General features: G+C 42.7%; 2 protein-coding genes and 1 pseudogene across 3 annotated transcripts; all 3 read right to left on the reverse strand.

Moving 5' to 3' along the window:
* Positions 1 to 4,236: 4,236 nt before the first annotated feature.
* On the reverse strand, positions 4,237 to 5,720 carry LOC147448642 (uncharacterized; annotated as a pseudogene).
* A 15,649-nt stretch (positions 5,721 to 21,369) lies between these two features.
* Positions 21,370 to 25,619, reverse strand: LOC147448643 (uncharacterized). Its single transcript, XM_086521189.1, has one exon. It carries the CDS (start codon positions 25,121 to 25,123, stop codon positions 21,512 to 21,514), a length of 3,612 nt encoding a protein of 1,203 aa, XP_086377315.1. The 5' UTR covers positions 25,124 to 25,619; the 3' UTR covers positions 21,370 to 21,511.
* Positions 25,620 to 25,769: 150 nt separating this feature from the next.
* CIP111 (Cam interacting protein 111) lies at positions 25,770 to 98,278 on the reverse strand. Of its 2 annotated transcripts, XM_086521192.1 has the most exons (12): positions 97,967 to 98,278; positions 45,023 to 45,175; positions 30,896 to 31,767; positions 30,590 to 30,794; positions 30,297 to 30,507; positions 29,145 to 29,548; positions 27,905 to 28,331; positions 26,971 to 27,051; positions 26,543 to 26,733; positions 26,392 to 26,460; positions 26,233 to 26,315; positions 25,770 to 26,153 (listed from the first exon to the last, which is right to left on the reverse strand). In XM_086521192.1, exons 1-12 carry the CDS (start codon positions 98,183 to 98,185, stop codon positions 26,117 to 26,119), a joined length of 2,952 nt encoding a protein of 983 aa, XP_086377318.1. In that variant the 5' UTR covers positions 98,186 to 98,278; the 3' UTR covers positions 25,770 to 26,116. The 2 variants fall into 2 exon arrangements, with proteins under 2 accessions (XP_086377318.1, XP_086377317.1); XM_086521191.1 differs by adding an exon at positions 74,415 to 74,500 and having other exon boundaries at positions 25,770 to 26,460; positions 97,967 to 98,092.
* Positions 98,279 to 144,179: the final 45,901 nt, after the last annotated feature.

A 144,179-nucleotide genomic window follows, 5' to 3' on the forward strand; every position in this document is an offset into this window, starting at 1 on the left:
CTAGTGTCTATTTCCTCCTCACAACCATCTGCATAAGCATTAGATGGCTCGCAACCCACTTGGTTCATAGGGGCGACTCTTGGATGCGGGGGCTGCGGTCCTAGCACAGGAGGTGGTAGCGGTGTAGCTTGTACAACATTTTGAGATCTAGGGACCATGTGTTGCGGTAGTTGCTCAACAGGTGGAGCAGGCATCAATACAGGAGCTCGAGGTGCATCCGTCCAGGCTACAGGTGGTCTATTTGCCATCATACGTTTGATCATTAAACAATCCTTAGCTTGGTGACCATACCTACCACATGCGTTGCAAGTTCCATTAAATTTTACTCTAAACGTAGGGCACTCACTAGTGCTATGTGGACCTAAGCAAATGGAACACCATTGTTGCTCCCTTCTTGGATACATGTGACTATTTTGAGGGGGTCGATTATCCTTAAGAGACTCTTGGATTGCCTTGGTGAGGTCTGTCAAGAATGTCTCAAATACCTTTGGCTCATTGGCAATGGGCTTTGCAGTCATGGGTTCATACTCAATGGCTTGTGAGCTAGTGGATCTCGTGTCAGTAGACACCCTCATGCCTGCTATCATCAAGTTGTCCTCTAATTGGATTGCATTGGCAGTGACATCTTCCTAGGTTGTGATACCTCTAATCACTAGTCCATTATAGATTCCTTCATTCCTCAACCCGCGGATGAATCGATCAAGTAGTTGGTTATTGTTGAAGCGCTCATTTACAGGGCAGCGAGAGTTTAAGTGCTTTAGACGACTAATGAAGTCCCTTACTGACTCTCCTTCCTTACGTTCAGCCTTCTGTAGCTGAGATGCTACACCCCAAAGCACACCTTCTCGTATGTACTCCTTTAGAAACAACCTTCGAAGGGTAGGGTAGATTGTTTTCTCGTCCACCCTTAAGGTCCTATACCAATCTCCAGCCTTCCCACTTAATGTCAAGCTTAAGGCATTGCACTTATGTAGTTCGTTGCGTTCCCCTAAGGAATCACATACTTGTTCAAACACTTCAATGTGTTTTCTAGCATCTTCGTCCCCATTGAATTTTTGCGTGAGTTTGGCAATTTGTACTGCCTTACTTCTAGGCTCTCTCTCAGATGCATGACGCATATTTACCGCGATAGATCGACCTATGGTTTGAGCAAACGCTGCCAAGTCACCTATGTGAGGAGGCAGGGCCGGTGGAGGTACTCTTGGAATCATATGTGGGAGAGGGACGGGTGCCGGTCTTGGCATATGTGTGGATGATGCAGGATATGGAACATAACCGGGCATAGGTCCACTCGGATAAGAGCTAGGGAGCGGCACTCGAGGAGCATAAGCAAGTGGTACAATTGGAGGTGTGGGGGCCATGTGTGCATAAGGGGCTAGAGGCACATATGGTCGAGGCCCCATATTAGGTACTACGACACTAGGTAGTGGCACTGCGCTAACCGTAGATGTCATCGGTACATTCTCTGTCAGGCTTATCCCTGGAGTGAGCACTGTGTTTTCCTTGATAGAGGGTTGAGCCAAGTTAGGGAAGCTAAAGTTTTCGCTCGGAGGCTCAGATTGCATAGAGACCCCAGGTGAAATGACGTAAGATGGGTCCATGGGGCTCATTAGAGGAGTCTCCATTTGTGATAGAGTAGGCTGTTGAGCCTTGCTCGTATCCAGAAATCTCATGGGGCCAGTTGAGAGTATATTTACCCCTCAGTTTTGCCTTTCTGATTGAATAATGCCATGGATAACATTACAGATCATTTTTTGTTGATCTTCGATGCTCGTGGCACTAGAGGTGGATTGTACAATCTCTATCCATCCTACATGGTAGGCGTGGCCAGAGTGTAGATCCGTCAACACCTCAGTGTGGAGGTCGTATGTCCAATGATCATTAATGAACAATCCTTCTAGAGTCGACGTGTTAATGGTTTCTTGTGAGGTAGAAGCAATGTTGCTCCCCGTGGTTTTACTTGTCACCAACGGTACTCTAGAGGGAACTTCTGAAGGAGGCAGCTCAACAGGGCCTTCTTGGTAAGAAGTTGGCAGGATATCCACATGGACACTCTTTGGGGGTGTGGGGTCCACGTGCGATGTGAAAGGAGAGTCCACTTCCCCACCCCCTTCGTGTGCTTCATTTGCATCACGTTCCGAGCGAGTAGCTCTACCTAATGTTTCCATGAAACGGCTAAACATACTAGTACTAGGCTGTGGAGCTTCGGGAGGTGCATGGCCTTCTCTCTCAGTGTTTTGGGTAGGGTATGCTTCCATGATTTCTGAGTCGGAGGAGGAATCACTAGCGGCTATTTTAGGGTCTTGGGTGGTGCTACCTTGTGTCCCCGCTGAGGGTCTAGAGCTTATCGTGGATGGGTAATGGGTGTCCGTATGAACAGAGGCACCCTCAATATGCTCGTGTTCTAGCACCCGCCCAGAGCGTAAGTGCATGTGCTTCTGATACCCTAAGGTGTCAAAAAGCTGCTCTAGGAGGCCTTGTGACTAGTTTTTAGCGTGTTTTTTGTTTGTTTTTTTGCTAGATTTTTTAGAGCGTGTCGTGGAATGGGCCGTGTGATAGCTCGAAACGAGCGTATCGGTCAGAGGGTCGTGCCGTGCTTTAAAGCCCTCCGTTTGGTCACTCTATGCCCTCGGAATTCCTAAAACTGTCAATTTCCAGTAGGGAACTAGGCCCAAACTAGAAAGTCTAAGGGTGCAAGTAGGAAGAGAAAGGAGGAGAGTGGAGGACTTGTCCCATATGCTCTCATTCTCTCTTGAGGGAGTAGGGTATATATATAAGAGTGAGTCTAGTATATATCATAAGACTGAGGACTGAGGCCTGGGCTTGGGCTTGGGCTTGGGCTTGGGAAAATGATCCCGATCTATCTTTTATACAAACCAACCCGTCCGTTTTAAGAGTCACGTTTTTTATTTTCGAAAATTTAGCCGCCCGCTCGCTAACCGAAAAGTGCTAACCGAGCTTAGTGTAGGGCATATCCCCGGCAGCGGCGCCAAAAATGTGCGCTCCTTGCCGCACTGTCGAAGCAAGGGACTTGCCAATACACCGTATGCGAGCCACAAACGGCTCCAAGCACACAACAAGCCTAAACTAGCAAGCTCAAGAAAACAAAGAGTGTGTCACTCACCGCTCTACGCTCGCCTTCGTGGTGGATTCCTCGCCGCGATGAAGAAGCAGCTGCAGTCGTGCCGCGCTCAACCGCTTCGCCGCCGTCGTGCCTTCGAAATGCTCGATCGCACACACACTCTCCCTCTCTCTCTCTCTCTCTCTCTCTCACACACACACACAAGGAGGTGAAGAAGAAGAAGATGGAGATGGAGCAAGAGCACTCTTCAATTGCACAAATGAGAGAATGAGTAAAAATTAGGTTTAGTTGGCTTTTATAGGAGCTCACCCCATTCACACTTGGGCGCCCATGCTTAACCAACTAATCCCTTGAATGTCCAAGTTAAAGTGCGCCTCTCATCGGCGATCACTCTACCTTTCCCTATTGGTCCGACAAGCCCGGTACCTGACTCTAAATAATACAACGTTTATAGATCATAGGGTGTCCGTGTGCCGTGAGGGTTAACACCACCCAAACCGTATCGAGTGGATGTGAGGCTCTACACGAGTGAGAAAATAGTTCTCCTCGCTCATGCAAAGTTTTGTGGCCATCCAATATTGTTTGGGATGTCTCGGCCCATACTATGTGCTAAAATTTGTTGTAAGAGCCATATGTCTCATTTTAGCACATAGTATGGGCCTTGACTGCCCACACCATATCGGATGGCTGGGAAAATTTGCATGGGTTGGGGCGATCACCAATTCACCACCTGTGCAAAGTTTCACAACCATCGGATATGATGTGGGTGGGAGTGAGCACCGTTATCCCACCCCTGCAAATTTGGATAGTTGTTCTCCTCGCTCGTGCAAAGTTTTGTGGCCATCCAATATTGTTTGCGAGGTCTCGACCCATACTATGTGCTAAAATTTGTTGTAAGAGCCATATGTCTCATTTTAGCACATACTATGGGCCTTGACTGCCCACACCATATCGGATGGCTGGGAAAATTTGCATGGGTTGGAGTGATCACCAATTCACCACCTGTGCAAAGTTTCACAACCATCGGATATGATGTGGGTGGGGGTGAGCACCATTATCCCACCCTACAAATTTTCACAACTATCCAAATTGGTATGGGCGTTCAAGGACCATACTATGTGCTAAAATGGAGCATATGAGCCATACGGTCTGTTTTAGCGTATAGTATGGTTGGAGAGTGTCCAAACCATATTGGATGGCCACAAGACTTTGCATGAGTGGAGGTGAGCACCTTTACATAACCCCTACAAGGTTTCACAACCATCCTATATGGTATGAGTGGTCAACGCTCATACTATGTGCTAAAATGGGTTGTATGAGCCATATGGCTCATTTTAGCACAAAGTATGGTTCGCACAAACTATATCGGATGAATAAAATAATTTATATAGGTGGGGATGAGTGTCATTCCTCTATCCATGCAGTTTCACAGCCATCTAATATGGTATAGGTGGTCAAGGCCCTTACTATGCGCTAAAATGGGATGTTTGAGACTATGACCCATTTTAGTGCATAGTATGGGTCGAGATACCCAAACCGTATTGGATGGCTCTAAAAAATTTTGTGGGTGGGATTGATCACAAATTATCCATGCATGCAAAGTTTTGCATCCATCAAGTATGGTATAGGCCGTCAAAGCCCAAACTATGCGTTAAAATGGGTTGTATGGCTCATACGATCCATTTTAGGGCATATTATAAGTCGAGACCACCCAAACCATATCGGATAGCCGTAAGACTTTTCACGTGTGGGGGTGAGAACCATTTCCCCATCCTTGCAAAGTTTCACAGGGATAAAATACGGTTTGGACGATCAAGGCCCATACTATCTGCTAAAATGGTTCGCATGGCTCATATGGCCAATTTTAGCGTATATTATGTATCGGGACCTCCCAAATGATATCGGATGGCCACAAAAATTTTCACGGGTGGAGGTGAGCTCTATTTCCCAACACGTGCAAAGTCGCACATCCATCCAAACTACTATGGGTGGTCAAGGCCCACACTATGCGGTAAAATGGATCGTATGGCTTGTACAGTCCATTTTAGTGTAAAGTATGGTATGAACCACTCAAACCATATCGTATGGCCACGTACTTTGCATGGTGGGTTTAAACTCTATTTATCCACCCCTAAAAAGTCTCGTGGCCATCCTTCTAGGTATAACACAGGTGGCCCCATCATGGTGTCATCATCCATGGCGTTGTCCGCTTCGTTCTTCATGCACCCGTCATTCTCGTCAACACACCCATTATGTTGGCCCACCCATCTGCTCATGCACAGCCCGTGGGCCTCGTCGATGCTATCAGCTCCATCACGGTGAAGTCAGTGGTGGCATCACTCGCTCCGTCCTTCACGCACTCTTTGATCCTCGCATGGCTCACACGCTGATCCACGCAGCCCCATCACCCTTGACGTGCATGGCTCATCGGCTCTGTCCATTCTACTTTCCTCGATCGGCTCCATCTCACGATGCAATTGATGGTGGTGGCGTCCACTCTGTGCTTTAAGCACCCGTTTGCTTGTCCACTCCTATCGTCCCGCTCCATCCCGTCATCGAAGACTTACATGTATGACCCCTCGGTTGTACTCCCTTGACGTAGTCGGGCCCGTCAATGCACCCAACCTCGATCGGCCATGTCACGTTGTCATCGGCAATGACGTTGTCCGCTTCGTTCTCCCATCAATGCGTCCAACCGTCGACCACGTGCTCCCATCAACGCGGCCATGTCACGTTGTCATCGGCAATGACGTTGTCCGCTTCGTTGCCCAACCGTCGGCCACGTGCTCCCATCAACGCGTCCATGCCCTGGGTTATCCTCTGTCGACGTAGTCGGCCACATCATGATGGAGTCTCCGGTGGCTCCGCCAAGAACCTCTTGGCCCTCGTCCGTGCGCTTGGCTCCTTGTCGCACCACCAGCCATCCCATTAGCGCATTGGGTGTTGTCGATGGACATGTCGTTCGCGCCCTCGGCCATTGCATCCTCTCATGGAAACCTATCTTGTGGCCTTCCCCCAACAAGGGGGTTTCCCCCGTTTGCCGGCCCATGGGTCATGATTCTTGGGGGGTTTGTCAACCCGCGCCGGGTTGTGTACAACTATAAGATAGTGCTTCTCGATTGAGACGAGAACGGGGCGGACCACGGAGTGAAGGACGGGTGAGGTGAAGCGACCAGTTCCCCACACCCCTCTTGTGACATTGGGATGTAAGCCCCTCCCCTCGGGCCATTTTCGGGTCTCGTGGGACTCAACACGCTGGGGGTGGCCAACGGGGCTCGATAGGCGATGAGTGATGGCAAACCGTGTCCAGGGCCAGGGCACCGACTACGATGAGCTGCCACCCGGGCCACGTGTGATCAAGGAACGAGACAGACTCTCGCCGCGAGCTATGTGCAGCTTTTATCGATACGAAAGGTCCCGACCGGTGTGCATAAGTAAACCAAAAGCTATTTAAAACAAATCTTTTTTTTGTGATCCAATGATATTTCAAATAAATAGAATTTTATTATTAATTTACACTTTTAATAAATAAAAAATTACATAAAAATATTTTTAAAAAAATTACCACGTAAATAATTAGGTTGAGATATCTTGATTTTTAATTTATTTATATTTTTAAAAAAATCTAAAAAATGACATGGCTATTGAGGTGGCCATGCATGAATGACATGATCATCCATGTGGCAAGCTAATGTGGATGATTGATGACATGAAATGCATACGTGGAAAGATGAGGTGGCGGATAGGATCCCCTCATTTGCCATGTTATATGATGATGTGTCAAAATGATGACATGTAATGATTAGGTGGCAAAAAAGAAGGGGATGAGTTGGCAAGGTGGCGATGTGGCATGCTTGGTGGCTCATGAGGTGGCGAGTGATGTGGCAAGCCATGCAAGCAATACTTACACGTGGCATGTGAGGTGGTGGATGACATGGCACTTAAGGTGAAGTGGCATGCAAGGTGGCAGTGGAGGGTGGTGGATGAGTTGGCAATTAGAGTGACATGGCAAGCCAAGTGTTACCGTCAAAGTGTTGATTGCGGTGATGTGGAAGGTGAGATGGGGTGATGACATGGACCTTCGGTGATGTGGCGGCCTTTTTGTATGAGGTGGACTAGCCAACTAGGGTTGAGAGAGTAGAACCTAGCCATGGTTGGTTGACAAGTGTCAAAATTTGTAGGTTTGGTATTTACCAAACCTAAGGAGGCACACCTCAAGTGAATGGTGCAAGTGAAAAAAATTAAAACAATGAAAAAGTGTTTTTTTCTTACTCAAATTGACTCAATTTTTTTCTATGAAGACCTTACACTAAGAGTTATGACATATATGAAAATCAAAATGAGTGGCAATGTACATTATTTATTAGATTTAAAAAAAATTATATATCAAGGTTCTATTAGCATTCTTTAATATTTTCTAAGGTAGACTCTTAAAAAATGAACCGTTGAAGTTTAAATTTTTTTGCATGGTCACACTCCTTGGGTCATAATCTATCAAATGACCATTGTGTCTTGTAAAATAAGTTCTACATCATTATATATCTGGTGTAAAAAATTGGGTTTTTGTAAACAAAAAAGAGTATTAATTATGCAAAGATTTAAAAAATTATCAATAAATCAAGTTAAATTGCTTGCCAAGTGAACATTCCATGTGCAAAGGGTAAGTAAAGAAGAAAAGCCCATAAAAAAGTTATTTCTTCATCAAGGTCACAATGTTGTGACAAGGTGTGAGAGCCTGAACTAGATAGTCCTTGCACAATAATATTACCATTTAGATGTAAAAGAATGAAGGTCATAGCTTTCCATTGTGTTTGCAACTATGTGCTTTGTGTGGCTACCAAATCTTGCCTCTTCAAAGTAAGTGCAAAAAAGTAAAATGTACGTAGGAATGGCAAAAAAGAGGTTGTTTCTTGGCTGTCTTGGTGGGGGCAATTGTTGAAAGTGGGTACGCATTATCATGCATACACCCAAGGTTGGCATCGAAGTCTATGGAAGCTACTTGGAAAGGGAAGGATCAAGGTCTTTGGATCTAAAGTCAAACTAAGACCAATTGCGCAAACTTGTGAAAAAACACAAAATTAGAAAGTATGCTTGGAATCAAGTTCAAATTGCACACAAGGGGTACCATTGGAGTCACAATGTAGTGGACAACAAAACTCATAAAAGTTGGTCAAAATCTTGAACTAAAGTGATACGAGACTTGGCGACCTAAATTTGATTTTTCCACAAGTGTTGCGCAAAGAGAGTATATACATGCTTAATCAAGCTCATGGATGAAGTCAAAACCAAGTTTGAACAATTTGTTCACCAATCGAGACCAAAAATTGAAATCAAGCAATTTGCTAGATTGTAAATTGGGCTTTTGAACAAATAAAAAGTGATCCAAATCTTACCAAACTTTGCCAAAGTACTATACTTGACAATTGTAACAAATGTATTATGTAAAAACACTCACAAAGCGGTATAGAACTCCACGAGAAACTAGACTATTGTTCATAAAAGAGATATCTAACTTGATAGGAATTTAGATGCACTTGAGTGCTTGAGTACTTGCCTCAGGGAGTACTTGAATACCCACTAGAAGTCAAGTTATAGCCAAAACAAAGTTATATGTCGAAAAGGGCCATTTGCAGATTCCAAAAATTCTTGCCCAAAAATGGGTCCTATATAGAGTTCAAATACACAGGTGGTGCTTAGAAGTAGATTGGTGCCAAAAAATTGCTACGGATTGGTGATCACATAAGCCAAGTTAGCCTTAGAATTCAATGGTAAATCGATCATTTACAAACCTTGGGTTAAGTCGTATGTAGGACACCTATGATTGGTTAGAGATTCAGAGTCAAGAATCAACAAACAAGAGGTCAACCAAGGAGAAAGATTGTCAAGAATCTTTGAAGAAGACTTTGAGTTATATTTTGACACTAGTTCCACAATGGCATCCCACTCCACTAACTTTGGACTTGAGATGACCGTTAGGTATTTGAGTGGCCTTATCTCTACATGTAGAATGAGCACAAATCTCAAATTTGCATAGCCCTATTAGATGAGTATGTGGTAAGAATCAATAAGACCATGACATTGAATTTCAAGTCCATTCGCTCACTCAAAAACAAGAAGATTACTACATGGACCCTAAGGGTACCGGATTTCTCAATATCATACCACCATTGAAATGTCAATGTTTGGGGACAACTGGTAGTGCTAATAGTATCTAAGACATCACAAATCGATGAATTTGATGAGAATCCCATCTTTTCATGGTTAAGTTGGTCAAGTACTAGATCAAATTCAGGGATAGCCAAAAGACAAATTAGAGATGATGAGGACCTACAAATTTACAAATGAGAGAATAGGAGTTCAATTGAATTGAGAATCCTAAGTTAGGAACTCGCCATGACATTAAAATCATGAGTGTAAGCAAGATAGAGCATACCCACTTCTCATAGTCTACACCCAATCGTGACATCCAACGTGGCTAACTCGTCGAGTTACCTTTGATCCCGAAGCATGAGATTACGATGCGTGGTATACATTTAGAATTCGATGAGTTACTGCTTGAAAATTCCACGTAACTCGTCGAGTGACGTGGTCATTCCACGTATATGTCAACGCGAGATTGCCACATAACTTGGCGACTTGCGTGGCATGCCTACTTGACAACTCGTCACCATTGCCACAAAAATCGAAGAGTTACGTGGCATATCTTATTGACAATGCCATGTAACTCACCAAGTTACGTGGAAAAGCGCACGTAAGTTGCCATGTAACGCACCATGGTTAAGTGGCATTCTTGACGAGTTGTTGAGTGCCCTTGCCACGTAAGTTACAAGGCCACCAACATAAAAGCGTTGGTGAGTTACATGGCTTCCACGTCAGTAGTCCACATAACTTGCCGAGATATGTTGGCGCCACGTATCTTGGCGAGTTACATGGATACTTTTCCAATAGAAACCCATCGAGTTACATGGCTTGGCATGTAACTCGGCAAGTTAATTAAATAAAAAGAAAAAAAATTAAATGTTAAGGTCACAACTCAAGCTCGAAGGATCAAGTTCATCTTTACACCTTGAAGGTCGCCATTGGTCCAATCCAGAGAGGGGCCCCTGACAGAGGGACACTAGATACGCAGTGATGCGCTGAATGCAGATTTTTTTGCAGGAGGTCGACTTCCCCTCTCACACACACATGCACGCACAGATTCAGAATCTGCCTTCTTCTCTCTCACACCACGTGCGTGTGGACAAAAGATTCGGAATGTGCCTCTCCCTCTCTCTCACATGCACAATGTCACAATCTGTCTACACACGTGTCTGTGGCTGTGTGTGTGTGTGTGTGTGTGTGTGTGTGTGTGTGTGTGTGTGTGTGTGTGTGTGTGAGAGAGAGAGAGAGAGAGAGAGAGAGAGAGAGATTTGGGGGGGGGGGGGGGGGGGGGGGGGGGGGGGGGGGGGGGGGGGGGGGGGGCAAGCGTTAGATAGAAAATATATAAGGTAATTTCTTATTGTTCTTGGGGTGATCATGTTATTTGGGAGTAGCACGACATCACACATAGTTATTTATTTTGCTTGCGACGACGACATATTAGGTAGCTTGGCTTCAAAAGCTTAGTAACTTCCATAGTCGCATAGACTTGTACCAAAAGACATGGAAACACACAATCAAGGAGCTATCCATGTAGATAAAGGATGAGTACCAGCATTGTGGTAAGACAGCAATAGACGTGTGTCATTATAATTCTCTCCAGCGATGGCATCAACGTGAAACAAAGCCTCAATCTCATCTAGATCTATGAGGATGCCAGGGGAAGGGGGAACGAATTGAAAGTTCGAAGGTTTTTTGGTGGGGAGGGAGGGATGCCACGTTCTGACCACCTCATGTGTGCAGCTAATGAAGTAGTTGCTTTTTGTACGCGAAGATTCCAGCCAAATAAATGTAGGAGTTAAGTTGCCAATTGTAATATGTATGGAACACTGCTTGTGGGCAAGAGACTCAGCCTAGAGACCCATGGGCCCCACATCCTAACTAGAAAAGCAGGATAGTCCCATCCAAACCTGTTGGACTCCTCTTATAGGATGTGTCGTGTTTCGTTGTAGTCAATCTCAGCCCCAACATCCAAGAGTCCCAACATTTGGTATCTGGCATTCAATCCAAGCAACAAAGAAATAGTAGATAGAAAAGGTTAATATGCCACAATCATTTGTCATATGGCTATAACCTTAGTGTGGGCAATAAGTTGTGGCCTATCTGCTTTAGGCCACCCAATCCTAACAAGAGAATGCCTAAAAATTGGGAACATGGCCAAGTTGAGGTGCTCCATGTACTTAGATGCCCAGCAGAAGTAATTGGTGTCTTCATTCTTGGGCAAGTACTTTGGAAACTCCAATTTATACTTCACCAATGTATATGCATCCTATGAGCCTACATCATCGGTTGAAAGGAAAATGCAATCTAATCTTGCAGGGGCGAGATTGAAGAGTGATCATAGTCGTGACTTTTCATGCACACTACTTTGTCTCTGGCTCTTAGCCATCAGTTTTTCTATGCTTAGAACTCATCCTACATAAATATAAACCCCTTGGATTTGTGCATATTAGTACACAATGATTGTGTCATAAATACAGTTGAACGACCAAATTTATCTATTGGTCTTTGAAACCGATATTCAATTTCCACATCACAATAGTGAAAGGGTTACCTTAATTACCTGTTAGAATTTTGTTGCACAATTTTGCATTTCATGATATTGATTGTGTTTCCTTTTTCAATGCAGTCACCATGTCGCAGCAGTCAGAGCATAGAGGCGGTGACCCCCCACCCCCCCAACAGCCAACACCCCTCAGCAGTCGGCTCCCTCACTGTAGCCACAACCACCAGAGTAGGGACCGGTACCTCCTATTCAAGCACCTCTTGCAAATGCCAGTTTTTTTTACCATTGGACCCTTGGCGAGCCCAAAGCAAAAAAAATTGTGAGTGTGCCACCTTAGACAACAGGACGAGAGCGGATGTTGATGAAACTCTGAAGGGGTGGGGAAAGTATGCTAACCGTTATCCCAAGAAAGTCTCATGACCATTGCAATCTGTCTCGATGGTCTACAGCAGCACAATCGCCAGTTTTTTTATCATTGGGCCCTTTGCTAAAGTGAAAAAATTGGTGAATGTGCCATCCTAGACCGAGGAGACAAAAGCGAATGGCCATGAAACTCTTTATGGGTGGGAAAAGCATGCTAATCCCTACCCCTGCAAAGTTTCATGGCCATCGCAATCCGTCTCAACGGTCTACGACGGCACGATCGCCAATTTTTTTACCATTGGGTCCTTGGTGAGTCCAAAGCGGAAAAATTGGCGTGTATGCCATCCTGGACCAATGAGATGGACGCAGATGGCCATGAAATTTTGTCAGGGGTGGGGAAAGCATACTATTCCTTGCCCTTGCAAAGTTTCATGGACATAGAAATCTATCTCGAGGGTCTACGACGGCACAGTCACCTATTTTTTACCATTGGGTCCTTGGCGACCCCAAAGCGGAAAACTTGGCGAGTGTGCTACCCTGGATCAAAGGGATGAGAGCGGATGAACATGGACCAATGGGAGGAGAGAGGATGGCCATGAAACTTTACAGGTGTGGGAAAGCACACAAATCTCTGCCCCTGCAAAGTTTCATGGCCATCGCAATTTGTCTTGATTGTGTAGGGCGTCTTACAAAGAATTGGCATTCGTCCCACTAATGACAGTCAAGACGGCAACGTAAGACCATGAGCCTTTAATAAAACTATATCAATGGTAAACCAAAATAACAACCTATGAATGTTAATTTCAAAAATGAACATCAAATGAACGAGGGAAAGTACACCATAATATAGAATATAGAATATCAATGAAGCAGAGTATACAAGAATAAAAATGACCGAAAGGGCCAAAAGGTGGAATGATAAATAGCACAAATGTAGGGGTCACTGCTAGCACTGATCATCACAATTATCATCTCCATAAGCATCTCCAGTATCATCTGCAAGGTCTACAACTCCTGCTCTACTGCGGACTCTCTTCATGATGCTCTCGTGCTCATCCGGACCCAAACGCGAGGGGTGCTCCCTTTCTTCTTCCTGACAATCCTCTCTAGCCTTAGCTTCATAGCAAGGACAAGATGGGAGTAGTGTATAGCCACCTTCGACCACTCATACTGTACAAAATGGACTTGCTGGAAATAGTGCCCTAAAACAACCATACTATGAGTGTCATATGCCTCACCATAATCATCCACGGTGGATTCCTGAAGCACATACTTTTCCTTGGTGCACCTAAGAATATAGTAGTCAACTCCCTCTGCATTTCCCTCCTCAGCAAATAACTGCAAAATCATCTCCCTCTGCCAAGTGATCTGCAAGAGTATCAGCATTATCTGAGAACTGTGTGGTGGACCTACTCAATGTGATCATACCTTGTGATGGTGAAAGAGGCTGTAGTGTCCACCTATCAGCCCACTCTGCAATGGTGCAATCTGCCCACTCACCATGTACGCGCGCATCGCAGAAGCAAGTGGTGCCTAGTAAAGATGGTGGGATCCCTTGCTGCGATGCTTCTAATGATGTGCAACTGGTGCGTACCTGCTACAGTGTCACAGTCCCAACTAGTGAGATCAATATCCTAGCTATCCACACACCAAAAGAACCTCATCACTGAGCATCCACTTCTTGAAGATAAGTCATGTGCCATGTGTGTTGAGCACCACTCCACAACCTGTCTAACATCTCTAAATCGCGATCACTGTCGCGTCGAATCTATTATCACCAAAGAGCGCGCTTTACACAAGTGCCTACACCGTTGTGCTCTCCCTTTCCATGCCTTGACTCAAAGAAGCTCCAAATTCAAGGTATGCCACTACTATGGTGCCATCTATACAACCAAAAGAACTCACGTGCACTTTTGAATTGCGTACCACAACCATCCAACCAAATATAGCGACAAGAGAAAGAGATGTGGTGCTCCTGAAGGAAATGATCATGCTGCTGGAAACAATGTTGCACAAATTGTGCATTGTGGGAGCGATCAGCACTGATGTGAAATGGTACTCACTTATGATCACTTGTGAGTCCTCAGAGCTTTGCACTCCATCAACTGCCACCTCTGCATGACAATAAGATATATGGACAAGGATTGCCATCTTCAAGAGAATTTAAAAAGGTTAGTAAATGAAACAATGCAATTACATCATGTGGCTTAAAATTTAAAGCAAATGTAAAGTTATCAAACAATTATAATTTCTACCTACTCAGTGAAGTAATATTCGGACTGGATCTCTTGCTGTTGTGGGGCAAAGATGTAGTTCTCTGCAAATTCCACGATAGAGACTACAGTGCCAATGGGAAAGGAGGCAAGGCAAGCACGAAACTAACGATTCTTCCACTTTGCGTGATGTGCATGCTACACATATGGATATACAATGGACCTAAAAGCCTGCATGAAGTAGGGACGTGGTGCAGTATGAGATGTGAGCTGCAGCCTACAAGATGTGCCACCTCAAAGATCTATGTATGTCTGGTAGTCATACTGCTGGCATGTAACTATCGCACCTGCATCACCATCATCTAGGAAAGGTGTAAGTCGTGCAAGATCCCCACATTGGGCACACTTTCCCTCCACACTTAACATCTGATGGTAGGAGGTCCCGTCTACACGCTCACACAAAGAGTGGATGAGGTATCGTGGCCCTGTTGGGACCTCTCCATCACGCTCCAAAAGAGCACAAAACACAACATACATAATCTGAAATTTCACATGGTATCTGCAACAACATGTCCCCCTCTAGCGCACGGATCGTGTGTACCAAGGCTTGCAGGCCTCGAAGGAGCACTAACCAATGCTAATCTCAGGGTGGGCATCCTAGAATGCATATATCTTGAAACTTTTGAACATTCACACACTCAATGTTATGTCCTTCTTCTTTGCATGAATAAAATATAAAATCTTAAAAGTTACACTCATTAGTGTGAGTTGGGGGGGGGATCAAAAAAATTATCCGAATCTTTGTTTGCTTTGCACGTTCCTTTCATAGACGATGCATTTAATAGATTTGATAATCCAATAGAGCCTTTACATTTGACAAATAGCTATTGCTTTGGACGAGGTTTGCATGGATACAAACACTCCTCTGTATCATGCTCATTTTTTACACAAAAATAGAGCACTTCTTTTTTTCTTTTCAAAACTCACAATTGTGAGTGATTGTATTAGAATGCCACCAAGAAAAATATAGATCGGCCTCAAGCTCAACCGAGCCTTGAGGGGTGGATGGTTACAACAGAGTAACGTACAATTACTAAAATCCCAGACCTTTACACAACAAGGCTCGATCGAGTGGCAAGGGTCTCCCTAAGCCAATCAGCTGAGTTTTTCTTTTTACCTAACACATATGTTATCTCCTTACTTTCTTGTACAATCTCTAAGAACCTAGGCACAGACAGGTCACTATAAAAAACACGGCAATTCCTAGCCTTCGAGATATTATTGAAGAAACAATAGCTGACAATTTGAGTATAGATTAGAAGTATAGGACTTTGAAACTGTTTCCCATCAAGGTACACATCCTTCTTGAAAACCCCAATCTTCCATGTCCTTTGTATCCATTTGCACACTTTCTTGACAGGCTCTTATTGCCATCAACCAAAGATCAAAGGATTAGGAAATCGTAGCAACATGAGAAGTTTCATCCCTCCTAAAATAATACTAGCTACAACTTCTCAGCAAGGTTGGGTTGATGCTTTCCCTCAAGTCAACCATTGATTCCTAACCTTTTTAATGCGCTATTTATCACTAGTATTAATAAAGGGGCATCGCCTTCATGCATACCCCTATATATGGGATCATTCTTTCTGAAATTCCCTGTCCTTCCTCATAGAACCCAACTCACTTACACTCATGTGTAACCATACAATAACCCTTAGTGAATCCTTTGGTCATGTGAGTCACCAGATTCTACCTCAAGAACCACTTTGCTCAAGGTGGCATGTGCAAAACTATCAAAGGGAAAGCTAGATTGCATTGCCACCAATTAGTCGGGGGCTTTGTGAGCTATCATGGATGGGCCGACCCCAAGAACAAGCTACCCCACTAGAAATTTTTGCACGAGACACCTTGAGCAAAGTGGACTACACCGTTATGTGATCATCTGCTAATGATTCACAATTTGTGAGCTAGCTTGGATGAGCCGACCCCGAGAACAAGATACCCCACTAGAAATTTTAGCATGAGACGCCTTCAGAAAAGTAAACTAGATTGTTATGTGACCATCTGCTAATAATTTAACATTTGTGAGTTAGCTTGGATGGGCCTCTAAGTTGGAAGTTTTCTTATTTTTCTCTTTGGTACGTGGCTTCGTCACTCTCATCCTCACCCTCAATTTGGCTGGCCCGTCTTGATGAATCTCCCTAAATACCTAGCATGTTGAAACATGCCAATAGAGGACAGGGAACAAAGGCATACAAATCCTTTATTGCCTTCATTTAATACAGAAATGGGTCCCGACTTCCTTTTTTTTCCATTTAAGGACCTTCAAGAAAATCTTTAGTTCTAAATTTTCCTTCGTATAAGGGCCTCAAGAATTTCCTTTTCGCTCGCTAAAAGCCCTAGTATCCATATGGGTGAAGGTCGTTCAATTCTAGTTATGAGACATGTGTCCCTCAAAAGAACCTTAAAATTTTTGAAAAGAAAAGAATCACGTCCTTTCAAACGCAATTTCCCAAAGCTACATTCATTGGCTTTCTAACATAAGCCTTAGAGGAGAGTTACACTCACCTTAAATGTTCTTTTGATTTTAATATATTAAACGGGTCTTTTTATTTCACCTTTCATTTCACAGCTTACATCTTACATGGTTTGACCTTTTTGGCTTTCTAAAAGAAGCCTTAGAGGAGAGTTGAGCTAGGCATACTTTCAATGTTTTCAGTGATGATTAAGACTTACCTTAAATGTTATTTTGGTTTTGAATTATAAGATGGATCTTTTTATTTCACCGTTCATTTCACATCCTGAAATGTCTTTACTTTTCTCACATTCTATCGTTATAGAATGCTGAAGTGAAACTTCAGCTTGCATAATTTTAGTAAATTCTACACACACACATTTCACATCTTACATGGTTTGATCCTTTTGGGTTTCTAAAAGAAGCCTTAGAGGAGAGTTGAGTTAGGCATACTTTCAATGTTTTCAGTGATGATTAAGACTTACCTTAAATGTTATTTTGGTTTCGAATTATGAAATGGATCTTCTTATTTCACCTTTCATTTCACATCCTGAAATTTCTTCTCGCATTCTATTGTTTTACAATGCTAAAGTGAAACTTCACCTTACACAATTCTAGTAAATTCCACACACACACACACACACACACACACACACACACACACACACATATATATATATATATATTAGTTCTTTTTATTTTACCTTCCATTTCATAACCTCCCATGGCTCGACTTTTCTTGCATTCTATATCTTAATTCCACTCAACGTTTGGGAAAGTCTCTTTTATTAAGCAGCAGCTGTCCGAGTTTCTTCCTCGCAAAGAAGCAAAGCAAAAATACAAGTAAAAATTTTGAAGCTTGAAAGAATTTTGAACTATTTTCACATATTTCACGATTTTTCTTCCCTTTACCATGGTTTGCAAGAAACTAGTCTCGATTTTTGATCGACTCTAAGACTAAGTTGAGGCAATTCTTTTCCGAACACTGATCCAGTTATTAAACTCAACCAAATGATTCACTTTTTTCTTATTTTAGAAAGTCACCATGACCCTTTCACTTGTTTGCATTCTATTCTAACTTCTTTTGGAATGCCAAAGTAAAGCTTCACCGTGCATAATTTCAGTTAAACTATATACATTTATTAAATTATATTATTAATATATCTTTTTATTTCACCTTTTATTTCACAACCTCACGTGGCTTAATCTTTCTTGCATTCAATTCTTTTATAATGCCAAATTGAAGCTTCACCTTAAGTAATTCCAATTAAATTCAAGCATTTTCTTTTAAAACAAGGAGATGAGAGTTGGGCATCCACTTGAAATTCCATTATTTCCTTTGCCGATTTGACCTACCTTTTTATGAAAACATAAAAGTCTTCTTTTCTTTTTGGACTACAATTTGGGTGCAACTATGGACCATTGGATAAAGCTTACTAATTAGTGTCACATGGCAATAAGCTTTCTTTCTTATTGTTTCTTGTAGACTCTTTTGAGGGTTGTTGACATTTATTTACCTCTCTTTAAAGAGGGGCAATAAGTATTTATTGGGTGTCGCACAAATACTCACTTTTTTGGCCTCTTAAAAGCCTTAGTATCCATATGGTTGAAGGTACTTCAATCCTAAGTGTTTGACATGTATCTCTCAAAAGAGCCTGAATAATCTTGAACACAAAGAAGTCATGACCTTTCAAATGCTATTTCCCAAAGGTGCATTCATTTTTTTAGCATGCTAATAAAGGCGTTAGAAAACAAAAGAATAAAGATTGCATTCATAGAAGTTTAATATACGATGTATTGGTTCAATAATAGTTTTTTATATTATGATTTAAATAGTCCTTTTATTAGGGCTTCGCAAAAGATTTATTTTATTGAATTGTTTTATTATTCTTGATACTTAATTAATCTATCTTTTTTAATAAATACATTTAAATATTCTTTTTTTTAGTTTTCCAATGTCTTTATTTTATTATTTTTACATCACTCTTTTTATTTATTTCAATTTGTAATGTGCCCTTTCACCTCATTATTTAAGTGGAGCCTTTTGTAATATATAAACCATTCATGATTAATGGATATATAATGTATATTTTTATTTTATTATTTTTTTCTAATAATAATGTGCAATGTACACCTTTCACATTAGTATTTAGATGAGACATTTCCTAATATAGAAACCATTCATCCGAGAGAGAGAGAGAGAGAGAGAGAGAGAGAGAGAGAGAGACAAGGAAACATCATGATCTGCAAAACAAGCAACTAGAAGACCGGATGCTCCTCCTAAATTTCTGTAAAGAACTTTGCGATAACATTTAGTGTTCTTGACAAGCAAGAAACATCCATCAACACATACTGGCCGACAAAATGTGCACATGGGGATTCCTAATTAAATGCATTTAAGGCGTCTCCCAACCCCTATTTGCAAGCAAAGCCGAGTTTCTGAAGGAATGTGAGTCACCACAACATATTCACCAGTAAAAGAATAGCCTCATTCACAGTATCCAGCCACTACCTCAACTAGATGAGATCTTAGCTAGAGAATGCCAAAAACTTGGCTCATGATTTGCCAAGAGCATCGAAGGCCATCGGTCTCAGTTTTGAAAAAAAAAGGTAACCACTTTTAACACTAGAATGGTAACCTAACAGTTCAAGGTTTTGGGAAAAAATTCCAAAACCATAGTAGATCCACTCATTTTGAAACATCCTTTCATGAGCTTATAGTTCAATAACTACTACATATGGAAAAAGTGAGAAACTTTTAATTTTTCTCATCCCTTGGTCACTACAAGCCTCCAAAGTTGATGGACCGGTGCATTTTGCCCAAAACAGCAATTTCTTACGGTTGATTGCATATAAAAAAGACTGGGGATTTTTGTAGGACATGAGATAAAATGCCTTGTTAACTTCAATGGGTTGGTGACCAAAACATATGGTTGCTTTTATCTCACTAATTTTGTTTTGGTAAAAAAAAATAGGTATAAAAAAGTTGCATTTTTGCCATTCTGCGGACCTATCATCAAAGTTTCTATAGTCACTATGACGCCCTCGTTCGGGGCGTCGCGGAAACGGGGCCGTGCCGGCTCACCTGCGATGCAAACTGGACCTGCAGGCAAGCAAACGCACATACAAGAACGCAACTTGAAAACTGAACGCAAGAGGGACACGAGAATGAGGGACGCGAACGAATGATCAATATCATAAGAAAGTGCCGAATACAAGGGACGCGAGTAATCACTTGAAAACGGGGCTGGAAAGTTGGGGGAAGTGGCACATACTTCCCTTATATACTCTCCCGGGTTGAGAGAGCTTGGCGCCCACGTCAAGCCGGGGTTTGAGGCGTGCCGATACAAAATTTGTTGCCGAGGATGAGGGGTGGATATTTACAAAGAGGGGAGTTTGGTTGTTGCTCAAAAATGTCTAGCTACCTAGGGTGGTGCTAGTTACAAGGGGGGTGAGGACTATTCTATGTTGTGTCATGTTGATCGATGTCCTCCTCTTCAGTGGGCATGTTGTAGAATCGGAGCACAAGGGGTCGTCCGAGACGAAGCATGATTTCTTCAAGTACCCAAGTGCATTCCGTCATGGGTCGGTTGCGCCACTTGACATAGAATAGTTGTCCCCGGCGCCCAAAGCGCGACTTTAGGATGGCCTCCGGCTCATTTGGCGGGCCATCCTTTACATATTCGGGGACATTCCGGCCATAGGTGCTATCCGGTGCAAACCTCTTGAGGAGACTTACATGGAAAGCGTTGTGGATGTTGATTTGTGGGGGTAGCTCCAGCTTGTAGGTGATGTCGTTGTAGCTCTTGAGCACCTTGTATGGCCCGTAGAATCGATGGTTGAACTTCGGGGAGAGGCCTTGAGGGAGGTTGATATTTTGGGAGCTTACCAGTACCAAGTCACCTTCTTGGAACAGCTCGGCCAGTCTTCTCTTTTGGTTGGCGTATTTGGCTATGCTTACCTTGCTTTGCTCGAGACTCTTCTTTGCGCGTTGCATGCGTGTTTGCCATTGCTGCAGAAACTCTTCACATTCCAGATCCTGGGCATGCACATCGCCGGTTGCCAGTGCCAGAGGGGTGATGACTTCTTTACCTGTGGAGAGCTCGAAGGGGGTGTAGCCAGTGCTGCTATGGATGGAGTTGTTGTAGTGGAATTCCAGGATGTCCATGTATTCGGACCAGTCCTTTTGATCTGCCTTGACGTAGCTGCGGATGTAGTCTTCAATGCCTTGGTTGACTCTTTTTGTTTGGCCATCGGTTTCTGGGTGGTAGGCGGAGGAGAAGCGGAGCTGGGTTCCTAGCAGCTTGAAGAGCTCGCGCCAGAGGTCGCTGAGGAAGCGGGTGTCGCGATCAGAAACTATGGCTAAGGGGAGGCCGTGGTATTTGAAGACTTTGGCGAAGAAGTGTTTGGCTACTTGGTAGGCTGTGACGGGAGGCTTTGCAGGTATGAAGTGAGCTTGCTTGGTGAAGTAGTCGACGACCACGATGATGGTAGTGTGGCCGTGGGAGGGGGGGAGGTCGACGATGAAGTCCATACTTACCATGTCCCAAGGCCGGGAGGGTGTTGGCATTGGGTGGAGGAGGCCAGCAGGCTTGACTCTTTGAGCTTTGACCAGTTGGCAGGTTGGGCACGTGCGCACGTAGTCGATTACGTCGTCCTTCATTTTTGGCCACATGTAGTGTTGATGGAGTTTGTCATAAGATCTCTTCTGGCCCCCCATGTCCAGCTAGCTTGCAGTCATGAGCCTCCCACATGAGGTCTTTCTTTAACTCTGGATCATTGGGGATGTAGATTTTTCCATGTGCGTAGAAGAGGCTATCTTTGACTTCAAAAAGACCCACTGCCGCTTTCCCAGAGATGTGGTCGTTGAGCATGCGGAGGACAGCAGCATCAGCTTTTTGGGCGTTGAGGATGCGTTGGCGTAAAGTGCTGGTTGCTGTGGAGATAGCCGTGAGGGTGGGCATTCGGCTGAGAGCATCTGGCATGACATTTGTAGTACCTGGTTTGTGGATGATGTCGATGTTGTATTCTGCGAGAGTATCTTGCCACCTAGCTTGCTTGGGGGTGAGTTTGGGTTGTGTCTGGAAGTACTTGAGAGAGATGTTGTCAGTGTATACCTTGGTGTGTTTGTCTTGGACATAGTGTCGCCACTTTCGGAGGCAGTGGACGACAGCGAGCATTTCCTTCTCATGGGTGGTCCATCTGGTCTCCACATCTGTGAACTTGTGGGACTCGTAGGCGATGGGTTGATGTTCTTGCATGAGGACACCGCCAATGGCACCATCGGAGGCATCGGTGTGGACTTCAAAGGGTTTGGTGAAGTCGGGTAGTCGAAGGACGGGGGTACTGCACATAGCTATCTTCAGGTTCTCAAAGGCTTCTTCTTCTTTAGAGGTCCACTGAAAGGGTTTGTGGCCTTTGGTTATCTCTGTCAGTGGCGCCGCAATCTTGCTGAAGTCGCGGATGAAGCGGCGGGTGTACTGACAGAAACCCACGAACTCTTGGACTTCTTTGATGGATGTCGGTGGAGCCCACTTGATGACAGCGTCGACTTTCTTGGGGTCCACCATAATCCCTTCGGACGTGACAATGAAGCCAAGGAACTCGATCTTCTGGACAGCGAACTCACACTTCTCCATCTTGGCATAAAGTTGTTGTTCCCGGAGGTGCTGGAGTACTGCGGCGACATGCTTCTGGTGCTCTTCTAAGGTTTTGCTGTAGATGAGCAGATCATCGATGTAAGTGATGAGGTAGTCATCAATCATGTCGCGGAAACTGTCATGGATGATTCTGCAGAAAGTACCCGGACCGCCGGTGAGACCGAACCCCAGGACCATCCATTCCCAGGAGCCGTAGCGGGTGCGGAAGGCTGTCTTCGGGATGTCTTCAGAGGCGATGCGGACTTGGTGGTAGCCTGATCGGAGGTCGATGCGAGTGAAGTATTGGGCTCCTTGTAGTCTGTCCAGCAGATCTTCCATGAGGGGGACTGGGTACCTGTTCTTGATAGTGATCTTGTTAAGGGCCCGGTAATCCACGCAGAGTCGCATCGAACCGTCTTTCTTCTTGACGAATAGGACTGGGGCGCCAAAAGGGGAGCTGCTTGGTCGGATGAACCCTTGGTCCTCTAACTCTTGGAGTTGCTTCTTGAGCTCTTTGAGCTCGGTGTCGTTCATGCGGTAGGGGGTCTTTGCCGGGGGTGTGCTTCCTTGGATGAGGTCAATCTCATGTTGAATTTGACGAGGAGGGGGTAGGCCGGGGGGCAGTTCTGGGGGCATGACATCCTTGTACTTCTGGAGGATGGGGGTAAGGGAGGGGTCGCCCACTTTGGCTTGCTCGATGGTGATGGAGTTGAGCCTTGCTGTGGGTTGTTCCTTCGCTTGCATGATGCAGAGGTGAACCTGAGCTCCTTTCTTGAGAGCCGTCTCTGCTTGCTTTGCACTCATGAGGTTGAGTTTGGGGGACGAGTATTCTGGGAGTTTCTGTTTTCCTTTCATTGCTGCTAACTGCGCAGGGTCTTGGCGGTTGATGGGGGGGGCTTTGGTTTGCATATGCGCCTGACGGGTGAATGCTTGCTGCGTTGTGAGTCTAGCGCCTTGTACTGTCACTGCTTTGCCTTGATTATTCAGCAGTAATTGATCCACCTTCATACCGAGGAGTGCAATGAGATACTTGTCGTTGAAGGACAGACCAATGATGGCCTCAAAGTCGTCCATTGGGACCACTATGAAGTCAAGGCGACATGTGAATTCACCCATCTCGACCCTAACTTGACGTGCTGCCTTTACGTTGCTATCCTTTCCTTGGGCAAACTTAACTGTAGTTTCATTGACGGTGGTGAGGCGTAGGCCCAGGCGAGCGGCGCACTGCGGGGATAGAAAGTTGTGTGTAGCACCTGAGTCTACCATGATCCATTGTTGCTGGGTCCCAATTGTTGTCTGGACATACAAGTTCTGAATGTCCGTGATCGCTGCTGCCATGCATTGAGGGTGGAGAGATACTGCTCCAATCCGAAGTTGTTGGTCAGCACTATTGTCATTCGTTTCTTCTATTCTTCGTTGGGGGGGGGGGGGGGAGGGTGGTTCTTCGATTTGTATGGTGTTGGCTCTGCTAGATGATGTTGAGGCATAATTGCGCTTGCGTACACAAGCGTAGTAGGGACCATGTTCATTCCTGCAGTCGTTGCACCAGACGCGGTCAAGGAACAGGTTGTTATTATTGCCGTTGTAATTCTGAGAGGCAAAACCGTTGGGTGTGGGGTTGTAGGAGTTGCTGGCAAAAACGCTGCGTGGGACTAAGGCGCCATTTCCGCGGCCTAGTCCCGGGTTGGGATTGGGTGGTGGGAGGCGGGTAACATTGCTTCTGTTATTATGTACAAATCCGCGACCTTGCCCGACGGGTGGGTTAGGCCAGTGGTTGGGTGCAAAATTGTTGGGGCGAGGGTTGTTTGGAGGCAAACCTAGTGTGGTGTTTGTGTCACGGAGCTTTTCTGCCATGTTGGCGACCACTTCCCAGGTGTTGGGATTCTGTTTCTCTACCTCTCGACGGGCCCAGTGCTTAAGGCCATACAGGAAACCATGTATCCTGTCTGCTGTGTGCATCAATGGGAGTTGGAGCATGAGTCGCCGGTATTTGACAATGTAGTCTGATATGTGGCCGTCTTGGTGTAGATCGCGCCATGAATCCCTAACTTTGTTGCCCTCATTTTCTGGGACAAAGTAGCTGAGCATGTCTTTTTGTAGATCCTCCCAGTCCTCCCAGTGCTTTGATTGCTGTTCAGTGAGGAACCAGACATAGGCGTCGTCGGCCAGAAAGGTTTTGGCCACTTGCACATATCTGCGTCTGCCTATGCTGTTCCACTGCATGTAGTCTTCTACCTCGCTGAACCACTTGTTGAGTTCCAGTGAGGAGCGGTTGCCTTTGTATTTCTCTGGGGGACTGGGTTTGAATTTTCCCAGTCTATTTTCATCTTCTAGATGTCTGTCAGGGCTGTAGTAGCGTCTTTCACTTCGATCATCCTGGTCATCTTCGTCTTCGGGTCGTGGTCGTCTTTGTGTGTGACGCCGCGTGTTGACATTGCTGGGACCTGGTTGGTCTTCGTATCGCTGGCCTAGCTGTGTTTGGATCAATTCACCCAGGTTAGCCGACATCAGGATGATTTGTTGTTCCACGGAGGCCATGATGCGGGCCTCCAGTCTTCTTTCTATTGTGTCTTGTGCATCTTGTCGTGTCTTCGTTTCTTTCTTCTTCTTCTTATTTAGATCAGGTTCGGTTCTGTATCCGTCATCATATTCTTGATCTCCAACCATTCCTGTACTTTTGTGGCCGAAACCGAAAAGAAAAACTCAAAAATGTCGAAAACTGAAAAACTGGGCGAAAACGGCTTGAAAACGTTGAAAAACTATGAAACAATGCGAAACTGGGTCCAAAACGACGAAAACCACGAAAAACGGCTCAAAAACGGTGAAAACCGGTCCCAAACGGTGTAAGACGGGGCAAAACGAGGTAAAACGCTGAGAAACGGGGCAAAACGGGCCAAGAATACGAAGAACGCTGTGAAAACGGGGCGAAACGCGGGTCAAACGAGGCCAAACGGTGAAAAACTGTGAGAAACGTGGAGAAAACGCAAGGAACGGGGCAAAACGGGGCAATCACGCAAGGGACGTGGTGAAACGGGGCAAAACGAGGCCACACAGGCCGAGAACGCGGAGAAAACGTGGAAAAACGAGGCAGACGGGCCGAAAACGTGGTGACAACCACGGGCCGCGGGCCGACGTCGGGTCGGCGGGGACTCGAGCCGAAGCTCTGATACCAAGTGTGACGCCCTCGTTCGGGGCGTCGCGGAAACGGGGCCGCGCCGGCTCCCCTGCGATGCAAACGGGACCTACAGGCAAGCAAACGCACATACAAGAACGCAACTTGAAAACTGAACGCAAGAGGGACACGAGAATGAGGGACGCGAACGAATGATCAATATCATAAGAAAGTGCCGAATACAAGGGACGCGAGTAATCACTTGAAAACGGGGCTGGAAAGTTGGGGGAAGTGGCACATACTTCCCTTATAGTCACGCTCAATACAGATACTATATACATGTTTTCTTAGTTTCCTTTGGGCCTTTGGATTCAAAAGGAGCCATGGAGCGTGTCAAAAGGATAATGGATCTCTTACAATTGGAACCTTGAGGGCAATGATAAAGTGCTAAATACAGCAAACATGAAAACCCTAGGGGTATAGAGGACTAAGGGATGTACAAACTTATGTACCCTAGGAACAAAAGGACGTCTCTCGGTGCAGCAATTTTAGTACATGTCCAGGTCGTTTTTGACTCCTTTAATCCTGCGAGACCGCATCAATAGTGCTAGTAAGCCCAGCTTTCCTTCCATTTTTGCTGCTTAATATAAACAAGAAGTACAACCTTAGCTCTTTAAAGACTGGTGATACCATCAGCTGCCATCTAATATCCTTTTGAATCTTCAAATCTGAATAGACATTATTGCTCTGGTGCAGTTCCAAGCATCGTTCTCTGCAAACCCCGACTAAACTGTGTGTACACCAACTCTGAAACATCAGATACACTTCGCTGCACTATGTTTAGAGCAGAGATAAAATGCCTCATACTAACTTCCTGAACATTCAAGTTCTCCTGCAAAACCCCAAATCCTTGACTGAACAAAAGCGCTACAATTGGCATTACAAAATGCTCAGCTGAACAACCATTTACGCACCTCTAAAGCAGCCATGGCTGCTTCCCTACAAATAGAAGCAATATCTGCACCTGTATAACCGTTGGTGCAATTCGCCAAACCTCTCTTGTCCACATCTGCAGCACAGGGTATGTTCTTTGTATGGATTTCAAAAATTTTCAGCCTCGCAGCTTCATCAGGTGGGCCAACATAAAGCAGCCTATCAAAACGACCTGCAAATCAGAAGTTCGGCTTTCAGAATGTGACACCAACATAATATGCACATGTATTTGCATGATTTGATTGTTGTCCACTCCCTCCCTCCCTCCTGAGAGGCAGGTCTTGAGTTCGAGCCCCGTCAAATAGATCTTTGAGGTCTCGTGGGATTGTTCCTACGACGTTAAAAACTTCTCTCTCTCTTCCTCCCCTCCCTCCTCAAAGTTACAACCTTAAGGTAAGATGAAACCTACCTGGCCGTAACAAAGCCGCATCAATTTTGTCAGGTCGATTGGTAGCTGCGATCACAGTGACAGCTTTCCGTGGACCTAAACCTGTCCATTGAGTAAAGCAATTTGGAGTCAAAATTATGCAAAAGCGATTAGATTTTTCAATGAATCCTCCTATGAATGCAGATACTCTCTCAATGGTATCAGAACATTGATGACAGGCTCCACAGCTAGGGTTATGTGGATGGAATAGAATGCATCTTTATCAGATCTAAGCAAAAAAAACTCATTGTCAGTATGTTTTATAGGTGCATACTACCACAAAATGATTTAAGTTCTGGGTGATCTTGTCGGATGTTATTTAACCAAAGAGCATCTCCAAAAAAACAGAGAGACTGCCACTCTCCTGCATGTGCTATTTCTCAAAGAGTTGTCCTAAAGGAAATATATGTGCAAAGATATGTGCAATAATAGTCTCAACCCACTCGATTTTCTCAAAGACTCCAAAGAGTGCGAAGAACAAAGTTCTCTTTCCAAAAGTCTTGAATTCAAAACCTGTGTCTTTATAAAAGGAACTTTATGACATATGGGAGCAACTTTTAACTTGTCAAAGAAAAGCATGAAGCATGACACATTGGAAACTTATATATATGAAACATTATTAAGCTTCCCCTTCCAACGCTCCTCCACATCATACTCGTCGGCACATGGAGATAAAACAAAATAATTCTTACCTTAAGACATATATGGAATAGCTATGCAGCTACACGAATCCACATAAAGAAAAATTTCCAGGCTTGAGAACCAATAATAACTAGAACGGGCAACGAGATAAATATCATATGCTTCAATAAATAAAACATCATAAACAACGACGTCCCTCACTTATTTCAAGCTCAGTTTTAAATGTTATCCCACTCTTAACTTAAGCAACATAAAAAGTGAGATATATTCATACCATCCATCTCCACAAGTAATTGGCTCATGACCCTGTCTCCAACGGAAACCCCATCACTGCCAGATTCGCGAGATACAGCTAGCCCATCAAGCTCATCAAAAAACACCACAGATGGGGCTGCTAATCTTGCTCTTTGGAACAATGAGCGTACTGCCTTCTCTGACTCTCCCACCCACTTGCTGAATAGTTCAGGCCCCTTCACAGCTATAAAATTCAGCCCTGCCTCTGTTGCTACAGCTCTAGCCATAAGTGTTTTACTGCAGCCAGGCGGTCCATACAGCAAAACCCCTTTCGGTGGAAGAGTCCCAATTCGAGAAAATGCATCCATGTGTTTTTGTGGCCACTCCACCGCTTCTTGTAATTGTTGCTTAATATCCTCTTGCCCACCAACATCAGACCAACGCACTTTAGGCACCTCAAGCATAACCTGTTTGCAACATATAGACAGGCCGTCTTTATCCGCTTTAAACAAATTCAAGTTTCCATACAATAATCTCTTGCAAACCAAACAAAAAAGGGAAAAAAGGAAGGGAAAAAAGGAAAAGACTCAAATTAATGAAGAAAAAAAATACAGTCAGCATAAGCTCAATAAAACACATCCAGAAACCCCTTCTCCTCTGAAAACACGGTGGGAATCGCAGGGCTGTTGACGTAGCAATACAGGTGCGTGCTGACATGGCAGCTGGTGCTGGTTGCTTAAAGGCTTGTAATGAAACCGTTGACTTTCTGGGTGCCAGCTTTTGACTGCAGAGCTTTTTTTGAAGCGCCAGTCTGTGTTAGCAGCTGCTTTTGGGCCTACATGCCTTTATAATGAGTGCTTGGGAGCACTCTGCAGATAGTGCATGGTTGCAGATTGCAGAGCGACTCCCCGCAGTGCAAACAAGTAAGAGTGGGTGACTAAGAACATTGTGAAGGAAATATTCCATAACTTCGGCAGAGCCCTTCAACAAACTCATGACTAAAAAGTTGAAGAGCTCATATTACTCAGTGCCAATTGCTCAGATCGAAAAAACATATCTGCTCAGTAAGATTGCTGCAAGAATTTGATTACATATTTTGCGAAGCTTTGCAGTTATGGAGAACTTGCAAGGACAATCATTGTTGACACATAAGAAAAGATACACTACAAGACGCACACTGCCAACTGACATGTGTGTCGTAATGAACTTATTCATGCAGAAAGAAAACCTTTGAAAACAGCAAGTAACAAACATGAGAGCAACGATGGTAAAGCACATACCTCTCGCATAGCACTAGGTCGTATTTTTGTTTTAGCTTCCTCGAAGTCATTCACTGTTGTCTTCAAAGATTCCTCTAACAGCAATGTAGTCCAGGAGGTAGTCAAAGAAAGGTGCCCAAGTTGGTTTGTACAAGACGAGAGTAGTGTACCTTCGCTCTCAGTCCCACCAGTTGACTCTTGCACCCCCCCTTCCAGTCCAACCTGATCTCTTTCTTGTTCAATTTTCAGCACAAAATTGCGCAATGCTACAAGAGCAGCTTCATTGCAAAGTGATGCAAGGTCTGCACCCACAAATCCATGTGTTGCTGCTGCTAGTGCTTCGATATCTGATTCTACCAATGCATGACTCATCCTTGCTAAATGAGACATTAATATTTCACGTCTTCCTGAAGGAGATGGAACACCTGTATTTATTACCAATTTGTCATTTCAACGGGTACTAAACTTGTTGTGTTCAGAACAAGAGCTAGAACTGACAGCTTGAATATACATTTAACCCTCAGTTCCTAGACTGCAGCCAACTCAAAAGAAACATCATCTCTGAAACAAAAAGCTTGGGATCCTTTAAAGAATTGTTGGTCCAGACCCATCTTGCAAAGGGTTGCAAAGCGAGAAATAACAATTAGATACATAGAAAATACAGATTAAATTTGTGCTTTAACTGCAAACAGATGAAGGGATCCAATACCTCCTGAATTACAAATATATCCAATTACAAATATACCCTTCTCAAAAAGAAGCACTAGCTCCATGATTATTTTAGACATTTTTTCTGTGCTGATTTCTGTGCAATCTAGCAGTATCAGGCTTCAATCAGCATCCATGTAACAGAGCACTATCCTTGCCCCGCACCACCCCAAAATTCAACCAATGCTGACAGTTTCTTTTCATGCACTGTGCTTTTTTTCTGTTGAGGAGTGCGAACCAATCTTTTGATGACGATCTTATCCAGAAGTGTATGTAAGGAGCACCCTCTGTGAGCCCTGTTTGCTGAAATATGAAAGGGGTCACCAGCACGCATGCCCCTTGCTACACGAAGGCCCCAGCCAAAGTAGCACTAGATAAACAAAGCGAATTTGTGTACAAGATTGGAAGCCAGACTACCCAAACTTCTTGAACAATCAATTAGTCCTTGCCCAATTGTGTGCATACCAATCTCAATTTCACGATCAAATCTTCCAGGTCTGCGCAGAGCTGGGTCGATAGTCTCCACCCTGTTGGTTGCAGCAATAACCAGCACACCTTGTAAGCCCTGATCGCCTCCATCCATCATAGTTAAAAGAGTAGCCACCATACGTTGCCCAAGGTGTTCTGACCCTTCTGTGCGTTGAGGTGCAATAGCATCCAGCTCATCTATAAACACCTTTTAAAACCTCATAATACACACTATGTAAAAAGCAAACAGATATAGACCAACAACAGCACTGATGAAGACAGTTGATTACCACAGCAGGAGCTGCAGCATGAGCTGCTGCAAAAACTTCTTTAAGTGATGCCTCACTCTCTCCGTAGTACTCACTAATGATCTCAGGTCCATTTATAGGGAAAAATTTTACGCCAGCTTCAGTAGCAGAAGCAAGGGCAAGAGATGTCTTTCCGGTGCCTGGAGGACCATGAAGAAGAACACCACGAGGGGGTTGCAAGCCTAAACTAGCAACATCAAACAGACATATATGAGAGTGCTTGAACAGAAAAGCCACAGGGCACCTTTCATAAAAATGAAGATAAGACCAAATGAATCTTTAGTGTACCCCAATAAACATTCAGGGCGTAAAAGAGAAAATGTGATAATCTCCTTCAATAAAGAAATTTGCTCAGACAGTCCTCCGAGGGCAGAATACTCCAATCTTTTTGAAGACATTTGAATACGCTCTTCAGCTACCTTGCTGATTTTTACATCTGCCGCAGGCAAATCACTTTGAGTGCTTTTAGCTGCTGGTTTCGAAAGGTCAAATTTTACCAGTGTCTTACTTCCAATACAAAACAATGTGAGCAATTCTTTCACCATTAAATTCATTTCTTTGTCGGCTGAGGCTTTGATTCCTTCTTGACAAGCATTTGTTGATCTTCCTTCAGACTGACCTACAGCATCGACCACTTCGAATAGATATTCATGCCCGCATACAGTGATACCAACCCGATTACCCTTAAGTAGATATCGTCCATGTAGAAGTCGACCAGCTAAACGCTCTAATAGTTTCGAGGCACTACTGTTCTCATCTCCCAAAAGTGATAAAAGTGCACACTGCTCTTTGAGCTGCATTGCTTGAGACGGATCCTTCTTTGGAGTGAGATTTGAAGATGCAGCCTTTCTGATTCGGAAACTGCTAGGCGACTCACCTTGCTTCTCCTCCAGTGTCTTTCCTTGCTGGAGCCCAGATAACAAAGGTGATAGGAGAGAAGTGTTGACAACAATATCTTCCGATATCATTGGATTTAATTTAAGGACTATCTCTTTGCATTCTTCAATATCCACTTCCAATGAAAATGTGCTTTTAAGCTGTGAGCCCTCGCAAGAATTAAGTTTAGGGCAACTTATTGGATTCAAGTAAACCAGCGGTGAAGCGTGTAAGCAGCCGAGGGCATAAGCTAATTGTTTTGAAACTTTGATCCCTTCCTTCAGCTGCAAGAAAACAACGACAAACGTAAGTAGCTTGATGATTTTTTGAAACAAAACACCCCTAAAAGGATATTCATTTTGAATGGTATGTTTTACTACGAAAAAGTTTTTCAAGATTCATTTAGCATAAAAGAGAATCCATCTAATAAATTGCTAATTTCATATATTTCAATGTTCGTAGCACTCTGATTCTCAAAAAACCTAACTATACATACACTACCACACTTCTACTTTGTTTTCTGACACACAAAGCATTCTGACATCAACCTACCTCTTCAAGACACACATGCTTTGATGGCAGCTTACAGGAGTTTCATTCCATTGATACAAAAATTGATACATGTCATGCTATGAGTTAAAGTGGGATAATAAAACACATCAAGGTCTCCTCATGAAAAGCTAAATTTAGCAACAAAATTTTCAAACGAATATTCAAACCAAAACAAATGCATAGGACCAAAACGAATATGACAAATTGCTTTAATTTTCAAACTTGCCTTGGAGAAAACCAACAAATTTTACACAACAGTACATAAAAACTGGAATATTTTTAAAATTTAGCACAAAAACAGGGAAAATTTGTCCCCCCCTTCATTGGAAGGAGTGCTCAATAAGCTCAAGATCGTTGGATAAAATGAGTGGGGACCACGTGTTCTTTTCATGCCACCCACTGCAGTCTGCCACTGCTGCCCTTGCAAGAGTCGCTTCCAAAGTGAGTAATATATCTGGATAATCATCTTATAAGCTTCTTAAGTGGTCCCAATGTTTATAAAACCAAAACTAGCAAGGCTGCACAAACATCTTTGCCACCTTCTCGCGACTCGGGAGTCAAAGGGACTCTCTCTCTCTCTCTCTCTCTCTCTCTCTCTCTCTCTCTCTCTCTCTCTCTCTCTCTCTCTCTCTCTCTCTCTCTCTCTCTCTCTCTCTCTCTCTTTTTTGGAAAAAGTCAGGGCTGTATATTACTGAGTACAATATAATCCCCAGCGGATGCCAAAATAGCCTATCACGTGGGGTGAACAATCTGAATGCAAGGAGGAGAGCCACTATAGTGACAACTCGACTAGAACAATCTCATGGTGGTCTGTGTGATGAGTGGAGGAGAAACCACCGAGGAGGGGCATAATGCCACGTAATCTGGCCACCTGTAAGTGTGAAGAAGAGTGGGGATCATGCCCAACGCCGAAGGAAGGCAACTCGGTGAGCCTCGGCTGCTCGAGATGTACCTGAGGAAGAATCCCACTGCCAAATCAGGGTATGAATGATGTCCAGCCAAATGGCAGTGAGGGTATCCTGAAGGAGCTGTGGAGCCGCACTTAGAATGTGGAGACAACGAGCTCTCCAAACATTCCATAGTGTAATACTAGTGATGACTGAAAAAACTTCATCACGTGTCTAAGAATCCCCCTGCCAAGCAATCTGCAGTAGCATAGCCAAAGTACCTCTCCGATAACCAACCGATGTGGGCATAAAGGCTGGATCTGTGTCTGAGCCCTCGTAGAAAAGATGGGGGCCGGGCATCGGCATCAACCATGAGACAAATCCCCAAGTAAGAAATCCATGTTGGACACCTGCTCTGCTAAGTAGAAAGCTAACTGCAAGCCACACTACATGGGAAGCTGAGCATGACCAAAGATAGTGTGCAGGTGACTCCAGTAGTCGCAAAGGACAACGAGGACATAGCGGATCATGACCCATAGTAGCTAGCCAAGTCCCAACTAGAAGTCCCGCATGTGCAATCATCCACATAAAAAAAGAAATACCACGAGCCACATGTAAATCCCAGATGGCGGACCAAAACTGCTTTAGATAGGCATGGGAGAGGCCTGAATGTAACCAGAAACGCATACGAGTGGGCTGCTCTGGCCGCTGTCTCATCAATGCTAACCGTCCAATCGTGACAGTGTACTCAAAGAAGGATACAGGTGCACCGGTGGGGTCAGAGTGAGGCCAATGCCACTCGCCTGTGTCCCAATAAAGCTGAGATAGGGCACAACCCTCCCACACCCAAAGCCTCCAAAGTGCAGCATCAACTGAAGCGAAACGAGGGTCAACACAACAACGCTTCCCGCGGGAGCCAACCACTCTGATGGCCTCCCATCGAGCTCCGGGAAGGGCAAGGTGCAAAGAAGTGGCATCATATGTCAATCTAGCATGAATCCCCTGAGACTGGTCAGTATCAACTGTGAATAGCATGGTGTCTAAACGAGCTAATAAGAGAGTGCTCTGAACAAAGAGGCCTTCCCAGCCACAATGGGGAGGCATCTGAACCGTGCCTCTCATGACTGCATCCCACTGTGAAGGAACCGCGGAATCAATCTCAAGCAGTCTGTCTGTCACCCCGCGACCAATGTCATAATGTTCTGCCACAAAATCAGCAGCCAGCATACGTGTCTCATGAAACAACCGCATAGAGGCAGCAGGGCCAGTGTCCCAGGTAGCCCAATCAATGTGAGTCCTCTCTCCAAGCTGACGGGATGGATCAACCGAAGAATCAATAACTGCAGCATTCCAAATGAGAGGCTGGCGCTCAATCTCCTCACGACATGAGGGAGGTGAGCGTATGATAGCCCGTCGCATGGAAACCCAAATCTGAAGGAGCGATCGAATGAAGGGTGAGAGGGAGGCCATGGACAAGGGGGCATCAATAAAGAGAAAACGATACCCTGTCTGCCAAGTATGACCATCTCTAGTGCCGAGTCGTGGAGTCACTGCACAGAGAGCGGCCTGAAGAAGCATCTTCCAAGGTTCTTGTCCGGGAAAAAGGCCCCGAACAATAAGCTTGGTAAGGAGGGCGCGGCTCTGTAACTCTGGATCAATAATGCCCAGGCCTCCCTCTGACCTAGGACAAATAATCGTGGACCAACGAACTCGAGCACGGGTATCAGTAGTCCCATCTGTGCCACTCCATAAAAAGTTCCGCACTAAGCGGCGGAGCGGAGCTATCACACCAGAATGTAATATTCAGCAGGAAGCCGTATACCATACTGTAGCCAAAATGACCTGGTTGGCGACCAAGGCATGGCCAACCAACGATAGATGGCGTGAAAACCAATGGCATAGCTTCCTGCGAATAGACTGAAGTACTTGTGCAAACTGCTGCTGTGGGGTAACATCAAATCCAACCTGAAAGCCCAGATATCTCCATGTCTGACCCGGTTGCAGCCATGTGAAACCATCAGCTACCCCCCAAGTAGGTATGTCATCACTGCCAACCAGTAACCCATAGGATTTATGCCAATTAATACGTGCGCCACTAGCAATGCAAAAAACCAATAGGGCCTCCCGCATAGCATCAAGAGCAGATAGCAAATAGCGTAACATGAGCATAGTGTCATCAGCAAATTCCTGATCGATAAGGTCTGGAGCTGTAGGTACTGGCATGGTCAAGCCACAAAATGCATGACTCTGAGCACGAAGAAAGTCGGACATAGTCTCTCCTACAAACAGATACAGATATGCTGCTAGAGGACATCCCTGACGGACAGATCGAGAAAGCTCAAAACTGCGACTAACACGGCCACCAATAGTAATAGCACTGCTGGCAGTCCTGAAGAGAGCGGAAATGCCTGAGATCCATCTCGAAGGGAAACCCATCCTGGCTAAAGTTCCTTCAAGAAAGTCCCACTCAACACGATCATATGCTTTCTCGAAGTCAAGGATGAAAAAAGCGAGAGGCTCAGAAGATGATCTGGCCCACTCTACTGCCTCATAAAAAGTGAAGATATTATCCAGGATGCATCGATGGCGAGAGCGGTCTACTATTAATTGCACAAATCTCTACAATGCTATGGACTTTCCAACGATGTCGACGACGATGAGACGGGCTGAAATCTGAAAATGCTAAGGGCTGAAATCTGCGAATCCTTATCTGCTGAATTCTAACCCTATGTCGGTGACGATGTCGATGGCGACGACGACGCGCTGAAAACGCAGATGCTCAAATCTGTGTTTTCCGGGCTGAAACTGCAAACTTCGCGGGATCTGGCCATGCGGCGAGGATCTACTGCGGGAAGGTAAGGTCTGCGAGGTTCGGGACATGTTCTGCTGTGCTGAAAACTGCAAACGCTGGTGCTTCTTGGGATTCCGTCACGGTGAATTTGCAAACGCTGAAGTGTTATGCTAATGCAAAAACGCTAGGGCTGAAAATCGTCTACTGCGGTGGGAATCTGCCAACGCTAAAGAACCTGCTATGTTGCTGTCGCCAAGGCTGATTTGCTGTGCAAAAACGCCAAGGCTGGTCTGTGTGATGAAAACGCTAGGTCCTTGCTTCTGATGCAAAAACACTAGGCCTGTTGGGGGTCCTGCTGAGAAGGTGCCTATTGAACCGAGTTCTTGCTGCCTCTTTTGCCAAAAATGCTAGCGCTAGGTTTACTTATATAGTGCTTGCTAAAATTGCCCTACCTAGTTCCCAACAAAAGTCACTTAAAAATAATAAGTAAAAAATGTGAAAAATAGGGAAAATAGGTCTATGCACTGTAAAAATCCTCCTGATGGGTTCTGATGGAAATCTGATGATCATGCTGTGTGCAACCAGAGGATATGCATCTACTCTTAAGTGTCTGGACATGCACGGTCTGCGAACAGACTCACAAAAGTGCCAGAACACTTCCTAAGCTAACTGAACTAAACCCATATCATGAAGTAGCTTGTCCACGTACACATGGGGTTAGATGTGCACGTGACAGGCAGTCAGCTCTGTCAGTTCCCATGAGAAAGGGACTCCTTTCTGAGTCAATATGTGCAAAGGGGAAGCTACCTCTGCAAACTTTTGAATGAACCGCCGTTAGTAAGAACACAAGCCCAAGAAGCTTCTAACTTCATGAACATTCTTCAAATCTGGCGAGTCGCGCATAGTCTCAATCTTGGCCGGGTCCATCTGTACTCCTGCCGCTGAGACGATGTGTCCCAAAAAGTGTATCTAAGGCAAGATAACTAATTTGTGATCACGCAATGCCTAAAAGACCTGTAGCAAATTGTGTCAATGTTTTGCTTTATCCTGGAAGAAGACTATAATGTCATCAAAGAAAGTGCAGACAAATGATCTATACTCTCAGAAAATCCTATCTATCATTCGGTTGAAAGTCACTGGAGCATTGGTAAGGCCAAAAGGCATCAGCAAAAATTCATATAAACCGAAGCTTGTCCGAAAGGCTGTCTTGTAGACATCTCCCGAATCGATTCTAATCTAATGATATCCGCTTTTCAAATCAATCCTGCTGAAACAAGAGGATCCCTGAAGTCGGTTAAGAATACCATCGATCTTCTAAATGGGAAATCTGTTTTTAATAGTGATTTTATTGAGAACTCTGTACTCAATGCACATTCTTCAAGATCCGCCTTTCTTTAATACCAACAACATCGGAGAGCAGTAGGGTGAAGTACTCAGCTGGATAAGACCCTTTTCAAGGTCTTTCACTTGGTTTATGATCTCTTCATTCTAGGCTCCGCTAACACGATAAGGTAGCTGGTTCGGTGATGTGCTTCCAAAAATCAGATCATTAGTGTGATCCTCAGGACGAGATGGGGGTAACTCACCTGGCAAGCCCTCAAAGAAACAATCAGCATGTGTGTGGAAAAACTCTTGGCGTTCTTTGTCAAGTTCAGACATGTTCGTTCTGTGTTCATCATTCAACTCTTTCAAAAAGATCGAGTAAACAAAAAGACTGGATTTCATTAATTTGGAAATGGCCGAAGCTGATACAATAGGGACAGACTCGCCCTTCAGTTTTACATCAAGTACAATTTTTCGGCCCTTTTCATTTGTCAAGGTTGCTTTCTTGGCCCGATAGTCGATCAAGGTATTGTTCTTATGGTACCAAAGGACTCCTAGGAGGACGTCACACCCTTCTAAAGGTATAAAAGTCCTTGTGCCCTAAATACCCCTGACAATGCAAACGAAATTTTCCAATGACAAGCGTAATGGCTATATCCCGTCCAGGCGCCGCTAGAACTCCGCTAGAACTGGTGGTCCCATCCTGTCGGGTGTAATCTTGAGCCGTGCCGGCAATTCAGGTGAAATGAAGTTCGCCTTGGCTCCTCCATCGAAGAAGATAAGGGCTTCTTGATCTTTCACTTTGCCCACGGCTCAGCAAAGTTCAGTACTTTCATCTATCTGGCTTGGGTCAATATCCATGCAATCTGGAACCAGTTCTGCTTTCATCTTGCCTTTTCTACCACATTCTTCTGCTACTCTAGAACACTCTAGCCTGTCTTCGGTCTGTCCTTGCTGTGCCTTTTTGGGCACTTTGTGGAGATATGCCCTTGTTCCCCGCAACCAAAACACTTCCCCTCTTTGAGATACTATTGCTAAATTGGCTTTATCTGACATAAAAATAATTCTAAATGAATTATTGGATTTACAAGTGAGAGGGTTTTCTCGCTTGGAACACCAAGGAAAAATAATTCTAAATGAATTATTGGAATTTTAAGTGAGAGGGTTTTCTCACTGGAGACATCCGAGTACAGAGTATTCCTAGTACGTCATTCAAAGTAATGACGGGAGAACTGTGAACAGGAATATCTGTAAGTCTACCAGGAATGGGTACTTCTGATGCGTCACAACGGATGGGTGACATGGAGCATCGGGAAGAAGCATCCGACCATCCGGGAACGGACATCTCTGATGCGTCATAGGATGGGTGACAAAGAGCATCGTGCAGGAGATTGTACCGTAAGTTCGGTAGGAAAAGACTAGGTGATAGGTATTCTTGATGCGTCTCAAGGTGGGTGACAGGTGCATCAAAAAGGGAATATCCATAGTCAAGAGGACATTCCGAACTGTGTTAGAATTGTGCACAAGGAAAATCAAGCACTTGAATGAAGATGGGTTCAAAGGAAACTTTGAGGGAAAACGGATGCTTTCTGAGAAAGCGGGATTGCTTTTCGAGAAAGCAGATGCTTTCTCGCGAGGAAGTCTATGTCTGCATTGCAACTGTGCATGTGATTGCATCCAAGGACGCCTGGGAAGTGCTTCCACAGCATTGTTTTAAACTTATAAGGTTTTATTGAGTTTTTGGGCAGTTTCAGACTATTTTTAAAATATGCCGGCCGCCCAGGCCGCCCACTTAATAAGTGGGCAGCCATCTGATAAATAAGGCAGCAGATCAGCCAGTGTTTTCTCTCTCTCTTTTTCTGGTGACAAAAACAAAAACGGCTGCGATCTCTACGTGAGCAGCTATTCGTGCCGTGGCCGGGAGCTATAAAAGCATCACATGTCCTCACTCAAAGGAGGAGATCAGTTTTCGCAAGGAGGAGGTGCTGCTGCAGATTCAGCCGCAAAGAAGACGTTGCCGGTGATGCCCATGGCTGCCCCAAGTGTACCCGATGTCGCCAGGACCCAATGCACGAGCTCCCTCGCGAAGAAGTGCCTACGGAGCGTGTTTCCATCGCGACAAGCTGCTGTTTTTCTCTGTTTTCAGCCCATAAACGTCGTAGACGGGGCTGATTTACGAGGAGGAACCCGAGAACCCACCTCTTTTATGTGTAGGATTGGAAGAGAGGATTTTCTATGTAGAGGTCTCTTCTGGGGAATTGCTTTTCGAGAACCGAGTTGCATTTCGAGCGTCGAGACTTTGAAGGTAACAATTTTCATGTTATGATCTTTAAGTATTTGTTTGCAGGTGTACTTCCTCTTAGTGAGGGAGTAGGAGCAGAGGAAGGCATGAGCCTCTGTAGGAGAAAGCATTCCGAGGGACTAGAGCCAGATCAGCCCAAGGGTTTCATACCCAAGTTTGGGAAGTAGATCCACGGATCGGAGAGAGGTAGTCTCTCAAGTTGTGATCTGGAAGTTAGATTCCCAAGTAAGGACTTCATGTCCAGGAAAGCGTAGTTATTCTGCAGGAACACTACTCTGGAAGCAGAGTCAGAAAAGAGTTGCAAGAATGCCATTACCTGAGTCTGGAAGGTGAGATCCAGAGGCGAGAACCTTGATTCTCGAGGATTTGGAATAAGGAACGAAAGTTCCTTGGAATAGGGTTTTGCCCTAGGAATAGGAAGCCGAGGCTTCCAAGAACCATCAAGTCTTATTCTAGAACGAACGTGGTAATACGTTCAGTTCAAGTGCTTGTATAGACTTCTCCTCAGTAATAAAGATACTATTAGGGGGGGGGGGGGGGGGGACCAACCCATCTTCTGGTCCCCAATACTGTGTCGATCTTCTCACTCTCTATCTCTCTCTGTGATAAATCCTATTGATCCAAATGTATTTTATATTGCTATGCCCTCCCATTTGTGACGGATAGTTAGCCCTTTCTCGAAGAGTCAATCGGGGTTGTGTATCCTTCTTTTCTTGGGAACTCTTTTTCTTTCAACTTTCATTGTTGGAGGTCTGTCTGGTCCTCTGAGTCAAGATCTCATCAGTGGGGTAAGTCAAATTCCCCGAATGTATCGAGAAACCCCGTTTCGCATGAACCCATTCTTGGATAGAATTCGACTTTTGTTCAAGGCAGTAGTCTCGGATCTCTGTAGGGAGTCCAAGCAAAACTGCTCCATCTGTTCTTTAAAGGTGACCTTCTTAAATAAAGAGGTTGGTAGAAAAGAGTCCCAAAATCTTTCGCAAGAAGCGTCCAAAGAATTTCCCTACAGTTCGTACGTCCCGTTCGTACTCCCGGGTCAACCAAAAGGAAATAAAGAGCCTTTTGAATTTCAACCACTTGATTGGAGCTTCTTTCCTCAGAAGAAGAGTGGACCACCATGTTCAAGCATTTCATTTGAGAAAAGATGCAACCCTCCTAATCTTGGAATGCTCTGAGTAATGCCCTCCAAAGAAGGCTATGTCGAACTGCTGGATGAAGGCCAAAGCCCTCTGAGCATCTCGAAATCCAAAAAAGGATTCAAATTTTATCGACTGTCCACCTTCTTTAAATTCCTTCGTTTTCTTGCTCTTGTCTTCGAGGAAGTCATATTGGTTGGCTTTGTAGAAGTGCTTCTTCTTTGCATAAAACATGTGCTCATCGGAGTCCGAACTGTTAGAGATTACTCCTTCGTAAAGCTACCAAAAACTTGTCAGAATTTGAGTTTCTTCATCTTTTTCTTCTATTTTCAAAGCTTTGCTTTTTTCTTCGCTTTTTGCCCTTTCTGTTTTCCTCGCTCGAGTCGGAAAGCTAAAAGAATTGTTAAAAGAAGAGAAAGAAGAAGAAGTGGGTAGTCCTTCAAAGCGTACACGCTTCTTTTGCTTTCTTGTAGATGCAAAAGAAGATTGACGGCCCAAATAACCAGGGTAGTGAGTCCCCTTCTTGCGCTTTTTCAATTGCTTTTCCAAATTATTCTTCGTGTTCAAAAGCTGACTGACTTGGTTCTGAACCACCTCTTGAAGTTCTTGATCTGTAAACATCCTCGGAGAAGGAGGTTTCTTGATTGCTGGTTTCATTGGTGGTTCGGTGGCTTTCTACCACTGAGTGTGCACCTCAGCGATGGATTGCTGAGACAAAAAATTTGCAAACTGAGGATCTTTAGCAAGCTGAAGCATTTGCTTTGTACACTCGTCAACCTGTTGTCGACGTTGCATCTCTTGAAGTTCATAATGTGTAGGCCAGGGTGACCCGTACTCATATTCTGTTAATTCGTTTAAATCTTCTGCGTGGTCTCCTCCCGCCTCAACAGTTGCAGAAGAGGTCGAATGATTCTTGTCGGAATCCATAAGTGTCGCGAGAAATAGGATCGGATTTCCCGGTAGAAGAGAAATCCGCCGTGCTCTGATACCAATGTAACAAACTTGGACACCCCAAGTCGAGATTCTACTGCGACACAGCAGAGATTCACTTCAAAATAATTCACAGATCAAAAGAGAGTAGAGACGGCCTGGCGTAGTTCCGTGCCAAGAGATACTGGCCCCAAAGACTGGCGCCCCTTTCGGTATTTCTTTTTATATTAACCTTTGAGCAAAGTACAACCGAACGCACGGGTGCTCGCTCTAGACTCTACGTCCAGATGCTCTGCAAAGTGAGCCCCTAGGGTCACTTATAAAGATTACAAGGGATGCTAAAAGCAAAGCCCCAAAAGCTTTCAAAATCAAAAGCAAACTGTCCCAAAAGCTACATGCACTATAACAGCCAATAAAAAGCAAATAGAGCAGTCACCGCCAAAGGCGGGCATTCGTACAGTGCTACGTCAACAGTCAACGCGTATTGCCGGATTCCGTACACTTGTTGCGTCAGCCTATCCGTACCGTCACCACCCGGCATGCGTTTGAGTGTCCGGGCACTGCCACGTCATCAGTTTGTGACAGAGGCACGTTGATTGACCCAGCGACCAGGCTGGGGAGATCCAGACGCCCATGACTGCGGAGGACTACAAAGCATCAACGGAGGCTGCGTCAAAGGATTCGGATCACTTTGGCCCACATGCACGATGCCCGGTCAGACTACTAACCATGGAGGAGATTGATGAGATCAGCCAACGACCGATGTTGGATCTCTTGTGCTTTATGTTGTATTGGTCCCCCCTTTCGCTTCACCCCCCACTCAGATCCTACACAATCGCAGCTAGCTGCTTAGTTCACACCTCGCAGCTTAGAAGTCCATAGTATAGTTTGTTATTTTTATTTTGTTAGTCAAACTTTGTATCAGATCCACCACATTGTAACTTTCTGGTCTCATAGGTCACTTTGGCCTTTTGAAGACGTTAATATAACACTTCATTTCTCTCTCTCTCTCTCTCTCTCTCTCTCTCTCTCTCTCTCTCTCTCTCTCTCTCACACACAGTTCTCACCCTCGCCCTTGCACAACCCAATTTTCTCTACACAACCTGCCCACACAGTTCTCGCCTTCTCTGCACAGCGCCGCCTTGACCGCCTTGACCCCGACTTCTCGCCCTCGCCCGCGACCTGGTGTTCCTCCGCCAGTAGCCCCATTTGAGTGTAAGTTGCAACCTAAAAGAGAGTGGTGCTTTCCCACCACTGCAAAAGTTTGTGGCGACATTCAGCCATGGTTTCACTGCCGGTTACCTCCTAGCCGAAGCCCACCCACGACAGGAAGCTCACTTTTTGTCGTTTACCCCCTAGCCAAAGCCCACCCACGACAGTAAGCTTTTGTCGGTTGGCCCCATTTCCACCAGTGCAACCCAGAACAACAATCATGGCTACCCGAGCTTCATCCCGCAGCAAGGCCACCTTTGCAGGGATTGTGGCAACGCCTCCCAAAATGGACAGCACCATCCGACTTCAGAATGAAGTCGAAAGACTCCGCAAGGAAAATGACGAGCTGAAACAAAGGCTCGTAGTGATCGAGACTCGGCTCACTGCAATGGAGAACTACAAGAAGAAAGAAATGGAACAGATGGAAGCCAAGCTCAACAAAACAAAAGGAGAAGTAGAAACCACAATCACAAAGGCGGTCAAAAATCAAGTACAGGAAGTCATTCTCCACAAAGTTGAGGATCGCGTGGCATTCACGCTACGCGAACAACAACGGCAAGAGAACCTCGCCCTCAATGTTCGCATTGGCGGACTTCCAAGTGATTGGAAAAGAGAGGGAGACCTCAAGCTCCAGGAGTGCTTTACTCGCATCCAAGCAACAACCCCCATGATAGAGTGGGACCCAGCCACAATCACCTTCCTTACACATGAGCAACACACCAACCATGCGATCTTCACTTTCAAGACCAAGGCGGACCGAATCAAAATCCTTGAGCAATCAAGGCTCCTCAAGGACACTAATATCTGGTTTGCAGAAGACCTCACACCCACCCAACTCAAACACAAGAAGGTAGAACTACAAAAGGTACGAGAAGCGCGCGTAGCAGGAAAATAGGCAGTCTATCGAGGAGGTAAAGCCATTATCCAAGAGTTTCGAACTCCCAAAATGGCTTCCCCCTCTCTCTCTCCCCCTTAGGGTTTTTGATTCTGTTTATCCTATCTTCTCCTTTTGTTCACCTCTCGTTGGACCCTCAGTCCTTAACTGAGATGTAACGTTTTGCTTTTCGGTCCCATAGGTCATATTTGACCTCCGTGGACGATAATTCTCTCTCTCTCTCTCTCTCTCTCTCTCTCTCTCTCTCTCTCTCTCTCTCTCTCAAGTTAGAACTACCTAGTCAATGCAAACCAATCGTAGCGTACTTATGCAAACGAGTTAACCGCCAATTTCAAATCTGTAATGATTTCTCAAGCTATACAATTGTGAAACAATAGGTTACAGAGGGGAGTCGGACCAAAGGGCACCTCATTACAAGACCTGATATATAATTGTGTGCGTGTGTATATGTGCGTGCGTGCGTGTGCACATGCACACGTATATATACCTACATACATACATACAGACGTGCACGCATATATACATACACTTATAATATGTAGTTGTATATCTACAAACACCTACGTACACATACACATGTATGTATACACATATAAAATGTACATATATATACATGTACATGTACAAAGTATAAACTCATATACATGTACATACACAATGTACATCTATATATACATACATATACATGTACATGGATATATATGCATGCAAATCTATATATCCATACACATACATGTATGTACCATACAAATAATTTAAAAATATAGATGCATACATCCACATACATGTATAATTGTGTGTGTGTGTGTGTGTGTGTGCGTGTGTGTGTGCGCGCGCGCACTGCGTGTGCGTGCATATTCATGTATACATACGTATATGCATGTACATACATACATGCATATATATGCCTTCATAAGAGAAAATTCTGAACTTCCAAATGAGAAAAGGGACTATAACACTCGCAGAAAACACAAAAGTAAGACAATCGAGAAAAAGGATAATAAAGCAAGACTAAGTCATTTATCATCTAATTTGTTTCAAGCGAAAACAGATAAAAACGTAATGGCAGCTAGCTTAAAAATGCCTAATGAAAAAAGCTCGGCAAAATATATGAGAGAAGCTTATGCCAACAAAACATTAACAATCAACTTTAAATACAACCACAAGGAAAGACAGCACAAAGATTTTGAGTCCTACATTTGCGGTCACCCTAATTGCCATGTCATGTCTGCATCGTTATGTAAAGGTGTGTAGATTGATTTCCATTCTTAACATGGCATATATGCATGTTTAAGGTATAACTCTTTATGCATCTCTCTACCAAATAGGATGTAACTGTGAGATGGCAGAAGGTTTTATCACACTTATTGCCATGTCAACTGTGTTCTCATGTAAAGAGATAAAAATTGATTCCTATCCTTAATATAGCATACATATGTGCATAAGGTAGTATCTCTTTATGTATATACGTAGTGGAATAGAACCTTGAGATGACGAAAGGGATTTGTTACCTTTCCAGAAGGCCATGCTGATGCAATGACACAAAAACTGCCATGCACCTCCTTGTTCTTGAAATCAAGCTCATAATGTCCAAAACATTTGTTTTCCTGCTTCTTCAATCCCGACATGTCCAGATCATCATGACCTTGAGGAGATATAGTGGCCTGCAATGCATGTGAAATGAATCAGCTTTAGCTTAAATCACTCTACAGTTTGGAAAAAGGAAGAAACCACAATCTTTTCTAGTAGGTTATTTATGCAACGCCATTGTCACATGGCAAGGTTTTCACCAAATTGATATCTTAGGTGGGGTTTTCCTAACAATGTTGCACCATCTTTTTGTCAGAATAGACAGCGGAAGAAAGAATTGGCCTCCGATCCGATGGACACCTCGACCTTAATCTCGCTCCACTCCGATAAGATCATTTGACACTAGAGCGCCTGCAATGCCACATACAGGAACAAGACAATTGTGGACATGAAAGATCACTGAGGTAGAAGGAGGCAGGATATTTAAGAATGAGAGAGAGAGAGAGAGAGAGAGAGAGAGAGAGAGAGAGAGAGAGAGAGAGAGAGAGAGAGATTTGGGAAAGGCTTCCATGATGATAGCAAACTGCCCATACAAGTGACCAAGGGTGGTCCAACATAGATCTAACCTGCCCCAATGGATACACCAGAGGTACACACAACTGCAACTGCAACTACAACTACTACTGTCACAAAGTGATCATGTGGCATGGCCTGAAGAAAAGAGCCTAGACAGAAGGGGGTTGGGAAACTTGTCACCATCTTGGACACCCCAAGTCAAGAATCCGGCACGACACGAGAGAATCGCTTAAAATACTTCACAGCTTAATATTTAAGTTGACACGGGCCGGCGTAGTTCCGTGCCCAGAGGTGTTGGCCCCAAAACCTAGCGCCCCTTTCGGTATTTCTTTATTATATTAATGCTTGAGCAAAGTAGAACATCCGAGGGGTCCTCTGCTCTCACAGTCTCCGTCCCCGTCCAGATGCTCTGAAGAGTGAGGCCCCTTGTGGTCTATTTATTCTTACAAGGGATGCCCCAAAAGCTTCTAAACTCAAAAGAAAAAAGTCCCAAAAGCAACTTCACAAGATGGGCACCACGTGACAATAGAAAAGAACAGACTGCAAAGACTTTTAGCACTTCGATAACAACTGAACTCAAAGAGAGAGAGAGAGAGAGAGAGAGAGAGAGCACACACGCGACACGGAGTGGCGGAATTCCACTTGAGAGAGTATTGGCCCCAAAACTTGGCGCCCCTTTCGGTATTTCTTTATATTACTTGAACTCAGTACAATGTCGGTACTCGCGCTCTACACCTTCTTGAAGCATGCCAGAGGCTCAGGCCTACAAGGGATGCCTAAAAGCAGAGCCCCAAAAGCTTCCACTTTTTAAAAGCTTTTAAAATAAAGTAATGTCCAAAAAGCTTCTAATTTTCAGCCTTGCATAGGATTCTTTTGCGCAAAAAGCAAAGTCCGTACAGCTGTCGCAAATCACGGAATTCCGTACTCTCAGCCACGTCAGCCTGCTGCCGCAATTCCCGTTGCAATTCCCGGAAATGCCGTACACTGCCACGTCAGCACTTTTGCGTGTGTGTGTGTATCTACTGCCACTTTGTCCACGGCCATGACACCTCACCAGTTTGTGACATACCCCCCTCTTGAAAGCATTGTAATCGCCCTCGATTACGCCTGCAAAACAGACAGAGGCCATAAACTGTCTTAGTAGACACTGACTGTTAGTACCGACGCACTAGGAACAACACATGTAGCACATGTACCAATCGACAGTCACATCATAGGACATCACATGACAAATCACATTCAATAAAGACGATGATTAATCGGCAACGTATTTCGCAATCGCATCTAGATCCAGTCAGGACCTCCCATATGCCCGATTGAATCATGTCAATAAAGATTTATCATACCAAAATGCTACAGTCATTTCGTCATTTCGTCTATCAGTTCCCACACTTAAACAAGTCAAGTACAAATCAATATCATTTTCATTATCGGGAATTCCAATTCATTAAGTCATACAGCAGAATACTGTCAGCTCAGCAACATACCTGAAGCCCAAAGGGACAACAATGACTCTATATCAAATCCAAGGTATCGGGGCAATTTGTCGACAAAGGAGTAGAGTGACTCCCCTCTTGTGCATACCCACTGCACTAGATTCGCCCATGCTGAAATCGAGGTTCTATCGGAGTAGACTATGCTAAACAAAATGCTTCAAGGTAAAGGTTCACAATTTGAGGAGTATCTGGTAGGTCCTCCTCCTCCATCCACTTCGCATCCAATGCGGGATAGTTCTTGAATTTAACCAAGAACTGCATTATCACTTTACCTTTTATCTTTCTATCTTTCTATGCCAGTATCTGTTCTAGAACGAGTATCTCCTTGTTTTCCTCCACTTCGGGTTGCTCATCTGGCTCCCCATCATCGGGCACATCGCCTTGAGAGACTCACATGAAAAGCATTGTGAATCCTCCAAGTATCGGGCAGCTTCAGTCTAAAGGAGACATCATTTATCTTTTCTTTTATATGGAAAGGTCCATAGTATCTCATGCTAAACTTTGGAAAAAGCCGCTCCTTTCCCTTTTTCTTTCTCAGGCGTGCCTTTACCAAACGTAAGAGCACCCGATCGTTCTCCTTTAATTTAAAATCGCGACGATGTCGATCTGCTGCCTTTTTGTGTCTTTCCTAAGATTTCTCTAAAGCCTCCCGGACCTTGGCAAAAGCTGTATCCAAGTCCCGTGTGTACTTGTCGGTTTCAAAAATCTTATCTTTCGTGCTTAGGAAGGGTGGAACCTTCGTAGCACCTTCAATAATCTCCTTCCCTGTCGAAGAGAGAATCGTGTTATTATAGGCAAATTCCACAAAGGGCAAATATTTTTCCCATTGAGTCTTCTTATCCGAGATGTAAGACTTCAATAAATCCAGTACGACTGAATTTGCAATCTCCGATTGCCCATCTATCAACGGGTGGAACGATGACGAGAACTGAAACCGTGTGCCAGATACCATCGTGCCCACTCTATGTCTTCGGGAGATCAAAAATGAAATCCATAGCAATACTTTCCCAGGGGCGGGTGGGTATGGGTAAAGGTTGTAACAATCCCTGTGCTTTATGCCTGTCAAACTTGACCTTCTGGCATACCAAGCAACTGCGTACAAAATTGTCCACGTCCTTCTTGAGTCTCGACCAAAAGAAGTATCTCTCCACACCTTTCAAGGTGGTAGCAATGCCGCGGTGACCCGTAAATGGTGGATAGTGGCATTCAGTTAAAACCATTTCCCTCAACGGCTGTGTAACGCACAATTTCGTTTTCTTCATCTAGTAGCCATCCCGAATGGAATATCTCGCTACTACCTCCCCATTCTGTATTCGACCGAATATATGTGCAAAATCTGGATCTGTGGCATACTGATCGACCATATCCTCGAAGCTTCTATGATGTAACGTAGAAATAGCCAAAACCAACGGTTTCCGGGACAAAGCATCTGCCACCAAATTCTTCTATCCTTGCACATGGACAATCTAGAAGTGAAATTGTGACAAGATGTTCGCCCACCGCATCTGCTTTTCCGATAGCTGCTTCTATGACAAGAGATAGCGTTGATCTGTGAATACCGTAAAATCGGTTGCGAGTAGGTAATGTCGCCACTAACTAAGAGCATGGATAATCGCCAAAAGCTCTTTCTCACATATCTGTGCTGTCAATTCCGGCCTTGAAAACAATCGGCTTTCATAGGCAATGACATGGCCTTCTTGCATTAAGACCGCACCCAGACTACAACCACAAGCATCACAATATACTTCAAATGACTTCTGCAAATCTAGCAAAGTCAAAACTGGTCTTCTAGTCAATTTCTTTTTCAATGTCTGAAAGGCAATCACCTATCTGGGTCCTTACACCAGAAAGGGACTCTTTTCTGTATCGAAATATGCAAAGGGGAAGCAACCTCGACAAACTTTTAATGAACCGTCGATAGTAAGAACATAAACCCAAAAAGCTTCTAGCTTCATGGACATTCTTCAAATCGGGCCAATCACGAATAGTCTCAATCTTGGCCGGGTCCATCTGCACTCATACTGCTGAGACAATGTGTCCCAAAAAGTGTATCTCTGGTAGGAAAAATTCACTTTTCTTTACATTGATCACCAATTTGTGATCTCGTAATGCCTGAAAGACCTGTAGCAGATGTTCTCTATGTACTGCCTCATCCTTGGAGAAGACAAAAATGTCATCAAAGAAAGTGCCTACAAAAGATCTGTACTCTCTGAAAATCATGTCCATCATTCGGTTAAAGGTCGCTGGAGCATTAGTAAGCCCAAAAGGCATCACCAAAAACTCAAATAAACCGAAGGTCGTCCGAAAAGCTGTCTTGTAGACATCTCCCGACTCAATTCGGATCTGATGATATCCGCTCTTCAAATTGATCATGCTGAAACAAGAGGATTCCGGTCTAGAATATCATCAATCCTAGGAGTCGGAAATTTGTTCTTGATGGTGATTTTGTTGAGAGCTCTATAATAAATGCACATTCTCCAAGATCCGTCTTTCTTCAAAACAAACAACACCAGAGAGCATTAAGGTGAAGTACTCGGCTGGATAAGACCCTTTTCCAAGAGGTCTTTCACTTGGTTCATAATCTCTTCATTCTGGGCTCGACTCACACGGTAAGGTGGCCGGTTTGGTGGTGTGCTTCCAGGTATCAGATCAATGGTATGATCCTCAGGACGAGCTGGTGGCAACTCACCTGGCAGGCCCTCAGAAAAGTAATCGGCATGAGTGTGGAGAAAATCTTGGCGTTCTTTTTTTAGGTCAGACATATTTGTCCTATGATCATCATTCAACTCTTTCAAAAAGATAGAGTAAACAAATCAACTGGATTTCCCGAAGCCGATACAATAGGGACAGACTCGCCCTTAAGTTTCACATCGAGTACAATGGTTCGGCCCTTTTCAGTAGTCAATGTCGCTTTCTTCGCCTAATAATCGACCACAACATTGTTCTTATGGTACCAAGGGACTCTCAAGAGAACATCACAACCTTCCAAGAGCATTATGTAGAAGTCCTCGTGCCCCAAATACCCCTGACAATGCAACCGAAGTTTGCTAATGACAGGTAAAATGGCCACGTCCTTGCCGGGTGCTGCTAAAATTGCCTCTGCTGTGGTCCCATCCAATCGGGTGTAATCTCGAGCTGCACCGCCAATTCAGGTGAAATGAAGTTGGCCTTGGCTCCTCCATCAAAGAAATTCAGGGCTTCTTGATCTTTCACTTTGCCCCAAGCTCGGCAAAGTTATGTACTCTCATCAATCGTGCTTGAGTCAGTGCCCATGCAATCTGGAACCAGTCTTACTTTTTCATCTTGCCTTTTCGTCCACGTTCCTCAGCTGCTTTCGAACTCTCTAGCCTTTCTTAATCTTGTTCTTTTTGTGCCTTCTTAGGGCACTTCGCGGAGATGTGCTGTCACAAAGTGCTGATGTGGCTGCCCGCTCTACAGGACACCCTAACCCTAAAATCAAAAACCCTAATTTTGCTAAAACCATAATTTTGTTGAAACCCTAACCCTAAAATCAGAAACCCTAATTTTGCTTTAAACCCTAACCCTGAAAGGTTGCAGAAAATGCTGATGTGGCATGCTAGCAATACGGAATCTCCGCAATTTACGGTGTGATTTCCGGCAGCCAGAACCAACGGCAGCTTTATTTGTGGGCAGCTTTTAGACTTGCTTTTCCTACGCAAGTTGAGAAAGAGAGAGATGCTTTTTGCTTTATTTTTATTAAGCAAGAATGAGAGAGAAAGAGTCTCTTGCTTTATTTTTCAAGAAGCTTTTGAAGCTTTTGATTTCAGCTTTTGGGGCTCTGCTCTTGGCATCCCTTGTACCTTTAAATATGTGAGCAAGCCTCTCACAACTCAGAGCATCTGGACACAGAGTCTGAGTGTGAGCGCCTACCCACACTTTTGTACTTTGAACACCGATTAATACAAAAAGAAATACTGAAAGGGGCGCCAGTCTTTGGGGCCAATATCTCTAGGTACGGAACTCCGCCGCGCCAGTGTCGAATAAATTGTGAAGTGTGAACTGTTTTGAAGTGGTTATTTAGTGTTGTCGTGGTAGATTCTTGACTTGGAGTGTCCAAGTCTGTTATAGTGGTATCAGAGCACAGCCGATTTCTCTTTTACGGGAAATCCGATCACTAATTTTTTTTCCACGGCACCTATGGCTTCAGGCAAAGATCAGTCGACTCCCTCTGCATCCGGAGATGCGGAAAGGGATCACAACGAAGATTCACGTGAGGAGTATGGCCCACCTTGGCCTACTCAGGCGGAGCTCGAAGAGATGGAGGGTCAACGATTGATCGGCGACGCAACAAAGATGATGCTCAATTTTGCGAAGGACCCAAAATTTGCAAAATATATGAGCGAGACCTCTTTCGAGGAGGTGCACACGCAGTGACGGCAGACCACAGAACCACCCAAGGAACCTCCTACTCCCAGGATGTACACAGAGCAAGAATTAGAAAAGGTGGTTGATGCAAGAATTGCTCAGCTTTTTAACGCGTAGAACAAAGCTGAAAAGCACGGCAAAAAGCAAAAGAAAGGCACTGACTTCCCATGCTATTTGGGTTGTCAGTCTACTTTTGAAAAAGCGAGAAAGCAGAACAAGCGTGTTCGATTTGAAGGAGTACCCAGTTCTTCTTCTTCTTCTTCTTCTTCTTCTGAAAGTTCTTATAGCTCATCTGACTCGAGCGAAGAAGACAGAAAAGGCAAAAAGCGAAGCACGGCATGAGTGTAGAGAAAATCTTGGCGTTCTTTTGTTCATGTCAAAACATATTCGACCTTCATCCATCGTTCAGTTCTCTCCCAACAAAAAGTGAGTGAAGAAACTGAAGTTCATCAAGTACAATATCTGAGCCCTTCATTTGTCAAAGTCGCTTTCTTGGCCCGGTAGTCAACCACGGCGTTGTTCGTGTGGTACCAAGGGATTTTGAGTAGAACGTCACAACCTTCCAAGGAAATTACGTAAAACTCCGCGTGCCCAAAACACCTTTGTCATTGCAAACGAAGTTTGCCAATGCTCGATGTAATGGCAACATCCCGTCCGGGTGCCACTCGAACTACCTCCGCCTGTGGCCTCAGCTGTCGGGCGTAATTTCAAATCGAGCCGCCAATTCAAGAAGAGGGCCTGTCAAGCGAGTTACCACCCACTCGTTCTGAGGATCATACTATTGATATGATACCAGGAAGCACACCGCCGAACCAGCAACCTTACCATGTGAGCCGAGCCCAGAACGAAGAGATTATGAACCAAGTGAAAGACCTCTTGGAAAAGGGTCTTGTCCAACCTAGTACTTCACCGTATTGCTCTCTAGTGTTGTTGGTTTTGAAAAAAAAGACGGATCTTGGAGAATGTGCATTGAGTATAGAGCTCTCAACAAAATCACCATCAAGAACAGATTTCCGATTCCTAGGATCGATGATATACTCGACAGATTGCAGGGATCCTCGTGTTTAGCAGGATTGATTTGAAGAGTGGATATCATCAGGTCAGAATCGCGCCGGAAGACGTCTACAAGACAGCCTTTCGGATGACTTTTGGGTTATTTGAGTTTTTGGTGATTCCTTTTGGCTTAACCAATGCTCTTGCGACATTTAACCGGATCATGGATAGGATTTTTCGAGAGTACACGCTATTTGTTGGCACTTTCTTTGACGATGTCATTGTTTTCTCCAAGAATGAGGCAGAACATAGAGATCATCTGCTTCAAGTCTTTCAGGCATTACGAGATCACAAGTTAGTGATTAATGCAAAGAAAAGTGAATTTTTCCTACCAGAGACACTTTTTGGGACACATTGTGTCAGCAACAGCAGGAGTGCAAATGGTTCTGGTCAAGATAGAATTGGCCCGATTTGAAGAATGTCCATGAAGTTAGAAGCTTCTTGGGATTGTGTTCGTACTATAGGCGGTTCATTGGAAAGTTTGCAGAGGTTGCTTCCCCTTTGCATATCTTGACACAAAAAGGAGTCCCTTTCTCATGGGGACCCATAGAGGTGACTGCCTTTCAGACTTTGAAAGAGAAATTGACTACGGGACCAGTTTTGACTTTGCGGACTTGCACAAGTCGTTTGAAGTATATTGTGATACTTGTGGTCGTAGTTTGGATGTGGTCTTAATGCAAGAAGGCCAATGTCATTGCCTACGAGAGTCGATTGTTCTCAAGGCCGGAATTGACAGCACAGATTTGTGAGAAAGAGCTTTTGGCGGGTATCCATGCTCTTATTCAGTGGCGACATTACCTACTCGGAGCCGATTTTACGGTTTTCATAGATGATGCGAGTTTACGCTACTTCTTGTCACGGAAGCAGCTATCAGAAAAAGCAGATGCGGTGGGCAAACATCTTGTCACGATTTACTTCCAAATTGTCCATGTGCAAGGACAAAAGAAATTGGTGGCAAATACTTTGTCCAGAAAGCCGTTGGTTCTCGCTATTTCCGCGAAACATCATAGGAACTTCGAGGATATGGTCGGTCAGTACGCCACAAAACAGATTTTGCAGATGTATCCAATTGAATACAGAAAGGAGAGATAGTAGCGGACTATTCCATTCGGGATGGCTACTTGATGAAGCAACCATGTTGTGCATTACACAGCAGCTGAGGGAGAAGGTTCGAACTAAATGCCACTATCCACTATTACGGATCACCGCGGCATTGCTATCACCTTGACAGGGGTAGAGAGATACTTCTTTTGGCCGAGACTCAAGAAGGATGTGGACGAGTTTGTGCACAGTTGCTTGGTATGCTAGAAGGTCAAGTTTGACAAGCATAAAGCACAGGGATTGTTACAGCTTTTACCCATACCCACCCGCCCCTAAGAAAGTATTGCAATGGATTTCATCTCCCGAGAACACGGCGTGGGCACGACTGTTTATTGCCCAGGTCTTTAGATTACATGGCATGCCTGAGACAATTGTCTCCGACAGGGACCCCAGGTTCACGAGTTTGTTTCGGACGGCTATTTGGGAGAACATAGGCACACGGTTACAATTCTCGTCATCGTTCCACCCGCAGACTGACGGGCAATCAGAAATTGCTAATTCAGTGAAACACGTTTAACTCTTTAATGGGGGAAGGTGCCATTTGAGATTCTTGAATTTGCTACGAAGGCTCCACCCTTTCTTAGCACGAAAGATAAAAGTTTTTCTTGGAAGCCGACCAATTCACGAGAGACTTGGTCCAGAAGGCTTTGCAGAAATTTCAGAAAAGAAAGAAAAAGGCAGTAGATAGCCATCGTCACGATTTAAAATTGAAGGAGAATGATTTGGTGCTCTTACATTATGGGAAGGCACGCCCGAAAAAGAAAAAAAGGAAAAGGAGCGGCTTCTTTGAAAGCAGCATGAGATAGTGTGGACCTTTCCAGATTTTCTGAAAAGATAAATGATGTCTCCTTTGGACTGAAGCTGCCAGAATACTTGGAGGATTCACAATGTTTTTCATGTGAGTCTCTTGAAGCCTTTTGAAGGCGATGTGCCTGTTGATGAACAACCGAAATGGACGAAAACAAGCAGATACTTGTTCCAGAACAGACATTGGCACAGAAAGAAAGAAAGAAGGTAAAGCAAACTGACGGTTCTGGGATTAATTCAAGACCTACTTCGCGTTGGATACGAAGTGAATGGAGGAGAAAGAACTAGCAGATATTCCTCGGAATGAGAATCTTTACCTTGAAGCTTTTTGTTTAGCATAGTCTATTCCAAATAGAACCCAGAATTAAGCTTGGCCGGAGATATGGTGCAGTGGGTTTGCACAAGAGGGGAGTTACTCCGCTCTTTTGTCAACAGATGCCTCGATTTTTGAATAACTAGTCATTGATGTCTCTTTGAGCTTCAGGGATACTCAGAGCTGACACTATTCTGCTGGATGACTTTATGAAATGGAATTCCTGAATATGAAACTGATTTGTTCTTGACTTGTTTTAAAGTGCAAGAACTGATAGACAAAATGACTGCAACATTTTGGTCTAATTGATCTCGAATAGACGTGGTTGCAATAGGGGTTAGTCAATCGGACATCTATGAGGTCCCAACTGGATCGAGATGCGATTGCTAGCTACATTGCCGATAAATCATGCTCTAAGATCCGAATGAATGTTTAATGTTCTGTGATGTCGAGTGATGTCCTGTGATGTCGTGTGATGTGATTGTCGATTGGTACATGTGCTAGATGTGTGTTCCTAGTGCGTTGGTACTAACAGTCAGTGTCTGCTAAGACAGTTTATGGCCTCGGTCTGTTTTGCAGGCGTAATCGAGGGCGATTACAATGCTTTCAAGAGGGGGGTATGTCACAAAGTGATGACGCGGCTGCCCGCACTACAGGAAACCTGTCACAAGACGAGCACCACGTGCCAATAGAAAAGAACAGATTGAACAACTTTAAGCACTTCAAATAACAACTGAACTGAAAGAGAGAGAGAGAGAGAGAGAAAGAGAGACGACACACGACACGGAGTGGCGAAATTCCACCCCAAAGAGTATTGGCCCCAAACCTTCGCGCCCGTTTCCGTATTTCTTTATATTACTGCTCAATCGCAAAGTACAACAGCCGAGGAGCACCTGCTCTACAATCTGCGCGCTAAAAGTGCCAGAGAGGGCCCCCAAGGCTCATATTTAAAGGCCGAAAGCCTAAAAGCATCAAATATGAAAAGCTGACCCCAAAAAATCACTTTTCTAAACTTTTGGGATTTCCCTAAAAATCCGCCGCGAATTCCGGAACGTCCGTACAGGTGCCACATCATCATATTTTGATGTGCAAAGTCTTTTGAGCGTGTTCTACTTAATTTTTAATACCTTTATGTCACTTGGGGCCCCATCGGACGGGGTCCCCATAAGTTGGTAGGACTTCTTCTTCTGTTACTTGTTCTTCTTAGGGTTTCTAGAATTAGGGTTTGCAGGTTTTAGGGTTAGGGTTTCCAAAATTAGGGTTTGCAAGTTTTAGGGTTAGGGTTTCGAGAATTAGGGTTTCAACAGTTAGGGTTTATGACAAAAATTAGGGTTAGGGTTTTTGCTCTCGGACACGTCACATCATCTGTAAGTTGACAAAAATTAGGGTTAGGGTTTTTGCTCTCGGACAGCCACGTCATCTGTAAGTTGGCTCCATTCTTTAGGCTTTGACACGTCTGCAGTTTGTTACAAAACCCTAACCCTAAAATCACAAACCCTAATTTTGTTGAAACCCTATCCCTAAAATCAAAAGCCCTAATTTTGTTGTAAACCCTAACCCTAAAAGGATGCCAAAAAATGCTGACGTGACAGTGCTGACGTTGCAGGCCAGCAGTACGGAATCTCCGCAATTTACGGCGTGATTTCTGACAACCAGAACTAGCGGCAGCTTTATTTGTGGGCAGCTTTTAGACTAGCTTTTCCTACGCAAGTTGAGAAAGAGAGAGATGCTTTTTGCTTTATTTTTATTAAGCAAGAATGAGAGAGAAAGAGTCTATTGCTTTATTATTCAAGAAGCTTTTGAGGCTTTTGATTTCAGCTTTTGGGGCTCTGCTTTTGGCATCCCTTGTACCTTTAAATATGAGAGCAGGCCTCTCACAACTCAGAGCATCTGGACGCAGAGTCTGAGTGTGAGCGCCTGCCCGTACTCTTGTACTTTGAACACAGATTAATACAAAAAGAAATACCGAAAGAAGCGCCAGTCTCTGGGGCCAATATCTCTAGGCACGGAACTCCGCCGGGCCAGTGTCGAATAATTGTGAATTGTGAATTGTTTTGAAGTGCTTATTTGGTGCTGTCGTGGTAGATTCTTGACTTGGAGTGTCCAAGTCTGTTACATGTGCCCAGGTTCCCTGCATCCAAAACACTTCCCCTCTTTGATGTAGTTGGCTCTCTCCCGAAGAGTGAGTGGGGGTCGTACATCCTTATCTTTCTGATCTTGGGGGCTCTTCTTCTTTCTACTTTCATTTTTAGAAGTTTGTTCGGTTTTCTGCGTCATGATCTCATCTGCGGGGTAAGTCAAATTGCATGAATGTATTGCAAAACCCCTTTTCATATGACTCATCAGTTCTTGAAGAGAATTTGACTTTTGTTCTAAGCAGTGATCTCGGATCTCTGTAGGAAGTCTGCAGCTAAATCGCTCAATCTGTTCTTTAAATGAGATCTTCTTAAACGAAGAAGCGCGTAGAAAAGAGCTTCAAAATCTCTCGCTCCAAAGTATCTTTCTTGGTCATCCGGAGATGATTCGAAGTAGTTCGTATGTCACGTTCGTACTCCCGAGTCAATCAAGAGGAAATAAAAATCCTTTTAAATTTCAGTCATTTAACTGGCGCTTTCTTGTTCAATAGAAGAGTGGACCACCATGTTCAAGCATTTCCCTTGAAGTAAGAGGTAGCCCTCCAAAACTTGGAGTGCTCTGAGTAATGCCCTCCAAAGAAAGCTATATCAAACTGCTGTATGAAGGCCAAAGCCCTCGAAGCATCTCGGAATCCAAAATAAGTGTCAAATTTAATTGATTGTCCACCTTCTTTAAATTCTCGAACTTTCTTGCTTTTATCCTCCAGAAAGTCATACTGGTTGGCTTTATAGAAATTCTTCTTCTTTGCATAAAATCTGTGATCATCGGAGTTCGAACTATCTGAAGACCAGTCCTTTGTAGAACTGTCAGACACTGGGCGAAACTTAGGCTTCTTTGCCTTTTGCTTGCCCTTTCAGAAGCTTTGCTTTTTGCTACGATTTTTCCTTGTCCTGTCTTCTTCACTCGAAAGAAGAACTGTCAAAAGAACTGTCAAAAGAAGAAGAAGAAGAAGAATCGGATACTCCTTCAAATCGCACATGCTTCTTCTGATTTCGTGCCGAGGCAAAAACCCAAATAACCCGGGAAGTCAGTTCCTCTCTTCTGCTTTTTGTCGAGCTTTTTTACTTTGTTGTTCGCGTCAAAAAGCTGGATAATTCGTGTATCAACCACCTGTTCCAAGTCTTGCTCTATAAACATCCTCGGAGGAGGAGGTTTCTTGAGTGCCGGTTTGAGGAGTGGTTCTGTGGCCTTCCGCCATTGAGAGTACACTTTGTCGAGGGATGTCGGAGTCCAAAATTTTGCAAATTTCGGATCTTTCGCAAGGTTGATCATCGTCTTTGTCACATTGTCAACCAATTGTCGACATTCCAGCTCTTCAATCTCCGCCTGAATAGGCCGAGGCGGGCCGTACTCTTCGTGAGAATCTTCTTCGTGATCTCTTCTCGCATCCCCAGATGCAGAGGAAGTCGATTGTTTGTTGTTGGAATCCATAAGTGCCGCGAGAAAAGGATCCGATTTCCCAGTAGAAGAAAAATCGGCCGCACTCTGATACCACTTTAACAAACTTGGACACTCCAAATCAAGATTCTACCGCGACACAGCAGAGATTCACTTCAAAACAATTCACAGTTCACAATTGATTCGACGCGGCCCAGCGAAGTTCCGTGTCAAGAAGTATTGGCCCCAAAGACTAGCGCCCCTTTCGGTATTTCTTTTTGTATTAATTTGTGCTCAAAGTACAAGGGAGTGGGAGGGTTCTCACTCTCAGACTCTGCGTCCAGATGCTCTGAGTTGTGAGAGCCCAACCCACTAATTTATAAGTTTACAAGGGATGCCCAAAAGCAGAGCCCCAAAAGCTTCTACTTTTTAAAAGATTTTAAAATAAAGCAATGCCCAAAAAGCTTCTAATTTTCAACCTGGCGTAGGATTCTTTTGCGCAAAAAGCAAAGTCCGTACAACTGCCACAAATCACAGAATTCCATACGTCCAGCCACGTCAGCCTGCTGCCGCAATTCCCGCCGCATATCATGGAAGTGCCGTATACTACCACGTTAGCACTTCTGTGGATTTTTCGGGAGCTGGCTGGGATGTGTGTATCTACCTGCCACACTTGTCCAGGGCCATGAAATGTCACCAGTTTGTGACACTGGCGCTGGCAACTCTTCCTCTGAGTGAGCACGTGTGATGCTTTTATCGCTCCCTGGCCACAGCAAGAATAGCTGAGCGCAGACTACTCGCATAGGAGCGTGGACTGCCCGCGTAGAGATCGCTGCGGATTTTTTAATTTTATTTTTTCAAAATTTTTTTCAGAAAAAAGGAAAGAGAGAAAACGTCGGCTGGTTATGTTGCTTTATTTTCCAGGTGGCTGCACACTTATTAAGTAGGCAGCCGGCATATTTTAAAATTGGTCTGAATCTGCCCAATAAAACCTTATAAGTTAAAACAAAGCTTTCACAACACTTCCCAGGAGTCCCTGGATGCAACCACATGCACCAATGCAATGTAGACATACATTCCTCGCCGGAAAGCGTCTGCTCTTCTCGGAAAACACATTAAAATATTTCGCTTTTTAAGAAAAGCTTCTTAGAAGCTATCTTTATTCTTGTGCTTGTGTCTTTACGCGTATTCCTTTTTCTGGTTCGGGTTTCCTGCCAGACCAACAGAATATTCCCTTTCCGATGCTCCCGTCACCCATCACATGACGCATCAAGAATATCCGTTCCCCGGTCTCTCCTACCGAACTAACGGTACAACCTCTTCACGATGCTTAATGTCGCCAATCATATGACGCATCAGAGTTTTTCCGTCTTGATGGCTTTTAGGAATTTTAGTAGATCTAGAACTCCTAACCTTAATTGCACATATTTAAATATCCTAATTTCAATAAAAGAAATTACTCGAGAAAATAAGAAAATAAGAAAATAGTCCATTTAGCAACATGTAAGGTGCAGCAGACGTGAATGTTGAACTTTGCTCAAGATGAGTGCTCCGAACTATGCTCAAGGGTTCCTTTTACTTACAGAAGGGACAGCCTTTCTGTAAGGTGCAACGGAATAAATGTTTGAACTTTGCTCAAGATGAGTGCTCCAAACTGTGCTCAAGAGTTCCTTCTACTTACGGAAGGGAGAGCCTTCCGTTCCTTTAGTGAGAGAGTGCAATGGACACAAACAAAGTGGTGAACACTGTGAATGAAGATGCATGAGACTGAGAGATAGAGAGAGAAGAGAATACGACACCAGAGACGTAAAACCCTCCTCTGAAGGCCCCACTCTCAACGGCGAGAGTGGTCTATGCTATTGATTGCACAGTCTGATACAATGGCTGATGCAAATCTAATGGCTATGTCGAGGTCGCCTGTGTGGACGACGAGGACGATGCTAAGGCTGAAAACTGAGTGCTTCTCTATTCAGGGCTGATTTGCTACTGTGTCTTTGTATGCCAAAAACGCTGCCCTCTTGCTTGTAAACGCTGATATGCTGCCTTCTTTATCTTGCTGAATTGGCTGATTCTTCTAGCCAAAAACGCTGATATCTGTAGGGTTTGAAAATGCTTGCTGAGGCTGCAGCAAACGTTGACCTGCAGGGGTGGAGTCGCTAGTTCTCTAGGGCTGAAAAAGCCAGATAGCATGGGCTAAAATCGCCAAGCTCCAAGGAATGGAAACGCTGGACTTTAGGCTGAAAACGCCAGGTGTTTTGGTTCAAAAAACGCTAAAGCTATTGACCCTTAGCTCGCTGAAATCGCCCAATGCAAGGGCTGGTGTAGCTTGGGAAAAACGCCAAGGCTGAAGGTCTGAAAGTATCATCTAACACATCATCCTTGTGAACAATCACATCATCTTCATGCAAATCATCATGCTTGTGAGAAATAACATCTTGATCATCATGCAAAGCATCATGCTTGTCATGGTCATTCAAATCATCATACATATCATTATCATTCAATTCATCATGCAAATCATGTGTGTCATGCTTGGGAGAAGAAGAGACTGAGAGAGTCTCCTTTTGCCGAATCTCTTGCATCTGTGCCTGCACTTGAGAAAAGAGTCGCAACATCTCTTTCATGTGTCAGTCGTTCATTGCTTTTCTTTCTACTTCTCTTGCTTCACGTTCTAACTTCATGTCCATCATCATCATGTCGAAAGCCTCCATAGGAGTTAGTGCAATCCTTGGAAGAGGATCAGAAAAACCTCCTTGGTGGGGAAATTCTTCTTCGCCACTCCCATGCTCACCACCTCCATGCGAAGTATCCATTCCACTTTGGGTGATGACCATACACTGTGATCTTGGTTCTTAAGTTCACACGGAACTTGGATTCTTGTGGGTCTTGGGTTCTTGGGTTCTTAAGTTCTTAAGTTCACACGGAACTTGGATTCTTGTGGGTCTTGGGTTCTTGGGTTCTTAAGTTCACGAAGAACTTGGGTTCTTGGGGTCCTTGAGGGTCTTGAGGTTCTTGCGGTTCTTCTTTCGCTTGCAACCTGTGTTAGAGAAGGATCTTCTCTTGTAAGGTGCAGCGGAATGAATGTTTGCGCTTTGCTCAAGATAGTGCTCTGAACTGTGCTCAAGGTTCCTTTTGTTCTTATGGAAGGTAGAGCCTTCCGTTCTTAATGAGAGAATGCTATGATCACAAACAAAGTGAATGGACACTGCGTGCAAGTGTATGAGACTGAGAGATAGAGAGAGAAGAGAGATACGACACCAGAGACGTTGTAAAACCCTCCTCCGAAGGCCCCACTCTCGTCGGTGAGAGTGGTCTACTATTGATTGCACAAAGTGGTACAATGACGATGCATGGAAACTGATGCAACCTAAGACTATGTCGGTGACAACGACGGGGATGGCGACGACGACTCAAGGGCTGAAATCTGCGGTCTTCCATCTGCTGTCCATAAAAACGCTATGGCTGAAAATCTGGACTGTTTCGGGTGGCTGAAAACTGCTGTTTTGGCTGCGTTTTTAAGGGCTGAAAATGACGACCTCTTGCATGCATCTAAGGCTGAATCTGCTGCTGTATTAAATGCTGAAAACGCTGACCATCTGCTGCAAAAAAGGGCTGAAAATGGAAAACGCTGGTTAGGCTGGTAGCGTTAGTGAAAACGCTGGGCCTATGGGAATGATGGCAATGAAGCAAAGCTGCAAACGCCAAGCTAGGGTTGATGGCGATGCTACAAAACGCTAGGCTGAATTGTTGGCGATGAGGGGTTGACCAAAAACACCAGGTGCTTGTGGGTGTTGATGGATTCTTGCCGAGAGAGAGGGAGTACCTGCTGCCTGAGGGCCTGTTGTGCTCCTTGCTCATCTGCCAAAGAATGCTAGCTTTGGTTTGCTTATATGCCCTACCTACTTTTGTTGGGAAGTCACTTAAATTAATAAGTGAAAAATGTCAAAAATAGGGAAAATAGGCTAAATGCACTGGAAAAAACCCTTGATGGAATCTGATGGATTCTGATAGGAATACCAATGATCATGCTGTGTGCAACCAGAGGATATGCATCTACACTAAGTGACTGGACATGCACGGTCTGCGAACAGACTCACAAAAGTGCCAGATCGCTTCTAAATCTAGACTGACTGAATCCTGATCATGTTGTAGCTTGTCCACGGACACATAGGGTTGGATGTGTCACGTGACATCTCTCACGCGAGTTCTGCTCTTTTCCGCGGGCGCACCCCTTGGCGGCCTTGCGCTCACACCAAGGTTGCTTTTTCCCACCTCACGTTGATTCGCCGGCCGCTAAGTGCACGGTCCGCTCTCAATGAGTGAAAAGAGGCACAAGGGGAGGCTGGACAAGCCCTTCTTTCTTGGGATTCTTGTCACTCTTCAAAAACACAATTAGGAATCGGCATGCCCAAGAGGACTTGGGTTACGTGCGACCGCAACAAGCAAAAAAATAATGTGGTTCTTGTGGTTCTTTGCTTGAGTGATACAGAACACTGCCAAAGCTTTGATACCAATGTAAGGTGCAGCGGAATGAATGTTTGAACTTTGCTCAAGATGAGTGCTCCGAACTGTGCTCAAGGGTTCCTTTTACTTACGGAAGAAAGAGCCTTCCGTTCGTTTAGTGCAATGGACACAAACAAAGTGGTGAACACAGTGAATGAAGGTGCACGAGATTGAGAGATAGAGAGAGAAGAGGATACGACACCAGACGACGTAAAACCCTCCTCCGAAGGCCCCACTCTCGACGGCGAGAGTGGTCTATGCTATTGATTGCACAATCTGGTACAATGGCTGATGCAAATCTAATGACTATGTCGAGGTCGACGGTGTGGACGACGAGGACGATGCTAAGGCTGAAAACTGAGTGCTTCCAATCGGTATTGTTGCTCTATTCGGGGCTAATCTGCTACTGTGTCTTTGTATGCCAAAAACGCTGCCTTGCTGCCTGTAAAACGCTGATATGCTGCCTTCTTTATCTTGCTGAATTTGCTGATTCTTCTAGCCGAAAACGCTGATATCTGTAGGGTTTGAAAATGCTTGTTGAGGCTGCAGCAAACGCTGACCTGCAGGGGTGGAGTCACTGGTTCTCTAGGGCTGAAAAAGCCAGATAGCATGGGCTGAAATCACCAGACTCCAAGGAATGGAAACGCTGGGCTTTAGGCTGAAAATGCCAGGTGTTCTGGTTCAAAAAACGCTAAAGCTATTGACCCTTTGCTGGCTGAAATCGCCCAATGCCAAGGCTGGTGTAGCTTGGGAAAAACGCCAAGGCTGAAGGTCTGAAAAACGTTGATGCTTGCTGGAGAGAAAAACGCCAGCTTGGTTGGGGAGGTCTTGCTGAGAAGTCTCCAGAGGCCTGTTGCACTTGAGTGCCTAATGCTCTCCTTCTTCTGCCAGATAGTGCTAGTACTAGGTTGCTTATATATTATCTTAGCAAAATTGCCCTACCTAGTTCCCAACAAAAGTCACTTAATAAATAAGTGAACAATGTCAAAAATAGGGAAAATAGGTTTAATACACTGGAAAATTCCCCTGATGGATCTAATGGATTCTGATGGGAATGCTGATGATCATGCTGTGTGCAACCGGAGAATATGCATATAATCTAAGTGACTGGTCATGCACGGTCTGCGAACAGACTCACAAAAGTGCCATATCACTTCCTATTCTAGACTGACTTGACGGAATTGAACCCTAGTCATGATGTAGCTTGTCCACGGACACACAGGGTTGGATGTGTCACGTGACACTTCCGTTCCTTTAGTGAGAGAGTGCAATGGACACAAACAAAGTGGTGAACACTGTGAATGAAGGTGCATAAGACTGAGAGATACAGAGAGAAGAATACGACACCAGAATGTTGTCAAACCCTCCTCCGAAGAAGCCCTTATCTTTTTTGACGGAAAAGCCAAGGCCAAATTCATTTCACCTAAATTGGCGGCGCGCCTCGAGATTACGCCCGCCAGGATGGACCACCGGCGGAGACAGTTCTAGCGGCGTTTGGACGGGATGTAGCCATTACGCCTGTCATTGGCAAACTTCGTTTGCATTGTCAGGGGTATTTAGAACTCGACGACTTTTACATCATGCCTTTGGAAGGGTGTGACGTCCTCCTAGAAATCCCTTGGTACCATAAGAACAACACCGTGGTCGACTATCGGGCCAAGAAAGCGACTTTGAGAAACGAGAAGGGCAAAAAAAATGTACTAGATGTAAAATTGATTCTTCGATGATTTCTTCGTATCCAGAAGTTGATTGAGTAGAGTCTGGATCACATCGTGGAGTTCTTCTTCAGTGAACATCCTCGCAGTAGGAGGTTTCTTGATTGCCAGTTTGATTGGTGTCTCAATGGCTTTCTGTCAATGGATATGCACTTCAGCCATCGACTGTTGGGTCAAAAAATTTGCATACTGTGGATCCTTGGCAAACTTAAGCATCTGCTATGCGCACTTGTCAACCCGCTGTCAACGTTGCTTCTCCATGAGTTCATGCTGCGAGGGACGGGGTGGCACGTACTCATTCTCTGCTAAGTCGCTTGAATTTTCTGTTCCCCGTCTCAGGGGTGGTGGAGGAGTCGTCTGATTCTCTTCGAAATCCATAAGTACCGCGAGAAAAAGGATCGGATTTCCTGGTAGAAGAGAAATCGGTCGTGCTCTAATACCATTGTAACAAATTTGGACACCCCAACTCTAGATTTTGACGCAACACAATAGAGATTCACTTAAAATACTTCACAATTAAAGAGTCGACACAGCCCTGCATAGTTCCGTGCTAAGAGAGATTGGCCCAAAGACTAACGCCCCTTTCGGTATTTCTTTTTATACAACTCCAACGAGTCCTCGCTCTCAGACTCTGCGTCCAAATGCTCTGAGAAGTAAGGCCCTTTGGTTGCTTATAAACTTACAAAGGGATGCTAAAAGAAGAGCCCCAAAAGCAGGTAAACTGAAAAGCAATAATTCCAAAAGCAGTTGGTCAAAAATCTGCCAAAAAAATCAGCAACGCAAAAAGCGGAATTTTCATACAGAGCTGGCACAAATTCCAGGCTTCCGTATAGTGTGCCACGTTAGCCTCCTATACAATCTCGCCACGTCATCTGGTTGTCTCGGGTGGTCATGCTACGTCATCACTTTGTGACATCATGGCACGTCATCATTTTGTAACAAAACTCTTGGCAGTCGAAGAAGTTTCACCAACTTATGGAACCTTTCTGAGTGGCCCAAGTTATAAAAGAAAAGAAGAACTAATTTATCAAGTTGTTCCAACTTATGGTACCATGGTTGAGGGGCCTAAAAATCTTTAAAAATAAAGCCAACATCCAAAATTGCCTCGACGACAAATGACATGGCAATTGTACGGACGCCCGCGTTTTGCACTGACTGCTAACGTGACAGCTGTAAGGATTTTTGTTGTCCGCTGACATGGAAGCTGTACGGATTTTAGAGATTAGACTTGATGCTTTTCATGTATACTGCTTTTGGATGGCCAAGGGCCTTTAAAAGATTAGCCAGAGCTTCTTTTTCGGCAAATTACCTTGGGAGCATTGCGGAGAGAGCGGACCCTTGGACATTGTGCTTGTTGAAGCATAATAATAAAGAAATACCGAGAAGGGGCGCCAGTCTTTGGGGCCAATACTTCTAGGTGCGGAACCCCACCGTGTCGTGTCACCTCTCTTAGCTTTGTTCAGTTCTTTTAGTTTCTCTCGCGTATGTCGTACTAGATCTTTGGCTTGGAGTGTCCAAGCCTATTACAATGGTATCAGAGATCAAACGTGTAGCAGACTTGGACACTCCAAGTCAAGAATCAATCACAACAGCACCAAATAACCACTTCAAAACAGTTCACAGTTCACAATAGATTTGCATTAGCCGGCGGAGTTCCGTGCCTAGAGATATTGGCCCCAAAGACTGGCGCCCCTTTCGGTATTTCTTTATGTATTAATCAGTGTTCAAAAGTACAAGAGTGGATCGGGTCTCACTCTTAGACTCTGCGTCCAGAAGCTCTGCAGAGTGGGAGCCCGACTCACGTATTAAATTTACAAGGGATGCCAAAAGCAGAGCCCCCCAAAAGCTTCAATTCAAAAGCCTAAAAATAAAAGCAAGGTTTCTTTCTCTCACAAGCTCTCTTGAGCTTTTTAAAAATAAAGCAAAAGAATTCTCTCTCTCTCTCTCTCTCTCTCTCTCTCTCTCTCTCTCTCTCTCTCTCTCTCTCTCTCTCTCTCTCTCTCTCTCTCTCTCTCTCTCTCTCTTATAATTTGCGTAGATTCAAAAGCTGGCCACGCAAATTCAGCCAAAAAGTAGCTCCGCATTTTCCAGAAAATTCCGTACGATGCCACGTCATCATGTCAGTGCTTTTTCTCGGATTTCAATCTGCTGCCCTTTTAGCGTTAGGGTTAGGGTTAGGGTAGGGTTTCTGCTGTTTTTAGGGTTTCTGGCAGATTTTAGGGTTTGTAGGTTTCAGGGTTAGGGTTTCCAAAATTAGGGTTTTCAATAGCAATTAGGGTTAGGGTTTCCCGCATGCTCTCGGCAAACACGTCATCACTCTGTGACATACCCCCCTCTTGAAAGCACTGTAATCGCCCTCAATTACGCCTGTAAAACAGACAGAGGCCATAAACCATCTTAGCAGACACTGATTGTTAGTACCTACGTACTAGGAACACACATCTAGCACATGTACCAATCGACAGTCACATCACACGACATCACAGGACATGACTAGACATCACATGACATTCAACATTCATTCGGATCTTAAACCATGATTTATCGGCAATGTAGCTAGCAATCGCATCTAGATCCAATCGAGACCTCATCGATGTCCGATTGACTAACCCCTATTGCAACCATGTCTATTCGAGATCAGTCAGACCAAAATGCTGCAGTCATTTCGTCTATCGTTTCCTGCACTTGAAAGAATCAAGAACAAATCAGTATCATGATCAGGAATTCCATTTCATAACGTCATCCAGCAAAATACTGTTAGCTCTCAGTATCCCTGAAGCTCAAAGAGACATCAGTGACTTTAGTATCAAGATCGAGGCATCTGTTGACAAAGGAGCAGAGTGACTCCCCTCTTGTGCATACCCACTGACCAGATCTCCGGCCAAGCTGAATTCTGGGTTCTATTTGGAGTAGACTATGCTAAACCAAAAGCATCAAGGTAAAGTTTCACAATCCAAGGAGTATCTACTAGGTCCTCCTCCTCCATCCACTTCGCATCCAATGCAGGATAGTTCTTGAACTTAACCAAGAACCGCCTTCGGACTTTACCTTTCTTCGTATCCTTATGTGCCAAAATCTGTTCAGGAACAAGGATCTCCTCGTTTTCTTCCACTTCGGGTTTCTCATCAGGCTCCCCATCATCAGGCACATCACTATCAGTATCAAAATCAAGGCATCTATTGACAAAGGAGCGGAGTGACTCCCCTCTTGTGCATCCCATTGCACCAGATCTCCGGCCAAGCTGAATTCTGGGTTCTATTTGGAGTAGACTATGCTAAACCAAAAGCATCGAGGTAAAGTTTCACAATCCGAGGAGTATCTGCTAGGTCCTCCTCCTCCATCCACTTCGCATCCAATGCAAGATAGTTCTTGAACTTAACCAAGAACCGCCTTCGAACTTTACCTTTCTTCGTATCCTTATGTGCCAAAATCTGTTCAGGAACAAGGATCTCCTCGTTTTCTTCCACTTCGGGTTGCTCATCAGGCTCCCCATCATCAAGCACATCACCTTAAAAAGGTTTCAAGAGACTCACATGACATGCATTGTGAATCCTCCAAGTATCAGGCAGTTTCAATCGGAAGGAGACATCATTTATCTTTTCAGTAATTTGGAAAGGTCCGTAGTATCGCATACTAAGCTTTGGAAAAAGCCTCTCCTTTCCCTTTTTCTTTCTCAAGCGTGCCTTCTCAAAACGTAAGAGCACCCAATCATCCTCCTTCAATTTCAAGTTGCGACGATGGTGATCCGCTACCTTTTTCTGTCATTCTTGAGATTTCTGCAAAGTCTCACGAACCTTGGCAAAAGCCGTATCTATATTCATCCGCTTCAAAAATCTTATCTTTCGTGCTTAGGAAGGGTAGAACCTTCGCAGCACCTTCAACAATCTCAAATGGCGCCTTCCCCGTCGAAGAGTGTATCGTGTTATTGTAGGCAAATTCCACCAAAGGTAGGTACTTTTCCCATTGAGTCTTCTGATCCGAGACATAAGACTTCAATAAATCTAGAACCACTGAATTGGCAATCTCAGATTGCCCGTCAATCTACGGGTGGAACGATGACGAGAACTACAACCGCGTGCCAATGTTCTCCCAAATTGCCTTCCAAAATAAACTCATAAATTTGGGGTCTCTGTCAGAGACAATCGTCTCACGCATGCCATGCAATCTGAAAATCTGGGCCACAAACAGTCTCGCTAAGTGATCCGACTTGACTGTTTTCTTCACTGGAATGAAATGAGCATGTTTGCTAAATCTGTCAATAACAGTCTAGATATCATCGTAACCACTCTGTGTTCTCGGGAGATTAAAAATGAAATCCATTGCAATACTTTCCCAGGGGCGGGTGGGTATGGGTAAAGGCTGTAACAATCCCTGTGCTTTATACCTGTCAAACTTGACCTTCTGGCATACTAAGCAACTGCGCACAAACTCTTCCACATCCTTTTTGAGTCTCTGCCTCTCTCTACCCCTTTCATGGTGGTAGCAATGCCACGGTGAACCGTAAAAGGTGGACACTAGCATTCATTCAAAACCTTTTCCCTCAACGGTTGTGTAACGCACAACATGGTTTTTCTCATCAAGTAGCCATTTCGAATGGAATATCCCGCTACTGTCTCCCCATCCCGTATCCGTGTGAAAACGTTTGCAAAATCTGTATCTATGGCATACTGGTAGACCATATCCTCGAAAGCTCCTATGATGTATCACGGAAATAGCCAGAATCAACGCCTTCCGAGACAAAGCATCTGCCACCACATTCTTCTGTCCCTGAACATGGACAATCTGGAAGTGAAACAGTGACAAGATGTTCGCCCACCGCATCTGCTTATCCGAAAGATGCTTCTGTGACAAGAAGTAGCGCAAACTCTAATGGTCTGTAAAGACAGTAAAATCCGCTCCGAGTAGATAATGCCGCCACTGAGTAAGAGCATGGATAACCGCCAAAAGCTCTTCCTCATAAATCTGTGTTGTCATTTCCGGCCTTGAGAACAATCGGCTCTCGTAAGCAATGACATGGCCTTCTTGCATTAAGACCACACCCAGACTACGACCACAAGCATCACAATATACTTCAAATGACTTCTGCAAGTCCGGCAAAGTCAAAACTGGTCCCGTAGTCAATTTCTCTTTCAATGTCTGAAAGGCAGTCACCTTTGTGGGTCCCCACGAGAAAAGGGACTCCTTTCTCTGTCAAGATATGCAAAGGGGAAGCAACCTCTGCAAACTTTCGAATGAACCGCCTGTAGTACGAACACAGTCCCAAGAAGCTTCCAACTTCATCGACATTCTTCAAATCGGGCCAATCACGGATAGTCTATAACCGGCCTGTACAACGTAGAGGGCGATACTATTTCAATTACCTCTTAACTTTGCACAGAGCACTGAGAAGGAAAGAGAACACAGTTGCGTCCAACGACTAGAATGTCACTGCGCACACAAGACCGACACCCTGTACGCCCCAAAGACTGGGGTGCCCCTTTCGGTATTTCTTTATTCAAATTAAGGTAGACGATCCGACCACTTAGCACAAGCTTTCACAAAGCTGTCCAAACCTGACGAGGGCTGAAAACGCAGGTTTTCGACCTGATTTCGGTAACATAACCCCTGTAGATCAAAAGCACCTGTCTAGGACAGATTCCCTCGCTATTTGGAAGCTTTCTGGTGAGCTGTTATAGAAATTCAGCGGGCTGTAATTCTCTGTTTTTCACTACCGGGTGCCCAAAAGCCTGTACACGCAACCCAAGGCTCTCACGAGGTTCCCCCGGTGTTCCCTTGCAGTTTAGGTGCAAAACCCTAAACCAGCAAAAAAACACAGCAGGCTGTAATTCCCTGTTTCGGATCGTTTTTAGCGGAGTGAACACGTCTACGCGTGTCCCAAGGGCTCCCGCACACAATGGGACAGTTCCCCTGTGAATTGGACGAGTTTTCACGCGAGAAAACTCTCCAAACTTGCAATCTTTCACGATAAAACTATGCGTACCTGTGGAGGATTAGCAATTAGCTAATCCGGTTCCTGTTCAGAAGGCTCTTGCCTTGGCAAACGCACATAAACCCCCAAAACTGTACATGTTCATCTGAGTAGCCCAACTAGTGGGGCATTACCATATGTGCCAAAGGGGAGAGAGAGATGCACGAGAGCAAGTCATCACGCTACATGAGACAGAGGAGAAGACAAGCTTTCCATTAAAGTTGTAGACCTGCACCCACTACTCACACACACACTGAAGGTCACTTGTGTGTAAAATTCAGCCCCTCTCTCAAATTGGGCGCCTCCTCTTGCTGAGGTGTCCTGCAGATTGACCTCCTCCTGCCAAGTGTCCAGTTTGCCCCTTTGAGTTAATTCCCTAGTTTCAACTCAATTATAAAGTTGTAAGTGACTTTCCGAGTGGCCGTGATTTCATTGGGCGGGCACAGGCTTCCATACTCATCAGAATTCAGTGCTCACTGGCCCGACCAGTCCCAAACTGACTGACCCAGACTCCCGATGTGAGAACCTATTCGGCCGCAGCCGTTTCACACTGGCCATGCAATGTCCACTTGCACCATTTCAAGGGTTCCGGGGAAAACAAGTAAAAAAATAAAAATAAATAAAATTATCTAGTACTTATTTATGGAAGGCAACAGGAAAAATACACCTCCTGGTGACACACCCCACCCTTGAAATACTGCAAGCGACCTCACTTGCATGCCAATAATACATGCGGTATCTCTTGATATCACACATATTCTATGATGGGAATCCAAGATATACATGCTTCCGGAAATGTAGCGTTGGACGATTAAACAATCCCACCAACCTGGCTACGACACATATATCAAGCATAGAAGTCTTCTAGTGTACTCATCAAGCACAAACTTCTCTAGCTAAATTCTGTATGGAAAGAGTAGATACAATTGCTTAACTACTCTCTTGAGCATCATGAACCATGCTCTTGCCTTGCTCCAAAAAGGCTACATCAAGTCACTGTGGGTTCCATCTGAAAAGCTTCAAGATACAATTGCAATAGCTGAGGTAAATCAACCAATTCAGACTCTTCCATCCATATGGCATCCAAGGATGGATAGTTCTTGAATTTCACCAAATAGCGTCTTGCAACTTTTCCTCTAACCTTTCTTTCCTTATGTGCCAATATTTGTTCATGAACAAGAATCTCATCCAATTCTTCCACTTCGGGTTGTTCCTCATCAAGCATATTCTCTGGCACATTGCCAACAAAGAGTCTTAGAAGGCTGACATGAAAAGCATTATGTATTTTCCAGCCTTCTGGTAGCTTTAACCTGTAAGCTACATCGCTGATCTTTTCTGAAATCTAAAAAGGACCATAATATCACATACTGAGCTTAGGAAACAAGCGTTCCTTGCCTTTCCGTTTCCTTAACTTGGCCTTTTCAAAGCGCAAAAGCATCCAATCACCAAGTGAAAATACAAGTTCACAACGGTGACGATCATCAGCTTTCTTTTGCTTACGTCGAGTCTTCTCAAGAGCAATCTTTATCTTCCTGTATGTTTCATCCATATCTTGCACATACTTGTCTGCCTCAGAAATCTTGTCCTTAGTCTACAAAATGGGCGGGACTTTCTTCCCTCCTTCCACTATCTCAAATGGTGCCTTGCCTGTTGACGTATGCACAGTGTTATTTTAAAGCATATTCAACCGATGGAAGATGGTGTTCCCAAGTTGCCTTGTGCTCTGAGACATAACATTTGAGCACGTCCAAAACAATAGAATTTGCCTCTTCTGACTGTCCATCAGTTTGCGGATGGAACGAAGAAGAGAACTTTAGCGTAGTGTCCATGTTCTCAAACAATGCCTTCCAGAAAAGACTCGTCATACGTGGATCTCTGTCACTGACAATTGACTGAGGCATCCCGTGATATTTAAAGATATTGCTCATGAATATCTTGACCATGTGTTCTGGCTTTATCTTCTTCCTCACAGGAATGAAATGGGTCTGCTTACTGAACCTACAAATGATAGTCCAAATCCCATCATTGCTTGTTTGTGTCCTTGGAAGATCAAAGATAAAGTCCATTGCTATGCTTTCCCATGGCCTATCTCGGATCGGCAATGGCTGCAACAATCCCGGTTGCTTTTGCCTATCAAATTTGACTTTTTGGCAAACTAAGCATGATCTTACAAACGTATCAACATCTTGATGCAAAGCTGGCCAATAGAAGAATGCCTCAACCCCTTTCACTGTTGCATCAATTCCACGATGCCAAACATAAGGTGGAGCATGACTTTCCATCAAAATCTTTGGCCGTAACTGTTTAATAACGCATAACTTTCCATGCATCATGAGAAAGTCATTCTTAAGCATATAGTGCTCATGATGTTGCCCATCAACAAGCTGGTCATAGATCCTTGCAAAATTTGAATCTTCAACATATTGTGTCTTCATTTTGTCTAGCTCACAATGGTACGGAATTGACACTGCTGAAATTTGGGGCTTTCGTGACAACGCATCAGCCACCACGTTCTTTTTCCCTTGCACATGCACAATCTGAAAATGGAACATTGACAAGATGTTTACCCATCGTATGTGCTTCTCAGACAACTTCCTCTATGTGAGAAAATATCACAAGGTTTGATGATCCGTTTGGATAACAAAATCAGCCCCTAGCAGAAAGTGTTTCCAACTAGTGAGAGCATGAATTACTGCCAGCAATTCTTTCTCATAGACTTGCAAGTTCCTTTCAGTCTTCAAAAGAATTCTGCTCTCATATGCGACTACTCGGCCATTCTGCATTAGAACTGCACCAAGACTATGGCCACACGCATCACATTGAACCACAAAAGGTTTGGAAAGATCTGGTAAAATGATTACCGGATCTGAAGTCGGCTTCTCTTTCAAGTGTTTGAACGCTAAAATTTCCTTGGCTGTCCACTTGAAAGTAACTCCTTTTCCTTGCAGTGCATGGAGTGGAGAAGCAATCTCAGCAAAATTTCGGATGAACCTCCTGTAGTAGGAACATAAGCCTAGAAAGCTTCGAATGTCATGTACGGACTTCAAGTCTGGCCATGACCTAATTGCTTCCACTTTGGCAAGATCCATGCATACCCCATCCTTTGAAACAATGTGCCCAAGGAAGTGAATCTCTTGCAAAAAGAATTCACTCTTCGCATTAATGAGTAGCCTGTTGTTACGTAACTCATTGAAAACTGCAGTCAAATGATCCCTATGCTCCTCTTGAGACTTCCAGTAGACAATCATGTCATCAAAGAAGGTACCCACGAAGTTTCTATGTGGTCTAAAAATTATGTCCATCATTCTATTAAACGTGGCAGGAGCATTTGTGAGACCAAATGGCATAACAAGAAACTCATAGAGACCAAATGTTGTCCTGAACGCAGTCTTATGGACATCTTCTGGCCTAATGCGTATCTGATGGTACCCACTCTTTAGTTGTAAACAATGACGCTCCCTCAAGCCGATCAAGAATGTCATCTATCCTCGGTATGGGGAACCTGTTCTTGATGGTATTCTTATTCAAGGCGCGATAGTCAATGCACATGCGCCATGAACCGTCCTTCTTCTGCACTAAGAGTACAGGCGAACAAAAAGGGGATGAATTGGGCTGAATCAGCCCTTCTCTAAAAGCTCGTTGACCTGACTCATAATCTCTTTCTGCTTGGCTGCACTAACCCTGTATGGTGGTCTATTCAGTGGACTAAAACCTGGCACAAGATCTATAGTATGATCCTCAGGTCTCTCAAGAGGTAACTCCCCTGGCAAAGAGTCCGAAAAACAATCATTGAAACCACTCAAAAAGTTGACCTGTCTTTATCTAAGGTAGACAAATTAGATACAACTTGAGGTACTTCTTTTGCAAAGATCAAGTACGGAGAAAGATGATTCTTTATTACAAATGAACTAGCAGAAGCAGAAACAACTAGAACAGACTCACCTTTAAACTTTACATCAAGGACATGAGTCTTTCCTCTATGTACAAGGATAATCTTTTTGTTGTAAGTATCCACCATAGCATGCAACCTGTAACACCATGGGATACAGTAACACATCACAGTTGTAACAGACTTGGACACTCCAAGTCAAGAATCAATCGCGACAGCACCAAATAACCACTTCAAACAATTCACAGATCTCAATAGATTTGCATTGGCCCGGCGGAGTTCTGTGCCCAGAGATATTGGCCCCAAATGTTGAGCGCAGGGAGTGTGTGAGAGCAGCAGGAGATGAGCACACACTGCAGGAAGTAGGATGCGCAGCAGATCGAAAGAGAGAGAGAGAGAGAGAGAGAGAGAGAGAGAGAGAGAGCTCAAGCGTAAGAAACCCACGATTGAGGGTTCTTTGTTTTATTTAAGTACACTTATAAGTTGTCTCGCCAAAGTGGTCGGACAATTAATAAAAAATGTGTGTACTCACTTATAAGTGAGTTTTAAGTATAAGTATGTGTACACTATACAAGAAAGGGGGCCATAGCGGGCCTTTACCCCCAACAACCTCCCACTTAAAGGCCCAATGTGATACCTTTAAGCAACTCCCACTAAGCGTATGCAATGCTCATGTTGAGACTTTGCAAGACTTTTAGTGAGGACATCTGCAGGGTTGTCTTGTGTTTTGATCTTTGTCAATGAGACAAGACCATCATCCAAGACTTGTCGTATAAAGTGGTACCGCACATCTATGTGTTTGGTACGAGCATGAAACATGGCATTCTTAGCCAGGCATACAGCACTCTGACTATCACAACCAAGCACTGGAGCATGTGCAGGAAGACCAAAATCCCTGACCAACCTACCAAGCCATATGCCTTCCTTAGAAGCCTCTGTGGCTGAAATATATTCAGCCTCTGTAGTGCTCAGTGCGACAATCTTTTGCAACCTTGAACACCAAGAAATAGCACCTCCAACAAGTGTGAAAACATACCCAGTGGTAGATTTCCTAGTGTCAAGATCACCTGCCATGTCCGAATCACAATAACCCCGCAGCGCAAGTGTACTCCCACCATAGCATATACATATGTCTTGTGTCCCTTTCAAATATCTAAAGATGCATTTCACTGCCTCCCAATGTGGTTTGCCAGGGTTGGACATAAACCGGCTAACAACTCTCACTGCATGAGCAATGTCTGGACGTGTAGCAACCATGGCATACATCAAAGAACCACACGCGGATGCATAAGGAATCCCTTTCATGATTTGTTTGGCAGCATCATCTTTTGGGCAATCAAGCTTGCTAAGCTTTGTGTGTGGCGGTAAAGGCACACCAAGAGGCTTAGCATCAGCCATATGAAAACGTTCAAGTACCTTCTTGATGTACTTGTCCTGTGAGAGAAACAACAATCGTTTCTTTCTATCTCGCTTAATGCGCATGCCCAAAATATTTTCAGCTACACCCAAATCCTTCATAGAAAAGGCTGAATTCAGCTCTTTCTTCAATGCATCTAATGTCGCTCTATGCTTTCCTGCAAGTAGCATATCATCCACACAAAGGACCAACACAATAAGGCTTCCATCCTCAGTCTTTTTAGAATAAAGACAGTGATCTGCATGACTGCGTTTGAACCCATGGTTGAGCATAAAAGTATCAAACTTCTTGTACCACTGTCTAAGGGATAGTTTCAACCCATACAAACTACGTTTCAATTTGCATACCAAATGCTCTTTCCCTGGAATGACAAAACCCTCAGGCTGCTGCATATACAGCTCCTCATCCAAGTCACCATGTAAGAAAGCAGTGATCACATCCATTTGATCCAGCTCCAAATCCAAGATAGCACATAAAGCAAACAGCACACGGAGAGTGGACATCTTCACCACAGGTGAAAAAATCTCCTGGAAATCAATGCCTTCCTTCTGTGCATAACCCTTAGCAACTAGACGTGCTTTGTACTTGGGTTTGTCATCAACACAGTTGACCTTATAAACCCACTTGTTAGGAATAGCTTTCCTTCCTTTGGGCAAAGGCACAAGCTCCCATGTATTATTTGCATACAATGATTGCATCTCAGATTTCATGGCAAGCTCCCACTTACTCTTATCTTCACATGATTGGGCCTCTTTGTATGTAAGAGGCTCTCCCTCATCCGTCAACAAGACACAATCCAAAGAGGGCTGAAACCTCTCTGGTTGTCTTCTTACACGTGTAGACCGTCTCACCCAATGATCTACATTAACCGGCAAGGGTTCTACATCATGCGGAACATTAACCCCATCAATTAGAGGCTGATTTTCAGCATTTATACCCTGCTGTAATTGATTTTCAGGCTGCTGTAATTGATTTTCAGCATGCTGATTTTGACCCTCAGGCTGAATTTCAGCATCCCCTTGCTGTCCATTATCATCTGGCTCAATGATAACACGCTGACCCTCATGACCAGCATCAAAAGGAGCTGAATTTTCAGTAGAAAATGGCTGTGAAAATGACTGATCATGCTGAAATTTCACCTTTTTCTTATCAAAGTCACTGGATGTGGCATTTTTCAGCAGCTTAGGTTCATTAAATACCACATCCCTGCTGCGAATTACCTTATGTGACCCCGGAATCCAAACTCTATATCCCATTTCACCTTCATCTCCATAACCCAAGAAGATGCCTTTCAAGGATTTCATATCGAGTTTGGTCCTCAAGTCAACAGGCACATGTACATAACATTCACAACCAAAGACTTTCAAGTGGTCATATGAAGCCGGTTTGCCAGACCAAACCTCTTCAGGGATGCCACCATCAAGTGCACGATGTGGAGATCTGTTGCATATATGCACCGCGGTTTTAAGTGCCTCTCCCCAAAACAATTGCGAGAGATTAGCTGTGGACAGCATGCACCGAATCTTCTCACATAACGTGCGATTCATACGTTCAGCCACACCGTTTGAAGATGGATTATAAGGGGCAGTGAGCTCCCTTTTAATCCCATTCTCATCACAAAAAACATTAAAATCTTTAGAAACATACTCCCCCCCATTATCTGTACGTATGCATTTAAGTTTCAAACCCTTTTGAGTACAAACAAAGGCATAAAACTTTTTAAAAGCATTTAAAACCTCACTCTTGTCCTTGAGCAAATAAACCCATAGCTTACGTGAACAATCATCAATGAAAGACACAAAGTAACGAGAACCACCATGAGTTTTTATTGGCATTGTGCATACATCAAAATATACAAGATCCAAAATACTAGCCTTTTTAGAGGCTCCATGAGAGTAAGAAGCTTTTACATGCTTCCCAAGTACACAATCATCACAAAAATCAAGTTGAGAGCTTTTTACATCAATCCTACCAAGGAAGGAAAGAGTCTGCAGTCCCTTATGACTCATATGTCCAAGACGCTTATGCCAAAGATCCATGTGTGATTGCACTTTTGCAACTGCAACAAAACGACCAGGTAATGCCTTGCAATGCAGATAGTATAAAGTACCCTTCTTACTGCCTCTAGTCTCAAGCATAGATCCCTTTTGGATCTTCCACATGCCACCACCAAATGTAGAGAAGAAGCCTCTGCTATCCAACTGCCCAACTGAAAGCAAACTCTTCTTGATACCAGGCACATATCTAACATCATGAAGAGTGAGTTCCTGGCCATTATCAAGTGCCAGGTGTATGGTGCCAACTCCCTCAATGTCACAAGCATAGTTATTGCCCAAATACACTTTTCCAAGGTTTCCTGCAGTGTATGAGGCAAAACACTCCAAAGAGGGAGTTACATGAAAAGAGGCACCACTGTCAACAATCCAAGATTGTGACAGGCCATCATGAGTAGAAAGCAAAGCATCTATCACATCATGCTTAGTGATATGCATATCCTCAACAGTCATGACATGTGGATCTAAAGATGCAACATAAAGATCACTAGTGTCTTCATTTTCATCAATCTCTTTAATGACAACACTAGAGATCACATTTGCCTTTTCAGGCTCACTTTCCTTATGGGTAGAGCTGCCCTCTTTGTCATTTTTCTTGCCTTTTGCATTCATTTGCTTCTTGCGCTCCTGCTCTTTCTTAAAATACCTGCAATTGGTCTTTTTATGCCCCTTTCTTCCACATTGATAGCAAGTGATGTCTTGCTGTTTTTCCTTGCTTTTGTTGCGATTTCTTTGCTTATTTGCAACATTTTGCCTTTTTTCATTGCGTCCACGCACATTATAGGCTGATCCATGCCACTCCCACTTGACTTACGTCTAATCTCCTCATTGAGGATAGAACCACGCACACCATCATAGGTCAAGTTGGAGTTGTTACTCAAAGAAACAACCAATGCTTCCCAAAACTCTGGCAGTGTCATAAGTAGAAAGATAGCCTTGAGCTTATCATCCTCAAAAGCCTGCAAACCTGAATCACTCAACTGACTCAAAATGCCACCAAAGGCATTCAAGTGATCAGAGACTGATTTGGACTCATCAAGCTCTGAGCTTACAAGCTTCCTCATGAGATTGACCTGATTTACAGGAGTCGTATTCTCATAAGTTGCTTTAAGCTTATCCCACACAGCCATAGCTGTGTCAAGTCTATTGATGTCAACAAGGATATCATCAGTCACAGCCATCTTGATGTAAGTAATGGCTTTCCTGTTAAGCTTAGTCCAATCTGCATCTGACATACCCTCTGGCTTATTTGCAGACAATGCATCATTGCACTCTTTCAAGAAAGAATGCCTTGTATGCGATCTTTCCACAAATCAAAACCTGTACCATCAAACCTGCGGATCTCAAAGAGGCTCTTAGAGTCCGAAGATGATGAAGTGTCAACCATAATGAGGCAAAACAAAAACTGATAATTTTCAGCCAAGAAGTGCAATCACTGTACCGCAAAAGCAAATGCAAATATACACTGTAAAAGTGTCTGCAAGAGCAAATATAATGTTGTAATTTACTTCAAAAGTAAAATTTTCAGCAAGATGACATATTAAGCATGTCAAACTCAACGCATAGAACAACCTCACATCAAGTATACATCACCAAATGCATTTGCAATGACCCCAATGTTGTACATGCCACAGTTTCACTGCAATGAAGTACATTTGGCAATACACATAAGAGGTGAAAGTTGCTCAAATAATTGAATAAACACCTATAGGCTCCACAAGCCTCAATCTCTCTGCTCAAATTGACCACAAATGTAAGTACATAAGTGAAATTTTGCCGAATTTTTCAAACTTCAGCAAAAACCCCAAATTCTCACTGCTCAATTCTCCACTGTAGCTTTGCTACCTGCACCTGTAAGGAGTAAACTTGGTAGTTTTTGCTGAAATTAGCAAAAGCCCCAAGTTTTGTCGCGAATAATTGCTGAAATTTGACAAATTTCAGCAAAGTGGTAGAAAACCCTAATTCCAAACGTGAAATTGGGTTCCCAAAGTGCCCTGTGACAACCTGTAAACCTGTTTTTCTTGTTTTTACACCTGAATATGCAGACAATGACCTGTTTTTAGCCAAAAACACCTGTTTTGGACCTGTAATTCCCTGTTTTCAGCGTGTAAGCAACGGTAGACGACGTACCATACTTGGAGAAGAGAGAGAAAGCTGCTGCACTGCTGTTTCTAGAGAGAGAAACTCTGCGCAAGAGAGAGAAACTCCTTCCTAAGCGCGAGAGATTCGCCCAAGGCACGTAGCCTTGCTCTGATACCAGTTTGTTGAGCGCAGGGAGTGTGTGAGAGCAGGAGGAGATGAGCACACACTGCAGGAAGTAGGATGCGCAGCAGATCGAGAGAGAGAGAGAGAGAGAGAGAGAGAGAGAGAGAGAGAGAGAGAGAGCGTAAGAAACCCACGATTCTTCATTTTGAGGGTTCTTTGTTTTATTGAAGTACACTTATAAGTTTGGCCGGACACTTAATAAAAAATGTGTGTACTCACTTATAAGTGAGTTTTAAGTATAAGTATGTGTACATTATACAAGAAAGGGGGCCTGTTCTTTCTGTGCCTTTTTAGGGCACTTCGCAGAGATATGTCCATGTTCCCCGCATCCAAAGCACTTCCCCTCTCCGATGAAGCGAGCTCTCTCCTCGGGAGTAAGCTTGGGTCGTGCATCCTTTTTCTCTAGGTTGCTCTTTTTCTTTCTACTTTCATTCCCAGAAGTCTGTTCGGCTCGTTGTGTCATGGCCTCATCTATGGTGTAGGTCAGACTGCCAGAGTGAATGGAAAAGCTCCGCTTCGCATGACTCATCAACTCCTGAATAGAAGCTAACTTTTGTTCCAAGCAGTGATCTCGGATCTCTGTAGGTAGACCCAAGGTGAACCGCTCAATCTGTTCTCTGAACGAGATCTTCTTGAATGAAGAGGCGGGTAGAAAAGAGCTCCAGAATCTTTCACAATAAGCATTGATTGTATCTTTCTTGGTCATCCGAAGATGGTTCCAAGCAACTCGTATATCTCGTTCATATTCTTGCATCAACCAAGAAGAAATAAAAAGCTTTTTAAATTTCAGCCATTTAACTGGCGCACTCTTGTTTAAAAGAAGCGTGGACCACCAAGTACGAGCATTCCCCTTAAGGTAAGAGGTAGCTCTCCGAATCTTGAAAAGCTCTGAATAGCGTCCTCACGCGAAAGCAATGTCAAACTGTTGTATAAAAGACAGCCTTCGAAGCATCTGAGCATCCTGAAAAATTATCAAACTTGATCGAGTGGCCACCTTCCTTAAACTCTCGGACTTTCTTGCTTTTATCTTCAAGAAAGTCATACTGGTTGGCTTTGTAAAAATTCTTCTTGTTCGCATAAAAGTTTCCATGATCAGAATCTGAGCTGTCTGTAGACGAGTCCTCAGTAGAACAGTCAGTCTTTGGGCGAGATTTAGTCTTCTTTGCCTTTTTCTTGCCCTTTCCGAAGCTTTGTTTCTTGCTTCGCTTTTTACCGTTTCTGTCTTCTTCGCTCGAATCTAAAGAGCTAGAAGAACTGTCAGACGAAGAAGAAGAAGAAGAAGAACTGGGTACTCCTTCAAATCGAACACACTTCTTCTATTTCTTTGCCTTATCAAAAGTTGACTGACGACCCAAATATCCCGAGAAGTTAGTGCTTTTCTTCTGCTTTTTGCCGTGCTTTTTGGCTTTCTTTTGCGCGTCAAAAAGCTGAGCAATCCGTGCATCAACCACCTCTTGTAATTACTTCTCTGAATATTTCTTGTGAGCAGAAGGTTTCTTGAGAGTGGGTTTCGGGGGTGGTATAGTGGTTTTTTGCCACTGCTCATGCACTTCCTGAAAAGAAGTCTCGCTCATATATTTTGCAAATTTTGGGTCCTTCGCAAAATTGAGCATCATCTTCATTGCATCGCCGATAAATTGACGACGCGTCATCTCTGTTTGCTCCGCCTGAGTAGGCCGAGGCGGGCCATACTCTCTGCCGGAATCTTCGTTGTGATCCCTGCCCGCATCTCCAGATGCAGAGGGAGTCGACTGATTCTTGCCTGAAGCCATAGGTGCCGCGGAAAAAAAAATTGGGGATCGGATTTCCCGTAGAAGAGAAATCGGCCGTGCTCTGATACCACTGTAACAGACTTAGACACTCCAAGTCAAGAATCAATCGCGACAGCACCAAATAACCACTTCAAACAATTCACAGATCACAATAGATTTGCACTGGCCCGACGGAGTTTCGTGCCTAGAGATATTGGCCCCAAAGACTGGCACCCCTTTCGGTATTTCTTTTTATATTAATCAGTTCAAAGTACAAGAGAGTGGGTCGAGATTCACTCTTAGACTCTGCGTCCAGATGCTCTGAGAAGTGAGGCCCTCACCACTAATTTAAAGGTTACAAGGGATGCCCAAAAGCTTCAAATCAAAAGCAATTGCTCTCTCTCTCTCACAGAGAGTCAAAACTTGAAAGCAAAAGCATTCTCTCTCTTTCTCATTGCGTAGAGAAACAGCAAAATTTGCGTCGCTCATCTTTTTTTTTTCAAAAAACAAAAATTTCAGACTCCACGATTTCCAGAAATTAGGGTTTCTGGCGAAAATTAGGGTTTGCAAGAACTTTAGGGTTTCTGGCAAAAATTCGGGTTTCTGTTGTCCACCACGTTATCACTTTGTGACAACAGCCCTCAACTGGCATAATATGAAATTCTTCCGCATCCACATAGCTCTGAATGTGCAGACGAAGCTTCCCAAAAATGGGAGTAACAAGCTCTAAATGACCTGGGCATGCCAAACCTGCTTCCCCTGTGATACCCATCTCCTCTGCACGAATGACCAACTTTGATGCCAATTCTGGTGATATGAAATTTGCACGGGCTCCTGGATCAAAGAAAACCAGCATTGTCTGGTCTCTAACTTTGCCCCAAGCTCTGCACAGCTTCGTGGCATCTGTGTTTGGTTGGTCTCCAACCTAATCTGGAACAAGTCCTGCACTTGGCTTTGGCTTCTTCCCTTTATGGTCTGACTTGTCATCCTTATCCTGTGACTTCTTCTGTGGGCATTCATTTGCAAAATGTCCTTCCTGTTCACAAATGTAGCATTTCTTGGCCTCCCTAAGAGCTTTCCTTTCTTCAAAAGTTTTGCCAGAAAAATGTCTTTTTTGCCCTTGTCCTCGTTCCGAAGGAGCGGCCACTTAAGTCCGGGAAGATTACACGGAAGTATTTGGTAAAGTTTAAGAATTATTCAACTCTAGATGCTCAGTGGATGACCGAGCAGGAATTAGCACCCTATCCCAAGGTTCTGGAAGGATATGTACAAGCACTACAGTTGAGGACAACTGTTTAGAAGCCAAAGGGATGTTGCTAAATAGACTATTTTCTTATTTTCTCGAGTAATTTCTTTTTATTGAAATTAGGATATTTAGAGATGTGCACTTGAACCGTAAGGTTAGGAACTGTAGATCTACTGGAATTATTAAAAGCCATCAAGAACGGAAAACTCTGATGCGTCATATGATGGGTGGCATTAAGCATCGCGAAGGGGTTTTACCATTAGTTCGGTGGGAGAGACCGGGAAACGAATATTCCTGATGCGTCACGTGATGGGGTGACGGGAGCATCGGAAAGGGAATATCTCGTGGGTCTGGCAGGAAACCCGAACTGGAAAGAGGAATACGCGTAAAGACGCAAGCACAAGAATAAAGATGGGTTCAGAGAAGCTTTTCTTAAAAAGCGGAATATTTTAACAAGCTTTCCGGGAAGAGCAAAAGCTTTCCCGCAAGGAATCTATGTTTGCATTGCATTCGTGCATGTGGTTGCATCCAGGGACGCCTGGGAAATGTTGTGCAAGGCATTGTTTTTAACTTATAAGGTTTTATTGAGTTTTTGAACAAGTTCAGACCAATTTTAAAAATATGTCGGCCGCCCACTTAATAAGTGGGCAGCCACTTAGAAAATAAAGCAACAAAACCAGCCAGCGAATTCTCTCTCCCTATTTCGGGTAAAGCAGCGCAAAAAAAAAAAAAAAAAAAACAGCCGCGATCTCTACGCGAGCAGCTATTCGTGCCGTGGCCAAGGAGCTATAAAAGCACCACATGCCCTCACTGAAAGGGAGGTTACCAACGTCAGCAAGAGAAGACTCTACCGCAAGAGATCGCGAGACTACGAAGCACGGAAGTCGCTTTTCCCGTGCAAGAGCGACAGGTATCTATTGTGGATTCGCCATACAAATTGTTGTCGCGTGTTTGTGTGTGTGTTTGCAGGTACTTCATCGCGAAGGAGAAGCGAGAAGGCTTCGGCCCTACGCTTGGGAATTCCGGGAACGGAATTCGGAAATTGTCTGCGGAGTCTCGACTCCGAGTACAGACGGAAAAAGGATTGAGAGCTCGTCTCTCGGATTTCCCTTACGAGAAGGAACGACCATTGAGTCAGAGATTTAGAGCGGAGGGGTTTTTCTCCGGTTCTTGTGCTTGTAAAAAGATTCTCCCTAATAAAGGATTCTCTTTAAGGGGGGGGACCAGCCCATCTTCTGGTCCCAAATACTGTGTCGAACTTCTCCCTCGACTTTGTTTAGTTGAAAGATTATTTATTTTCATCTTGTTGATTATTCGTGTGCGCTCCCGTTTGTGACAATGTCCGTTCCCGGATGGTCGGATACTTCTTCCCAATGCTCCCTAGCAACCATCCGATGTGACGCATCAGAAGTACCCGTTCTTGGTGGCCTTACAGATATTCCCATTCACAGTGCTCCCGTCATTACTTTAAATGACGCACTAGGAATACTCTGTACTCGGATGTCTCCAGTGAGAAAAACCCTTTCACTTAAAATTCCAATAATTCATTTAGAATTAGTTTCTTGGTGTGCCAAGCGAGAAAACCCTCTCACTTATAAATCCAATAATTCATTTAGAATTATTTTTCTGTCAGATAAAGCCAATTTAGCAACATCCCTCTCACTTATAAACAGTTGTCCTCAACTGAGGTCCAACTTAACTGCCGGGGAGAAACCGGAAAATTTCAAATCTTGCTCAATAGTGAGTTGAGCCAGTCCTTTCTCAAAAGAGGACTTAGAAATTAAATTAAACAAAAATTCAATAATTCAATACTTACCTTACCAGTTCATGTCCTTCCTCTAGTACCTCGAGGAGATCCTTCACCATTCATTAAACTTACGAGCCATGTAAGAACTCATCATTCGCGTCTTTCCGAGAATCTGTTAACTCAATTCCACCTTCTCAATCCCGAGAAGAATCATCCTCCTAAAAATAAATTTAGGTCTATGTCCTTGCGCATAACCTTGCGCTATTAGTCCTGAGGATATTAAACCTCTTGTGTCCTCCCACATAGGGAATGCCCAAATCATAAGAGTATTAATCTTGATGTCTTCCTTCACAAACAAAGTGTGTGATCACCTTAAAGAAGGTTCTTGTTTCGGGCCGTCGCTCAACGTAGGCGGACGGTTCCAATCCGAAGATTCCTTGTGCACAGCACACTTCCTTCCAATCTTTTCCTCCTTGCAAGCATCAATGACGCCTTGCAAAATCTCAGGCAGATAGGATTCTAGCCATAGTATTTTCTGAACGTACGTTCAAACGTGTTCGCAATAGAGCAAACCCTCTTTGATTCTCAGGGATGTTCTCCCATATGTAATTCTCACCATTTTGAAACGGTTGGCGAATTATATTCTTACAAACAGAATAGTTCGAATTTATTCGAGCAGCGTGTAAATGCTACTTGACCTGCTCATGGAGAAACATATACCGCAACCAAAAGTTGCTACTGTAATGGTAAAAGCACATAGCGTACTCAATGATCAACGACCATCGGAAAACCTCTTCTCCGTAGAGAAACTCAAATTCCTTCTACCGAACACATCTCAAATAGAGATTCTCGTGTATCCTTGCGCGCAAAAGGGCGCTCAAGAGAGTATAACAAACTCTCGTCCACTTCCTTGGCATAGGTCTGCATCTTCGTGTGTTATCCATGTACTCAAAAGTATACATAATTCTTAAGCTGTGTTAGAGTTTCAATGAACCTGGAAAATTACCTTCCCTTCATAAGATCCTTACAGCAAAGACGCTCAACTTGACGATCCCTTGGCTCGATCTAAGAGCAAAACCCGCTCATCAAATAATTTGGGATTTCAATCCTTGGATTCCTCGAGCATAGGCCGTAGTCGTCGCTTGTTCCTTCCCTCGTAAAGAGAGTGTTCATTCACTTGTGCGAAAAGCACTACCATGTCTTCCTTGACCGGGTAGGGGGTGTGGGCTTAAAGAGTATTCAAGCTTAATGAAAGCTTTTCTTTGCTTGGAAAGCTCAGAATGGTTCCTTCATAATTTTCCTACCCGCAGTAGGAGAGGTAATCTATTCGAGAATTACCGGATACCAGAATCCGGATCAATAGTTGACCTTCCGACTAGTTGAACAAACCAATTCATCTTAGAAAACAATGTTTCAAATTGATCCTGCTCTCATGAACACTCGAGAGTGAGTAGTCCCGGTTAGACATAACCATACCTCGTGCAAAAGAGCAAACAAGCACAATGCACTTTATGATTTCTGCAAAGATGTAACTTTGCTTGAAAACCTGCCCTCTCACTTAAAGTTTGAGGGTCTTTTATTCAAGAACTCAGGAGTTAGATTGAATTCCCTTACTCCAAACTTTCTATGTTCAATGGTTCCCGTCCCACTACGGGGATTGGATTCTATGTACACTAAGGTGTACACTTTCAGCTTTTATTGCTGACTCTTACCATCTGCTGCAAAATATTTTGCAGATGCGTCTACAAAATTCGGGCAAAAGTCCTTCGTTGAATTTCTTCATCTTTCCTTCCTCGAAGAGGGTCAAGAGTGGAGCTACCTTGGCAAGAGCGAACCACTACTTGCTTGGAATAACTCGTGTTCCTATTGGGCAAACCGACCTCAAAGCGTAGAGGAAAAAACTTTGTTGAAAAATTCAGCCTTGAATTGAATCCAAGTCTAATCTTCTTGGATGCCTTCCTCAAAGCGTAGAGGAAAAAAATTTGTTGAAAAATTCAGCCTTGAATTGAATCCAAGTCTTGTTGTAAGTTCCTTGCAGAGCTTTGGTATACCACCAAGTACTTGCAATCCCCTTGAGGTGTTTGGTCACATGTCTCACCTTCAACTCTTTTCAGAAATTGCTGTCTGCAAAGGCAACTTCAAATTGTCGAATAAAAGCGGTAGCTTTTGGGACATCTTCCCATCCGTCAAAAGTATCAAGCTTGACCAGGGTGTTCTGAGGTCTAAAGACCTTCATATCCTTCCCGATATGACGGGATTTCTTGGCTATGGTTTTGGATTGATGTTCATGGATATTTTCTAGATTCTGAAGGATCTTGAGCATTCCGCTCCATGGATTCTCTAGGATCTTGAGCATCATGCTCTCGTCGCCTTCTCAGAGAATCCCAAGTCTTGTGTCGACTTCTTGCGAAGAGAAAAAAAAATTCCAACTCTGCAAGCTTTTTTTTTCCTGCAAGACTTAGGTTTCTGTCTGCTTACTTCTCTCTTGGCTTGTCATGGCTTCTTCCCGTATCTCCCAGAGTCGTCCTCCTTTACAGAGAAAGAGAGGAGACCATGCTCTGATACCACTGTCACAAACGAGAGCGCATAGCAATATAAAATATACTCGAATAAATAAAATTTATCACTTAATATTGAAGCCAAAGGATATAGAGAGAAATAAATATAGAGAGAGAGAGAAGATCGACAGAGTACTGGGGACCAGAAGATGGGTTGGTCCCCCCCCTTAAAGAGTATTCTTTATTAGGGAGAATCTTTTTACAAGCACAAGAACCGGAGAAAACCCCTCCGTTCTAAATCTTTGACTCAATGGTCGTTCCTTCCCATAAGGGAAATCCGAGAGACAAGCTCTCAATCCTTTTTCCGTCTGTACTCGGAGTTAAGACTCCGTAGACAATTTCCGGATTCCGTTCCCGGAATTCCCAAGCGTAGGCCGAGTACCTGCAAACACACACGCAAACACGCGACAACAATTGGTATGGCGAATCCACAATAGATACCTGTCGCTCTTGCGCGAGAAAAGCGACTTCAGTGCTTCATAGTCTCGCGATCTCTCGCGTCTTCTGGCGGCAGAGTCTTCTCTTGCTAGCGCTGGCAATTCCTTTTCAGTGAGGGCATGTGGTGCTTTTATAGCTTCTTCGCCACGGCACGAATAGCTGCTCGCGAAGAGATCGCGGCTGGTTTTTTTTTTTCAAAAAAAAAAAATCGTTTTTTTTTTTTTCCCCTGCTCTACCCGAAATAGGGAGAGAGAATTCGTTGGCTGATCAGTTGCCTCATTTATCAGATGGCTGCCCACTTATTAAATGGGCGGCCGGCGTATTTTAAAAATAGTTTGAATCTGCCCAAAAACTCAATAAAACCTTATGAGTTAAAAACAATGCTTTCACAGCACTTCCCAGACGTCCTGGATGCAACCACATGCACGAATGCAATGCAAACATAGATTCCTCGCGGGAAAGCGTTTGCTCTTCCCGAAAAACTCGTTAAAATAATCCGCTTTTTTAAGAAAAGCTTCTCAGAACCCATCTTTATTCTTGTGCTTGCGTCTTTACGCGTATTCCTCTTTCCAGTTCGGATTTCCTCTCGACTATGGATATCCCCTTTCTGATGCACCTGTCACCCACCTTGTGACGCATCAGGAATACCCATCACCTAGTCCTTTCCTACCGAACTTACGATACAATCGCCTTCACGATGCTCTATGTCACCCATCCTATGACACATCAGAGATGTCCATTCCCGGATGGTCGGATACTTCTTCCCGATGCTCCCTGGCACCCATCCAATGTGACGCATCAGAAGTACCCGTTCTTGGTGGCCTTACAAATATTCCCATTCACAGTGCTCCCATCATTACCGTGAATGACGCACTAGGAATACTCTGTACTCGGATGTCTCCAGTGAGAAAAACCCTTTCACTTAAAATTCCAATAATTCATTTAGAATTAGTTTCTTGGTGTTCCAAGCGAGAAAACCCTCTCACTTATAAATCCAATAATTCATTTAGAATTATTTTTCTGTCAGATAAAGCCAATTTAGCAACAGAGGCTCAAAAGGCTTTACTGCAACATTGCCTTTGGCTGAAAACTGTTTGCCCTGGGACCCTTTCTTGTGGCTATTAAATCCATCAGAATCTCCCTTCGACAAATTGCTAGCCCCTCTTGCATTCTCAATCAACTGAAACATATTCATGACAGTAGTCTTCATGCAGTAGTCCCTGATTTTCTTGGGCAATCCGCAACAGTACTTCTCAATTTGTAATGACAATGGCACAAACCTGTAAGAGGTGACTGGCAACAATGCGGCCCAAAACTGTTTATTATACTCTTCCAGATTCGCACACTGTTTAGCATTCAACTCGTGCCATTCTGTCATCACATCCACTTCAAAAGTGTTTGTCAGCCATGCACGCGCAAAAAGCTATTTGAATTGGACCCACGTTGTTGGGGCTTGACCCTTGTTCAACAATGCGGTCCACCATTGAAGCGCATTCCCTTTCAAGAAAGTGGCAGCCTTGCGTATCTTTGAAGATTCCGTGAAGTTTCCATAAGCTGCATCGAACTGCTGTATGAAGGTCAAAGCCTGCAATTGATCCTCAGTTTCTCTGAAAGTTACAAACTTCACTCCCTGCCCACCTTCCTTGTAATCCCTGGGCTTACTCAAAGGAGCCACACTGTAACGGTGGTGCTCCATGATTGTTCATTCCAACACTCACATCAACTGTTTTCCTTGTCGTGTGTGCATTTTGTACGTATGGCTGCGAAAAACCAGCCATACCAAATTGTATTCTAGGCACTCGAAACTGGCCATAGGCACCCTGAAAACCTGGTTGGACACCCATGTTCGCGTACATAGGATTACCCATGCATGTTTGCATTGTCCCAAACACATTCCCTGGCATATAACCTGTGGAAGGTCCAGCCATAGCTTGAAACACTGAACCACCTCCAAAATAACCAGGATAAGTAATAGGTAATGGAAGGGTCTGACGCATAGCGTGTTCATTACTCCCTTGACCATTCACAAACGGTTCCTGTCCAACTAAAGCAAGTTGCTTTGGATCATTGGACACCACTAGTTGCTCAACCACATGGGCTTTCCCTCGAGCATTATGAGTCCTCTGCGCATTGGAAATCTCTCCTTTTCTTGCAACGGCTCAGTCATGCCCTGTGTAGGAGGCTGAAAACCCTGTGTCGGAGCCTGTAAGAACTCCTGCATCCTTGGGTTGTTAGCCAACTGCTGAAACATGTCCATGCAGCAGCGCAGTTGAGTTCTAAACAACCTGTCCTCTTCTTGAAGAGTTGAAGGAATTTTCTCTGTGCCATGTGAGGAAGATCCCTCTTCAAGTACTTGGTCTCTCTTCTCTGCCATAATGACAAGCTCTGTGTTGCTTTCACCCACAACAATCCACGTTGCACTTTTTGAAGAAAAAGTGACTATCCCGTCGATGGAACCATATAACCGGCCTGTACAACGTAGAGGGCGGTACTATTTCAATTACCTGTTAACTTTACACAGAGCACTAAGAAGGAAAGAGAACACAGTTGCGTCAAGCGACTAGAATGTCACTGCGCACACGAGACCAACACCCTGTAGGCCCCAAAGACTAGCGCCCCTTTCGGTATTTCTTTATCCAAATTAAGGTAGACGATCCGACCACTTAGCACAAGCTTTCACAAAGCTGTCCAACATGGTGAGGACTGAAAACGCAGGTTTTCGACCTGATTTCGGCAACATAACGGCGCAAAAACCCCTGTAGGTCAAAAGCACCTGTCTAGGACGGATTCCCTCGCTATCTGGAAGCTTTCTAGTGAGCTGTCATAGAAATTCAGCGGGCTGTAATTCTCTGTTTTTCACTGCCGGGTGCCCAAAAGCTTGTACACGCATCCCAAGGCTCTCACGAGGTTCCCCCGGTGTTCCCTTGGAGGTTAGGTGCAAAACCCTAAACCTGCAGAAAAACACAGCAAGCTGTAATTCCCTGTTTCGGATCGTTGTTAGCGGAGCGAACACGTCTACGCGTGTCCCAAGGGCTCCCGCACACAATGGGACAATTCCTCTGTGAATTGGACGAGTTTTCACGCGAGAAAACTCTCCAAACTCGCAATCTTTCGCGATGGAACTGTGCGTACCTGTGGGGCATTAGCAATTAGCTAATCCGGTTCTTGTTCAAAAGGCTCTTGCCTTGGCAAACGCACATAAACCCCCAAAACTGTACATGTTCATCTGAGTAGCCCAACTAGTGGGGCATTACCATATGTGCCAAAGGGGAGAGAGAGATGCACGAGAGCAAGTCATCACGCTACATGAGACAGAGGAGAAGACAAGCTTTCCATTAAAGCTGTAGACTTGCACCCACTACTCACACACACACTGTAGGTCACTTGTGTGTAAAATTCAGCCCCTCTCAAATTGGGCGCCTCCTCTTGCTGAGGTGTCCTGCACATTGACCTCCTCCTGCCAAGTGTCCAGTTTGCCCCTTTTGAGTTAATTCCCTAGTTTCGACTCAATTATAAAGCTGTAAGTGACTTTCTGAGTGGCCCAGATTTCGTTTGGCGGGCACAGGCTTCCATACTCATCAGAATTCAGTGCTGACTGGCCCGACTAGTCCCAAACTGACCGACCCAGACTCCCGATGTGAGAAACCTATTCGGCCACAACCGTTTCACACTAGCCATGTGTTAGGTGCAACGGAATGAATGTTGTATTTTCTCAAGATTAGTGATCTTTATTGCTCAAGGTTTCTTTTAGGTCTTAGGGAAAGAGAGTGCTTTCCGTCTGTAGAGTGTTGTGGTCACGAACAAAGTGAGTGGATATTGTGCGTGCAAGCGAATGAGACTGAGAGAAGGAGAGAGAAGAGATACAACACCGAGAGGTTGTAAAACCCTCCTCCGAAGGCCCCACTCTCGTCGACGAGAGTGGTCTACTTGATTGCACAAATGCGTACAATGCAAATGCAATGGACTGATGCAATAGGACTATGCCGATGACGATGAAGACGGCGGCGACTTAGGCTGAATCTGGGATCTTCTAATCGCTGAATTTCGGGACTGTTTTGGCTGAAAATGACTGTTTTGGCTGCGTTTTCTTGGCTGAAAAATGAGGTTTCTTAGGGCTGAAAACTGATGGTCTTTACGGGCTGAATCTGCTACACTTTAGGTGAATGATGCCAGTCTTAATTTGCTGCTGAAATCCAAAAACGCCAGGGCTGAAATTGGTCCTTCTGTCGCCGGGGTTCTGCAAATGCAAAAACGCTAGGCTGATTTGCTGTGTCGTGATGACGCCGGGGCTGATCTGCTGTGCACAAATCGCCAAGGCTGATCTGATGCAAAAACGCTAGGTCTTCTGTGGAGAAAACACCAGAGTAGTCGCGGGGGTTGGTCTTGCTGAGAAGTTGCCTGTTGAGCAAGGTGCTCCTGCTGCCTCTTCTGCCAGAAAGTGCTAACTTGGGTTTGCTTATATAGAAACTTAGCAAAATTGCCCTACCTACTTTTGTAGGAAAGTCACTTAAAAATAATAAGTGAAAATCCCAATAAATAGGAAAATAGGCTAAATGCACTGGAAAATTCCCCTAACTGATGCTAATGGATTCTGATGGAAATTCCGATGATCATGCTGTATGCAACCGGAGGATATGCATCTATGCTAAGTGACTGGGCATGCATGGTCTACGAATAGACTCACAAAAGTGCCAGATCACTGCTAATCTAAACTGACTTGACTGACGGGAACCCTGCTATGGTGTAGCTTGTCCACGGACACATAGGGTTGGGATGTGTCACGTGACACCATGCAATGTCCACTTGCACCTTTTGAAGGGATCAAGGGAAAACAAGTAAAAATAAAAATAAATAAAATTATCACTTATTTATGGAAGGCAACATGAAAAATACACCTCCTGGTGACAGTCTCTATCTTGGCGGGATCCATTTGCACTCGTGCTGCTGAGACAATGTGTCCAAAAAAGTGTATCACTTTTCTTTGCATTAATCACTAACTTGTGATCTCGTAATGCCTAAAAGACCTGAACCAAATGATCTCTGTGTTCTATCTCATTCTTGGAGAAAACAATGATATCGTCAAAGAAAGTGCCAACAAATAGCCTGTATGTACTCTCGAAAAATCATGTCCATCATCCGGTTAAATGTCGCAAGAGCATTGGTTAAGCCAAAAGGCATCACCAAAAACTCAAATAACCCAAAAGTCATCCGAAAAGCTGTTTTGTAGACGTCTCCCGGAGCGATTCTAATCTGATGATATCCACTCTTCAAAACAATCCTGCTAAAGCACGAGGATTCCTATCATTTGTCGAGTATATCATCGATCCTAGGAATCGGAAATTTGTTCTTGATGGTGATTTTGTTGAGACCTCTATTATCGATGCACATTCTCCAAGATCCGTCTTTCTTCAAACCAACAACACTGGAGAGCAATACGGTGAAGTACTAGGCTAGACAAGACCCTTTTCCAAGAGGTCTTTCACTTGGTTCATAATCTTTTCATTCTGTGCTCGGCTCACACGGTAAGGTGGCCGGTTCGGTGGTGTGCTTCCAGGTATCAGATCAATGGTATGATCTTCAGGCCCTCTAAAAAGCAATCAGCATGAGTATGGAGAAAAATCTTGGCGTTCTTTTGTTCAGGTCATAACATATTCGACCTTTATCCATCGTTCAGTTCTCTCCCAAAAGAATGAGTAAAGAAATTGAAGTTCATCAAGTACAATCTCTAAGCCCTTCACTTGTCAAAGTCGCTTTCTCGGCTCGATAGTCAACCACGGCGTAGTTCTTGTGGTACCAAGGGATTTCGAGTAGAACGTCACTCGCGTGCCCTGAACACCCCTGTCATTGCAAACGACGTTTGCCAATGCTCGGTGTAATGGCAATATCCCGTCCGGGTGACACTCGAACTACCTCCGCCTGTGGCCTCAGCATGTTGGGCGTAGTTCCAAATCGAGCCGCCAATTCCAAGTGAAAAGAAGTTGGCCTTGGCTCCTTCAAAAGAGCTTCCTGATCCTTCACTTTGCCCCAAAAACGGCAAAGTTTGTACTTTCATTCATTTGATTCGGTTCAGGTCCCACGCCATGTGGTACTAGTTCTGCTTTTTATCTGCCTTTTCTGCCACGTCTCTCAGCTGCTTTAGAACTTTCTGGCCTTTCTTCATCTTGTTCATTCGGTGCCTTGTTAGTGCACTTCGCGGAGATATGTCCATGTTCCCCGCATCCAAAGCACTTCCCCTCCCTAATGAAGCAAGCTCTCTCCTCAGGAGTAAGCGTGGGTCGTGCATCCTTCTTTTCTGGGTTGCTCTTTCTCTTTCTACTTTCATTCGCTAAAATCTGTTCGGCTCGTTGTGTCATGACCTCATTGGTGGGGTAGGTCAGACTGCCAGAGTGGATGGCAAAACCCCGCTTCGCATGACTCATCAACTCCTGAATAGAAGCTGACTTCTGTTCCAAGGAGTGATCTCGGATCCCTGTAGGTAGACCCAAGGTAAAGCACTCAATTTGTTCTCTGAACGAGATCTTCTTGAATGAAGAGGCCGGTAGAAAAGAGCTCCAGAATCTCTCGGAATAAGCATCCACTGTATCTCGCTTGGTCATCCGAAGATGGTTCCAAGCAGCTCGTATATCGCATTCATACTCTTGCGTCAACCAAGAAGAAATAAAAAGCTTCTTAAATTTCAGCCATTTAACTGGCGCAGTCTTGTTTACAAGAAGCGTGGACCACCAAGTTCGAGCATTCCCCTTAAAGTAAGAGGCAGCTCTCCGAATCTTGGAGTGCTCTGAAAAGCGTCCTCCCGCGAAAGCAATGTCAAACTGCTGTATAAAAGACAAAGCCTTCGAAGCATCTTTATATCCTGAAAAAGTGTCAAATTTGGTCGACTGTCCACCTTCCTTAAACTCTCGAACTTTCTTGCTTTTATCTTCCAGAAAGTCATACTGGTTGGCTTCATAAAAATTCTTCTTGTTCGCATAAAAGCTGTCATCATCAGAGTCTGAACTATTTGTAGACGAGTCCTCTGTAGAATTGTCACCCACTGGGCAAGATTTAGACTTCTTTGCCTTTTTCTTGCCCTTTCCGAAGCTTTGTTTCTTGCTTCGCTTTTTACCGTTTCTGTCTTCTTTGCTCGAATCTAAAGAGCTAGAAGAACTGTCAGAAGAAGAAGAAGAAGAAGAAGAACTGGGTACTTCTTCAAAATCGAACATGCTTCTTTTGTTTCTTTGCTTTGTCAAATGTCGACTGACGACCCAAATAACCCGGGAAGTCAGTGCCTTTCTTCTGCTTTTTGCCGTGCTTTTTAGCTTTGCTTTGAGCGTCAAAAAGCTGAGCAATCCGTGCATCAACCACCTCTTCTAATTCCTTCTCTGAATATTTCTTGTGAGCAGAAGGTTTCTTGAGAGCGGGTTTCGAGGGTGGTGTTGTGGTTTTCTGCCGCTGCTTGTGCACTTCCTGAAAAGAAGTTTCGCTCATATATTTTGTCAATTTCGGGTCCTTCGCAAAACTGAGCATCATCTTTGTTGCATCGCCGATCAATCGATGACGCTTCATCTCTCGTTGCTCCGCCTGAGTAGGCCGAGGCGGGCCATACTCGTTGCCGGAGTCTTCGTTGTGATCCCTGCCCGCATCTCCTGATGCAGAGGGAGTCGACTGATCCTTGCGTGAAGCCATAGGTGCCGCGGAAAAAAAAAATTGGGGATTGGATTTCCCATAAAAGAGAAATCGGCCGTGCTCTGATACCATTGTAACAAACTTGGACACTCCAAGTCAAGAATCAATCACGATAGCACCAAATAACCACTTCAAACCAGTTCACAGTTCACAATAGATTTGCATTGGCCCTGTAACAAACTGCTGACGTGTCAAAGCCTAAAGAATGGAGCCAACTTACAGATGTGGCCGAGGAGCCTAAACCCTAAGAAGAACAAGTAACAGAAGAAGTGTCACGAAGTGATGACGTGGTAGCCCAAGAGCAAAAAACCCTAACCCTCATTTCTGCCAGAAACCCTAACTGCTGAAACCCTAAATTCCAAAAACCCTAGCTACTAAAATCCTAATTTTGAAAACCCTAACCTTAAAACCTGCAAATCCTAATTCTGAAAACCCTAACCCTAAAACCTGCAAACCCTAATTCTGAAAACCCTAACCCTAAAACCTGCAAACCATAATTCTGAAAACCCTAACCCTAAAACCTGCAAACCCTAATTCTAGTAACCCTAACCCTAAAACTGTAACAGCGTGGCTAGTTTTCAAAAATTGCACTGGCATGATGACGTGACAGGCTGTACGGATTTCCGTGATTTACGCTGGTAGCTTTTGGCATTGCTTTTTGGACCAGAAGCTTTTGAGTTTGAAAGCTTTTCATGTAAACTGCTTTTTAGGCCAAGGGCCTTTAAATATGAGGCTAGGGCTCATTCTCTAGCATGCTTCCTGGAGAAGGTGCAGAGTCTAGAGTACCAGCTTGTACTTTGATGATGCAATATAAAGAAATACCGAAAGGGGCGCCAAGGTTTGGGGCCAATACTCTCTGGGGTAGAATTCCACCACTCTGTGTCCCGTGTCCTCTCTCTCTCTCTCTCTCAGTTCAGTTGTTATTGAAGTGTTAAAAGTTTGTTCAGTCTGTTCTTTTCTATTGGCACGTGGTGCCCGCCTTGTGACAGGCCCGGCGGAGTTCCGTGCCTAGAGATATTGGCCCCAAAGACTGGCGCCCCTTTCGGTATTTCTTTATGTATTAATCAATGTTCAAAAGTACAAGAGTGGATCGGGTCTCACTCTCAGACTCTGCGTCCGGATGCTCTGCAGAGTGGGAGCCTGACTCACGTATTCAATTTACAAGGGATGCCAAAAGCAGAGCCCCCAAAAGCTTCAATTCAAAAGCCTAAAAATAAAAGCAAGGTTTCTTTCTCTCACAAGCTCTCTTGAGCTTTTTAAAAATAAAGCAAAAGAATTCTCTCTCTCTCTCTCTCTCTCTCTCTCTCTCTCTCTCTCTCTCTCTCTCTCTCTCTTCTCATAATTTGCGTAGATTCAAAAGCTGGCCACGCAAATTCGGCCAAAAAGCAGCTCCGCATTTTTCGGAAAATTCCGTACGTTGCCACATCATCATGTCAACGCTTTTTCCGGGATTTCAACCTACTATCCTTTTAGGGTTAGGGTTAGGGTTTTTACTGTTTTAGGGTTTTTGGTAGATTTTAGGGTTTACAGGTTTTAGGGTTAGGTTTCCATAATTAGGGTTTTCAGCAGCAATCAGGGTTAGGGTTTCCCGCATGCTCTCGAGCAGACACGTCATCTGTTTGTGACAAGACGATTCTTCTTCTATAGAAGATCCGATCTCTAGGCAACTAACTGGTCACTTTAGTCAGCAAAAACTGGAACGGACGGCCAAATGTTGCCTCGTACGAAGTCCTACCAATGGCACGGGAATAGGAGTCATTCAAAATTGCTTGTCCTAGAGGTAGAAACAATTTCCAATGAGACTGTTGATCATGCACATATGACTTCAAAACATAGACTAAATCATCTCACTTTGGCCATCTAACTGTGTGGATGAAATGCAGATGAAAAATTTAGCTTGGAAAGCACTCTTTGAAAAGTTTGGCAACATGCAGCCTCCGATAGAAATGCACCAAAGAAGTCTTCCAACAATGTTTCCTCTCTACATGACGGGCCTAAAACTGACATAACTCCCATTTTAATCCAATTGCTCCTCTTATTAAGTCAGAATTTCATTCGCCATCCCAAACAATCTGGTTTGGAAGTGAGGTAAAATGATAATGACCAGAGCTCCAAGAAGACCCTTATGCCAAAATTTTCTTTTGGAAGAGTTTGAATTACGCGAAGGATCTTCATATTCTCTCTGGGCCGGGAATACAATTGCTTTTCAGGACATAAGCATGGAAGCCTGGAGGCACTGATTGCTTGATCTCTCTTTCGGGCAGTTGAACAATGAACATACGCAAACGTCTCATCCATGGCGCTGCTGAATGTATGTGCTTACTTCAAATTGGCTTTGAGACAATCAATTCACCATTGTCAACAGTCGGCAGCCAGTTGGCATTTTCAGAGCTTCTGGCATTGATCTATCTAGTAGGAACTCACAAAAAAATTTCTCAAAAAAGTGAACAAGAGGGTGACTTACACAGACAAGCTGGGACGCAGAGAGAGAAGCAGACAGCATGGCAGACGGGGGCATCCACAGAGTGGCACCGAAATCGCCATCTTGAGAGTCTACCTCCACGACCCGAAAGACGAGGGCACCGTCACCAGCACGAGAAGATGGAGAAGTTCGAGGAGTAGAATCTCCCGTTCCTGCGTTGGACCTACGCCTCGATTTGGAGCTGCTGCCGGGAGTAGACATTTGCGTATGCCAGCATGCACAATCCCTGAGAGCTGTCCCCAAGGGCTTGCGGAGCACTATATCCCACGGGGTCTTAAATGAAGCTAGAGCGGTGGGATCTACGTCGGATCCCCAAAAACAAACATGGACTCAAAAAGTAATAAACGACATGGAGGGAAGGGAGTAAACAAGAACCAAATTTATAAGATCGTGAAATTGCATGAGCTTCAATGAACCACACCCACCTGTGCTACTGTCGTCCGTGACGTGGAGGGTTCAAATCTCTGGTTGCAGGCATGTTGGTCAACGCCATTGACATTTTTTTCCAACGTTTGTGTGCCTTCATATTCCTGCACTTCAACCCATGTCGTAGATCCCCACCGCACGGGGTTCATTTAAGACCCCGTGGCACATCATGTCGTAGTAAACAAATGAAGACTCAATTCAATTCGAAGAAATTCATGGATTCGAAGTAATAACTCGTGTGCCATGATTACGTTGGTTCACCCTTCACCTTCCCCTTAGGATAATTGTGACCTTATTAAAGATACCTAAGCTGAGAGATTGGCCAACCAATGGTTTTGCATTTGTTCAAAGAAACCATATGTGAGGGATATGACCTACATCACTCAAAATCTATTAACCTTTTTAGAATCGCTTGAAAAAAAGAATTGCATGCATTGCAAGAACAAAGAAAATGCCTTGGAGAATAGGATAGTGCCATTGTGCACACTTGAACCACTCTTGTTTAGAACTACTATAGTATTGAGTGCCAGGTATTGTCAAAAAAATGCCATTATCTATTATTATGTTTCCACCATAACTTACAATCAAAACACTCCAAGAGACAACATCCTAGACATATCTCACTAGAAGAGACAACATCCTAGCCAGCTTCTTATGTACTGCTACATTCTTCAAGATGTAAATATAGGTGATCACATTTGGAGAGGATCTAAGAGCTTCTTTGATAGTAGAATACTTTGCAACAATCCATTCCAAGGGATGACACAACGGATAGGAAGGCTCTCAAGGACTTGTTGTACCCTAACAAGTGCATGATTGGAATGCATTTGGGGACAGTCCCTACTATTTCATCTATTGGCATCAAACCAAAGCTTCTTTTACCTCCTAAGTATGTCTGGCTCATAGTGCTACCCATACACAATAGTATAATACTGCCATCATAAATATTAAAATATCAATTTTCCTTCTCCTCACATGTCATTTTTTCCCCCTTTTGTTTGCTCCTCTTACATCCCTACATAACCCTTGTCTCTTTCATTTTCTTCATGTATTTTTCTTTAATCACATATGACTCTACTCATTTTACCTTCTTGCTCTCTTCACCTCATTTTGTAACCACCCATAACACTAATAAAAAGAGGAAAATGGTATAACCTTTCTGTCACCCAAGTGTGGTAGATTGGTTATGCCATGTCCCTTTCGACTAACAAGTCTTGAGTTCAACTCTCCTCGTTGAATAGATCTTTGACATCTCTTGGGATAGTTTGCTACGGCATTCAAATACTCTTCTTCTTCTTCTTCTTCTCTCTCTCTCTCTCTCTCTCTCTCTTTGCCAAGTGAACCAACGCGTAGGTAGTTTGCACATGTGAACCAGCGAGCAGGCCCTGCCATCACCCTCTTCTTCGGATTGAATTGTTGGATTGAAGTGTTGGACCTGTTCGAATGGCTTCACTGTGGGACTTGCTCCTACTCTGCGACGTACAGGTGTTGCGCGTGCTGCTCAACCTCCACCACTTGTTGCAGAGCTGCAGAGGTTCACGTGTCACTTGATGCCTGCCTTCTTGCATGCACCTATAATAACAGAACAGGTTCAAAGTGGTTGGAAGCTGCCTAGTTGCTTCAATTGGGAGAGCTCGCAATGGTGCAAGGACCGTGCAAGTAACCCCCTGTGGACTGCAGTAAATTCAGAAATTTGCATCTATCAAATACAGCAGATGACTTGTTTTCAGCAAGGCTGCCCTCACATTGTAGCTTGAAAGAACCCCTTTGCTGCATTCCAGCTAAAATTTAGAATTTCAGCAATTTCAGAAGGGCAAAAAACTTTCAAAATTTTCAGTTGTTCAGATTTCAGAAATTCAGAAGACTAAGATTTTTAGATTTTTAGATTTTTAAATTTTCAAATTTGCGGTAAATTCATATTTGCAGAGAATGTAGATTGGTGTGGCATAAGCATGCATGTGTGATATGGGAGCACAATATGCATGTATACATAATGTGGAAACACGTATCTACATAGAACAATCTTTTCCACTCTTTTGTCCTCTCTACCTCTCCCTCCCCCACCGTGCTTCTCAACATGAAGAAGCAGGTTGACAAGGACGACTCCTTGGAGCAAGCCATTCAAAAATGCAAAGAAGAAATGGGTGAAGTCATCAACAATATCAATTGCAACCTCCTAGGCACAATAAAGGCAGTCAAAGTGCACGTTCGACCCAGGAAAACAAGATAAACACACTTGAAAGTCGTGTGGCTACCCAAGATGCGGAGATTGTATTAGTCAAAAAGGAGCTTGCAAAGGTGCAATCACGGACACACTTGAAGAGGGAGAGCTTCAACCCTCAGTAATTGAAAAACTACACACGATTAAAAAGCAAATGCGGGGGAGCTTTTAAAGGAAGCTTTGAGCTTTTTCCTATACCTCACTTGAGCAATCTTTTCAAGCCAAAAACTATCCACGCTACTGTTGGAGGGAGCTTAATGAAGGAAACTTTTTTAGCTATTTATCAAACCCTTAGACTATTCAAACTACCATGATAAAAACTATGCTTGAAACATAATTGAAGGACAATAAGATACAATCCACACTTTCAGGACATGTGAGCGCCCGACAAAAACCACAATTTCAACTTAGAACATAGCATCCAGTATCAAAGAAATTTGTTGTGCACAAAGTAGACAAACTGTAAAACAACTTCAAGCCAATACATAGCATCTATAAACAAAGAAATAAAATATGCTCAAAGTAGACATAGTGCAAAACAATTTTTACCGAGATGATTTTTCAAAATAAAAGACATTACAACTTCTCGAAGCAAGAATTCTCATTAAAAGAGTTTCAATACAAAATCATCCGCAACTACATACAAAGTTGTTGGAGCTCCAGGACAATTATGTTACACGTCAAAAATTTATTACACGTAATAGATCTTCATTTGTAAGCTTGCTCTGATGGACGAACATATTATGGTTCAAATCCAAGCCAAAATAGCGGAGGAATATGTAGTATATATGCTTGCAGGCATATCATATATGGTTTACTTTGTGTCACTCGTTCTGCAAAAGTCTCCATCGGACTATTAGCAACATGAACTTCATACCTCTCACCTCAAACTTGAGAAGAAGATGGCTCCACCATGAATTTTTCATGCATGCCTGCCTTCACAACAGTGTGCAGAACAACATGTGCCTCCATGGTTACGGCCGATTCAATTCTCTTAGAGGCCTAAATCGATACTCCTGGCCGATAATGTACATTGTTGGTTTCTCTTTATGTGATCTTATTTACGGTGAAGCCTCCTCTCTCCAAATCCAATAACTCCAAGGCATTTATGTTTATTCCCTTCTGCACATGCCAAGTTCTGAGTACCCTTGTAGGACATTGAGTGATTGTGCTACAAATTTTCCATGTGCGATCCACACTGTTGTTGCAGAACCACATGAATCGTGCCTTCAAAGTGCTACCTTGACCAGCACTATCCCCTCTTTCCCATGTACAGACTCCCCAGAAGGATGGCGCAACCGCACCTGCACCAGTGTTCCTTATGTTTTTTTTGCATTTACCAAATCTAGATCCCAACCACCCTTGACATTGAACCCTACTACCCTTTGGTATACAAGTGATTGCCCACATTGTCTTATGAATATTCGTCTCTTCTACCATCATACCACCCTCGTGTTCTTCGACCTCATGACTTGCCCTTGTAAATAAAGTTTATGGTCCTCGACGATTGCGAGGAACATTTTGCGTAATGTATTAAGATCGGTGAGACACGTTCTCTTCCTCACAATCTACTATCCTAGCATTTTTGTGCCTTCTAGCTACCGTAATATTATCTCCCTCCATCGCCAGTCTTTGATAGAGGGGTGTACCTCTTATCCATCTTCAATCTCTTTAGCAATAGCTGCTGGACCCGGTGCTCTTCCTTGTTGGGCCCAATGACCAAGTTTTTCGATCGAACGGCCTGCACCATGATATCTACCCTCGACAAAAGCTAGCATCTTCACACTTTGCAACAATGCGTTTGATAAATTAGAAATGCATGCATCGTACAAGCTTAATTAATTTAACACTAGAATGGTAATAGGACATTTTTGTGTCCTTGGACACTTTTGTGTCCTGTTAAGTGACCATTTTGTTTGAATTATTTGAAGACTATGAAAATGAATTTATAGGTGCTATATATCTACAAAGTTGCCTTATGAGCTGAAAAAAACTTGACATTTTTTTCGGAATATCGATCTCACCATTAAACTTACTCTTGCACAACATTTTTGAACCTACACTGTGTGAAAAGACGGGTAGTGTTTTTGGCTTTTTCTCAAATTTTTGTAACTATACAACTCTAAATATCATGTTTGTGAGGTTTAGATTGCTATAGGATAAGCCTTCATAGTTCGCAACATGTTCTGATGCTTCTAGGGAGAACTAAGTGTTAAAATTGAAAGTTATGACCAACTTTCAAGAATTGCATATCCTGGCTTTTGGCCAAAATTAGCACTCTTATGATTTTTTTGGTGGCTTTCTTGATATACAAATGCAATTTTGATTGTGTGAGTGGCATGTATAACATAAAGCTAATCTTCCTTGAGTTTTGTGGGACCTAATACGCTATATAGCATAGTATATGATGATGGTTGAGTTTTTTGATTGATGAAGAATACGAGACATTTTAGTGTAGCAAGTATAGCTCTCTCAATATTACTAGTTCCTTACGCCGATTGTGTGTATATTGTAGGTAGTAACCACATCTAATCATAAACTACAAATTTGGCTAGATATTAAGTAGTTTCTATGGGATTTTAGAGGTCATAATGCTTAACCCAGTTTTGTCATGTTTGCTGTATTTAGCACTTCATCATTGTCCCCAAGGTTCCACTTAGTAAGAGATCCATTATTCTTTTGACACGCTCCATGGCTTCTTTTGAATCCAATGGACCAAAGGGGACTAAGAAAACATGTATATAGTATCCATATTGAGCGTGACTATAGAAACTTTGATGATAGGTCCGCAGAATGGCAAAAATGCAACTGTTTTGTACCTATGTCATTTGCCCCAAAAAAAAATAGTGAGGCAAAAGCAACCATATGTTTTGATCACCAACCCATTGAAGTTAACGGAGCATTTTATCTCATGTCCTACAAAATTTCCCACTCTTATTTATATGCAATCAACCATAAGAAATGGTTGTTTTGGGCAAAATGCACTAGTCCATCAACTTTGGAGGCTTGTTGTGACAAAGAGATGAGAAATTTTTCAAGTTTCTCATTTTTGCCACCATAAGTAGTATTCCTTGTACTATAAGCTCATGAAAGGATTTTTCAAAATGAGTGGATCTACTATGGTTTTGGAATTTTTTCTCAAAACCCTGAAAGGACACTTTTATGTCCTGTTAGGTTACCATTTCCTTGTTTCCCTCACCAGCAAGCCAGCTTGCGTGCTTTTTTTCTGTAAGGTTTGTATTTGGAATGTATGACAGATCATCTACTTCCTGCAATATAAACTTTTTTTGTAAATGCATTGAAGCAAATAAGTGTACATGCCACTAAGATAGCATCCCACATAGTTTTACCCCAACAAAGTGCTTTCGCCAGCGAGGGTAACGCACGTGCCACCAACTGAGCCAACAATCCATCTGCGACAAGTTACTGTCAAAGACTTTTCCAGTTGCCCACCAAGCTTGTATAGTCCCGTACAAGCTTGTTGCCTCCTCCTTGCTCCTTGCACATCGCTAAAGTTATCATAGACGCTTGTGTTCATCCTAGAAATTTTTATGCACATATTGCATGGTGTGAATGTTCAAACTTTGCTCCCAATGAAACAAGCAAGAACGTTCTCTTCCCTCCATAATATTGTCAGACCCTTCATTGAATAAAGTTTTAATAGCTCTCCAATTTGCCCCAGCCTCATTTGCCATGAAACCTCTAAAATTTGTTGGAAGGTGCCCACTTTCCAAAAGTACGGAATTCATCGTTTCCCAAAACATGGTTTGTGCCTGTGTGTCTTCTTCTTTCATCTCGCAGATCGCTATTGTCTGCATTTCTTGGATCCTGTAAAGTGCATTGATTAAACATTGTCATGAACAAAAGCAAAAGAAGAAGTCATCAAATCTTACGCAAGGTCGTAGACATGGGCTGCCATTGTTGTCCACCCTGCTACTCTACATACGTGATCAAAGCAAACCCAACTTTTTCGGAGGTCTCCACTACCGTCTTGCCGCATTCTATTTACAAGTTCGACACCAGAACCTGGGCCATTGACTGACATTTTGAACACATGACATCTTTTGCTATGATTTGTGGATTGTCCTGGAAAAAGCAAACCGTGGAAATACTTGTAGCCGCAACTGTTTTTTAGCCAAATCAATTGGGACTCTGCACCAACACCAATACGTGTAGTTGTAGCTTCTTGCATCCAATGTTTGAATCTGAACAAAGATGCAGGTAAGAACTCGTAGAGGGATAAAAATTATTAAATTTTTCAAACAGCAATTCAATGCCTCTGTGTAGGAATCAATGGATGCATCTCCTCTAGAACAGAGAGGAGCTCATTGTTATTTAAATGCTCTCCATTTTCACGCACCACTGCCCCCATAACCATCTGCTTTGCAAGATTTAATTGCAAATGCCTAAAGCCAGTCATTGGGGTTTTAGACAACACACATGACACAAGCTCTCTAGTCTGCCTAATCGATGATTGTAGAACTCCCTTCACCACGAGATGATTATACCTTCCGAGGTGTATAACCAATCGGGTCCAGTTGTAATCAGTTAGCAAGTAATAGATAGTGCATGTACACTCCCGAAGAAGAATTGTACAATTACCACAATGAAAGCAACGCAGTGTTCCATTTTCTGACCTAAACATGCCTACAGAAGATATTAGCAATTTCCCCATCCAAGAAGTCTCGTTTGGCAACCCATTCATTGCATTTATCGAGCATATGCTATTCTTACAAATGAGGTGACCACCACATTTACTTCTCTTAATCAAAGCTAGATACCTCATTCTAGAATGGACATGCGTAACCCAACAATGGCCATCATAATTTTGTTCCATCCCCAACATTTTGGGAGCGCCATCCGGCACAACGTCTAGCTCATAAACACAGTCCCCATTGTATATTTGAGGAACTTTGTCAACACGCTTCTTAATTGAACATATGGAGGTCATTCGGCTTAACTTGGGGTACTTGTGACTATTTAATGCAATATACTCTAATGTACTATGTGTTTTTTCCACATGACCATAATCTGCCCTTTTTTCTTTGTTCTCGTTATCTTACTATCTTGATATGCCTGTTGTTCCTTTGTTACAGGGACAAAAGGAATCTTTAGTCTTACTGGATGAAATCTCGGTAGACCTTTCTCCTTGTTCTTCAATGGAGCTGTCAGAAAACTCCACTATTGCTACTTTCGATGTTGAGAACATTTTCATACTGTCTTGCGTGACCATCAGAAACTTTGAAGACAAGGTTGAATCTAACATAAATTGAAAATGTTAACCTACTTGCACACCATCTTTCACCCTTTTTGTTTGAATGTCACCATTCGGAGTTGAAATGATGGCCAACATCTTACTGTCACCACAACCCCCATATGCCACAGGATTCATCATCGAATATCTTGCTAGGCAATCAAGCAACGATCGACATCGCTAACATTATTAAAAAACAAACTCACCTTGGAAGACGAGGATGAAGCCATTGCACAACAAATCTACTGTATGCAAATGGATTTCTGTCAATGTTCAAGTTTTTCCCATACCGTATATTTATAGGCATTCGAGTTACTGAAACAAAGACTGGGAAGCTCTATCTATCATACCAAAAATTAGATGTGGAAATCAAGGACCATAAGGTATCAATTACTCCTCTATACATATAAGTTAGTCTACCCCAACCATATCTTAATCATTATTTTCCTCCTTCCTACTCTGTTAACGTCAATCTCCTAAATTTTATCGCACTCTGACTGTCATTATTTTTCTTCTACCTCTCACTATCTTCTACCCTAAATCTATGTATCTAACACTCATACTTGTCGATATCGCCCTATATATTTCTCTTTACAATATACTCTCTTGATCAATACCTTTCAATAAATTTGTCCCTATCTCTACACAATACAATCTACCATCTGGCCCGATATTTTTTAGTACACTAAGATCTTGAGAAAATATGTCAATTTAATATTGAGTGATAAAGTGCATTGCGTGATTTGGGGGGGGGGGGGGAGAGAGAGAGAGAGAGAGAGAGAGAGAGAGAGAGAGAGAGAGAGAGAGAGAGAGAGAGAGAGAGAGAGAGAGAGAGAGAGAGAGAGAGAGAGAGAGAGAGAGAGAAATCTACATATTCCAACAAGAGAAAGTGGTTGTCTCTACCTCTAATTTGTGGAAATTCCCACAACACTCCTTGAATGGACATAGTACCAAAATGCCCTTCAAATTCCCAAAATGACCTTCAAATTTTCCAAAATTCCCATGATAACCCTAATCATAATTGAAGCTTTTCATTAGTCACATGTTTATCTATCAGTAAAGTAGGATTTAAGTTGGTTATTTAAGTTTTGGAAATGAATTGCTTCATTGATTCTAGGCATAATTTCCATTTTTGGCTATGCAATTTGTGACATTAAACTTGTCAAACACATCCTCTGCTCTGCCTCATGGTAGTACAAGACAAGGCTTAGATCAAGGTCCATTTGAGTAGGCGACATGAATGAGAGAGTTTATTGATACGGTAACTAACTGTAGCCATTGAATGAAAGGCCAGATGCATAACTTTTCAATGCCCTTATAGTGCCTTCAGAGTGACGTACTGAATGAAATGCAACATGCAATACGTTTTCTATGCCCTTAAAGTGCCTTCTTAGTGCATGTTATCTTTTAACATCATCCTAAGATTCATGTTGTCAACCTAACATCATCCTATGAATCCTTCTTAGTGGATTTATGTTGTGTATGAGATCATCCTAAGATGTCCACCTAATAAGCGTCTTTAAATATAAAACTATCTCTCTCTCTCTCCATCAAACCCAAGCAAATATAAAACTCTCTCTCTTTAGAATAATCTCAAGCAAATACAAAACTCTCTCTCTCTCTCTCTCTCTCTCTCTCTCTCTCTCTCTCTCTCTCAAACTCATCATAAGCCTGGGCGCTAGCACTCATGCAAGTGATGAATTTGATTGAGAGAGAGACAGAGAGACTAATATATGGGCTTGATATTATTTTGCTTGTTTTAAAATTTTGCCCACCAACTCATTAAAGCAAAGCTCACTCCAATAGGCAAAGGGTCTGCATGAGCGCTCGCAGGTTTGAAGTTAAAGTCATCTCGCATACTCGAACAATCTGCAGGAGCTCATGCAAATTGAAAATCATAAGAATCTCGCAAGGTAGCTTTCACCATCCCTCCCTCTTTTACCATGAACTACTCCATCCTTCTCTCTCTCTCTCTCTCTCTCTCTCTCACTTTCCCTCTATCTCCCTCAAACCCATCTTGAATGGTGAGTGCTAGCGCTCATCATTCAAGATGGGTTTGAGCGAGATAGAAGGAGAGAGAAGGATGGAGCAATTCAAATATCAAACTGCTAATTTGAATCATCTTTGTTTATTAGGTAAAAATCATGTTGAAATTATAAGGATCTTTCTTGACACAATATAAGGCACTTGGTTTGCAAGTGATTGGGTAAAAATCGTGTTGAAATTATAAGTGATTTGCAACTGATTCCTTTGAAACATGATTTATGGGCACTACCGCTTGGTTATATTGGAGCTTGGAGAGAAGAGAGCGGAAGCAAGAGATAGAGATGTTACCATATACATGTGGTAGTGATGTGTGTGAACACATTAGGACTGTCGGGGCATTTTTTCCCTCTTTAGGAGGTTTTCTCCCCCGTGCATTGCATATACGTCCATCACTCTAGGGCTATCTATCTTTCTATTGCACACTACGTAATATACTCTCAATTGTGCGCCTTGAGCTTCCTTCATCTTCTCCTAGTTGTGTGCGTTTCTTTGCAACCCTAATTCCAAAAATTGGTATCAGAGCAGGTTGCGTCCTCCCCGGCTTAGTCGCCAACAGCTCCAACACACGCCTGCTCATTTTCTCCGATTTTAGTGAGCTTTGGCGAGCGTTTGCAGGTCGACACAATTTTTGGGAGTACTCGTAGAGCTTAGTTTGCTCAGATTTCTAATTCGGGTTCAATCCGGCCTCCGTTTCCACTACAGGCAGGTCTGCACAGGCAATTTCATCATTTTGTATAGAATTTTTGTCAGTGCCGTTTTCTGCATAACAGGTGCCATACAGTCTACTGTAGGTTGTGCTATATAGCACGTGCTAGTTTCACTCACTTTCTCCTCATTTCGGATAGTTTTCACATCAGGTGCAAACATTTTCCATGGTTGACAACAACACAGATGTGTTCAAGATGTTTGTTGCTGAGGACAAGTTGGATGGGGACAATTACCCTATGTAGTCTTACATGATGCAACATGTTCTTGTGTCAAAAGGCGTCTAGAATATTGTGCAGGGCATTGATGTACGTCCTAGTTTTGAGGATGTAGGCGATGTTGAGAATGTGGCAGGTCTTGCTGCAAGGATTGCTGTTATTAGAGTTGTTTTGCCTATGGCAGAACAAGCTCGTTGGGATGTAAAGGATGCACAGGCTCATGCACCCCTCATGCATTGATTGTGTTGTCTCCGAAGCTCACCATTACTCCTCACATTCGTTCAGTGAAATCTGCAAAACAGGCTTGGGATATTCTGGCTGGTCTTTATGCCAGCCACAACAAGGCAAAAATTGCTTTGCTGCGTAAAGAGCTGGAATCGAAGATTATGCATGAAGAAGATGATATGGACACTTTCCTTGCTAGTGTCAAGGATATCAATGAGAAACTTATTTCTGCATGTGAAGTCATTGCAGACAGTTCCCTTGTGTAGACTGTTCTTGATGCCTTGCCAGATTCTTACCAGACTTTTGCTAGTACTTGGAGACTTATGACCCAAGGAAATCCTAAAATTGTCAAGTTTGATGCATTATGCACATTGCTATTGCAAGAGTCACTTTCCAAAAAAAACAGGACTAGGCAGCAATACAGCCACTTCTTATGGTTTTGCTGCGAGTGGAAAAACTTCTGTTCCTAATGCTTCTACTGGCAGCAATTCGTTTGGAAATTCTTGTGATAAGGGCAAAAAGAAGGTGCATTGCCATTATTGTAAAGCTAATGATCACTTGATCAAGCAGTGTCCTAAGTTGAAGGCCAAAGAGGCTAAGAAGAAAGTGAGTGGTTCCACTGCAAATGCTGGTTCCACTACAAATGCAGCCATTGTTGAGTATTTTGTGAAAGGAGACCATGATGTTGATGTTGATGCAAAATTGGCTTTTAGTGCAGAGTGCACTTACACTCCTGTTGTTCATGATGCATGTATGTTAGTTGCTGTAGATTCACATGTGTGGTATTTCAACAGTGGTGCTACAAAGCACATTACCTCACATCGTGAATTGTTCACCTCTCTTGAGTCTATCCCTCATGGGAATTCAATCACTTGTGCCAACAATGCCTCTTATCCGGTTCAGGGGCTGGAAAGATTGTGCTTACTGCTGTGCAAATGGCAGTTCTTTCACACTTGTTGATGCACTTTATGTAACTGGGATCAGGAAGAATCTTTTGTTTGTATTTGCACTTGCTAGACTTGGACTTGTAGTGAAATTTGTGGATGACATATGTACAATTCATGATCTCAATTTTGATGAAATTGTTGCATCTGGCTTTTGCCGGTTTGCTGCGTTAGCAGAAATCTGATATGGTTGCTTCTTTGCCGCCTCTTGAAGCACCTGTCAAACATGTTTATGAAGGCTATATTTTGGGTAAAATGCAGCGTTCTAAGTTTCCAAAGGATGGTTTAGTTAGTCCTATCATGCAACACACTAATCACAATCACACACACATAGATCTATCGAGCACCACACTCCAATCAAACCTACATGCACACAGAAGCAAATAGGGAAATCACACAAGATTAGAGGGGGATTTACCACTAATTAGTGTAGATCTAGCTAATCTAAGCATCATAGGAATCATAAGAAGCATGAGATAGGCATAGTGAGAGAGAATGAATTAGTGATTAGTGTTAAACAAGTCTCATGGGCAAGGAAAAGCTCAAGGACTCCATAGCCACACACCTCAAGAGCTCTCACAAAAGGTGCTCTCAACAAATGATCTTGAGAACCCTAATTTATTTTGCACACTGCCTTATGTACCTAGGGTAAAAATATGCAATGTCCGGGTGCCTAAGGTCTTTAGGGCTCCACCACTTACTAAATCTACAACCTAGGCACAGTAACTGACCTATTCTTTACAACTTGAAACTCCCATTGAGCCCGTAACACATTAAATATTACAATGGCTCGAAATAAATCGGGAATTTACAATACGTGAAAATTTTGGGAAAACGTGGAAAATGTGTAACTCCAATCTTTACTGCTTCTTCATATTGATCTTCGATGTGCATCCATATGTCTTCGGTCTTTAGGAGCTTCTGTTAACTGACGTTCACTCAGTTAACATAAGGGCAAAAAGAAGATGCATTGCCATTATTGTAAAGATAATGATCACTTGATCAAGCACTGTCCTAAGTTAAAGGCCAAAGAGGCTAAGAAGAAAGAGGGTGATTCCACTGCAAATGCTGCTTCCACTACAAATGCAGCCATTGTTGAGTCTTCTGTGAAAGGAGACTGTGATGCTGATGTTGATGCAGAATGGGCTTTTAATGCAGAGTGCACTTACAATCCTGATGTCCATGATGTATGCATGTCAGTTGCTGCAGATTCACATGTGTGGTATTTTGACAGTGGTGCTACAAAGCACATTACCTCACATCATGAATTGTTTACCTCTCTCGAGGCTGTCCCTCATGGGAATTCAGTCACTTGTGTCAACAATGCCTCTGATCTGGTTTAGGGAATTGGAAAGATTGTGCTTACTGTTGCAAATGGCAGTTCTTTCACACTTGTTGATGCACTTTATGTACTTGGGATCAAGAAGAATCTTTTGTCTGTACCTGCACTTGCTACACTTGGACTTGTAGTCAAATTTGTGGATGACAGATGTAGAGTTCATGATCTCAGTTTTGGTGAGATGAAATCGTTGCATCTGGGCTTTTGTGCCGTGGGTTGTATAAGCTCACTTTGTATTATGACAAGTGTAGACAAAATTTTGCAAATGCAATTGCAGATTCAAGGGCTATTTCAGATGCAAAACATTGGCATGCACATTTTGTTCATTTGAATTTTGCCAGTTTGCGGCGTTTGCAGAAATCTGATATGGTTGCTTTTTTGCCACCTCTTGAAGCACCTGTCAAACATGTTTGTGAAGGCTGTATTTTGGGTAAAATGCAGCATTCTAAGTTTCCAAAGCATGGTTCAGTTAGGGCCACATGCAGGTTGCAGCTTGTGCATAGTGATGTTTGTGGGCCCATGCAAACTCTGTCCTTGGGCAATTACCTTTACTTCGTGACTTTGATTGATGATTACTCTAGGCATGCATGGGTATTTCCGCTTAAAGCAAAGTCCGAAGTTTTTATGTGCTTCAAACAATTTCTGGCTATGGCTGAAAATGTATCGAAATGTACTATTGGCACCCTCTGTTCCGATCGAGGGGGGGGGGGGGGGGGGGGGATGTCTCATGAATTTAATGCATTTCTAGCTAGTCGTGGGATAAAACACCAATGTATAGTGCCTTATATGCCTCAGCAAAATGGTGTTGTTGAGAGGAAAAATAGGTCACTACAAAAATGACACGACGTATGGTCAAAAGTCAAGCTTTGCCGCATTGTTTTTGGCTTGAGGCCATCATGTGTGCCACTTATGTACTAAACAGGTGTCCTACAAAAGCATTGCAGTCTATTACTCCATATGAAGCATGGCATGATAGAAAGCCTTCTATTGAGCACATGGGTGTTTTAGGTTGTTTGGCATATGCTTTGGTGCCACAAACACATCGCAGAAAATTGGATGATAAGTTGTCAAATGTATTTTTGTTGGTTTGGTGCCACAAACACATCGCAGAAAATTGGATGATAAGTTGTCGAATGTATTTTTGTTGGTTATAATGATGAAAGCAAAGGTTACAGGTTGTATCATCCGCAAACAAAGCATATTTTGGTTTCACGTGATGTAGTGTTTGTGGAAGATTCTGTTCAGCCCTGCCATCATGTACTAGAGACAGTAATGTAAGCTCACAAGACATTCATGACACTTTGTTGCCTCTTTTCAGTGGTGGAAATTTGAATATAAATTCCAATGAGGCAAATGTACAGCCTATGGGGGTTTCTGAAAATGTTACAGATCAGCCTATTACTGATGTAGATGTACATGATGTACTTGATGAGGAAAGGGCTGAAAATGAGCAAGTTAGAGGTATGCCAAAATGGCTAGTGCATACATTGCATGACAGTAAATTGGATGCACCTTTGTCTAGTCGTACTCGTTCAGGCTCTTTCCATGGATCTTATGCATCAGATTGTTATGCTTTGGCTGTATCTAGCTTACATGATGTTGAGGAGCCTCTGTCTTTTGATGAAGCACAAAATACAAAAAATTGGATGGCAGCCATGCAATTAGAATATGATGCACTTATAGAAAATGACACATGGACTTTATGTGATTTGCCTCTTGGCAAAAAGGCCATTGGTACGAAGTTGGTTTACAAGTTGAAATGCAAGCTGGATGGTGAGATCGATTGCCATAAGGCTCGACTTGTTGCAAAGGGTTATGCACAACAGAAAGGCATAGATTATGAAGAGACTTTTGCTCCCACTTGTTGTATGACTACTGTGAGTTTTCTATGTGCATTGGCAGCTAATTTTGGTTGGGATGTACATCAATCAGACATTGTTACTGCTTGCTTGAATGGTGACATATTTGAGGAAGTTTATGTGACGCAGCCTCACGGTTTTGTCAAGAAAGGACAAGAGGACAAAGTGTGAAAATGTAACAAGGCTTTGTATGGGTTGAAGAAATCTCCTCGTGCTTGGTATGAGAAATCTGACACTCATTTGGTCAAACAATGCTTTCGTAACGGTCCAACAGAAAGCACATTGTATGTAAAGCGTGAGGGTGATGTACTTCTCATCGTGGTTCTTTATGTAGATGATTTGCTTATCACTGGACCAAATGAGAGACATATTGCTAAATTTAAGGCTGATTTGAATGCTACTTTCAAGATGAAAGATTTGGGGCTGTTGCATCATTATTTGGGCATACATTTTAAGCAGTGTGATAGTGGTATTGCCTTGTGTTAGAAAAGTTACATAGAGACATTGCTATGTAAGTTTGGACTTGAGGATTGCAAACCTACTGCCACTCCCATGGAAACAGGTTTGAAATTGAGTCTTCATGACGCTGGTGATCCTGTTGTGCTGTTGATGTCACTCTTTACCAAACTGCTATTGGGTGCCTCATCTATGTATGCAACACGAGGCCAGATATTTAGTTTGCAGTCTCACAGGTCAGCACATTTATGCATAGCCCAGGGTCTAAGCATTGGCAGACTGTCAAGAGTATTTTTCGCTACCTTAGTGGCACTTTACATCTTGGCTTGTTTTATCCCAAGGGGGGATCATTGCCGCCAGACTTACATGATTTTTCGGACTCAAATTGGGCTGGTTGTTTTGACACGCAAGTGTCCACAAGTGGTTTTTGTTTCATGCTTGGTAGTTCATGTATATCATGGTTGAGGACGAAGCAACCTATTGTGGCTACTTTGAGTTGTGAGACTGAGTACAGGGCAGTCTTCACAGCTACGGCTGAGTGTATATGGCTCAGATGCCTTATGGGCCAATTTGGGTGTTGGACAGGACACTGCCAACACTATCTGCACTGACAGTTAGAGCGCATTGGCAGTTGTGAGGAGCCCAGTTTTTCATGCTTGCACAAAGCACATTGAGGTGCATTACCACTATGTCAGGGAGAGGCTCTCAGCAGGAGGGGTCAGCTTGGCTTATATACCAACGCAGGACAACCTTGCAGATCTGTTCACAAAGGCATTGTCTAGTGAGAAGCTCGAAGCTTTCCGCAAAGCTTTGGGCTTACTCCCCTTTGTGGACTGATCATGTCCTCAGGGCATGGCACTTCCCTTTACTAATGTGCCAGCTCTCGTTCACCGCATCACTCCAAGGGTGACTTGTTACCATATACATGTGGTAGTGATGTGTGTGAACACACTAGGACCGCCAGGGCATTTTTTCCCTCTTTAGGAGGTTTTTCCCCCCGTGCGTTGTATATACGCCCATCACTCTAGGGCTATCTATCTTTCCATTGCACACTAAGGAATACACTCTCATTGTGTGCCTTGAGCTTCCTTTGTCTTTTCCAAGCTGTGTGCGTTTCCCTGCAACCCAAATTCCAACAAAAAGCAGTGACTCAATGGCTTGAGTACTTCAAACTAGAAGTAGGATACAAAGAGATTATACCCTTAATGGAGGTCCCGCCTTGCTTCACTCTCATCACCTCACATACACCTTGTTTCATCAACTTCACAATGCTCCAAAATTCATTTTGTGTGTAGAAGAGGCATCCTTTTATAGGCCAAAAGGGTTGCCCTCTCTCATGATAGGCAGCCATATGTAGCCAAGTTGGACTCTCGCACATGACCATGCGTTGCCACCCTTGAGAAGACAAGTCCACCTAGAAATAGGCCAGTCGGCCAACCGATCGGCCATTTTTCGGTCACTTTTTGATCGGGCATGCATCAGTTCTTGGCGCATGTCTGAGCGCAATCACTCATGTATGTTGAGTTGCAGACACTGCCCATTGTACTACGTGTGGAGCCATTTTTTGGCTAGTTTGGTAGTTTTCTTGTCCGTTTTTGAGACTTGGACCGGAAGAGCCCTTTTTGAAACTGTGGCTAGTCCTTTTGTGTCTGCTTTAGCCTTTGGAGGGTTGATAGCATGAGGTTTTCTTTGACCTGGGGTATTCTTGAGTGTTGAGATACCTTCGATGATATAGGTAGCTAGATTTCCCCACTTATGGTACCCTCACCATAGGATATGTATCAGGGCGGTTTCTTTTGCTTTTAACACTGAGTTAGCAGTCACATAGCAGTGGTTTTGAGCAATTGATGCCCAGTGGTTCTTTTGAGTAGTTTATTCATTTTTTGAGTTGAGTTTTGACTCCTCATACAAAGGAGACTCTGTCAAAAATTTTCCACAAGTCTGTTATATGCGTTCCTTGCACTTCTAGCCATTCTTACACACAATGATTGTACTACATTTTGGTTTGAGTTTTCGCTCCTGTTCTAAAATTTTTGTCAAAATTATCCCAGGCAATCTGCCATAAAGTTTTTTGGCTACATTCTCCTAATTATGGCTGCGAGTAGTGCTTCCAAAAGAGAAGAGTACTAGATTAAAAAGTTTGATGGTTCGAACTTTGTCATTTGGCGGCAGCATATGCAAGATGTTTTGATCAACAAAGGCTTGATATCACCCTTGCATGCAAGATGTTTTGATCAACAAAGGCTTGGTAGCACCCTTGCATGCAAGAAGAGAGAATGTGTACACTAATGATGAGTGGGATGACTTGAATGAGCGTGTTATGTGGCCCATTTTCCTACACCTTGGTGAATCCATTTACTTTACCATAATGGATAAGACCAATGCCAAAGATGCTCTATGTTAATCTTGGGGTGGCAACAACGCCTCGAACAAGGTTTCCTTGATGAAGAAATTGATGCACATGAACTTGAAAGAAGGCAATAATGTTAGTTCTCACTTGAACAAGTTCAACAATGTGTTTTCACAACTTACTTCAAAAGGTCTCAATTTTCAATGATGAAATGAAGGCCATTTTCTTGCTATGTTTGCTACCATCGCCATGGGATACCTTCAATATAGCCATAAGCGATTTTGCACCCAATGGCAAGCCAGATTCCAGCTGCGTTGCTGGTGTGTTGCTCATTGAGGAGATTCGACGTCAATCTCTTGATGGGAGTGGGCATGGTGACGCGTATGTGGCTAGTGGAAATCGTGATAAGCAAAGACAGCGTAATTGTAGCCTCGGTCGTTTACAGGATCGCAGGCAAGGTCGTAGGAAGAGTCACGATAAAGACATGCAAAATGTAGAATGTTACTATTGCCATAAAAAGGGACACTTGAAGAAAGATTGTTGCACAATGCAGCATGATAAGGGCAAAGAGAAAGCGAGGTCTGACAAACCTAAAAGCAACGTGAAAATTGAAGAGCTTAATGTAGTTGATTCTCCAGCCATTGAAAAAGTTTACAAAATGTCAAATGATGTGTTGATTTTCACATCGGGTTTGAGTCCTGATGCATTGTTAGCTCATGATGAGTGTTATGCGCATAATTGGATTGTGGACTGAGGTGCTAGCTTTCATGTGACTCCTTACAAGGAGTGGTTTTCTACATACACTTCCACACATGGCACGGTGAAGCTAGGAAATTCATATGAGCTTGATATATGTGGTGTGGGCAACATCAAGTTTTAATGCGTAATGGCATTGAGTTTATGCTGCATAATGTCAGACATGTACCCAAATTGACAAAGAGTTTGATGTTAGTTGGATAGCTGGATGATTTGGGTTACACTACCATATTTTCTTATAGTTCTTGGATTATCAAGAAGGGAAATTTGTTCATCCTTACAGGCCAGAAGTCTGGCTCATTGTACTCACTTTATTTGTGTAGTCGAGCTACCATCTATAGAGTTGTGGCATAGCTGGCCAGGACATATGAGACAAAAGGGAATGAAAGTCTTGCAGTGTTCTGGTTATATCCATGTGTTAGATTACTCTAACTTATCTTTATGTGAGTATTGTATCTATGGCAAACAGACTAAGTTGACATCAACACCTTTGGTGGACAAGGAGCTAGGGAGTCCTCTAGATCTCATTCATAGCGACTTATGCGGACCTATGCCAGTCTTGTCTCTAGGGGGAGCTTTATACTTCCTAAAATTCATAGATGCCACTACTAGAAAGGTGTGGGTTTATCTCTTGAAGCAAAAGAGCGACGCCTTTAGTGTCTTTCAGAAGTTCTTAGCATTGGTAGAGAACCAATCGGGTAGAAAGGTCAAAGCTTTGTGTAGTGACAATGGAGGTGAGTACATCTCCTCCGAATTCAAGGACTTTTGTAGTAAAAGAGGCATTAGAAGACAATTTACCATGCCTTACACACCTACCAAAAATGGTGTGACTGAGAGAATGAACAGAACCATTAGGGAACGGGTCACTTCTATGTTGTCTACAGCCAACTTAGCTCAAGAATTTTGGGGAGAACCTATTACGATGGCTGCTTACTCGATCAATCGGTCACCTAGCACCACTAAAGTACAAGGTTACACAAGAGATGTGGATGGGCAAAGAGCCCATGTTGATATGTATGCAAATCAGAGGCCTCTCTCCAGATGCAATCACCTGCATGTATCTTGAGGGTATGTGGATCTTTTAACGATACACACCAAAAAGATATACAAGTTTCCAAAAGCCCTAGTTTTGAGCTTGTACAATTGTCTAGGTAGACACCACAAAGCATGCTTCTCTCACTAAAAGGGATTCAAATAAAGTCTCATGTGTCTAGAAAAGCTATTCCAATCTAATAGGTAACCCTTTAGTTGAGTGCTTATACATCCTTGAGAGGTTAGATGAAGAAAGGCAATTGGTTGTGCAAAATGCACTTGTGGAGAAAGATAGGAGAAGTAACTGGTTTGACCGTCATCTAGAGAACAAAGATATCAATGTTGGTGATAAAGTCCGTATGTATGGAGTGCGTAAGAAAAAGAAAAAGTTGAAATATGCGAGAAAAGGACGATATAGAGTATGTGGTATCACCCCACAAGGAACCATTTGTGTGGAGACTCTAGATGAAGTTGAAACCATTGGATTCCTCAATGGGAGTAAATTCAAAAGGTACTATGATCCTCTAAGCCAGGAAGAGTTACAAGCCATCCATTAAAATAAAACAGCCAAAGAACAGGCAGAGCTTAAAAAAATCCAAGCAAGAGTTGAGGCTCGAGAAAGACAACAATGTCTTAGACGCCAACGAGAGGCTAATCTAGGAATCACGGAAGCATTTTTTAAAGACATCGATGATGATTCATTGGAATTTGAGCAAATAGATTCTATGGGAAAGTACTATATAACACATTATTGGATACAGGAGCTCAACATAATTTGTTATCCTATGGATTTTGGTGTCAGTTAGGGAAGCCACCTCTATCTGAGAGTATTATCCAAGTCAAGGGTGTCAACAAGGAAAAAACTGCGGTTTTTGGAATCTAGCACACTTCTGTCAATTATGACAATGGGGTTGTAGCTCAAGACTTTTTGGTCATGCCTGCTGGAACTATGGAGGGTAATATAAACCTAGGACGCACGTGGATGATAGCCACCAAATGCACTATTGATTGGGGGACTGGGGGAGTTACAACGCAGAAACCAACTCTTAGCCCTGCCACTCAAGCCATAGTCCCTGAGATATTTCCTCTTAAGGAAATAAAACCCAAAACATTGCATGTCCAAGAGGTTGAACCATATGTCCCCATAGCCCAACTCTCTAGAGCTTCAATTGCTGTAGTTGAAATAAAGCTTGAGACACACAAGACCCATCCTACTATAGCAAAGCAAACATACAAGTGGGTCCCTGAAGCGTCTTTAGCAACCATAGCTAGTGCTAAAAAATAGGAGCCTGGTAAGAGATGTCCTACTCGCCCCAAGAAATGTAAAGAAATGTTGCTCAAGGCTACTATGAAGGAAATGATTAAATATGGGTGCCAAACGTAAATTGTGCTCTAACCTGTCACCTGACCCATGTGAGCCCAATCTTGTAGCTCCAAAATGAATTGACGACATCATTCCAAAAGGTATGATCTACCCAAGGAAGGGGGGAGTGTTTGCTGACATTCATCATTCACTCACTTCCCTCTCAACCTTCCTCCCTGACCTCTCAATCTCCAATATTAGGGAATGTATATATGAAGCCTTATACTCACAAGACAAAAATAAAAAAGTAAAACAGCAAGAGCCACCAAACAAAAATTTGGAAACCTACAAGTTCTAGTACATAACACAAAATCATAAAAACACATTATGCATAAGGACACGACCTTTTGACACAACCCTTGTGATATTTTCACTCTAACTATCATCTATCTGTGTGTACAGATATGGCTAGTACGCTATAGTCATCCACTCCTTCCTTGGGTGAGAGGTACCCTCGTTACTTTCACAAGTGTTTCACACGGTCTTTGTGGTGCTTGCCTGTGAATGGGATTTGGTAGGTATGCTAGCATGTGAGAGGAATTTTGACAAGTTAGAATGGCTGCTACATCTCTTGACCATGCGTGATCCATACTTAGTAGAGAGCGTTTCTCCCATTGCACAAGCCTACCCTTTTGACCAAGATGACTATAGATGTCTACTGACCTTCTTAGTAAACATTGATATCTCTAATGATGAAGACAATTTACATGATTACACGGATGGCACATATGGTCTCATGGATGATGACTTTGTTTTTCTCGACGACAAGGATAGGGGTTTAGCCTTAGGGTTCCCCCCCAATCTCTACAATATCCTATTCCTTGACTCTCTAGGGGGAGTGCAAATATTTAGGTTAGGGTTTCTTATGTTGTTTAATTGTGTTCAATAAGGGTTGGTACCTCTTCCCACTGATGTGCCTCTGGAAGGTGGATGTTTGGTGGTGACTATTGTGTAGTATGTGACTACATAAGGATGCCTTGAAGGACAATGACAATGGATGTTTACATGTTACAATTGATGTTCTCCATTATATTAGGTGTACTAATTCCTTTTATCTATGCTTTCCATAGTTACATATTTGCATCTTGTCATTTGAGTTTCTAACAATGCAAAAAATTCATAAATTGTGACATTGCCAATTTAGATTCTATAATTTTTTCAAACTTCTAGTACCTTGTTCTTCTCTTTGAGTTTGGCCTATTATTTGGCTTTAAGTAGGTATTAGTACCTTAGGTTAAACTAAGCCACTTAATTGCTGACTTTAATTCTTAAATAGTTTATTAATTGTAATAACTTTAGTAATGCTTTAGGCGATGAGGATATAGTTCTCTCTAACTTATTCCACTTAATTGTGACTTGTGTTGTGGAAGTCCATGTGTTAAGCTGGTATTAGAGACCTCGAGTCTAGTTTATGCTCAAGCTGGTATTTGAGACCTCGAGTCTCCCAGCTGTTGGTATTTGAGACCTTGAGTCCCCCAATTGTTGGTATTTGAGACCTTGAGTCCCCCAGCTACTTGTAGCAACTATAACAACAACAAAAAAGAAAAAAAAAAGAGAAAAGAGAAAGCAAATAGCACAAACTTGTATTTTATGTTGATCACACTTAAGTGGTATAAGTGACAAGATCACTAGTCTTTAGACCCCGACAAGCATTCCCAGGGTTAACTACTCTTTAGTCGACATTTTTTAATTAACGTTGGTCAATCTAGTACTTACTTTAGCGCTAGCTCTTGTGTACCTCTCTTAGAGTCAACCTAATAGACCTTAACTCAATTGAATTTAATTCAGGTACTACGCTTATTCTAGTTGGCAATGTTACAATTCATGTTTTTTTTTTCCATTTCCTAGAATATCATGTATGCATCTCACTTATTGCACGCTTACACATGCTGCCTTTGAGCTTTCACAATGATATTTTTCTCCTACTACATGTACTCCTATTGTGGATCTCGATGCTGCACTGTTATATTCCCAGGGTGGAATCTACATCAGGAAGGGGGGCATGTTAACAATCGGCGTCCACTTCTAGTAGTCATAGGCCGGGCTTGTCGGTCCAATAGGAAAAGGGTAAGAGTGATCGCCGATGAGAGACACACTCTAACTGGAACATTCAAGGCTTGGTTGGCTAAGCATGAGCGCACAAGTGTGAATGGGCAAGATCATATAAAAGTCACCTAGAAATCACTCATTCTCTCATTTGTGCAATTGAAGAGTGCTCTTGCTCCATCTCCATCTCCATCTTCTTCTTCATCTCCTTGTGTGTGTGTGTGTGTGTGTGTGTGTGTGTGTGTGTGTGTGAGAGAGAGAGAGAGCATTGTGATGGCACGAGGACGGCGAGGCGGTTGAGCGCGGCACGGCACGGCGGTAGCTCTCTCTTCTTCGCGGCGAGGAATCCTCCACGAAGGTGAGCGTAGGGTGGTGAGTGACACACCCTTGCTCTCTTGAGATTGCTACATTAGTCTGGTTGTTTGTTTGTAGCCATTTGTGGCTCACACACAGTGTACAACAAGTCCCTTGCTTTGACACATGAGACAGATGCGCACACGATTTTTGATGTTTTTGAAAAACAATGTGCTTTTATGATGATCTAATCACAAAAATATTAATTTTAGTCTCCGTCGGATTTAAAAATGATCACCCGGAGCAAAAACGAGACCAGACGGGATTTTTATGAGAAATATTTTTATAAAAAGCCGTACCATAAATACATTGGGGTAGTACAAGAAAGTCATAATTATGTCGGGATATCATGGTGCGGCATAGTCTAGCTACGGTTCCATTAGTTGGCTGGCTACTGTTCAATTGGCCAATTTTTGCTGTAAAAATTGAATGATATGTAGGAGAGTTAACCAACAAAAGCAAAGGGATTTTTTTAGCAAAGTCCCCAAAAGCTTGCAGCTATTCATCGCTAAAAAACTAGCGCTAGTTTTTTGCTTGGGACTCACTCCAGCCAGTTGCAGAGCCTATAAATTCACTTGCAAGCCTCAGTTTTCAGTGTTGTTTGTTGCATCTACTACCACAAGGCTATACGTATCTATTATATGGAGTGGTGCAAGCTCTTCATCACCATCTCCATAAGCTCTTCTCTCTCTCTCTACTTGCTGATTATCTTCTCTCTTGTTTCAAGGTGTGTGCGCTCTCTCGAAGCTTTCGTGGCAGATACCTCTACGTAGCTCTCATCACCTCTCTCTTGTGGCAAAGCAAGAAGCCTTTTGACAGCCCCTAATTGAGTGTAAAGCACAATGAGAAGCTCTAAACTCCATAGCCATCATCTCTCTCTCTCTCTCTCTCTCTCTCTCTCTCTATCTCTCTCTCTCTCTCTCTCTCTCTCTCTCTCTATGTCGTTTTTCTGAGTAGTCACCCTCTCGATGATTGTTTTTTCACATAAGAGTGCATGTATCGATTAACCAAGTATGTATGAAGTTGCCCCATGATTATTTCATCATGTTTAACACACTGATTTATTCACATGATGCATTTATGATCACGTGCGTGCATAAAAAGTACTTTTCGTTTCACGTCATAAAGGCGGTAGGAACACATTTTTGGTCATAAATCACAAACCGTTATGAATCAACCCAAACCCATTATACCAAAGATAAAACACATCATTTAGAACATTTTCTCTCTTTGGTGTCATATGAAAACAGGCACGAGCTAAGAGATATGGTAAAAAAACAGCTTGCTGCCCATTATGCAACCAATTTTTTTGACTCCAGGCTATAGATTCACCGGATGGGCAAACCCACTTAACCAATTAAAAATCTTGACAAAACTTGATGATAAATGAATTTAGGTCTTCGTTATCACCTCGGGAATGCGAGTTTAATATTAATCATTCCATAACCGACTTTACCTACACGTGTAGAGGTGCTAGCAAGGGGGGGGTACCCTATGACGTCGTGAGTTAACCAGCTGTTTTTATATGTTTTAAGGTTTTTTTTGGAAATTTAATTTCAACTATTAGATGACCATAAACATATGTGAGAGTATATGGTTAGACATCTCGAATCGTATAGACAAATGTGATTAAAGTGGATTTCTTTTGGGGTTACTGTTTGTTGTGTGAGTACTATATGCTGAAGTGATGTGATAGAGTGATACTCTATATTATGGAGCTGAGCTTGACGCATTTTTTTGAGGTCAAATACTTTAATTTTCATGTTTTGCATGGTCCCAAAAATGCCAAAAAGTTGTTTTTGCATATGTGTGAAGTTATGGTTTATGGTTGACCTAAAGGTCAGAGCTGTTTTGCATCATGTTTATGGTGATGGAATGTTATCATATGATGTATGGGAACTCATGGATTGATGTGGATGCCTCATATGCATGGTTATGATTGCTTTCCACCTTTCTAGGTCAAAACTAGCTCTATGTGCTAGGAAGGTGAAGTGCAGACGTGATGCATCAACTTTGCATGGTTGGATGTTGTCAAAATTGGATTTTTATATCATGATTAGTTTCTAGTCGAACTCTTTTTATGCATGAAAGAATCACGTCTTAAGAGTCATATATGTGTGGACTCCGATTGATTGCAGAGGATATGTCAAACTCCAAGTGTGGGAGTTGGTTCAGTGTGATTATGATTCATGGTTAAGGGTTGAGATTCCATTATGGATTATGGTTGATATTCTATGATGTAAGTGTGGCTCATGGTTTTTTTTGGATATGGTTATGCTGCCAAAATTTTTGCAGCCATATTATGTTCTAAAGTGGTTATGCAGGATTAGTTGTGCCTCACCCGAGTTGGGTGGAGTGCTCATCCATGTGAAATGATTGGATTATGGTTTATGGTTTTGGGATTGGATCATGAAGTGACTTAGATGGTTTATACTAGACATGAAAGGGTAGAGACCCTGTACAGTCTAACTACTTGGAAAAGATTGTTTGTGCATATGGGAAGTGCTATTGTGATTGGACTCATGTGTTATGTTTCTCATGGCAGCGTCGCTACAAGACGACGATCACCTACATCACTTAGCCTTAAAGTAAAGGGTCGCTGACTTGGGGCTTTGCTGGATCAGGGGTGTTGCCTAGGTCTTCTTCTTTTTGTTAGGCTCATCTGCACGGTTGGTGTGTCAGGGGTTGAATGACCTACACGACTAAAGCGTCGGGGATTTTGCCTTGGTTTTGCCTAAACACCCGTTGCTGGGCATCGAAGAGGCGTGGCGCCTAAACTGATATGATTGGTGTTGATACCCTACCACCTACTGGTACTTGGGATCCTTTCAGGGCTCGGGTTCATGAAGGGAGGCAAAGCTTCCTCAGTCTATGTCTGGCTCACGTAGGTTGGAGGTGTTCTGGCTCGCTCCCGGCAAAGTGAAATTCTCTCTGTCCGTAGTAGAGTGGATGTGGATGGGTGGACCGGTCGATCCCTACACAGGGTCCGGTGCTCTGCTAGTTATTTTGTCATAAACTTTTTGATGTTATGGTATACCCAAATTTTGTCATTGCATTATTACATGGTTGCCTATTTCATTTAGATGGGGCATTTAAAGATTCTTTGTTGTCATTTTTTCATGTCTCTGTGCACTCTATTTCACCCTCCACTATATTCTCTCTCTCTCTCTCTCTCTCTCTCTCTCTCTCTCTCTCTCTCTCTCTCTCTCTCTCTCTCTCTCTCTCTCTCTCTCTCTCTCTCTCTCTTCCTGCAATGCGGTGTACACATATATTCACCCTCCACAAAGTTATATTTTTCTTGAGTACGCTTTCATTCATAACACCCATTCAGGGGTAGCACTAGTCGCTAGGTACCTCTTGATGCAGTCCAACGCATGGCCTAGTTTCCATGCTTGGTCGGGCGCTGAGAACTCCTCCCCTATGCAGATGCTTCGGCAACTCTAATGTATATGGAAAATTGTATAAAATGTAAATTGTATATATTGTGCACAGACCCCAGGGGAGGGGTATCTCTCATTTGCTTCAAAATTTGTCTTGAAAAGAAAGAAATAGAGGCAAAATTTGTATTTGGCCTATAAAAAAAGGGCGTAGTCCCTCTCACTTTTTGTGCCATAGCATTAGCACCTGTAGTACCTTATTGGTGTCTGCAAACTACTTCATTTACCACATTCTAACAAAGTGCTAAGAAAGCCATATGTATTTACAACAACTTTCTAGGGACAGTGAGATAACTAGAAAGAAGAGGGAGATTTGATCTTAATTAAAAGAGGGAGACTACCATATCGACATAATTAGCGAGTGGTGCCAAAGCCAAAACTAACAAAGTGTCAACAATGCCTTCTTAAACTGGCAGTTGGAAGTCATCATCTACACCACCAACCTGACATCACAAGGTTTAAAGGAAAAGCAAGACATTCAATGCGTGTTTGGAAAAAGAAATATGATATTTCACCAATAGAGATTACCTACACAAGTGCTAGTCCAAATGGACCAAACTTTAGAAGGAATCGAGGCACCACAAATTACATCAAGAGAGCTCAAAAGTTTGAAAAGATGCTCCGAGGTTAATTTCCAGCATCAAAATTGGTATATACACTTATTATTTCCACTTGAGCTTCCTCCTTTTATTATCAAATTTTGATAGATATTCTCCTATGCTTCAAAAATTTGTCTTGAAAAGCAAGAAATAGAGGCAAAAGCTTTATTTGGCCTATCAAAAAAAGAGAGCAATCCCTCTCACTTTTTGTGCCATAGGATTGGCCCCTGCAACACCTTATTGGTGTTTGCAAACTACTTCATTTACCACATTCTAACAAAGTGCTAAGAAAGCCAAATGTATTTACAAAAACCTGCTAGGGAGAGTGAGATAGATAGAAAGAAGAGGGAGATTTGATCCTAATTAAACAAAGAGAAAGATCATCATACCAACATAATTAGCGAGTGGTGCCAAAGCCAAAACTAACAAAGTGTAAAAAATGCCGGTCTCAACAATGACTTCTTGTTATGTCAGTTGGAAGTTGTCATCTACACCACCAACTTGACACAAAACTTGTCTTGAAAAGCAAGAAATAGAGGCAAAAACTGTATTTGGCCTATCAAAAAAAGAGAGCAATCCCTCTCACTTTTTGTGCCATAGCATTGGCCCCTGCAGTACCTTATTGGTGTCTACAAACTACTTCATTTACCACATTCCCAAAAGTGCTAAGAAAGACAAATGTATTTCAAAAACTTTTTAGGGAGAGTGAGATAGCTAGAAAGAAGAGGGAGATATCCATACCAACATAATTAGTGAGTGGTGCCAAAGTCATAACTAAAAAGTGTCAACAATGCCTTCTTGTACTGTCAATTGGAAGTCGTCATCTACACCACCAACTTGACATCACAGGGTTTGAAGGACAAGCAAGACGTTCAATGCTTCTTTGACAAAAGCAATATGATATTTCAATAGAGACAACCTCGCAAGTGCTAGTCCAAATGGACCAAACTTTAGAAGGCATCAACTCACCACAATAGATCAAGAGAGCTGAAAAGTTTGAAAAGATGCTTTGAGGTTAATTATCAGTATCAAAATTGGTATATACACTTATTATTTCCACTTGAGCTTCCTCCTTTTAATTAAAATTTTGATAGATATTTTCCTATGCATCAAAACTTGTATTGAAATGCAAGAAATAGAGGCAAAACCTGTATTTGGCCTATTAAAAGAAAGAGCAATCCCTCTCACTTTTTGTGCCATAGAATTGGCCCTTGCAGTACCTTATTGGTGTCTACAAACTACTTCATTTACCACATTCTAACAAAGTGCTAAGAAAGCCAAATGTATTTCCAAAAAGTTTCTAGGGAAAGTGAGATAGCTAGAAAGAAGAGGGAGATTTGATCTTAATCAAACAACGAGGGAGATTTCCATACCAACATAATTAGCCACTGGTGCCAAAGCCAAAACTAACAAAGTATCGACAATGCCCGTGTCAACAATGCCTTCTTGTACTGCCAGTGGGAAGTCGTCATCTACACCACCAACTTGACATCACACTCTTTTAAGGAAAAGAAAGACGTTCAATGCCTCTTTGACAAAAGCGAACTGATATTTCAATAGAGCCAACCTATGCAAGTGCTAGTTCAAATGGACCAAACTTCAAAAGGCATGGAGGCACCGCAAAATACATGAAGAGAGCTCAAAATTTTGAAAAGATGCTGCAAGGTTAATTAAAATTTATATATATATATATAGATTTATTGTTTCCACTTGAGCTTCCTCCTTTTATTATCAAATTTTGATAGACATTCTCCTATGCTTCAAAACTTGCCTTGAAAAGCAAGAAATAGAGGCAAAAGTTGTATTTGGCCTATAAAAAAGAGAGAGTAATCCCTCTCACTTTTTGTGCCATAGCATTGGCCCCTACAATACCTTATTGGTGTCTACAAACTACTTCATTTACCATATTCTAACAAAGTGCTAAGAAGCCAAATGTATTTACAAAAACTTTCTAGGGAGAGTGAGATAGCTAGAAAGAAGAGGGAGATTTGATCTTAATTAAACAAAGAGGGAGATTACCATACCAACATAATTACTGAGTGATTCCAAAGCCAAAACCAAAAAAGTGTCAACAATGCTTGTGTCAACAATGCCTTTTTGTTTTGTCAATTGGAAGTCGTCATCTACACCACCAACTTGACATCACATGCTTTGAAGGAAAAGCAAGATATTCAATGCTTCTTTGACAAAAGAAATATGAAATTTCAATAGAGACAACCTAAGCAAGTGCTAGTCCAAATGGACCAAAGTTTAGAAGGCATAGATGCACCACAAAATACATTAAGAGAGCTCAAAAGTTTGAAAAGATGCTTCGAGGTTAACTATCAACATAAAAATTGATATATACACTTATTATTTGCACTTGAGTTTCCTCCTTTTATTATCAAATTTTCATAGATATTCTCCTATGCTTTAAAACTTGTCTTGAAAACCAAGAAATTGAGGCAAAAGCTATATTTGGCCTATAAAAAAAAGGCAATCCCTCTCACTTTTTGAAACTACTTCATTTACCACATTCTAACAAAGTGGCAAGAAAGCCAAATGTATCTACAAAAACTTTCTAGTGAGAGTGAGATAGCTAGAAAGAAGAGGGAGATTTGATCTTAATTAAACAAAGAGGAAGATTACCATACCAACATAATTAGCGAGTGGTGCCACAGCCAAAACCAACAAAGTGTCAACAATGCCAGTGTATATGAAGACTTCTTGTACTGTTAGTTGGAAGTCGTCATTTACACCACCAACTTGACATCATAGGGTTTGAAGGAAAGCAAGACGTTCAATGCTTCTTTGACAAAAGCAATATGATATTTCAATAGAGACAACCTACACAAGTGCTAGTCAAAATGGACCAAACTTTAGAAGGCATTGAGGCATTACAAAATACATCAAGAGAGCTCAAAATTTTTAAACGATGCTGCAAGGTTAATCATCAGCATCAAAATTGGTTTATACACTTATTGTTTCCACTTGAGCTTCCTCCTTTTATTATATCAAATTTTGATAGATATTCTCCTATGATTCAAAACTTGTCTTGAAAAGAAAGAAATAGAGGCAAAAGTAGCATTTGGACTATCCAAAAAAGAGAGCAATTCCTCTCACTTTTTGTGCCATAGCATTGGCCTCTGCAGTATCTTATTGGTGTTTGCAAACTACTTCATTTACCACATTCTAACAAACTGCTAAGAAAGCCAAATGTATTTACAAAAACTTTCTAGGGAGAGGGAGATACCTAGAAAAAAGAGGGAGATTTGATGTTAATGCAACAAAGAGGGAGATTACCATACCAACATAATAAGCAAGTAGTGCCAAAGCCAAAACTAACAAAGTGTCAACAATGCCCGTGTCAAAAATGCCCATGTCAACAATGTCTTCTTGTACTGCCAGATGGAAGTCGTCATCTTCATCACCAAATTGACATCATGGTCTTTTAAGGACAAGCAAGACGTTCAATGTTTCTTTGACAAAAGCAATATGACATTTCAATAGAGACGGCCTATGCAAGTGCTAGTCCAAATGGACCAACCTTTAGAAGGCATCAAGGCACCACAAAATACATCAAGAGAGCATCAAAATTATCATATACACTTATTTTTTTCCACTTTAGCTTCCTCCTTTTTTAATCATATTTTGATAGATATTCTCCTACGCTTCAAAACTTGTCTTGAAAATCAAGAAATAGAGGAAAAAGTTGTATTTGGCCTCTCCCAAAAAGTGAGCAATCCTTTTCGCTTTTTGAGCCATAGCATTGGCCCCTGCAGTACCTTATTGGTGTTTGCAAAGTACTTCATTTACTACATTCTAACAAAGTGCTAGGAAAGCCAAGTGTATTTCCAAAAACTTTCTAGGGAAAGTGAGATAGCTAGAAAGAAGAGGGAGATTTGATCTTATTTTAACAAAGAGGGAGATTACCATACCAACATAATTAGCAAGTGGTGCCAAAGCCAACACTAACAAAATGTCCACAATGCCCGTGTCAACAATTCCTTCTTGTACTGTCAGATGGAAGTCATCATCTACACCACCAACTTGACATCATAGGGTTTAAAGGAAAAACAAGACATTCAATGCTTCTTTGACAAAAGCAATATGATATTTTAATAGAGACAACCTGCGCAAGTGCTAGTTCAAATGGACCAAACTGTATAAAGCATCGAGGCACCACAAAATCCATCAAGAGAGCTCAAAAGTTTGAAAATATTCTTCGAGGTTAATTCTAAGGATGAAAATCTTTTCAAAAGTTTGAAAAGATTCTTCGAGGTTAATTATAAGCACTTATTATTTCCACTTGAGCTTCCTCCTTATATTCTCAAAATTTGAAAGATATTTTCCTATGTGTCAAAGCCTCTTGAAAAGCAAGAAATAGAGGCAAAGCTGTATTTGGCCTATCAAAAAAAGAGAGAAATCCCTCTCACTTTTTGTGCCATAGCATTGGCCCCTGCAACACCTTATTGGTGTCTGCAAACTACTTCATTTACCACATTCTAGCAAAGTGCTAAGAAAGCAAAATGTATTTAGATAAACTTTCTAGGGAGAGTGAGATAACTAGAAAAAAGAAGGAGATTTGATCTTGATTAAACAGAGAGGGAGATTACCATACCAACATAAATAGCTAGTGGTGCCAAAGCCAAAACTAACAAAGTGTCAACAATGCCCCTGTCAACAATGCCTTCTTTTACTGTCAGTTGGAAGTCATCATCTACACCACCAACTTGACATCACCATGTTTTAAGGAAAAGAAAGACGTTCAATGCTTCTTTGACAAAAGCAATATGATATTTCAATAGAGACAACCTACGCAAGTGCTAGTCCAAATGGACCAAACTATAGATGCCATTGAGGCACCACAAAATACATCAAGAGAGCTCAAAAGTTTGAAAAGATGCTGCAAGGTTAATTATTAGCATCAAAATTGGTATATACACTTATTATTTTCACTTGAGCTTCCTCCTTTTACTATCACATTTTGATAGATATTCTCCTTTGCTTCAAAACTTGTCTTGAAAAGCAAGAAATAGAGGCAAAAGTTGTAAGTGGCCTATTAAAAAAAAACAATCCTCTCACTATTTGTGCCATAGCATTGGCCCCTGCAGTACCTTATTGGTGTCTGCAAACAACGTCATTTACCACATTCTAACAAAGTGCTAAGAAAGCCATATGTATTTACAACAACTTTCTAGGGAGTGCGAGATAGCTAGAAAGAAAAGGGAGATTTAATCTAAATTAAACACAGAGGGAGACTACCATACCAACATAATTAGCAAGTGGTTCCAAAGCCAAAACTAACAAAGTGTCAACAATGCCCGTGTCAACGATGCCTTTTTGTACTGTCAGTTGGAAGTCGTCATCTACACCACCAACTTGACATCACATGGTTTGAAGGAAAAGCAAGACGTTCAATGCTTCTTTGACAACAATATGATATTTCAATAGAGACAACCTATGCAAGTGCTAGTCCAAATGGACCAAACATTAAAAGGCATTGAGGCACCCCAAAATACATTAAGAGAGCTCAAAAGTTTGAAAAGATGCTCCGAGGTTAATTATCAGCATCAAAATTGATATATACACTTATTATTTCCACTTGAGCTTTTCCTTTTATTATCCAATTTTGATAGATATTCTCCTATGCTTCAAAACTAGCCTTGAAAAGCAAAGAGTAAGAGGCAAAAGCTATATTTGGCCTATTGGAAAAAAAGAGCAATTCCTCTCACTTTTTGTGCTATAGCATTGGCTTCTACAATACCTTATTGGTGCCTACAGACTACTTTATTTAACCCCATTCTAACAAAGTGCTAAGAAAGCCAAATGTATTTAAGAAACCTTTCTAGGGAGTGTGAGATAGCTAGAAAGAAAAGGGGGTTTCGATCTTAGTTAAACAAAGAGGGAGATTATCATACCAACATACTTAGCGAGTGGTGCCAAAGCCAAAACCAACAAAGTGTTAACAATGCCCATGTCAACAATGCCTTCTTGTACTATTAGTTGAAAGTCATCATCTACACCACCAACTTGACATCACAGGGTTTAAAGGAAAAGAAATACATTCAAAGATTCTTTGACAGAAGCAATATGATATTTCAATAGAGACAACCTACGCAAGTGCTAGTCCAAATGGACCAAACTTTAGAAGGCATCTAGGCACCACAAAATACATCAAGAGAGCTCAAAAGTTTTAAAAGATGCTCCAAAATTAATTATCAGCATCAAAATTGATATATACACTTATTATTTCCACTTGAGCTTCCTCCGTTTATTATCAAAATTTCATAGATATTCTCCTATGCTTTAAAACTTGTCTTGAAAAGCAAGAAATGAGGCAAAATCATGATTTGGCCTATCAAATCCTTCTCACTTTTTGTGTCATAGCATTGGCCCTTGCAGTACCTTATTGGTGTCAACAAACTACTTCATTTACCACATTCTAACAAAGTGGCAAGAAAGCAAAATGTATTTACTTTCTAGGGAGAGCGAGATAGCTAGAAAGAAGAGAGAGATTTGATCTTAATTAAACAAAGAGGGAGATTTCCATACCAACATAATTAGCGAGTCGTGCCAAAGCCAAAACCAACAAAGTGTCAATAATGCCCGTGTCAACAATGTCTTCTTGTACTGTCGATTGGAAGTCATCATCTGCACCACCAACTTGACATCACAGGGTTGGGAAAAAAAGCAAGATGTTCAATGCTTCTTTGACAAAAGCAATATGATATTGCAATAGAGACAACCTATGCAAGTGCTAGTCCAAATGGACCAAACTTTAAAAGGCATTGAGGCACCACAAAATACATTAAGAGAGCTCAAAAGTTTGAAAAGATGCTCCGAGGTTAAATTTCAGCATCAAAATTGGTATATACACTTATTATTTCCACTCGAGCTTCTTCCTTTTATTATCAAATTTTGATAGATATTCTCCTATGCTTCAAAACTAGTCTTGAAAAGCAAAGAGTAAGAGGCAAAAGCTGTATTTGGCCTATAAAAAAAAGAGCAATCCCTCTCACTTTTTGTGTCATAGCATTGGCCTCTACAGTGCCTTATTGGTGCCTGCAGACTACTTCATTTATGAGGTACTTCTCTTTGTGTTTAGCTAGTTTTTGTAGTAACGTATCCTTTGTCTCCTTCCATCTAGAATTGCATGTGAATGTTATGAAGAGATCGGGTTTTCCTCTTTTGCATACAAGTGCCATGACATCTTGATAAAGTTGGTGCATATAGCATGGACCACCAACCTATGAAAAAGGCAATACAACCCTCCTTCCAACATTAGCACTTAATAACTGTTCTTTGCCATCCCCCGTTCCATTTCTTGCTTTGATCATGTATGTCAAACCTTGATACACCTCATTGTATAGATCACTGTAATGATTGAAAACCCATAAAGGCCTCAACTCCTCCATACAACTATATGCATCATCAATATATTGTTGCAATAGCATACCACCACGTAGAAGACATTGTGTTGTGTCATCCTTGCTTTGCAATCTATACTTGTAGAAATCCATTATGGAAATATATCTTGTATTCTCATTTGCTATGTTTTCATGATAAGCATCAAGGATGTGTTTTCATGATATAAGTAGGTGATGGATAGGCAATGTGTCTTGACTTTGGAGTAATCTCCTCTCTAAAGACAATTATGGGCTCTCCACGAACATCTCGGTCATTGGCTTCCAAATTGCTTCTCACTCTAATCTCCTCAAAATTTTGTGAAAGCACTGGATCAATATCTACATCCATTGCAACCCTTCCCTAAGAAAATTCATTGAATTGATTCACATTTATCAAATTTTGGCAATATTCCAAGTGAGTTACATAATCCCCCCTATAGAGCATCGAGCTCTATTTCTTCATGCTTCCCAAAATCTTTCAAACAAGGCTTAAAATGTTTATGTGTCTCACACCCACAAAATGTCTCTGTAAAGACTTGTGCAGGTTTATAAAGAAATTGGCAAATCTTTTTACTATGTTTCCATCCAAAATTTATTTTTAAAAAATCAAGGTCATTACAAAATCCAATTTCGAGCAATAATAGGCTGTAAAAGGTTTATGGATTAATAAAATCCATAATTTTATTACAAAAAGTAAGGTGAACAAACCTACCATGGGTCTTTTTTTGTGTGTTTCCATGATAAATAAACCTTTTGATTGCAAGGTTAGGGTACGAACCAGATAAAGGGAATAAAGGATGGGTAAAAAAATCGAATAAATCTACACCTTTCATCTTTAAAGAGGAAGATCTATATAGGTATATCCTTTGGCTACTGAATAATTGCTGTATCCAATTAAGTAATACCTGCTACAAACAAACTCTAGGGATACCAATGGGGTTTGCATGCTCCCCGATTATGTGTAATCTTTATCTTTGTTACTTCGAATATCATTGGCTCCTTAAAATATTAACTATACCAACAAGTAATTCATTACTCTCACACTTTGCACAGTCTTTCAGATTTATGGATGACCTTTGTAGCATCAACAACCCCTTATTTGAACCTACACTTAAAGAGATTTATCCACCTTGCATATGTATCGAACCTACATTCTCTGAGAAAGTACTATGGTAGGATAAATTGATCGTTTCTAGAACACACTTTCTGAATATCGAGTTTACAATAATTTCCCCTTTTGTGGGAAACTTTTATACTCGCTTTTTTTGGAAAAGAGATAAACTTATGCTTATGTCTTCAGAATTTACGAAGAAAAAAAGCAATAGACCGTACAAAAATTCTCTACACACCTGTCTAGGAATGCTTTTTCTTATAATGTATGCCTCTTCCGACTGTTTTAGAGCATATGAAGAGATAGATACGTTAATTACCAAGTTCATCAAGAACGGGTTTACAAAAAAAGACCTGGTTGCATGCATTTGCAACTCCGTAGAAAGACACAACTGGACCTATCTTAAATTTGATTTACAAAATCTGATTAGTCTACTTAAATCAGACTGATTCAAAAAACCTCAGCATAACCTGCGTCTGATAATACAAATACTTCTCGAGGTTGTAGGCCCCTATTCTATGGGGTCTACTACCTCATAGGATTTGGTGCCTGGGAAAGGGTGGGCGCACACACACACACACACACACACACACACACACACACACACACACACACACACACACACACACACACACACACACACACACACACACACACACACACACACACAAAATAGCTTGAGTTCTTTCTTCTGACTCACAAGGGACAAAAAGAAGCAGGGCCGATAAGTATTTTTGTGGCTCCTCATCTACATCTCTATTAAACCACCCATTACGTGATCACACAAACAGCTATCGCAGTAATAGCAGGTGTTTGGGCGCTCTGTTAAGGGAAAAATACGAGTTGCCAAGACCAACCCATACTCCCGTGTGCGTGGAGTACTGTTAAAATAACCTCTTAGTTGATGACCATAACTTCGATACAAATAGATCTTTTGAGATGGAAGGAATTGGGCTAGCAGGTATAACCGCTCTGAAAAACCTGGCTTCATTGAATGTTCTACGTAATAATACTGTGGCCCTAGGCCCAGAGCTTCTGTAACCATAGCCAATCTGATATTGTTCCTAAAATGCTCACGACCCCAAAGTGTTACATGAGTCACTCGATCTTTGTATGACCACCATTTAGTCTGGGAAACAGAGGTTCCTAAGTGTGGGAATAGATATAGTTCATAATGGAGTAATGTTGTTCTCCGTGTAGAGTCACCTGATTGATAAAGGTGTGCTTTTGCTATGGAAAAAACCAGTTCTTGATTGTAGGCCATTTTTTTAGCACTCCTGATATGCAAACATGCGGATATGTATATTACCCTTGTACAATTACTCCTTACTGCTACCTTTGATTGGTTTATATATTAGTGTCTTCTGGCTTTTATAGACTCACTTTCTGACTTTGAATCAAAATTGGAAGTATGAATTAATTAAAAAAATGTGTTGTTAATATGCAGCATATCGCACACTGTTTAGTTCCTTGCTGGATACTGTACCCCAGTTATTGGATACTTGACTTAAGCCGAGTATATTGGTTTGTGGATAGCTAGGATGTGTGGGATAAAACTGAGCCTGTTTTTTTTTTTTAAAAGCTCGATAGTCGATTCAAACCGGGTATCGACAGCATTGGGGTTTCTAGTTGGTATTCTGTATGTGACTAGATATTTATTTGATGTGACCTTGCTTTAAGGTAAATAAACATCTCTATATACTGTACTCAGTTGCTGGATGCATGACATATGCCGAGGATTATGGTGTGTGGATTTTATATTGGGATGTGTGGCTAAACCTGAGCCAGGTTAAAAAAATCTCCATGGTCGAATTGAACCGGGTATCGACGGCTTTGGTGTGTCCAGTAGGTATACATTATAAGACTAGATATTTTATGATGTGACCTTGCTTTAAGGTAAATAGCACATCTCTCTCTCTCTCTCCATTTACACTCTGTAGCGTATTTTTACCTCTCTGTTGTGTCGGGCTGCCTGCAACACGTCTTGTGCCTGCGCTAGGGTTGAGGTGGCTTGTGAGTATAGTTGCATATACTGATGTAAGGTCAGACCGGATCTTCAGCGGGGACTATCCCTGAGTATCTTGCCCGTATGGGTGGCGTCTAACTTTGTAGCAGGACTGTGACAGTGGCGGATCTGCTCCCGATTCGCTTCAGCAATGTATAAAAGCCCCCTAAAATATTGTGAGTACTCTTACTCACTTGGCATCGTACTGTATTCACTTGTGTGCATTCTATACTGTGTGGGTGAGTGGATACTTCCTACTGGGTGCTCAATCATGCCGAAAAAGAACGTGAAGGATATTGTGGATGCTTCGTCGTCTCCTAATCTACAGCTTTTATAAAATTCCTTGTCTTACATTTGGAATCTCTGTAGCTTTGCTGTAACTGGTTTTTTGAAATTCTTTAAAAAAAAACCAGGTAGTCCGTTACCGTATATTTAACCTAAAGCTAATATGTCACTCTGAAGCTTTGTTGATGAAATGATTTGAAAATTTGGAAACTTGTTCCGGATACTTTTTACTGGTCTTTTGGAGATTAATGAATGTGTAGGTACTCTTTTGCTGCTGTGTGACAGTTTGGAAATTATATATTTCTTTGACTAATGATGGTCGATGTCGTAAAATAAACAAATAATTAAGTTGCAACCTGGTTCTGGAAACTGAGTGAAAGGCTCGGTTAAACTAAGTATTGCCTGGATTTTTGTGAATGATGGGAGTTGTATGCATGGTTGCCGTTTAAAGTGCCGTAAAACTGGTCTATGAGGAAAATTCTTTTTTAAAAAAAAATTGGGGGAAACTGCCTGGTAAGAGGCCGTTTTTGCTACTAAGGAAAGAGTATTGTATGTACTTTTTAGAATGGAATTGTATATTGGTGCGAAGATGTTAAGATTCGGTTAAAAATCTGCTCAATAAATTAAATTAACTCGTGTAAAAATTAAAAAAAACCCAGAAACTCACAAATAAAATGAGCTGTAATGATCATATAATGTGGATTTGATATTTTGGATTACGGCTTCACTAATTTACTGCTGTCCTGTGTATAAAATTACAGTCACTTGATAAATTTAAATCTCTTGGTAAGGTTCCTATTGCATTAGATCTGCGGTACACTTGTTTGAGGGAACTTTATACTGGTTTCTGTAAAGGCGTCCTGACTTCTCTTAGTGCTTGTTCTCTTATTCATGATAAAGCGAAGAGTTGCTACACATCCGTTATTGAATATGAGTGGCAATACATACTCGGTTTGTATATTGAGCTAAAGTATTGCAGCACATAATGGATTTATTAAAACTGGTTCCAAGATTCTGGTTTTTTTCACATAAGATGATGTTTCTTTTGATACTGTTCGGTAAATTACCTTTACTTCAACTGGGGAATTGAGTTATATATGGCTTGGCTGGGTTGGAACCTCGGCTATTATATAAAATTTGTTGGTCTTCATTTGCTGGATTAAAAAGAAACACTCAAAAATATAGAAGCTGACTCTAACCTAAGCATCTTGCAGTATATACAATAGTGCTTCTAGGAATAGGTTATAAAATCCTCGGTTTTATGGAAAGTCGTATAAACTCCCTTTTATACGGATCTGTTCTGGTTTTTTATATGTCCTATCTGTCTCAGACCAGGTCCGAGTCTGATCGAAGGACTGACTCACCTAATGCCTTATATTTTTTTAATTAAAACAACTGTCTATTTCTCGCTAGTGATACAATATAACAAGACATGACTTGATAAGCATTAATATTTCTTGAGAAATATAGTTTTTTTTAAAATATATATATATCAAAAGATTTAGAAAAAGATGGTTTAAAAAAAAGAGAGATATATGTATATTAAATTGAGGAATGAACAGGTACATTGCTACTTTATGGTGTGCAATTTCCTTTATCAGATTGGCAAAATTTGCCAAAGAATGGTTTATTTCAAAACTAAACAAAATACTTGTTAAGAACAATATGTTTTTTTTAAGGTGACATGGATAACAACTAGGATGCCCTGCATCACCTGCGTACAATCACGTGCTAACGAAATGTTTTCTTGTGGCTATGGGTGCAGGTGAGGGCTACCTTCCTTGATTAAATTGTCGAGTTCTTAACAAATGGAGGATATCTTAATGTGACGCAAATTTTCCCAGACTTTGGGTTTATGGATTCTTGAACTATATCTTGTTATCTTCATTACCTTGTACAAAATTTATTTTTAACTGCAAATAAATTATTGTGCAATACCACTGTACTTTTCTAGAATTCATGGTCTGTGAATAGCTCGTGTTCGTTTGCGTATATGTATTTAGATTTAAAACTGCTACACACACACACACACACACATACACCTAGATGGAAACCACTTCAGAGCAATTGGTTTATGCGGGTTTGTTCACCCTAGTACTTCATTCGCAAAATCAAAATGCTGAAATTGTGGATGACTTAATCTTTGCCCTATGAATCCATGATGCAGACACTGGATACTCTGTCTACCTTGTCCTATGGTAATGTGGTACACAGTAGATAAGGGTGAGCATAGCTAAATAACAGGTGGTAGCCTCCTCAATTACTGGAATGATGATTCTCATATGCGTACTCTTCAACACTGATATGATGCAAGTGATATGGATGGCATGGTGACTTCCACAATACGACAAAGCTATGGAACAATAGGTATGTGTTGTTGCACCTACTTAGAAATGGTTATGGTTTATTAATATTCATAAACATTGACATACATAATTAGGTGTTTGGTTTCAAGGTTGTCAATTTCTTATGTAAAATTGAAATATACCACTTGATCTTTTATCATAATTAGATGCTAGTTAATATTGGTTTGATGACAATTATTGTCTGTGTTGCAATAAGTAAGAAAATGTTTGTTTATTGGCCTAAAATCTGATCTAGGTTGGATTAAGAGGTCTGACAAAAAGAGAATAAGACTGATAAACCTGCAATAATATCTTTTTGTGTTGCCTTGGCACATAGCAATACTTGAGCTTGTGGTATGGTTTTAAGCAAATAAGTGGGGAACTTGCAACACAATGAAGTCTCATTAGTACAGGTTAAATAGTAGTCAATATATTTTGTTTGCCATTAAAGTGGAAGTTACACTTACCTTGAAGTATTAGCTCGAAGCTAGTGAATTATGAGGTTTTTTGGCAGGTTATGAGAATAAGAAATAGCATCTATGTCTTTGAATGTCTTAAACCTCCCGTAGAGGGTCTCCTTGGAGATGGCGATTGTTAGATTTTTTGAAAAATAGCTAAAAATACAAACAAAATGTTGTCCGATTTTTGATAGAATTTCTTATATCGTTAATAATCTGTAGAACAAATGCTGAAAGTGAGCCTCTTGAAACTCTGAGACTGACAGGGACTGGAGATAGATTTGGAGTTTCTGTAATTCATAATGTTTCATAAAGCTTGAACTGTTTTCACAACCATGAGTATAAAGTATCACTTGCTTATGGGACGCATAACATCTCCTTGATTGCCTTATTTTGGGTAGAAAAACACACTGGGTATCCCACATGTGGTTGACCTAAACATTGGTCAAGTTTTGTATCAAGTATAGTTGTAGATACTAGCACTGTTTTGAATATACTTGGTTAATATGGGGTTACATACGACTCTACACTCAGAGGATATATTATTTAAATTCTCAACTTAATAGTCAATCCTAAAGGTAAGCTGTAAACTAAATCTACATGTGTGACATGGATGACAACTGGATCCAGTGTCGACACCTGCAAAACGTACAAACATAGCCAGTTCTAACTGAATGTTTTTGTATGGATGCAGGTAACATTTGGATCCTTCTCCTTGTAGGTGTAGTGGAGGCTCATCCCAAAGGACGAACACATATACAATATCCTATTTTGTAATGGTTAAAGACCAAAGTTTGAATCTAGATGAATATATTGGCTAGTAGATGATGTTTGATATATTGACAAAAGTGAGACAAGAATTTATGTACAAACTGTGTACACACTTTATGTTATGATAAGGTATTGTTATTTAATGTTTTATTTAATGCAATTGTCTAAGTATGGCTCAGATATGAAGGGATTTTCAAACACAAAAACACACACACACACACACACACACACACACACACACACACACACACACACACTCTTAGAGGCACGGGGACGCACACACATGTCAAACACCGACATTACACAATTGGAACACAACAAAGAGAAGAGGGGAGGAAAAGGAAAGAAACGATAACCAAAACTGATACGATTTTCTTCAATTGTGCCCAAAAAACATCTACAAACATCCCTGAAACCTCGGCTACAATCGGCTTAGTATGGCAACCTCGAGCACAAAAATCTGGGCAACTTTTGCTTCACTGTTGTATGGATCTCCTTGTTGAGAGTATGGAAAGAAAACACTTCTTGATGGCACTTCCATTGGCTCCAAAATGGCCCAAGCCCTTCTCCTTCTCCATCGCCAGGAGCTCTTCCACGAGCTCGCCAAAAAAATTCCACCCTTCTGGCCTTCTCTTGCCCGACACCGCCGAGCTCAAGCAAAACCCTCCTCTAAGATCCCGTGGAAGCTCCCTCTTGAGCTTTGTCTTCTCTGGGCTTTCCAAAAAATGCTTCTTGAGGACTCCTTCCTCCTCTCCAAGAGCAACCCTCTCTCAAAACAAGCTCCACCTAAAGCTCTCCCTTATCTCCTCCAAAAGCCGCCTCGCCTTCTTCTCCTCCGGCTCCAAAAGAAAATTGCCCCCACATGCAAAAAATCGGGGCCCGTGTGGGCGTATGCACCCTCTTTTTTAGGTCATCTTCTATTTTTGGCATCCCTTGCATTTGAGGTCACCCTTCTATTCTCGGCTTCACTTCCTTGAGACCCAAAACACCCATCATACAGGATCCTTCTCTTAATCGGGGCACCGACGCAACGCAATCCGTGCTCCCAAACTCCCACTTCAAAAAACATTGGGCTCTTACAGGCGTGTGACCATACCCCTACGAGGGTGCCACATCATCAATTGACCACACAATGTTGACTTGCCACCACTCGCAGCATGCCGTCATACCCGCCAAAAGCCTCCCAAAATGTCGCCTAGCAGCGCTCTCCGTAGCGCCACAAGGGCTTCCCACGCTCATCCACCATGGCTACACACGCCACGAGCTCCCTTCACATATTTGATGCCTAATGAGGTGCACCCTTGCAGTACGTGTACCCTCCAAGGATGCTTTTTGAATATGCATGTGGGCTCCTTTTCTAGCACCATGTGGCACTGCCAGGGTAAACCCCCTCCTATCTCCTCAAAAGTCCACCAAAGCTTGTAAAAGTTCAAAAATCCCTTTGTTCTTTTGTCCCACCTCGGATGCCCTACCAGTGGTTGCTCACAAGCCCGATTGCCAAGCCGTGACATGCCCCTAGATGCCCACCTTGCCGGCTTTGACCTCCACCTTCTCGATCACATCTTGATTTCACCAGGTGCTCCCGCTGAGTGCCCCAACTTGGCCAAAAAACACAAGATCTCTCTCGATTGACCACCATTGTCAAATTCCCACTGTTATAACCGGCTTGTTTGGACTCCGTTTGATGCACGATAACTTTTGGCTAGCTCCATACATCACATAGGATGCATACAATCCCTGGAAAATCTCCAAAAACATCGGATGGCACACCGATCAAGGCAACCAAACTAGCACGTAACTGGCCCTTGATGAAACTTCATCTACTAATATCTTGACATTCAAGACTCAGATTGCCGATCTAAAAAGACCAGATGGCTCCACAAATCAAGTAGTATGCATCCATAACTTCAAATTGGCTTTGACCACCTGGCATCACCTGCCCTACTCGGCTCAGATCTGCAAATACCTTATGCTTTAAACTGCCATATCCTGCAATCTACAGCTCCATTTGATGAGCCGTCTAGACCTACTCCTTAAGCACTTCAATCTCTACATATTTGGGCCAAAAACTAGCACCTTAGACATTCTTCAGCTGTCAGGCCCTATCTGGAGCCCATCTGGTCTAGAAAACCACAAAAAGCATACTACCAATTCATAGTACCACCAAGTAGGTCAAAATTCACCTATTAGGTGCTTTTATAAAGGTTTACATGAAATATTTACCATTCTATAGTACCACCTAATAGGTGAAATTTCAACTTATAGGTTCTTTTATAAAGCTCTAGGTGAAACACTCACCAATTTATAGTAACCCCTAATAGGTGAAATTTTACCAAGGCCACAAACACTAGGTGCTCTGTAAGAGCCTACCAAGGTTTTAAAAACTACCTGATAAGTAGAGTTTATACCTGAAATATAATCTCTAGGTGTTCTAAATATATCTAGGTGGCACAATGAACCGTTCTAGGTGCTATTGAAAAATAGTTCCAGGTTAAAATAGTTCTAGGTGTTTTAATAAAAGACTAGGTGAAATTCTCACCAACCTAATAGGTGAAATTTCACCTAGTAGGTGCTTTCATAAAGTTATAGGTGAAATACTAAATATTCTATAGTACCACCTAAAAGAAGAAATTTCACCTAGTAAGGCATCTAACACTAGGTGCTTTGTAAGAGCATACCATAGTTTTGAAAACTACCTAATAGGTGAAATTTTTACCTATAACATAATATGTAGATGTTCTCTAGTTGTTATAAACTGTTCTAGGTGCTATTGAAAAATTATTCAAGGCTAACAATTTACGTGCTTTTATAAAAGTCTAGGTGAAATACTCACCAATCTATAGTACCACCTAATGAAATTTCACCTATTAGCTGCTTTTATTTAAGACTAGGTGAAATACTCACCATTCTATAGTTCAACCTATCATGTGTGGCTTTACCTAATATGTTCAATTTCACCTATCAAGTGAAACTTCACCTATAAAGTAAAATTCCACCTGTAAGGTAGAATTTCATTTGTTTGGTGAACTTTCATCTATTTGGTTAAACTTTTCCCATCAGGTAAATTTTCTTATGGTGAGCTCATTAATTGTTTTCTGATGGTATTTCTATGTGTTGTAGTTTACCTCATATCTCACTAAATCTTGTGGTCTTGCAGAGAGACGTCAACCTCTTGGAAAGCAAATTATCATGTTACTTGCATTATATGTCATTATTTGAGAATATGATGAAGCAATTGGCCAATGGTTGTACTTTGCTTTTGAGTCCTGCCTTTTATGCCCTTGAGGAGGGTCGTACAAATAGGGCAGTTTTTTATGTAGATTGTGTTGCTTGTGGTGAACCGCTTGCCACCACAAATGCCATTGGAGTGTACATGTTGCCATGTGGTCATAAATATGACAGTATGTGTTTTGCAACTACACTAGTTTCTAAGCAAGTTTGTGTGCAGTTGGGTTGCAATGAAAGAATTATTGAGACTGTTAAGTCTATGCTGGTTGGACATAATCTGAGAGCCTCCCCCTACTTTCAGGACCCAACAGTTTTTGATGTCAAGACAGAAGTTTCAAGTATTACTGACAAGCTTGCTTATGTGAAATTGTTGATTGTTGTGAGTTATTCTTTCACCATTTTGCAGGATGGTCTGATGTAGAGGCTGCACATCATATGAGCTTTGAAACTGGTCGTGGTTCTGGTCGTGGTTACACTGAGAATGCTGTTGGTGTTGAAGAAGGGAATGTTTTTTATCTTGGAATAGCTAGCCCAAGTGGAGCAGAGAATTCATGGAGTGATCGCGAAGCAGCAAAGAATGTTGAGCATGATACTATCCCCCTTGAATCAATTGTACTTGGTGCAACATTTGAGGTGGGTGTAGAAGCCTTATTGGGTGGTGACACGGATGCAGAGTCTGTGTTTTTGGTGGAGTTTGTGAAGAGGTTCAAATCAAACAACAGCACAACGACAACTACTGCACCTGGAGAAGGTAAGATATGTTACCAATTAGCTAATTTGGCATTCTTGGAAACTTGTGAGTCATCTAACTTCAATTGGTTTTCAATGCAAATGCAGGCCATCAAAGAAAACAAGATCTGCTACGCAGAAAGATGATGGTATTTATCTACAAACTGACAGTTGTATTGTGCCTTCATTTGACTCGAACGATGCCCATTCGAAACCACGTGCTTGCAAGAATTTGTAACTTTTTG

This window comes from Adiantum capillus-veneris, chromosome 10, assembly GCF_014529385.1.
Source record: "Adiantum capillus-veneris isolate H3 chromosome 10, ASM1452938v2, whole genome shotgun sequence".
NCBI lineage: Eukaryota > Viridiplantae > Streptophyta > Polypodiopsida > Polypodiales > Pteridaceae > Adiantum > Adiantum capillus-veneris.

Coding starts and splice junctions, on each gene's coding strand:
- LOC147448643 (XM_086521189.1), bottom strand. CDS start 25,123: ATGGTTGGAGATCAAGAATATGATGACGGATACAGAACCGAACCTGAT.
- CIP111 (XM_086521192.1), bottom strand. CDS start 98,185: ATGTCTACTCCCGGCAGCAGCTCCAAATCGAGGCGTAGGTCCAACGCA. Junction 28,332..29,144: donor GACCTAGTGCTATGCGAGAG/GTATGTGCTTTA, acceptor TGTTGCAAACAG/GTTATGCTTGAGGTGCCTAA. Junction 26,461..26,542: donor CAGCCATGGCTGCTTTAGAG/GTGCGTAAATGG, acceptor GGGGTTTTGCAG/GAGAACTTGAATGTTCAGGA.